Source organism: Trachurus japonicus, chromosome 6, assembly GCF_045865225.1.
Source record: "Trachurus japonicus isolate A0001 chromosome 6, Traja_1.0".
Taxonomy (NCBI): domain Eukaryota; kingdom Metazoa; phylum Chordata; class Actinopteri; order Carangiformes; family Carangidae; genus Trachurus; species Trachurus japonicus.
In genome coordinates, this window is record NC_140912.1 from 25,274,007 (window position 1) to 25,418,185 (window position 144,179).

General features: G+C 42.7%; 1 protein-coding gene across 1 annotated transcript; it reads right to left on the reverse strand.

Annotated features, from left to right (window-relative positions):
* Positions 1–19,380: 19,380 nt before the first annotated feature.
* Positions 19,381–111,125, reverse strand: tmtc2b (transmembrane O-mannosyltransferase targeting cadherins 2b). Its single transcript, XM_085779986.1, has 12 exons — positions 110,581–111,125; positions 68,733–69,309; positions 48,317–49,175; positions 46,599–46,713; positions 45,970–46,055; positions 43,889–44,073; positions 42,809–42,887; positions 39,271–39,392; positions 32,961–33,042; positions 30,830–30,944; positions 26,909–26,972; positions 19,381–21,916 (listed from the first exon to the last, which is right to left on the reverse strand). The coding sequence occupies exons 1-12, from the start codon at positions 110,661–110,663 to the stop codon at positions 21,737–21,739; spliced, it is 2,547 nt and encodes an 848-aa protein (XP_085636112.1). The 5' UTR covers positions 110,664–111,125; the 3' UTR covers positions 19,381–21,736.
* Positions 111,126–144,179: the final 33,054 nt, after the last annotated feature.

The window sequence follows — 144,179 nt, forward strand, 5'->3', positions numbered from 1 at the left end:
TGCAGCTCCCGCTCAAGAGAAAGCCTCCACACACAGTGGTTTGTAACAAGTCAGAGAAATGCCTGCTGCCTCATTAGTGCTAGATGCCTGTGGGCCTCCTGCTCTGAATGCAGGGGGGGTCTGACGCCTGTGAATGACAAACCCATGGTGTTTGGTAGAGTGGAGGCATTCAGGTGAAAGTTATTACACTTTTCTTCCCACACTCAGCCGCATAACTCAGCTTTAGAGTTTCTCCCACAGGGACACTCCAAGGTCGATTGTATCTCTCCAAGTAAAGCAGCTACCAAACTTGTGTTTGAAGAGCTATTCCCAAACTGCTGTCTCCGCCATAATGAGGACACTCTCCCAACATTCCTGGCTGCTGGTACCATGAAATAGAAAGGAAGAAAGACTGCGTGAAGAGGATGAATGAGTGAGTAATTAGGAGTGTAAGGCTGATCTTGAATTAGCGAAGGAATGACAAGTGTGAAAGGCGGCTCTTTCTTTTAACACAGAGAGAAACCTAGTGAGTGGGCAGGACATGATTCACAACAGGCTATGTCAACTGCTTTCAAGAAAACAAAGGGAGATGTGCAAAATACATATTAACGCTTTTTTATGAAGATCATTCAAAGCAAGTTTGAAATTTAGCCTAATATTACAATCATCCCAAAGAACCTTTAGTTTGGTGTGAGATTCAAAGAGCAATGATCAATTATCCTCAAACTTGCAAACAATACGTCTCTGCAAAGATGGAGTATACGCTGATTTTCCGATATGTTTGTTCAGTTCAGTTCAGACAACTTTATTTATCTTGCAAGGTTGATTTCATGTGTAGCTTTCCCAGTGCACATTTGTTCACACATCAGACAGTCAACACAAACTGTCAAGAAAAAAACCATTAAAAGCATGGGACGGAGGAAGTCAAGAACTATATAAATATGTAAACAAGATGTATGAAGGTTTGATGGCTGGAGATGGTTGGTTTGGATGTGCAGGTAGTGAAGCAGAAGGGGGAAAAAAGTCAAATAATCCCATGCCCAACGTGGATTAGACCTGAGGAAGAGGAAGATGAAGAATGAGAGTGATGGTAGTTCAAAAGTTTTCAAATTAAAGACTGGATTATGTAAAATCCTTCCCATTGGATTAGCTTTCTCACCATAAAACCTCTGTCAGAGACAATTTCCCTACTGTATATATAGGGAAATGCCTATATTTCCCAATCATTCTGTTTTTGGTCAATATTTGTGACTTGTTTCATCAGATATTCCTCTGTCAGTTACTTGTAGAGCATGGACATCCCGTATTTACAGATTTACTGCTTATATTATGTAAAACCAGTAAACCAGACATTGCCAGTGTATGTGGGTTAGCAACAAAAATGTAATTGTCTAAAAGGAAACAAAAAATAAAAATAAACAAATAAAAAAACCAAACAGTTTGGACTTTTTTTGAGCGGCTTTCACTCTTCCAGTTCCTTTCTTGGCTAAATGAACAGAGTAGTGAATTGAGGGCCATGTAGCGGCTAATTATCGTGGCAAAGCAGCTCAACAGTTCACAGCCTAAAGTGCCTGGTGACTCCCAGAAGAAAACAAGCCAGTAGTATTAATGTTGCCTGCCTGAAAACTGGTCGTTTATGGAAACATAAATGGTCTCCTTCAAAAACAATTATTGGGTACATTTCCTCATGCCTGCATGTTGAATAATTATTCAGCTTCAGTGTCGAAAAAAAAAAGTTAGCTGCCCTAACTTCAACAAAAATTGTTTACAAGATGTGAGTATAAACATTTCGCTTACTTATTTTCCTACAGTTTATAGTTTTGAAAGACAAACCAATAACCTCCTGGCTATAGCCCAGGAATGAACTATATGCATTTTTATCTGATATGTTACAGGGATGTTCGGGGTTGTTGTGATGTTCAGTTTTATTATTTATGAAGCATAAATAATGCAACAAGTGTCACGGTGGGTCAGATGCACAGCAGTCTGACTTTTTAGGGGAGCATTGAGGATTTCACACGGTCTGCATTTTTAATATAATGTACTGTAGCTTTCTGTTCTCGGTCTGCAATAAAAACGATTCTGACCTTTCTCACTAAACTGGGAGTTAAATAGACTTCTGCAAAGAATCAAACACAAGGGCGAGGAAAGACTTCTGGTTTAATTTCAATTGCACAAATCTATTCATATAATGAACAACCCCCACGTGGGAATGTGGTCTCAGATTCCTGGAAAACCAAATACACTAAAAGGTTTGACGGTGCTTGTGTTGGATGGTAAATTCAGTGATGAATGACAAGAGAATGATTTTTGCCAGTTAACCACCCAGGTGTGGGAGAGGGGGGAAAAAGATCCCTGAACACCCATGTGTTTTCAACAATAAGTCATTTTCTGTTTACATTTAGATTCATGCTTGCATTTGTTTTTCTTTGTTTTTTATAAGTAAAGGGCCTTTATACAATACTGATGTGTTGCGTACATGAACTTCTATCTGGTTCTGTAAAATGTACTAAACGAAGCAGTCTAAAAATAAAAGTGATGACACATCAGGAACACTTTGGCTTTTGTCCGCCTGAGAAAAAGAAATCCTTGTTGAAAGGGCCAAAGGCCACAACTTTTAAATTTGGGAGAAATTATTGGTATAACTATGATAACATTCAGTATCACAAGCTTTATGTCAAGCATACCCATTGGTTTAGGTTGGCACTACTTTACATTATGGTTACAATATAACTCAAATGATTCAATGAGGTCATAGCTGCTCTTGTTCATCTAATGAATTTGTATTTCACAGGGAAATAATTTCATTCATTTTGACCATTAATATACTGAACATAACCTGTCAACCAAAAACAAACACAATCTAATATTTTGTGTATACTGATTAGTTTGACTATACGAGTAGTTTCTATATTCTACACAGAATTCATAGCCATGGACATAACTGAGTTGGACAGGCGTAAATAGAGCAAGAGTCATGCTAGCACCAGTAGCTGCGTGAGGCTATACTTAGACACAGCAGGGCTTGATCTAAACACTCATGTCATCAGGACAACACACCCACAGCGACAATGTCAGTGTGGTTTATGTAGCAGCTAATGATGTTTAAAAGGTTCACCAGTTCAATATCGAAGCACTTTAGCAGGCAATATTAGCAAATTCAAGCGATCACCAAGGTTACTACAAATAATCCTGTGGGGAACATGATTTCATAAACACATTTTATTTAATATACTTCAATTTTATGTTTAGCCATTTTAGTGTTATCAGGTGTTTCATTGCTGAGTTATGGGGGGAAAATTTGCATCTCCTGACAGGTTTCAGGTTTCCTGTTGTTTCAGCGTGCAAAGACCACGTATGAGTTCAGTGAAACCTTTGCCAAAGCACACTTTGTTCTTTTTTAAAAATGTACGAGCTTACTATTAATACACATGTTTTAGTTCTTAATATGCATGACATCACAGTTTAAACCATTAAATACCTGTTATTTTGACCTTTTGTTTTGCTGCTAAGCAAACTGTGCCACAGAGACACATAAATACAAACTGACTTTAAATGTAGCTGCTTGTTGCACTAATATACTCACCACCCATCGAGGGCTGAACGCTGGCAAAGATCACAATGATGAAATGGCAAGATCTATCACATCAGCATATAACGGCCGCTGTCTCAACTGTCGTACTGTGGCATGACAGACGACCACTTCTTGGCAATGAAAACCATTTCTACTTTTTCATGTTCATAAGAAATGGAGCATCCTGCCCACCGGGAGCCTTTGAAGTGATAAGCTGTATTTATTTCCCAAATGCTATTCTTTCTTGGTACAAAGCCGTGGACATCTGTTAACGCTGATTACCAAACCAGACCTTTTTTTCATGCGTTCCTGTTTTTTCCCTCCCCGTGTCGACCTTTGGGATTGTTTATCGAAAAAATTATGAGCAGTGAAAGGATCTATCCAGGGAGAGGATGCTTATGATAAAACACAGATGGTGGAGCGTCAAATTCTTGATGATGTCAGTTAGTATGGTGCAGACAAGTATGTTTGTTAAGTGAGGAGTACACTGACTCAGAACTAATATATTTGATTAATGTAAAGGGCTGCATACTGTAGATGATTTGATTATTATCAGGCGTGATTTACATTTTCACTCAGATTATATCCAGATTGCTTCAGGAACATGCAAGATAATAAAATATAAATGTAAAATATTGTATTTTTATTAATCAAAGACACCCAATGCTTGGAGGCGAACATATAAAATTATCTTCTTTTTTTCCCCCTGGGTTCATCTCTGCGAAAATGAAGAGTTACTACTGTACCATCTCTCTTCTTGTTTACTTCTGAAGATCTTTCCACTCCTTTACCTTTTACCACAACATCTACAATGTACAGCTATTGGTTTTTGGTTTTAGTGTGGGTTCTTCTTAGAAACAACAGATCCAAAACCACAACCAACCTCTTGTGATACTTGAGGGTTAGAGTGATACTGAGACTGCACTCAACATCTGGCAAAATGTTAAGATGCCTCTGCAATACATAAACAAAGCTCGAGCTCACATATCTTGCGTGTAAACAAGCTCTCAAGAATTCGACATTTGACCAAAAAGTTAATGTAATTGCCTTTAAGTATGATGCCTAAAGTAGAGAGGCCTATCATGTGATTAGAAGGGATGATTACATGGTGAAAATCTATAATCATCTTGGATAAGGTCTGCACACCAGCCACCATCCACTTTGGCTCAGTGCTTAGCATTAAAACAAACTTGTGCTTCTTTAGTCGACCAAAACAAAATCTCTCAGATCTCTACTTGGAAGCTTCCCAACGCTCACTTTGCTCACTCACTGGATAATCTGGCTGTGATTGGTTAATTCGTCCTGTGATAACCTCTGTCCTGTGCATGTAAAAAACCCAAAGCAGAGGAGGTTGATGTGGTGGCAGGCTGACGTGAAAAGATGGATGTCTTGAAAACAATATCAGAAAAAGTAAACTTTTAACGAATGAATTAAGAAAAACAAAGTATTTCACCATGACTCACCTTCTTCTGTCACTCCTCCTGCTGCTCATCTGTTGTATGACTTATCCCCCCTAAAGAAACCATGTGCTTGCATGTGCCAAACACGGAGGAGGCATGCAGGCACTGCTGAATGTTTGTGTTTACCTTACAGATTTACACTATAATCTTTTCTACAAAATTTGAACCATTTGAGTTGGATCGCGAACAGAAAGATGGTTGGGATCATGTTTTACTGATTGCAATGTTTCATTTCCATAAAAGCAAACAATGTGAACACAATACCACTGGCATGCAGCGCTTGTGTTTATGAAATGAGGCCTGCAAGCTAGTTCAGACTGTCAACTTGAATCTGTTGCTATAGAACACACTGCTCCACGTTTCCCATGCAAGACAGTCAGTTTTGATTTTGATGCCTAATAACAACATTTTAAAACTTCTCAGTCAGTATGGTTGAAGAGGGTTGTTGACAGAGGGAATTAAAGACGGTCGGAATTGGATGAATGAAGATTGGGGAAAGAGGGATCAGGAGGGTTGGGGTGAAATCGTGTTGAGTATTAAGTGAGGAACAAAGGGCTGGATGGGGATCAGTGACACAGCGAGAGGTGTGGCAGAAACGAACCAAGACACTAAGACCCAGTGTCAAGACTCATCACTATTATCTCTGTGGCTTCATCTCCTGTTGTTCTTGAAATAAAGGGAAGGACGATTCTTTTCTTTGAAGGCATGCTGTAGCAAGTGACCAACCCTTTGGACATCTGCCATGAGTGTTGGAGCTTTGCCAATTTCAAGCACTTGGATCAGCGCCGATCCAAGTGCCTTGCTGGGGTGCTTGGATCAGAGCCGGCGGTAAGGTTAAATGACAAGCAATAGGGGTCAGGAGGTGGTTATGGATGGAGGACGCTCAGAAATGGCCAATCATCTAAAAGGTCCATGATTGTAATGTAAGAACCAGTAAATATCTTCCTGAAATTTTGAGAGTGCCACGGGGGGCGCAATCTCTGTTGACAAGGGAATCATACCCATGACCTTAACATCAGGAGTCACACATTGCACTGACAGAGCTAATCAACCAGACACATGATCATCTCTCTCTCTCTCTGAACGGTGACATGAAGGAGCTGTCAACCTGTCTGTTTCCATTAGTGTGTGTTGGTAAAGGTAAATATAGATCGGCCATTCAGTACAATGACATGTTCAAAACTTATTGTATTTGGTTACATTTTAAGTAAGTATTGTTAGAAAATGTAATGTAAGATTATAATGTGGAGGAATCAAAGCATCCAGCTGGATAGGTGAGCAGGTAATGCCACTGACTTTGGATCGGGAGGCTGAGGGTTGAATTCCCATCATGTTTAGTATGTTGCCTGGGTCAGCAAAATCTTCAGAAAAGAAGTGTTTCGTACCAGTGTGGCCTTGGGCTGGATCATGCGCCTGATGTTACTGCATTTAAAACACCTGTGCGCCTTCTAAGGTTTGCCATCGTGATTTTACCTGCTTAGTTTTTAAGTGAGATTAAGATTATGTCACGAAAAAAATATTCTCTGTAAAGAAACGTAGTAGAATACCGATGCTGATTGAGCCGCACATCTTGAATTTGCCAGGGTCTTTTGAAAGCTGTAGGAGGCGCAGCAAACCGAAATTTGACACAGAAGCTAAAAAATAAAAGAAGAATACGCAAAATAGCGTCTTGGACCGTGACGCTAATCAATTGCTGTGATGCATGGGAGATTAGTCTGAACATTTATGAGCAAAGGTGAGACTTTACAAAAGAGAGAGGTAAAAAATAGACACAGGTAATCAGACTAATCTTGGGAATTTAATAACCTTTTATAGATCAATAGGCAGCTAAAACACTGGGTCATGGTTGAGGTATATTTGCAAAAATAAAAGAATGGTTAAGACAATAAACAATATTTTCGGATTATTTTTGCCTTGCTACAACTGGGACACACTACTTCCTACACTGGCAATGATATTTCCGTCACTGCCCAATCCCTATTGTGCGGAGTTATGAGTATTCTTGTGGGGAGTGACAAGGTCAGAGCTCAGATGCCAAATATTAACTCTGGACATATTCTACATTAATAATAAATCATTCCATGTGAGTTGCCTGACTGAGCTGCGGTATAGTGGCTAAAGCTGTGAGGTTACAGAAGCTGCGGTGTGAACAAAAGGTCACGGCAGTAACTCCCTCAACAACAAGGAAAAAGGTATGAAAAACAAAAAAGAAGTTCTACAGCACCCTGGAGCAAAGCCTGGCAGCCAACTCCCACTGTGGCAGAATATAAAACCTGTTGTTTTTTCATCTCACCTGTGCCTTTTTATTTAGCTGGTCGTGAATCACAAGCACCTCTCACATGTGGTCCCCTTCGCTTGGCGCTAATGGGGGAAGCCTGCCAAATATGGCCCCCAGATGTTCATTTGATGGGTCATTTACTGTTGATGTTGTATTAAGACAAGTGTTTTAGTTGACTGACCCAACAGTGATTTATGATCTCCTGGGATTTCCAGGAAATTGTGGTGAACGTGTAATTGTGGGGGGGAACATTTTTAGCTCCTTGCAGTTCACTGGACATCGTTGTCCGGTCAGAGGTCTGGCAACCACACTGGCACTTACGTCAAAAAGGACTGTTGCTGCCGGTGAAGCTATACAGCCATTGATTTCATATTGACGTAACTTAAATTAATTGAGGTTACCAATGTGGGTGTAACATAATGTTTACATACATGTCCTGCAACTCATTCACTCCAATCAGGGCTTTGAATCACACAGTAAATCACAGAAGAAAAAAAAAGGCTTTGAACCACAAACCAGTCCTGCCTCTGCAACCACCTCCGTCCTCCTTCACTATTTCCTCCAGGTGTCCATCACACAAAGAGCTGCTCTGTGAGTCAAACCATACCTGGGGTCATTACAAAGCAGCACTCACACAATGAAACTCTTTGTCTTTGGGTGCTGCATGTTTTGCGGCATTCAATTATAAAACGAAAAGGGAAAAAAAAAATCAAATAAATTAAGAAAGGATCACTCCAAAATTCACTGGTTGTAAATTCAGCAGGAAGTCTCAGTATCCTGGGGAGAAGAAAAACACCATTAAGAACATTTCCACAATGAATCACAGCAGCAGCAGCAGCAGCAGCAGCAGCAGCAGCAGCAGTTTGCTACCCCTTTTTGATGAAATGTGGATTCAGACATTGAAGCTGATTTTGTTACTGGTATTGTTGATGCTGCAAACACTTTGCACTTCCATCTCCCTGCCCAACTGACAGCTCAGTGGATTTCATTGTAGTAGTAGTACCACAATATAAACGGCCAGCTAATATAAAAGATGCTGTGGTGTGTGTGGCGCTGGATGATGACAGAAAACCTAAAAAGAACCATATTTGATACAGATTGTTGTTATTAAAACATTATGGCTCTTTTATTCTGCAGGGCACAGATGAAAACAAGAGTTACTTTATGTTTCTAACTAGCGAAACACTTGGATCGGATGGAAAATGCGTGTGAGTGGAGTCGGTTTTCTAACACAGAAAACATAACACATATTGACCATCAAGACATTCAGATGTCGCTATGTCTGAAACTAATCTGCTCCTGTAATCAGAGCAGCAGTTTTCAGTGGTTCAAAACAAACTGGAAAGAAATACACATCGTTGTGTTTCATCATCAGAACTGGACTACTCTTTCATCATAATTTAGAGAACATTTTTTCACCTCATTAACACCGTTGTGTTTCCCAGAAAAACAGAAAGTAATAAAAGCTTTAATATGAGACATGTCTGACCTCTTTGTGAGGCCCAGAGCAAGAAACAGGCAATTTCTGTGTTTATTTTGCAAATTGGGAGAAAATCCACTTCCATGTGTGTCACCAGTAATGATTTGGTTGAAATCACGTAAAATCTGTCTAATAAATTTCCTGAGAATTTCTAACTTAACACACTTTTGCAGGAACTGATAACGCAGGTGAAATTTAAAGGATATGTATTCAACAGGGTTAGTTTCAATGCAAATATAAGTGAGTTGGTTAATTTTAACTACATGAAGGATGTGAATAGAAAAATATTTAAAAAATAATAGCGTCATAGTTTGCCTTCAGAATTATTGTTCTTCACTGTCATCAGTTGCATTGTACTTGAGAAGGTCAGTTACGTCAGATGTGACTGAAACGCTCTCATATCCAATCTTCCCTCGCTGACTGATGAAATACAGTAACACACTTTGATCATTATCGCAAGTTGCAACACAAATGTAAAAATAACAAAGTCATTTTGGGCGAGAAAAACACAGTAAAATCCTCCACAGAGTTTATATTGAGAACACAAGCACAAACAATCTACACACAGTGTCAGTGGTTGTGTTTAAGAGCACTGTGTTTTGCATAATGGATATTATTATTTCCAGTCTGCTGCTGAAAAAGAGGGATTTTTTGTTTTGTCTCACAAACAAAAAAAACGGTTTATGCCCACTTACTGTGGTACACGGTCTATCCTGTCTAAAAATACACTGCACAACATGTTATTTACTTTCAACTCAGTGAACTCTGTTCATGTTAGATAGCTGGACAGAGTACAGAGGCAAGATTTTATTTTTTTCCCTTTTTTTGTGAAGATGTTATATTATAGCTGCACACTGCTGAGTCTCATACACAGACACACCACACTCTGAATGACTGTAACCCACCTACAAACACACAAACCGAATGATGAACAGTGTTTCCCCCCCAAAAAATGAAAAACAAACCCAAATGGACACAGAAAGAAGGCTAGACAGCTGTTAAAATAGAGACTCGGAGAAGGTGGTCATGGTGCTGCACACGCTCCCAATAAGACTTAGACTCTCATCATTAAAAGCCTTCAAAGCCCACTAAAGCACTGTGGTTCGGGGCTAATGAAGAAATATGACTGGTTTAAAATTGACAGCCTAATGGCTGCGATAGTAAGCAGTTAACCACCAGTTGCCTCAGCTCCATTTTACACTCAGCATTTGAGTGAATATCATTTTTGCCAAATACATAAACAGAGACTGATTGATTCCAGATCTCTTTTTTTCCCACCAGAGTAGAATAACACAGTAAATCCACTCATTTGATGACTGATGTGACAAATGAAACATGGTTGGTGTTCGAGACCTTTGGGCCGGTGACAGAAAAGTGACAGAAAAGTTCACCTAGTGTCCAAAAACTCAAGAGCTGTTATCTCCATCCAGAAACAGTTCAGTCTTATGGGGGTCTTTAATTAGTTTTAAGTTTTAATTTGATCTGACATATTGTATTCATCTAATTTAAAGGAGACATATGCCTCTTTTTTACATATTAAAATGGTTCCTACAGTAGGTCTCTTAATGAAACGTCCGTAACATGCTTCAGTTAAAATACCCCCACTACAGAACATTGGTAACTCTCAGGTCTCAACATGTTGCTGGTAGATCCCTCGCTATAGGGACAATAAACAACATGGCGGTTCTTTGCAAAGCTCATTCGCAATCCGTGGGTGGATACACTCAGGTAGGGGAGATATTGTGCAAATTTGAAAGCAAGTGACATAATTGTATATCAACTGAGGGAGAGGCTCATAAAAACAGATGGATTTCAATCTAGGGAGCCTCTAAAAAACATATTTTTTTTTATCATGTCCCACATTTTGGGGGCTAGAAGACAAGCCAAACACCCAAATATATGCTCAAAAATGCTTAAAAAAGGGGATATTTCCATTATATGTCCCCTTTACAGAGTTTTAAGCATCTGCCTGAGAGCAACCATTCCCTGCAAAAGAAGTTCTGTACTCTTTCACACTGTAAATAAATAGCATCAGCAGCATTTGGGTTTTTGCTATTTTCTCCTCAGTCTGGTTTGATACACAACAGAAGCAGTGGTGTGTGCTGTTTTGGAGAATTCTCCTCACATGATGAAGGCCTGTGGCCTCCAGCTACTCGCCTGGCTGTGGATGGCAAAGCCTGACACAATCAAAGGCATCAATTACAATCAGGCTTGTAATTGGGCTCTGTTGCATTGTTTGAAAAAGAGCAGATTAAAAAAAAAATCCTTTGGTTTAAGACGAAGGGGAGGGGAAAAAAGAAGGGGTTTTGACAGAAGACACATTTGCGTGTGAGTAGATAGACTCCACACGTGTGTGAGGCTGCATTTAGGTTTCTTAATGAAAAACACAGACACATCTTGGCAAACAATGAATCAAAATGAGGTCTTGTCTGTTAATTGTTTTAACAGCGGTGACGGTATTTTTTAGCCAAATAAACCCTTCATCATTGTAACAAGCTGAAACTTGGGCAGTGATTGGACTTCATCAGCTATAGGCTTTCTAGTGTTGAATGGTTTGTGTGTGATCATACCTCTGCAGAGCCAAACACAAAGACCTTATCAAGACTCTGTCATAAGAGCCGATCCTATGGGAAACTACTACTGTAACGAGATCAATTTAAAAGGTATCAAAAAGATAGAAATAGCTGCCTCTGGGACCTTGATAACCCTAAGAGTCTCGGGGTATACTGAAAAATCTGTGGTAATTACTGTATCAGCACAAATAAGTTACACATTTGAAAAAGTATGAAAAACAAAAAACATACTGTAAAAGTATAAACGGGCCCCAGGATACTTCTGGAGCTCAGTTGTGTCCAAACCGCAGCTTTCAGAGATTTTCCATTGGAATTCATATCGGACCTGTCAGGGGGCCTCTATAGGCTCGAACCTTGGTGCTTAGCGTCCTGAAGCCTATTTGCAAATTACCTCCTTCAACCGGACTGGAGGGTAGAATAACACACAGCAGCCGCCTTCTGTCCAAGATCCAGCTACCTGGTCAGCTACTGCAGGGAGAGGAGATATGAGGCAGCACCAGACGGGGGTTGGGGGTGGGGGTAGGGAGGGGACGTCAAACCTGGCTAACTAAACCGCACTGATACGAGACCTGTTGCTCCTTCCACACTCACCCACTGGTGTCCCATTTCTAGTATTAGGGGAGTTTTTTTTCTCAAGCAAGTGTCCAGAGTTGTTAGCAGCAGACTTTTTACTGGTTTTTGACATGAGGGTATAATAAAGCAGACTGTGGCAGACTCGAACGTGGTGTCCGTGTTCTAGATTTGCATGATGGATGGTGGCAGTGGCTGAGCGGGACAGGTTGCCTACTCTAATGGGTCTCCGAGGAACTTAATCAGCCATTCCCACTGTGCTAAGGATAAATAACAAGCTGGACAACGCCGCTCTAGGGGGGGTCCAGTCCAGCACAAGAAAGGAGCTGACTGATGGCACCCTTGCAAAAAATAGCAACATCCCCCCCTTCCCCCTTAAGCAAGATAATGAGTTTAATCAAAAGTGAAGGCTGAGGCGCAGACACGCACTTTAATAAATGCATCTTTATTTCCAAAATATTGCGCCAGATGTCAGTCTGTGGTGAAGGGGCACTGTAAGGTGGGCCTGCTCCGGTCATTCCACACACGCAGTTTGTGCAGGAACATATTTTTTGCGAAGAGCTCCACCGCCACGGTAGATTTATCTTCAGTGGAAACTGGCCCAGGTACAAAGAATTAAACTGACAAGAGCTCTCACTGTAAATATCCACTTAACACAGTGATGTGCAGCATTTCCAAACAGCTGGACTCATCACCGTACAGGGTCACATTCTCCGATATGCGCACTCTCGTGTGAGTGAGGTAATAACATTAATGTGATTAGGAGCAAGAGTATAGCGGTGGCTACTTGAAATAAATGGCTGCAGCTGTCAGGAGCGTATTGACAGAGGGCTTCAAAATGATTTTTAACAGATGGCTGCAAACAGCAAAGGCAGGAAGCAGAGCAGAGCGTTCGGGCTTCGTTGGCCAGCGTGGCAGTGAGCTGCATTAATGAGCTCACAGTTGTCAGTAATATCCACAAGTATGAGCTGATAAACCGAGAAATGGTGCTAATGAATTACTATGCTGTAAAATAGCCTATTTATTTTCATTTTAGTGAGTGGAGTCTAGTTTATCTGAAAACGCTGGTAAGAAATGATTCATTATTCAAAGCAGTTACATTTTAAGACCAGTGTTTAAAGTAAGAAAGGCAGAGGACACAAAAACAATGCATGTATTTTTAGAGCCAATGTACACAGTGTTCTTTGCTGCATATAAAGAACATCTACTTGGGTCATGTTTGTCTCTAGAGGACACTGTATAGATATATAAAGCTTTCTCCATTTACTCGTAGCTAACCAGAGAAACAATATTGAAAAGATGCCAACCTCAAGCTGTAAACACTAATTATTGTAAATACAAACCTCCGTGGGATAACAATTTTCTGTTTCATTTGCTTCTCGACGCTGAGAGTGACAGTCTCCTGCTCCTGTAACACTGCAGGTAAACAGGCTCCAGGATTTCATGTCAAGTCAACTGTGTGAAAGGTGTAATTAATATTTCCTCTGACACACTGTCTTATCATCTGCCCCCCCCACCCTCTGTCTCTTCTCCAATAGTCAAACCTCAACCAGTAGTGTGCCTCAGTATCTCGCCATTTCAACACCAGCAGAAAGCATCCAACTAAAACAAGACATACATGTGAATGCCTCTCTTAAAGAGGAACTATGCAAGATCTGCATCTTAATTTAACGGCTTCAGAGTAATTGTGATGGTTAAATGACTTGTTACGGGGAGAATGGAGGCTCTCTACCTTCCACCTAGCATCTCTTGGCCGAAAACCAACCTTGCAAGATCAGCGCCTCCGACCCGGTGTCCCAGCTCTTGTCTCATGAGAAACATGCAGAAACATTACCCATTGGTAGACATCGATCCACCGATTGCCGGCTACATTGAAAACAAAATGCACATGACAGGGAACGAGGGAGGAGGGTTACAGGCGAGTTTTTACGACAGTGAAAATATGCACAAACAGTAGGGGGAGCTCTGTAGAGAAAAAATGTGACCAAAACAGTGAAAAAGCGACTGACTTGCATAGTTCCCCTTTAAGATATTGTGCTTATTTCATGATGTTTCGCTTAATTGCTGATGTGACCGCTGCATTCTTCTACATGGCTGCAGCACTGGACAGATGGAAAACTCTGTGGTTGCATTGTGAGTCCCTCATCAACTGCGAAAACTGGGGCACTAACTAAAAAAAAATCAACCACTATCACATTGCTTCAAATTGATTGAGCAGTCTGCAGTGTTGTCTGCTTCTAGTCATATCTCCATGTTGCCCTAATCCTACTGTGCATGTACATATTCATCACTCACTCATTCTGTTCGGACCACATTACTATTTTTGGCTTTGAATTTATCTCCTTGAGTGTTGAGAGAGCAAGACAGATAACAAGACAGATGACCGAAAACAGTATTGTGACTGTTGAGTGCAGCCCGGTTCAGATCTGTCGGAAACACTTACATCACAGGGCAAATGAAGATGACAATACAGTTTGATTAGGTTTTTAAGATTCCTCTTCTCTGCTGCAGAAACACTGCAAACTAACAGGTACTACAGGGAATTAGAAAGAGATCCAGATTGGATTAAAGTTTGAAGACCTTAAATAGCTCGGAAATTACTTCCTGACAGTCAACACAGCACTGTGATGTATGACTGAGTGTCCTCCCTGAGCAAGTTCACTAAGTTCATTAAATAAAAGCGACTGCTTTGCACAGTAAACACGCTCTGATCACTGGTGTTTTTGAGCAGAAGAAGCTCATCAGTCAGTGTTTCCTCTAGCCTGTGAGAATGGCTCAATTTGCAGACAACTTGCAAACAAACAGACTGGTAATGATTTATTGGTTCAAATCACATTATGGGCACCAACTCTATTAAAGCTGACTTTCCTGTGCAGACGGACAAGATTGTCCACAAGCATGTGTTGCATTGTCCCAAATTGATTCCAACTGTTTACCCAATTATCTTAACTGCATGTCTGTCTCTGTGGTACCCATTCCTCTTTGGCTTGTGTCCACTAAAACAAAGCAATATCTACCCATTACATCGTTTTTTGTTTCATGTAAACACTCACAGGAATTATACATATATAGAGTCATCTATTGATGGCTTTGACGTATCATATGAGCCCTTGACTTTGAGTTCCACCCCCCAAGTTGAGACCTTTGCAAGTGTTGAAAACTGATCAATTCCCTACAAACGGCTCAGAAATTAACCACACATGCTGAAGTCTATTGATGAAACCATGTTTTACATTTAGATATGCAATCTGTTCACCCGCACTGGTGCTGAAACAGCTGCAGATCTCTGCTATGGCTGTCATTATGTGTTAAATCACCTGGAATCACCTCTCTGCAGGTCAAATGAGTAATTCCTCTCCATCCCTCTATTGCATGACATTGATCTTCTGGCGGCAGCGAGAACTGCCTACAGGACTTATGGTCCCGCAGAGTCCTTCCCCCTTCTAAGCATGCACGCGGTCCATGTGATAGTCTGAGTGGAAATCCAGCTGTCTGGAGAAGAGCCTGTTGTTTTGACAGTGCACTGCTGGATCCTCACATCTTGTCTCTGTCTCTGGAACTAATCAATTTTGATGTCGCGATACGCACAGCCCGCACCTGCTTCCTCTCTGGCTACCACACACACACATACACACACATATGGGATATGCACACCCACGTAATTGTACATACACACACTGCTCAGAGGACAGTTCTGCCTCTTGGTGAAGGCAGAAGAAGACAAAGTACATTCTGTCGGTTTAGACAAAAAAAAAAAATGGGTCCATTTCCTTATACGTGTGGATCCCAGCTGCCAAAAAAACACAAAATGGTGTGTTGGGAAGGCTTCTGGAGTTTGGCTGTTAATAGTGCTCTGCAAATCCTCAAGGGTGGCCATTTTAGGGAGCTGGGGATCTGGGTTGTGTCTCTGACTCCTTTTTGTGCTAACATTATACACCTGCATAAGCATACACGACCGCCCATGCAAGATCACACACAGACACACACAGAGACACACACGTACACTAGCATTAGTTGTGTGTTGACTGTGGTATCTGGTACATGTGGGCATAACGTCCAAACCAGGAAATAGAGTAGACCAGTAGCTCGCCAACAATTAAGACAGAACCCATAATGGGACTTGAAGGATTCCTGCATGTCTGTACTGACATTTGGGTGAGACCTGGCACTGAGACTCTAAACTTTAATTCTGGGAAACACATGCATCAGCAAATTCAGTTTCAAACTTTTCAGAAGGCCGGTACATTGTGTCAGGAGGCTGGGGAGAAGGCTAAAAAACCAAATATAGTGTGCTGTAGCGTTGAAGAGAAGATTAATGACCCAGTGTGTTCATTTCCTGCAGTGTGCCAGAGTTCTCTCTACACACACACACACACATAGACACACACACATACACACTAATTTCACTGATAAAATCTAAACCTGGTTCCAGCCGGGTGTTATTACACTGCATATCTACATCTCCATGCAGTCATGAACGCAAATGATTTGACAGTGTCATTTTGATAAATGTGTTGTCATTTCATTGGACAAAACTCAATGTGCCCAGGATACATGAGAAGGGAGGGTTTGGCTTTTATTATGACTCCAGTGCTTGGAGTAAAAATACATGCAGAAGGTTCAAAACTGGATTATGTCAAGAGAATTATTCTTTAGCGCACCGTTTAGGTATCTGTTTACAAAGTGTCTGTTCACAGTGTTACATCTGGTAACAATTAGCAATTATAAAATGATTCTCTGCTATTAAAGGAATTAATAGATGAAGGGTAAGAGTCTTTACACACACATTTGTGTGCTTAGATACTTATCTTAAATAATCAGATTGTATAAGGTTATGTATTTATACAGTACCACTGCAGATACCTGACTCTATCCCTCTTTAATTTTCGTGCCAGCAGTTTGTTTACATCACTGCAGTTCCTTGCACAAACTGGGAGACATTGTTAGCGTGTGTTATATCACCATGCAGCTCAGAATTAGCTACTTACTCAGAAGTTGGAGCCTGACGTGAGTGGTTTATCCTACTTGTCGCCTTTGTGTATTTGCATAATATGTTTTCTTATACACTGCAGTGCATTGAGCTCTCAGAGCCACCATACAGAACAGTGTGCAGCTTAACTCACACAAACTTATTAGAGTGCAGTTTCCTACAGTTAGACTGAAAGATTTGACACAGGAAAATCTTTTAAATCCCCCTTGTGAACTTTGACATGTTCTAATAAGCACTTTACATTTAAAAACAGCAGCTTCTGTTCCACTGAGCTACAGTAGCGCATATTGCATTTGCAAAAATAGCACCAAAGAAAGACAATTTCCTTTCTCAACATCAAAACGCTTCAATAATGTGAAGCAGAGTTTGCATCTCATGCAGGAGCTTCATCTTAATACTGCTTCTATCAAATAATAACAACGGCTATTGAGTCCAGAGGAGAGGGCTTCTCAGCATCACGCACAGCCGTCCGCGCTACAGAAGCTGGCCGGCTGCTGTGAGCGCCTGGGCTCAGGCGCTACAGATCAAAGTGGTGATAGTTCATCAGCACATACCAAAAAATATTTGGTTGATAACAGAGGGCAGATTTTCCAGATCATAGCATAATAAGAAAAATTCCTTTCTCCCAGTTTGAACTCTTCTGGATACAAGAGGTCATATAAAGCAGCAAAGTATACTGTAAGTCATAAGAGTGGAAGACAGATGGAGGACCCAGGGTTTATCTAGTGATGTGAGACAAATGTGAATATTTTGATAGAAGGATGGAAAAGTTGCATCAGATTTTCTGTGGGAGAAAAGACATTTTGTGTCTTATTTTTGTGGTGATGTATATTTTGTACTTTGCAGAATTCAATATGCTCAAGTGCTTTATCACCTTCGAGTATAATCTTGTCACCTCCTCTCTAAAGGCTTTCCAGTGCACATAATGATGAATTCAGTGAAAACAGGTCCTTGACAGAGTTCATCATTAACACTCGCAGCTGTGCAGCATTAATAACAACTATCAAAATGATGTGCTAGCAAGTCTTGAGAGGTGTGAAGGCAAACGAACAAACATTACTCCCTGGAAACAAGGGTTTGTTTTAACACCATTGACACAGTGATCCAAATAAACAAATAAGCTATGTGTCTTTTTTAGTGCATATTAGGAAAGTTAGTGCTGTTTTGGGAGCAACAAAATATTATAGTTTTCATTCTTGGCTATAACACAGCACACTAAATTCTGATTGGCCGCCAATTTCAAACTGATTGCTGACTAGAATATGATGATCTGTGACGAATTTCATGACCATCCAGCCAATAGCTGAGATATTTCATTCAACCAAACCCAGAAATAAGAGGTGATAGAGGAAACATCAGGGATGACCAAAACCATTAGGATACATCATCCTGGAATCACAAGTGTCATTTTCTCCAGAACATGTGGCAGATGTTGAGACATTTCACAGATTAAGTGAAAAAAGAAAGAAAAAATTTGAATCACCAAACTTATTTGTTATGATTCATCCTCTGGGGAGCCAGAAATTTCACAGAAGTTCACCAGTAGTTGCTGAGATACAGTATGCTATACTCACATGGCTAGCAGTCCTTTAGTATGACTGTGCCGATGAAAACTGTTTGCACTCATGGAAATTCCTAGAACAGTTTCCTCTGCTACTGCTGCCACGTGCGCCGACGTATAACTTCAAAGTCAGAGGAATATGCAACATATGGGACGAATCCAAAATGCCTACTGAGACGAAAAGTATAAAAATGAAAGCACATTTCTTCTGTGGCGTGACTCTACAGCCCAACAAAGCAGCGAGTTCCCCCGATTTCATTATTATTTGTCTCGATATGTGAGGTGCACCTGTTTTATTAGAAGAAGACCCAAACTGGTCCGGACAGTGGAAGCAGCAACGTCTGTGCATTCCAGTCCAATAAGGAGAGCTGGGCACCATGGCGAGCACCGATCATGGGAGCAGACCTCTCATGTAGACACGTGAGAAACATCACAAGGCGGACTGCTCGGTTCTCAGGGAAGGGCCTTTTTGCTTGTCAGCGGGGTCTGAATTGTGGGGGTGGGTTGGAATCGAAACACACCAAGCCACATGTAGTACACACTGTGCTACCCCGTCCATATGGGAATATTTACGTCGCCTTTGTTGTGCAAAGATCAAAGCGGCGGAGATCCATTTCAGTTGATTTTATGACACGATTTAGCAAATTTACAGGGGGGGGGACTTTAAATGCCCTGTAAAACCTGTTCCACAGCATGCAAGACCACCCCATTAAGTCTGATGTCCCACATGAATATAAAGGAAATCTGACTTTGTAGACCTTTGTAGATGTTGCTGCAGTATGAAGGGACGGTGTGTTTTTTAAAATGTTGGTAAGTGTAAAAACCCACACGAAACCCATCCCATAAATTCAACTGAAATGAAAAAAAAAAAAAAAAGCTAAAGAAAACAAAAGAAATGGCTGCACAGGAACAAAATCAAAAGCAGAACACCATAAATTTATTGTGGAAAAAAAGCAACATTGGGAAAAAAAAAAGAAAAAGTCTATTCTGGCACATTGTTCATTTTTTTTATATTACAAAAAGGAGAAAAAGGCTACAAATCTCGATAATTTATACAAATACAACAACTTTCAAAAATAAATCTTTAATTTAGTAAACGCTCTGTGAACAAGTTTCTGCAATAACCACCCACCACTTGAGATCCCTGAGCAGAGACACAGAGTGAACCGCTTCTTCTTCTTTTTTTTCCTTTTTCTTTTCTTTTTTTTTTTAAAACATCTTCACTCAAGCAATAACAATTATCAGTGTTTGATCATAAACACTTTATATACACAGGAGAAATCAGCACATGGGGTTTTGTGAGACGCGGGGCCGGGGAGTGAACGTGACTGGTGATTATTTTACTCAACATATCACGAGTGACCATCACAGGCAACGACAGAACAGTGTTGACGCCGTTACAACCGCAACAAGTGACTTATTATATATTCAATCTTTTATCCTCCACTGCAGGTGTTACTGTGTATACTATGAACCTGTAACGGGCCACATATCCGTTACCTTCCTTCATTTTTACATGTTATAAAAAAAACACAGTGCCAGCTGGTTCTGTTGCTAGGGTAACACAAAGCAATAACTTACAATGTAATAAACTAAGGACACAGATACAGATCAAGAGGTTTGTGGCCGGTAACAAACAAAATGATCACAAATACTGCACATATTCTTACTTTTGGGGAAGGTGCCATTTTTCCATTTACTGTATGCCGACGACAACAAACAAACAAACAGATGTTAATTACACAGAATATATACAAAATGAGATCTTAAGACTGTGAACAGAGGTTTGACAACGTGGGAAAATACTTCATGTCAGGAAAAACCAAACTTGCTCAGTAATCTGAGCTTCCATTTTAAAGTCTGGCTACTTTTTTGCTGCATGATTTTCTGTATAATATACACAACGTTGGTATATATTAGGATTCATTTTATACAAACACAATGAAATTCGTTTTTTTATTCCAACACAAACATAGGCGTTTTTTAACATTTCCCTCAGACGTGCTACGTCTCTGCATTGTTCCACGGTGAGAAGGTGTGCATCGGCATAGCTCTTGTATTTGGTTAGAAGAACTCCTTCATCTGTATCAGCTCCACAAGCGCTCCTTCAGTAAAAGTGGCAGGTGTGTGTACCCAGAAACTACCGTACCTGCCACTTTGTCGTCTGCGACTTCCATGGGAAGCTAGCTTAATAATAACAATTCCATTTATAGCTTCTTGATGTTGAGGATAAACTAGTAACTATGGCAACTTTTAACAGGGAAACACAAGAAGCAGTAGTGGTAGAAATGCCACCATGTGCGCTACTGTAGACTGCTAAAAGAAGATCCACACCTTTTGTCATAAGGCATAACAATGTGAAAAGTCCCACTTTCTTCATTCCAGCCAAAACATTTTGCACGCGGCAAAAATCCTGCCTGTGTGGAGCTTTAAGAGGCTTTTGTTGTGCTGTAATGGCTGACAATTTTATTTCCCTTTTTTTTTCAAGTTTTCACCAAATGTCAGGACATCCGCTACAAATGGTTTACAAACAACGCTGCTGATTCTCATACCTTCATTATGAAGCGTGTATAATCTAACAAGCGAAACAAACCCACTGAGGAAAATACACAAACTTGAGATTTCACCGATAAGAAATGGATTTACATTAATTTGGAGGTTTTGGACGGTGTCCATTTCTTCATATAATCTTATTTACTTCATTATCAAGATGGAAAATCTGATCAAACCAAGAACTTCACTAAATGGTAAAGGAAAATACCCTCAGTGCTGTGCTCTGAGATCCTCTCTGTTATATTTTATCTTGCACAGCTCAGGGATAAGTTTCACCCTTTCGAACTACGATTACTTATTTAAGGAACTTAATTCGTCACAAATGTTGGAGGATGTACCTGGTCTCACCTCAAGTTCAAGTGCTGTAGTTATAGAAGAGAACAAAAAAAGAATAAAAAAAAAACATGGTTCCTGTGAGAGCACTAATTTTGAAGAAAGTTCTAAAGAGTCCAAATACTGTGCAGCGCCGGCCAAACTGTGAGCAATGCCTCAGAGGAAAGCCGCTGGCCTGAGGTGTATGCAGAGCTCAGGAGTCATTAGGAGGGCTGTACGGCGCAGTCATGGCCTCTTTGAACAAACATCCTCCCTGAATCTCCTCCATCCCTCCTGGAAGAGAAGAGCGAACGAGTGAGTGCGTGGGCCGTCCTTTTCCTTTTCCTTCTCCTCCGTGTCTGGCGTGCACATGGCAGGTGCTGTACTGTAGGCGGGCAGGATGAGCTCAGGGGCCGGTGGTCCTCAGGCCCTGTTTCTCCATGATGTTCCACAGCTTACGCAAGTTGGACTGGGTGATGGTGTCGTCAGGTTTCAGCTGAAGCGCTCGGAGGTAATTGGCTTCGGCTTCTTGCAGCTTCCCGTTGAGGTGGAGGATTGCCCCCAGGTTCATCAGCGCTGCAGGATACTGAAACCAAAAGAAAGAGTTCAGTCATTTCAGGGCGAGATGAGTTTCACGCTGAGCGTATACCTCAGGCAAGCTTCAAGCTCTCCAAACTTACACTGTCTGTTCTTTTCTATAATACCGATGCAGAACCCTACACTGTTACTGAGAAGTAGATATAAGACCGTGGGTGTTAACAGAGCCTCCTGAGAGACAGGAAACAGTGAGCTGACACACACACAACACTTTTATTTACTCACCACAACGGGCTTGTTTAAACTGAAGAAATTATTCATTGAAAAATTCAAATCAGAGGCCATGAATGGATGTTATGAATAATGCAAATGAAGTCTTTCGAGTCGCACTTGGGGGTATAAATAATTCAACGAAAATGAAATTTGACCAGAAATGTTTTATATCACTGAGCCATGCAATGAATTATTGTCTGGACATTGAACAGATTAAAATACTTTCAAATGTAAATCTTTTCACTAAAACCTGAAAAATGTCTGAACGGATGTATAAATATAAACAGTCTAGCGGTAGCACATTTAGTGATCATATGAAGCCATACAGCACGCCATTGGTTCCTGCCTGTCAAGATTGTTTGGAAGATCGGTAACCACGATGCTTTGCATGTCCCTGTGTCTTGTCTGTGGCCACACATGTCAGATCGAGCAAACCACCACTTTGAAGTGGGTCTAACCTAATACTGTATATTCCTGCTGGTGCCAAAGGGGTGAAAATCAAGACGCAGGAGCGGCAGCAACTGGCGACGGGCGAGTGAGTCACGAGGATGCACTAAAGGTACGTGTCCGGTGTGCAATCACATCATAAAGTATCCAGGCGAAAGGAAGGGTCCACATCTGATCTCCATTTTAGTCTGGAGTGTGGAAAAGATGTCGAATCCTGTCAAGAAGCTACCGTTTTACTGCTTCAGACTATTGCAATTTCTCTAATTGTTAATTCCCTGGCAACGAGACACACTCAAATAAAACAGCGTTAGTAAAAAAAAAAAAAAAAAAAAGGCCAATCATGTGCTTTGAGACTTTTTCCCTATAATTATTGCCTCATACATCACTGTCACATGGAATGGCACATGATTATGGCATTGAGGCTCAGTTTCATTCTTCCTGCCTTTTAACTAATCATGAGTAATTCTCAGAGAAACATACTTTGCATGAGAAAAATGTATTTCTATAAATGTTTTGAGAAATCTGTGGAATGTCGTGGGAAAATGCATGGAAAAGCAAACCGTTCACATCGGACGCAGTTAAAGAAAAAATGTATAACATATTGAAAATATAAAAAAAACCATCAGAGACCTTTTTATGTACTTGCATGGCTCATAAATAAAATGTTTGATCCAATTCATTTAATGGATTTATACAATGAGTATGTAAACAGCTCAACTGTGAAATGTAAATGTCTAGACTTTGCATATTCAAAGTGTAGTTTTCCATGCACCTTCTCATCCTCTGTGAACTGCTTTCCTTTGTCTTGCCTGTTCCACCCTTGTCTCACTCTCAACTCTCAAAACATTTCTTTGTTTTTCCACTGTCAAGCTTGGATGAGTGATACTCCATGCATGAGAATTGCATTGGGAACACAGACTCTGGGATAATCCTATTGTCCCTTGGAGAGAGGAGTCACTTCCTACCTCAACACATATAAAACACGCTGCAGATGCTTCAGCCAAAGTAAAGGCGAGTGGCATGACCGACACAACTCACTGTTGCTCCATGACTCCAAATGTGCAGCTTTGAATTACTAGATACCACACGCTGTAATATCGCGCAATTACATTAATCCCCTAGAAAAACATTGTCCCTCAGTGTTTCAGTTATTATTCACAGGACTTCTTGACTTTAATGGTCGGGGTAATTCTGGAGCTGTTTGTGCTTTAAATTACCCGCCGTTTGACCTCATCGTTGGAGGGTCAAACCACAAAATAACGCTGGGGGATCAATTTGCAAGTGGGGGGATTTTAACTGGTCGAGAAAATACCAGCCAAAATATAACTGTTTATACATATGGACATAGTCGAAAGTGACGCATTTATACTGCGTCTGTAACATGGAAGTGACAAATGGTGTAGGTGTATATTGGAAAATTAGCCTCAAAGTCATTTTGTGGAGTTGTTGAGGATCCAATGTTAAGTGAGGAGCAATCATCCCTTAGCCCCAGATTGCTTCTGAAGGGGTCAGTCGGTTCATAAGGTAACGGCAGCTCAGAATAAGAGCAGTCTTTGGAGAAATTCTAGTGAGAGAATGACAATGGTCAAATAATACCCTGCTTTGGCTCAGTGGGATCTCTGGCGTCTGTTGATTTTGGTTGTTGGCAAATGCACACAGGAATATTTCTGCTACAATTTATGCTTTTCGTATCATTTCTCCATTGCCCCGCAGAAATGAGGTGATCTCACAGGGTACGACAATGGTTTTGAAAGTTTTCCCTTTAGAGATGACACGGGTCGTAGCAGAAGCCAGAATCAAAAACAAAGGCCAGTTTGTCCAGTTGCTGGAGAAACAAATTAAACAGGAAAGTGCATGAGAGGCTGACCTAAACAGGCTAACAAGGCTTTTATTGCAAGCTTTGTGCGATCCTTCCGGATAGAGCCTGATGAGTGGCGTAACATATGAAGCAACTGAGCAAAGATTCCTGGGTAAAAAAAATCAAGGGACTCCTGGTTTTCCTCTCAGTGCAGCAGCAACTGAGGTTCAAAAGACCTCTCTCTGTCTCTTTCCACCATGCAGAACTTATCAATTCCCAAGTTCAGCTTCCTTCTTCTCGTCTCCCCTGTAGGCTCCCACCTCTCCTCACCCAAGCCTTTATCCCCCTACTTCATAAAAGCTAAGACTTTTGTGATTTACTCCTACATTCTTCCTTGCCTTTGCAACACTCTGCAAAATGTTCTCTTGTCAAAAGCTTTCATTTTTTTCCTCATTTCCTGCTGCTCTGTAACCTTTCTGCGGTGCTACCCTTCCCAAAACTGGCATGTAGCTTCCAGAGGCATGGGCCAGATGTGGAGCATATTAGCCTGGACCGTAAAGCAACATATGCTATTAAGACTGCCAGAGTTGAATGTGAAGCTAGACTCGGGGAATGACCTGACCATAATGACTCCAGAATGGCATTTAAGTAAAGAATATCTTCATAGAAATGGGAAATCTCAAAAGGACAGATGTCACAGGGTGCAGAGAGCAACCAAAGCAAACCATGCATCCGATAGGATTTAGCTCGTCTAGATAGAGGGGATTGTGGGACTAAAGGACTAAATCCCTTGAATGGAGGGAATTGTCCTCTCTCACTCAGAGCAAGCAGACATATGTGCTTAATATAAACCACCAGTGCCTTTGGAGAGTGAGGAGTCAAGCCGCAGTAAAGCATGAAATGACAAATGAAGATGGACAGGGTACATGGCTTAAGTCAAGTCGCATCGCAAAGAACAAAGGATAACGGTAAAGAAGATGGATGAAGATGCTAAATTACAATTGTGCCTCAGCTGTAAGCAATACAAACAGCGAGAGGCATCGAGGCAAAAAGTGACCAACTAGGGACAAAATAGAAAAAGTGCCTCTGTGTTTGGACGCAGACGTCAAATGCGTATTTGTACAATTACAGACGCCAAGAAACGGTCATGTGAAAATTACACGGATCTGGCCTTGAAAATAGAGCTGTGGGAAACACAAACTTTTACAGCTTGTATTTCATAGAAATAACATATCTATCAGGGGGCTGCATGATATGGCTGGAAATGTCTCTGCAGAGCAAGAGCTCAACTTGTTTACCCAGTGTTGTCTGTATGTGAGAATGTGAGTGTACATCATGGATGTTTTATGGGACTCCATCAAGGCGTGCCCTCAGTCCACCACTGGAAGTTGCTAATCCAGCGTTGACAGTAAAAAATGCTTTTCAACATATTTACGAATGATTACATCTTAATGGGGGTGATTCAATCATTTATATAAAGACTATTAGTTTCCTTTGTTTGACGTTTTGCGGTTGTCTTGTAATCAGTTTTATAGATGCCGGTTTGAAATGGTTGTCTATGGGAAAATAGTCACCAAATAAGCAAAGCAGCACCTTGTTAGCTTGTTTTCGAGGGCTCCCGTGGCTTCAAATATTCTCATTAGCTTGACTTTGTTTGCTACCAGTAAATCCTTCCATATTATGTCATAATCATGTCAACAAGTTCACATTTCTATAAACGGAGAAACAAGTGAGTAGTGATCAGATCAGTGTAGAAAACAGGGACATTCCCACAGTTCTCCTTTAACGTTGTTATCTTACTGAACATTATTTAATGTATGGGTTTGAACTGTAACAATGAGAAAAATATATTTTTTTACTTTCCATCTGGGTTTAATCAGATGTTAAAAATACACAATGCTTTGGCAAAGGTTGAGCACTGCATCAACACTGAGAACAACAAAGGCGATAGGAGCTCAGTTTCATGGTTTCTGTGGAAATTTTAAATTTTATCCCTTTGTTTTCCTCCAGTTTTGTATTTTTGTTTGTATATGTTATACTAGTGTTTGTGTGTTTTCAGAACTAAACTGTATTGTCTGTGTAACGCTGGCCAGATACTTTTTGATCATTAATCCTGAGGTGATTTCTTCTAATCAAGACACAGGAACAAACACGGCGACCGCATGCCAAACATATTTTGTTCCCTCTGCGGCCCTCGCTCAAACAACTCGACCCCTCCTGTCAGAGAGTCTCAAAGACTGGACCCCATTCATTTTCAAGATGTCAAAGTCCTCTGACTGAGTGTTATTATCATTATTCTTTTCAATTTGCCTACCCGGGCCCCTCCTTTGAAGTTGATGATGGATTCTGCACAAACAAACCTCTGAGCTTAGTCAAAGTTGCCCTTATTTATCCACTGACAATGAAGGTCGTTGTGAGGAGGGCCGAGCGGGCAGTAATAATATTGGAAAGCCGTCCAGACTGTGATTGCACGGTGCCCATCAGGGTAAACAGTAATGCGGGTGATTAGCTAGTCGTACTCACATTAGGTCTCAGGCTTGCTGCTTGTCCGTAGTACTTCTCGGCTGCCTCATTTAGGCTGGCTTGTCTGCAAAAAGGGGAAAACAGAGAGAGGCGATCATTATTCATCTTTATTGCTCCTGGCTTAGGATGAGGCCCTGAACCCTGCGTGTTTACTAGCGCTCAGGGGTCACTGAGAAAACAGCAGGAGGGAACAGCATGAGGGATGAGAAGGGCCCATCCAGTTGCCTGTAGGTTTCTCGTTCGATAGCATCTCGCTCTCCCTCGATAACATCTGTGCTGAGCAGTGCACTGCAAGCACTTTTTGTTCTAATTGAAGCTCAGGGTCAGGACATTTGGCTTATTGGGGACTTGCAGAAAACTCATCAACAAACCACGGCTGAGGTCTGAGATATTCAACCCGGGGTAAACTGTGGGTTGACATACCAGACAGAGTGCAGCGACTCTGAGGATGGAGGCACAGAACCATTTAACCATAATATGAGAATAAACAGGAGAGCAGAAGGGATGGCACAGATGCACCAAATCATGCTGTATATGCCATACTGCGACAAAAAGGATTTTTGGGGCAGATGGCTTGTCGGCATGACTCCCTGGTACCAGAAATACGTTATTCCTTAGGACATAAAAACCTGCAGTTCAGACGAGAATGCCCTACAGTATATTATGCTTCTTATCTTCCCTCATGATCCACTACTGTTATACACAAATCTGAGGCTACCATGTCACAAGCCTTTTCTGTAATTAATATCACAGAAATCACCTTTATGGTCCACAGCTGCATGCTTGTCACTGATGGTAGCTATCGCCTCATTGGAAACAAACTTTGACAAAGTCAAGGTCAGAGTCAGCGACGGCCGGCCGTGGAGCCCCTTTTTTTAAAGTTGTAATGATCAAAGGAAGCGAGGCCGTTGGAACCAGTTTCATTTTGGCTGTCGCAGTTTGTTAAGGGATCATCATCCATATGGTTTCAGATAAAAGGCAGTGCTTTTACTTCAGGATCTCCGGGGTCAGCAGCCTAAGTACACACAGTGTTTATGTGTGGTTACACTGTGTAATATGTTGTAAATGCCTGATTTGTAACTGGAGAATTTATGCTCTTTAGTTAGCCGTAACATAGTGAACGCACCGAGATGACTTAAAAAACATCATTCTGATCTCATCCCTCAAATATACAGATGAGCATGCCACTGCCGTTTATTTTTGTTAGCACAAATGAATTTTTCCAACTCTGTAAAAAAGAAACATTTTTACATTCCAGCTCAGATCCAGACAACGAGTCGAGTAGCCGAATTTGTCCTGAGATTATAAATGTGGGTTTCATGTCCAACCACAACCATATGTTTGTTTGCCAGCATAATATTTAGAAAGCGCAATCCTTTGCGAACAAGAAAAAAAAAAAAAAAAAGCACCAATCTAATTCAATAATATCATTATCACATTTATAAACACATTATCAGAGGAGAACTGGAGAACTGCCACGCCACAACCAAAAGGAGCAGCGGCCAGAGTCTTGTCCGATTGCGGGCTGTGAGAGTGCAGGAGACAATGGAGGCCAAGTATGTAAACCACTGCCTGGGTTTAAACCCGAGGAAGAATCAGTGTGAGGCTACAAGAGCACAAGAATGAAGGGGAGGAGATTGATGGGAAAATTGAGGAAGAATGAATGAAAAAATAGAAAAACCCCCCAAGGGAAAAGAATTCTTGACCATATTTCAAATCAGCAGCTCCACCACTGATCTTTCCTGTCCTGACATCTTGTTGTCTGGCGATGCTTTATTAACCCCAGACATGCACAAATCACAGTAGTTGACAGTGCTGCTTATAAGCGTGACGCTGCTGGATGCTAATGACTGCATGAACAAATTGCATTTTCAACAACAGGCAGATATTTGTGCTTAAACCGCAGCCGTCCCATCTGTCTCGAGGACAGAAGCACATTTTTTAAGGGTAGGATCTTCTGCGATCGGAAACAACACTGCACGCAGACGCCTTCCCCGAGGGCAATGCTGCATGAGCAACTAATGCAACTTACCACCATTTTGTCTTCTTTCTTTTTTTTTAACTTTTTGGGAAGAGGCACAATCGAATATGCACAAATTGGCGAACCTAACATCATGACATGCTGGTAATATGCACAGTAATCTTTCAGATATGGTGCATTATATTTTCACATACTGTAAGACATGTGGTTTGTGTGGGAAACCATGAGGTCAGCTATGAGTCATATATATATATATATATATATATATATATACTGCTTGTTTGTGCCTTTCAGAGTTTCAGATCATATGTGTATGGAGGAGTATTACACCCACTCTTGAAAAAAAAAGAGAGGAAGGAGATTTTTTTTTCATTATGCACAAGAAGAAAGTCGAAATACAATGTCAAGAATTAAGTTGAAATACAATGTGAAAGAGAAGTCAAAATTCTTCTTTGTAGTGTAGTGGTAAGAGCAGGTTTTATCATGATGCAACTGCATACCTCATTGATATCATATCACGTGTTTTAAAAATTTCCCATTTCAACTTTTTCCATAACATTTCGACATTTTTGCTTCATTCTCGAAGGACATAATGAAAAAAATAATCCCTCCTCTTATATACTCTTCCGTATGTGATATCACAGTGTAGCTGTCACATAAGGAGGGCAGAACAGACACATCCACACTAGTTTTACCATGAAACAACCTTTCCTGTTTTATGTTCCCACTATAAACCAGAGCTGAGGTTTTAAAAAAAACAAAACAAAAAAAAAAACATAAAAATTGTTCAAAGGAGGTAGAAGGAAATTCTTAGTTTGGAAGCAAAAATGATCAAAAACCAAAGGGCTCGGGAGAGCAATAAAACACATTTGCACATCTGAGAGCTTCTGCCCCTCCTGTTAATCTCTTCCCTTCCCCTGTGTTGTAGATTCACTTGTGTCCCCACCAACCGAGGGCCTTTCCACGTCCGCGTCCAAGACAAACAACATAAAGAACATGAGCTGTGGAGGAGTGGGGACCCCATGCCAAGCGAGCGGAGGAAAAGTTCAACCCTGAACACTGCTTGAAGCCCTTTTTAGCTGCCAGGGGTCTGCACCCCGGAGGAGGCTCTCAATACTGGAAGCTGCTGGAGATGAAGATCCTGCATGATCGTACTGGTGGGGGAGAGAGCTATGCATAAAGCAGCTGGGTAAGACTCTTACACAGAGCTGTGCAGCATTGCTGTACTCTTGGGAAAAGCGCAGCCAGCTTTATCAAACTGGTGATTCAAGATAAGTATTTCCCTTCAGAGGACCGTAGCCATTTTAATCCCAAAGCCCCGAGCCAACCACGATGAGTTTAAACAAGAAAATCTCTATACTGGCTAATATCATTTTGTAGGTTTATTCAGTTAGAGGTGGGGTGTACTGTAAGTTGGCACATGGTTGTATTTACACATTTTCCATTCATGGCTTGTGTTCAGAAACACAACAGATTGCGGGCTGCTGAAGCTCTGCAGCTCCAGCTTGTCGGCTGAACCCTGTGCTGATTTGGAAGCTGTCTTTCAAGTAACAGCCAGTAAGAGACAGTAGAGAGGAAGAGTGAGACAGAGTGGGAGAAGAGGTGTGGAGAGGACACAGAGAGACAGAGCATATGAAGATACATAGCTGCACAGCACGCTAAGACAAACCAGCAGCTCTCTCGGGCTGGCACTGCAGCAAGAGGAGAGGATTACATAGAACAGCCAAGTAAATCACAGTGGCTGAGGAGAGGTGTAAGCTTCTGGATAAACCGTGCAGACAGTAGACCTCCCTTTTTTTATACACAACCTCGACTCAGCCTCTCGCACAACCGCAGCCAACGCATCTCATCTACGCAGAATGAATTACATTGTGGCTATGGAAATCATCAAACATATCAAAAAAGAAAGAAGAAAAAATGAATTCCAATCACATAGTCACCTGAGCATGTGGGCTGCGCTGAAGACCACATCAAACTCCCCGCTGTCGAGGCGTGCGGCTTTCTCTGCCATCTCCGCCGCTTCCAGCAGCCGCGACTCTTCCAACAAAAACTGACCTGGCGGGGCGAGAGAGAACAGCAACACACAGTTTTAAAAAAAATGCTGAGGGATCCCCACGGAGATGCTGAGGGATACTCGGCCTAGAAGTGTTGCCTTTGGCCCAGGTGGACAGACAGCCTGGTCTGCCCCTGAATTAATATGCTGAAACATTAGATACGAGCACAGCATACCATCACTCCTTTGGCCTTCTCTCAGACCCATTTGTTCCTATTAGTCGACCTTGATTGATCTATTTCTCTTAAGATGAAAATACTTCCCCGCAGGAGCTTTGTGCTTTATTATGGGTGTTGCCTTGCTTCTTGCCTTGGACGTCTGTGGACCCACATAATGAGATGGGATTATGGACGGCTGACAAGGCCATGAACTAAGGGTGGACCCCTTGCAAAGGGCCAGGTTTAGAGAGGAATGAATACCCTGTTGACTTTGGTTAGCCCCACTACTGTACCAGGATGCAAACCCACCGAGTGAACCTAAGCATATTTTCCTTAATAACTGCGGATGAAACTGAAGCCGTTAGACCTGAGGTGAGAGACGGGCTGAAAATGAGACTTCAGACCATGATTGAGTGTAAAGTGGCTCCAGGTTACAAACACTTCTGCAGCTATGGAGGGTTTATGATATCAAAGCAAATCAAGGCAATAAAGGAAAAGACAGTTCCTGCAACAATGAATGCCCTGAGCCCGGGAGCGCCCCCGCTATATTTAAACATACATTTCTCAAAGGTGATGCGTGTGTGTGAAGTCTGTAATATTGTGAATCTTGTTCATCATGCGGCGGGGTGACTTATAGGGGAATATTGCAGGGTCCAGCTCTGAACACAGACCTGAGCCCTGGGGTCCTGCAGGGCTCGCAAAATTAAATGTAAGAAATTAAATTAAATCTGAGACTTTTTCTAAGACCTTTTTAATACCACACAGAATGCAATTTAATACTTCTATCAAATCATAATGACCACAGTATATGAAAGCATGATAAAAAAAAAAAAAAAAAATCAATGGAATAATTTATTATTACACAACTTATCATGATTATATGAGAATTATTTAAACTTGATGAATTAAATGAACATGACCTGGATCTGGATAAGTGCTAGAAAATAAATTGCTGCATTTACCTCTTGAAAATTAGGTTTATTGAAGGGATTGCTAAATTTAATTTAATTCAATTTAGCATATAATATATATATATATTTTTTTTGGAGGAAACCTATTTATTTTCATAACCTTTTTCCAATTTGGATGATTTACATTCAGTGCCTATCAAAAGGCCACATCCCTGTTCATGTCAAATAATCAATACCTAGTTGCACACAACACATTTTGTATTTGTGGTTCTGTTTAACTGTATGTAAAGGAATCTGTAAAGTGTACCACAGCCCAGATCTGAACTGAAAGGACTGAAATGGGTCAAAGCAAGTTCAAAGTACAGATGTTATATCTTTAATATCCAATACATTCCTATTTCATAGCTTGTTTTGCAATGCCCCTCTGTCTCTGTGTGTATCGATGTGGTTAATCTGATCATTAACTCATCTCTTAACCTTTGAAGGTGACAACTGAGACAGCACAGTACAAGAATCCACCATCAACCTGGAGTATCGATTGTTTAAAATGCCACATCCGAGTTGGTGCGGTAAACACAAACCGTTCATTTCAGACAGAGGTTCTTCTAGTTGAGTCCCACGTATAATGATGTAAGACAAGAGAAGATACTGAAGTGGTCACGTTTCATATTTCCATCAAATCAAAGAGAACAATCTGAGGAAATCATCCCCTCTTCTGTGTGATCCCCCACTGACCACGTACAGACTGACACTACGGCCGATCGGAGGAAGAGATGGCAGACGGGGTCTGCCAACACTGTTGTTCTAACATCCTGGGGAGGCGTGCAAGTTCCTGCCTTTGTGCGCACGTCTGTGTTGAGCTGCCAATTTTAAATACTCGCGGTTGCAAGAACGACGTCAGGATCTGTTAAATTGAGAGTTCCAGAAGAAAATAAAAATCAACACTTACCGTAATGCATGTAACAGTTGCCTTTTGTGGGATCAAGTTGGATGGCCTTGAGGAAGTACCTCTCCGCTTCTGTTTTCTGCCCCTGTGAGAGAGAGAGGGATTAAATACAGTGTCATTATTGTTCCAACTGCTTCTTAGAACAACTCATTATAAAAACACTGTACTCGGCTCAACGGCCAAAATACCTTTGTGTATACCTAATGTCCCTCTCCAAACCGCAGACCTACTTTAACAATAAATCTTAATAAATAGACATGAAACACACGGACCACGGCTGTTATTCTTGCAAGCTCGTGTGTCGTCCTGTCAAAGTGCGCACTGTCATCCTTGGCGCAGCGAACCAGTCGGGGCAAAGGCTTATTCATTACGCACTTTTTATCTGTGCAAAATAACACTTCCAGAGCATAACCGCAGATTGCCCGTGTGTGTGGCCTGACCGCCGTGAAACAAGACAGAGTGGTGGAGAAATGGAGCGGGAGGCTGGGAAGGCAGCGAGAGGACAAAGACAGACAGTCTCACGTGTCTATAGGGATCTTTGGTACACAGATTTACATAGCGCGCACATACACAAACACACACACACACACACTGACGTTGTGTGTGTACACTGTTGCTCTGATGAGAGAATCCATACTGGGAGGGTGTGAACAGCATGATGAGGAGAAGCATCACTGAAGGCCTGAACGCTCCCTCAGGTCCTTGAGACTGTGACACGCAACCAATCACAGCTCAAGTACGACGGAGCAGCTGGCCAGTAGCGCTGCCAGCTGGGACTCTGTCACATTCCTGCTCTCACTTGGGCTCCAGATGCCATCCAATCAACAATTAACAATGTGCGCCCATCTATAAAAGCTGATGTTTTAGCATTAACAATGCAGCCCATTAAGTATGAGTTCCCCTCTAAAAAGATCATGCCTTTGCATAAATAATGCATATTATTAAACTGCTGTTGTGCTGAGACTATAAAAAGGCGACAGAGCCAGAAAAGACGTTGGGGGATTAAATAAGAATTGGACGACTCAGTGAAAATAATTTACATGTTCCTTCCTAGCGTAATATAAAAGCAAATTACTTCAGTTTACTCAAATAGAAGAACAGGTTCAAATCCAATCAGCGCAGTCTAGTATTAATGACTGTATACTTAGTCAAGCGTATACATTTTGAATGAGCTGCAGATTCAATAAATACATAATTTTCTAATGTAAATATACGAGCGGGGTTTCCCCCCCTTGATGCCGTGGAAAAATCAAATCCGCCCCGAGTATATGTTTAATATAACCGACGGCGTCCAAGTAGCGATCGCAGCTCCGGTCTGAGAAGCATCATCTCTGTGTATTTATACACTCTAATTCACAGATGGAGGAACGCATATGTTTAAGAGGGCCAGCTGGTTTTATGTTATGTTAGCGGAGGCTTACGTGTGTTTGTTAAACCTCAGAGTGAAGCTTTCACACTCTGAAATGAGTTCCAGTTGTGACTGGATAGAAGATTTGGATTATGACAAGTATATTAATGGAGAGCGAGCTGTCTGTGGAGGAGACAGAGAGGGAGTTAGAACCAGAAAAAAAAAAAAAAGCCATCGGTTGCTCATTTCTCATTACTCATCTTAAAAGAAATGTTATTACAGTTCTTATACAGTTCCCTTGACATGCAATTTGTTACACTGCTGGTTATATTACTTTGCAGTTGCACCCCCCTTAAATTGGCAACTGCGTCCTCTTTCATCTTCAAACTTTTGGATTATAACTCATTTGGCTCACCTGTATGCCTCTATGAATAATCCTGAAACTCAACCAGCACTCATGTTCAGTTCTCTTGTTGTACGGCTTCTCTGTGAAGTCAAACCTGTTGCAATGCTTCAAACTCAAAAGGAGTGAACTCCTCCACACTTCTCAGAACAGAGAGAGCGAGAGAGAGAGAGAGAGGTGATCGTTCTGCTGCAACACTGCTTCAACTCTGCAGCGTTAAGCTCTGGTCTTGGGACAGAAAAGATCTGAACTCACTTTCTGTCTCTGTCTCTGTGTTCAAATGTGTCGCATGTTGCAACAAGATATGTACTGCCCTGCGGGAAGCCCGGGTAAAAAAAAGATGGATTACAGACAGCCGATGTGTTGCACATGCCTGGCAAGCAAACAGTCAACATCGCTTCAGTGACACATGCAGGTTGGGTCATAAATTTGGCAGGACCCAGAAGGGTTTGTGTCGGGGATCAAGACCAAATTCAGGTCTCAGTTTCAGGCCTCTGGTTTATCTAAACAAGACACCGACGCCAGAGTCTGGAAAATAACAATATCAACCTCCCTCAACTGCCCTGATACTTTATATTAAAGGGATAGTTCAACATTTTGGCAAATTGGCCCATTGCCATAATCGCTATAGTCATAGCAGTAGGTTTGTTACCTTTAATTGTCGGTGCAAGCTATTTTTAGAACGGCGGAGCAGAGCCGTGAGCTGCTCAGAGCTACACTACGGAGGCTAATGGAATTTCTTGGTTTTCCTCATTAAACTCATCAAATACACAATCCAACAACTCCAAAACGCTCTGGTGGACAAGTTGTGACCTGCACATTCACCACGCTATGAGATAATAACAGAACGTTACAAAACGGAGCCGTTTTCAAGGTAAATACAGAGTCTGCTTGCTGAAAAACTGTCCCTCAATGCAACGCACATCAGCTGTTTTGTATGTATTTACCTCTAAAACAGCTCCGTCTCGTAACGTTCTGTTATTATCTCATAGTGTGGTGAATGTGCAGGTCACAACTTGTCCACGACAGCGTTTTGGAGTTTTTGGATTGTGTATTTGATGAGTTTGATGAGGGAAACCAAGAAATCCCATGAGCCTAGCGTAGCTCTGAGCAGCTCACGGCTCTGCTCCGCCATTCTAAAAATAGCTTGCACGGACAATTAAAGGTAACGAACCTACTGCTATGACTATAGCGATTATGGCAATAAGCCAATTTGCCAAAAATGTTGAACTATCCCTTTAACTACAGTATATATCCACTTCTCATTCCAGTCAGCTCATAATATGGACACAATATCCTCCCTTTTGTCACACATACACATGCTGAGATTATTGGTGCGTGCCTCACACCTCAACTCTCCTGACAACATCAGATAAAGTGCAGATGGAGGCGGCCCCGGCTCCGCGGTTGCCGTGGTGATTATGAATGAAGCCTGCATTCTATTAGCTGAGGAAATGACAAGTGGATGACTGAATCCAATATTGCGAACATCGTGTCCAGCTCTGACCCGTGGCGGCGGCGGAGGCAGCGGTGGTGGTGGTGTACACATCCTGCCCCCGCCCGCCCCCCCCCCTCCCCTCGGTGTGGGTGGAGGTGTGGAGGGGTCAGCCCAGCAGGGAGGGTGATACTGATCTGTGTGATTAACTCCCCCCTTCCACTCCCATTTTGTCCTTTCTCCCTCATCCACAAATCAGAGCATCTCATTGCTCTCTCTCTCCCCGGCTCCACCGTCCTCCCCTCACCCTTCTCTGACCCTGCCGCTGAGTCTTATCTCCTCACAACCCCCCCCTCCCTCCTCCTCCTCCTCCACCACCGCTCCCGCAGGGATCTGAACCTCCAAAACCCCCCTGACAGTATCTGAAGCGTCTTCATCACTCAAAGTTGTGCCACAGGGAGGAGTGAGGAGGTTAGGAGATGAGTGCTGGGGCTGGGGGTCAATTTCCTGCACTGGTTTTGATCATGCTGAAACGCTGTTGTCACCAGACAGACACACGGGTCACAGCCACACGACAAAAGAGGAGAGGAGCACACATTAAATAGTACCCTGACTGGGATTCGTGGGTATAAAAAAGTGTGTTTTCACGGCTAAAGAAGCTCTGAGCCTGTCCAAACAAACTCCTCTGATGGAATTATTTGCACTCACAGGATCACAGGGGCTCAAAACACCAATACCATCCATCATGGTCAGAGATCTACAGAGAATTATCCCTGCAGGTTTGAACTCTACTTTCCTCCCGAATCAATAACACTTTCTTAAATGAAATGAGTTTCTCTTCACGGCCGACTGAATTCCTCCTTCGCGTCCACTTCACCAAGTCTTAACTTCTTCTCTGGAGAACTGAGTTGTTCTAAACTCTTCTTCTTGCTGACAGCGCTTGGCCTCAAGATGCTTTCTGATGTCTGATGTCTTTTGTTCCGAGAGGAATTCATGTCAGTTTAACAAGCCACTTTTGTCTGTATGGTGTCAGCCCAACTATAATTTAAGATGACCAACAGTCTGAGCGGAGATGGGAAAATCAATCTGGTGTGAAGCAAGAGCTTGATTTAATTTCGGCACACAATGCTCCCCTTCAAAAGATATATGGCATTATATTCATATAACACTAGATCTGTTAATTAACTTAGCCAGCCTGGCTCTGTCAGTAGGTATTGTTTTTATGCATGGTTTTTATGCATGCATGGTTTGGTTTTTTAATTAAATACATTAGACATAATTAACTAGCTTTAGAGATGTTTGTGGATTCCTTTCTCATTTTCACAGTACACATACCCTATAAATAAGTGTCAGACTTATCTATTTCTCGGCAAGAATAAGGGTTTTTCCCCAAAATGTCAAAATAATTCGTCAAGTGAACTTTTTTTTTTTTTTTTTTTACAGAAAACGTGTTTCAATATTCCCATAACAAGTTGGAAAAATCAGGTTCTTTCCAACAAATGTAGGTAAATGATGTGCCAGTAGAATTCTTCCATACAACTCAGTTGTGTGATATACACAAATGCATAAATTTGGAAAGGGAATAAATGAATAGAACTTGAAAAAGACTCTGTTTCCATAAAGGAAATGAAAAGGGACAGAGCCAGGAAGAGCCTTGCCTTCCAGATACCACTGCTGCAGGATTTTGAACACATTTACGTCCTTTCATTAGGGCCCAGGCTGTGGGAGAGAGGGAGAGATGTCGGCTGAAGAGGGGGGCCTCCACCCTTCTTTTGACCTTCTGTGCTTCTCTTCTTCTACTTTGTTTATTTCTCTTCTGACAGTCCTTTTCAGCTCTGCTCCTTTCAGCCAGCTCAATTGCGAAGACGCCTATCGAGCTGCGATCTGTAACGACTGTATGACCTGAACACATGACTGTCTACTCGTAAAAAAAGACTCAGGGACTCTTCTTCGCTTCTGTCTCATCAACACAGATGTCCCTTTCTTTTGGTTGCGGAGACACAGGTCAGCTGTGTGAACCTGAACGGATATTATCTCTGCAGACCTGAGATCCATGGCAGAAGCAGATTTCTTTCTCTACAGTGTGGAGATCTCAATCATCTATTTTTTTAAAGTATTTATTTTTAAACGTTACAGTCAAAGTGCAAGGACAAGTTCGATGGAGCATAAAAGAGTAACCATGACAAGATTTTTAATCAGGAAGTTCTAGTCCCTGACAGAGATGATCATCTTGAGAAATACAACGTGACCGCCGCCCCCTTCCCTCATGCTCACTCTTCCAATCTTCTCCCCCCTGGCTCTCATTCACCCACACATTATTGATTAACTGTAGTGGCTTCAGGAGAACTTTACGACTGTCAGGAAGGAGCAGAGGAGAACTGATGAAAAGCTTGGGGGAGATGAAAGAAGGAAGAGAAGACAGGTAGAGAATGAGAAGTGGGAAGCAAAAAGGCAGACGTGTCCAAGTCAGTGATGTAGGCGTCAGATTGAATAGAGTACGATGCTGGTTGTTCCAGACAGGCCGGCCAGGAGAGGCTGTTAGAGATCTGACTGTAGCAAGCATCGGTTTCCTCTCATGGTCTCCACTTGTAATCAGTGAAAGAAATGATCTGTTTTATTTTTTTGTTTTGTTTTTTTCCATCACAAGTCTGCCCTACAAAGGCAAAGTGCAGTATCTGAATTTTAAAAAAAAAATTTTTTTTGGACCAATCAAAAGTGTGGCATATTCTCTTCAATCTGGTAGAATTTGATAGTTATTGGGCTTTTTATTTTGCTGTCCATCCAAAAAAGCAGTGAAACCAAGGCAAAGTGTAGTATCTGTAGCTAATACCAAGCCAAAGTGCAGTGTCTGCACCAAAACCAAGGCAAAAGTGCAGTATCTGCCATAAAACTGTCAAAATTGGTCAGAAATACATTTACATACAATACATGTAATTCAGTCCACCTTCATGTAATCAATTATAGACTTGGTACAGTAGTTATTCATAATTTGATGCTTAAACCTGACAATGAAAAACACAAAAAGCTGTTTGGCATTTTTACAGATACTGCACTTTGCCTTTGTAGGGCAGAAGTGACATAGTCTCAAGAGAGGATGACATACACAAAACAAAAAAAGTAGTCTTACCGTCATGGCCAGCAGTTTGCCGTAAGTGAGGTGTGCAGGGATGTGGTCGGGCTTGGCTCGTAGGGATTCCCGGTACCAGTGTTCAGCTTCAGGCAGCTTGCTCAGCCTCATGTAGGCTTCTCCTGTGAGAGGCAAAAAAGCGAGTTGGGGGTCAAGTCAGGGGTCAGGCTGTCAAGAGGTTAAGACATTGCATATCTTTCCATTCCTCTGCTGAGGATTTGCATGACAGAGCGGCCAGACCTCATCCCCATGGGCTGGAAAACTCAACAACGAGGAACAAAGCCCATGTTGTTTATAAAGTTGTGACTCATATGCTAATACATGGCAGTGAATGAAAACCATGCAACTGTTTAAATGTCCCGCAGTCCTACTGCAGAAAGTATTCATAGATACTTTCAGTGATATCCACAAAAGCAAAAAACCCCATTCAGTAACACATGTTTGATTTCTTAGATGTGAAAATAATTGAACTGAGCTCTTAGAGTATAAATAATCTCACTTCAGCTCACACTCACAGCTCAGTGGATGGTTTGAAGAAGTCTATAACACACTCCCTCACACATCATCCGATACCTCCTCCCCCAACCTGAACCTCTGCCTCCTAACACCTGAAATAACAATGACCTCTCTTTCATAGCCATCCAATAACACTTGTATTATTGCAAGAATTTGACAACACGGGCTGGTAATTGGACACAACACAGTTAAAATCAACATTATAACATATTTAGGGGCACAAAGTGAATGCAGCACAGGTGTTGGAAATGTCGCTACAACTCGGGCTACATGTTGACATTTCCATCCACACCGAGTCTCGGGAGCAGCTGAATGAGCGGACGCTTTGTTTAGACTAGAGAGCGGAGGAACTTTAATCCTGCGGGGATTAAGACTAATCACTTCCCTTGATAAGAAACTGCGATAAGCAACAGGTGACACACACATACACACACACACACCTCATTACAACTGCAGGACCCTTTTAATCTCAACACACTTTCTCCAACCGAGCGATAACCCTGCACGATGAGACCTCTTGATAAATACGGTGGTAATGTGAAAGCCATCACGGTTTTTTTTAGATGTAACTTCCTTTTCATTGTGAGAAAACACAGCTTGAGGCTTAGCAGACCCAACACCCCTGATGTAATGTAATACATGAGAACATATTTTCAAGATGATGTCCATCAGTGTGGCCTCATGTTTTAGATTCGAGTGTTGGAAATCCATCATCCCGCTGCCGCAAAGTCGGACAAGTCCTTGTCAACAGCTAACATCAAACACAGCATAAGAATGGATTAGATGGATATCACTAATGTTGTGGATCTCACTGTCACAATTCTGTTGGGTTAATGTTCCTGTATCCCCACATGGCTGCCTTTTTTCATTCCTAACTGACATTTTGACAAGATTAAAGGACAATTCCGGGAAAATTCAACTCGGGGCTGTATTTTCCTATAACATTTTAGGTCTAAAAGAAGGAATCTGAAGATTTTCAGTTGAATTGCTCCTGTTTTGCGGTAGTTGTGTTGTGTCTGTCCCTGCATCGCCACGGCAGCGATGAATGGGAGCGGATGCAAGTTCTGCTGCTTAGGCTGTTTACATCCCTCAAAGCCGCAATTTTTTTCCACAGATAGCGTCAGATGGCAACTCAAACATGCACCGAGAAGTTTTTTTTTACTTCAAGCAAGTCAAGAGTTGATATTCCTGTGTTTATGACACAAACGGGAGCTTCCGACTGCACCTGATACACCGAACGCGTCAACTTGGGTCTCGCGCGAGACTCCGGGAGACTTTGAATTAGATCTAGTTTTACAAACATGTCGGCTTGCTTGAAGTAAATAAACTTCTCGGTGCATGTTTGAGTAGCCATCTGAAGCTGTCTGTGGAAAAAAAATGCGGCTTTGAGGGATGTAAACAGCCTAAGTAGTGGAATTTACATCCGCTCCCATTCATCGCTGCCGTGGCGATGCAGGGACACAACTACCGCAAAACAGGAGCAATTAAACTGAAAATCTTCAGATTCCTTCTTTTAGACCTAAAATGTTAGGAAAATACAGCCCCGAGTTGAATTTGCCCGGAATTGTTTCAGTTTTAGTTTAGGAAATCATCATTGTGGTTATAAATACGATTATAGAAAAAATTTACAATGCACCCTAGAGGCACTGAACTATTTCTAAATGCACATTCAAGTCTGTTTTGACACGACCTCTTCACTTGTTGAGGGGGGTTTTAAATACACGTCTCACCTCCCTGGCAGAAGACCTCTGTACGAGATTAGCGCAAACACACAACGTGCAATTAGAAGTGACATTGAATCCCGAGGAGCTGAAAACCACCGGCTCCTCGGAGTGGAACATTCCTCGGCCCACCAGAGAGCGTTGGAGCGAGACCAGTGGGGCGCAAGATTACCACCCAGGTCTGCCTCTGATGAAAGCCTCTGCTGCTTGGCGTCTGACAAACGGCATGAGAGAGCGCGGGCGCAGCGAGCAGCGAAACTGGAGGGAAACAGATACGAGCAGGTGTGGTGCCAAATGTGCAAATCAGTTGAGCGAGGAAACAAACGCTAAGCTGCAGAAATCACGGCTCGCTGGCTCGCTGCCTCCGTTACAGACGCAGCGCTGCTCCTTAACGGTGACTGGAACTTTCATCAACATTTTGACATAATCTCTGCAGCTCTGTCAAACTGCATTTTGCCAACACATGAAGCCAGGGACCTGTGGCACCACTACCAAGTCTGGATTACACACGTCCCAAGTTGGGGAAGTGTGTGTGTGTGTGTGTTTAAGTAGCTGCATGTGTATGACAGAGAGAAAGCAGGAGGGAGGAGGGGGAAAAAAAAGTAAAAAAAAAAAAAAAAAAAAAGCAGAGGGAGAGCAGCTATAATGAGCCTGCAGCAGCTGTTCTACAGCTGTAATCCAACAAAGCAAATTAACTCTGTGTAAAATGATATTGTAAAGCTGTTTAGCTGTTAAAGACTGTTTAACAGCGTGAACTCAAATTACACTTCTAAAACATGGATTTCACTGATAGAAACTGATAGAAATGGTTTTACCTGGCACTGATTTTACACATTTTGACATCTATTCTCTTCAAACACTCTTTCTTATGGCAGATTTTAGCTGTGGCTTCACCCAAAATGCATGTTACACAAATCCCACTATGAACTTTACCTATGTTATGACCCAGGATCGTACTTGTTCAGGATTCACAATTAATAAACCAGTCAACATTTCTTACATCACTAGTGGTATGAGTTAGTAATGTTGTAGATAATGTTTGACTTCCTCTTTTCTATGCATAAAAATATCAAATTAATAATGGAAAAAATAAATCTACAAATTGAATTTAGTAGTTCCTATTGAAAGTTTGGTTGCTGATGCTTTCAACTTAGTTAATTATATATAACAAGCAATTTCTCCAAAATACCTTTACCCTCAGTAACATCTGCTGTTAATTCTGCACTATACAACAAAAACAACAACAGGAACAACAACCACAGCTTTTATATTTGTGGTCCTGAAACAAAAGCAGCTCTTACCCATCATGTTGTAGAGGCTCTGTGGCGCAAACTGTCTTGGCATTTTCTGTATTGCTTCTTTAAACACAGAGATGGCCTCCTGTGAAAGAGACAAATACATTGAAAAAAAGAAGGTGGGGGTGTTTGCATTAGAAAGTGGAGTAAGACCCCCACCGGAGCCACTCGCGCTGGGGTAACCAGTCATTCCTCCCCTGCCACTGTGAATACACAGCGTGGAATTGGGGGTCACCGGGAGGCTGGTTGGTACAGAGCCCGGCTGACAGGGTCTATCCTCAGTGTCACGGCTGTTAGGACGACCAGAGCGGTGTCACGTATAGACTCTATCTAACATGTATAGTGTGTTAGGCCCATGCATTTCCCTCAGAGCCCCTCAGAGTTTAAACGGTGGAGGGAGGTGGAACTACTTTATTGCTGAAGCAAATGTTGCGGTTAGAGGTCGGAGGAAGTGGGACTGTTCTCTTCTTCCAGCATGCCAACTATTTATAAAGGCCTTTATTGAATCTGCAGTTCTACTGCTTCATTCCTGATTGAATCAGCAGCATCGGTGCTTGTGTACAATATAAATGTGCAGCATTGGAAAACCAGTTCCTTTAGCCAGCACTGTAGGTCTTTAGGGGCATGAAAGAGAGTGAATTTGTTAGAAACAGCCTGAGGATTATCTGCACACAACACTGTGTCCCCTATGACAGAGGCAATTTTGGAACATGTCCATATAAAAGCCAGCATTTTCTCCGTGTCCCCCAAAGGCTCCTTGGGCAACTGCCTGCATTTTATCTCAGTTCACTATGGTTTTATATTTTCCGGCATGTACTGTATTCAAAGGAGCACTTTGAACTCCTTCAGCAGTAATGGTGGTGGTTCTTAGATGTAAGTCAGATTATGTTTCAATAACCATACACTGCACACTTTTCATCTTGAAGAGATTTGTGCTTTTGAACTACAGCAAATGCATTTTTGCTACTTTATATTTTATAGAATCCACTTATACATTATGAGGATTAAAAAAAAAACGGTATTCCATACAGTATGCAGCGCTGTGAAATCCCAAACATGTTGTGATGTGCAATGTGCAGTCGTTACCTCCTGGTGACCCTGCTCATGGAGCAGCTTGCCCAGGTTGTACAAACAGCTGGCGACGGAGCTCTTGTGGGCATGAGGGTCCTTCAGGTTCTCGTCAGGGATATCAGCACAGGTTAGGAAGGTGCGCTTGGCTTCGTCGTGGCGACCCTGGTTCATCAGGATGATGCCTGTGTTCAAGTAGGCCGCTGTTTCGGGGGTGAGGGGGGGAGAAACCACACGAAGCACAGAAAACAGCGTTAGTTCAGGCAGCTGCTCGCATTAGCTGATTAGCATCACTGGTTTCATTCATGCTTTGCAATTACCGGCTCATTCACAGCTGCACAGCTATCAGTTGACTTATTGATTCAACTTTGATTTATTTATTTTTTCATGTGTATATTTTTCAAGGCAGGATTAGCTGTCTCACGGGAGTCTTTGATTCTTTGAAATCTTCCCTTTAAACAGCGAAGACATCCTCTGTGACAAATGCATATGTGTGTGTGTGTGTGTGTGTGTGTGTAATGTAATTGAATCATTTCCCCTCCATGGTGAGTTCCTTGACATAAGTGTCTCTCTGTGACCTGTGGCCACAGAGAAATCAGAAGCGCTGAAAAAGTGAGTAATGACCGTCCATCTCTATAAGAACGAGTCCTTCAGGCTGGAACAATGACCCGCTGTTAATCCTGTTCACACTTTATTGTTGTGTATGTTTGACCTTTGCATCCATCCACCCTGTGGGACACTTCGGGAGCTTGTTGAACTTTTTTTTTTTTCTTGAGCAGTCAAAGACAACATCTAATGATCGATAAGCAGCCGCAGTGTAATTAGTCTCTGTGGACCCTCCTGTCCAGACAGCTCCCTATCAAGACGGTCTGTTGGAATAAATTAACCTGATAGTGGAGATCGCTCAGGAGGGCTCTTCTGTAGGGTGCTGACATATAATCAAGTCAAAGGGAGGGGGGGGCTGAGAATCAAAGAGCCTTTTTTTCCCCCTCCCTACAAAGAAGTTACGTTCCTCTTCTTATGTCGTTGCAATCCATTATCTCAAACACTTCCTCACACCTCACAGTCTTATCTGTCTTACATGGTGTTGCTTTCAATGGTCAATATCGAGATTTTTTTTCCCCCCACGGCACTGAAAGGGGAGCAGATAACAAAAAAAGAAAAAACATAGACAGAGAAAAGCAACGTTTTTCTTTTTTCTTTTTCCAATTTCATCAGCCTTTGCTGTGTGCGTAAAATGTGACAGGAATCATTAACACTTTATCACAAAGCAGGACAGCTCTGCATTTTTAATGTAAGTCCTACAGTTTGCACTAGTTCGCTCCAAACTAGGCAGTGAGTAATGGTGTAACCTTGACAGAAAAAAAACACCCTTCGTTGTCACATTCTCATTTCGTCTTCAACATGTCTGTCTGCTGCTTGGGGTAATTAATTAACCTTGTTATCGGCGCCAGCAGATTGGATAATTGCATGCTGACTGGAAATTTTCAAGTCTAACCATGATCTTGATTAGGTCTATAATTAATTCGGAGGCAAAAAAAAAGGAAGAGACGTTTAAGTTCTCTGTTTATCCGTCACTGACTAATGCCTGGAACAATGGGGGGCTAATTTACTGCACGATCAGGTAAGATTGTGAGCGATTTGTTCTAATCAGGGAGCGATGCTGCTGAAAATGACAATGTATGGGAGACTGTACTCCAAGAAAAGCAGAAAAGTTGGAGTGAAGGAGAGGACAGGAGAGTCGAGAAAGGGACACACAACAATAAAATGAGAGATTGAAGTTAATGTAAAGAAAGTAGAGGGGGGGAGGAGGAGAAGAAATGAGCGGCACGGTCTGAATTCATAATAAATGACATAATGCAGTTACTCGATCTGTTGACACGTCTTGGCTTTGAAAGCCAGTCGGGCAGCTGTGTCGAATGTTTAATTTAGCTGTATAGCTGCTGCCCTTTGCCACCTATTCGTCTCCCTTCACATAACCACAGCCTGTGTTCACTGTTGCCTGGACACAGCACAGCCACAACCACAAGAGCTGGAGATTGTCAATAAAAAAAAAGAAAAGAAAAGAAAAGAAAAGAAAAGAGAAGAGCTGTACTTACAAGCGAGAGTTGGCCGGCTCCCAATGGCCAGCTTATAGTAGTGAAGCGCCTCTGAGAACTTGTTGCTCTCCTGCAGCAGCAAACCACTGGAACAGACGAAAACGAAAGAAAGGAGCAATGACAGCTTGAAAAACTCAAATGTTTAGAGTTCGAAGCCTCTGTTAGGCTTAGACAAGAACACAAAGCAGCTGATAAAACTGAGGAGGGTGGGGGGGGGAAGATTTAGATCTGAGCGAACCACAGACATTTGAGCACACACTGAGTATTGGCTGTGGATGTTTTGCATTTTCCCCTCCGGCTAAAACAGCATCATTAATAACCCTGTCAGACAGACAGCACTCCAGGGAATACAAGACACTTCCTCTGAGGGAACAGCTCTGATCAATGAACACACGCAAAGGAGAAGGAGAGCTCGTCCATTTGTTCACACACACTCACACACACACATACAGTACACTCTTAAGTCAGTGAAACAGCTGGGAGTGGAGATGCATTCAAATGAAAGACATGCACACGAGACAAAAAAGACATTTCTACAGCAGAGAGACGGCACATTTGAGCATAAGAACATAACATAACATAACACAACATAAAATGACAAAGTGAGGTGTGATAGAACATAAACTCACAGGTTATACAGCATGTCTGCCATGTTGCTGCGGTAATACAGAGCATTTCTGTACGCCTGTTCAGCCTCCTCCATCTTGCTTTGGCTCTTCAGCACATTTCCGAGGTTTCCCCAGGCTGACGGGTCACAAAACAAAAAGTTAATCAAACAGAGAGAGAGAGAGAGAGAGGAGGAAAATGGATGGTAGCCTTCTTGAGCAACAACTTAACCTTAAAAAGCTCAGAAGCAGAGTTAGAGAGATATACTTTCATGGTAAGTAATGATCGTCTTTTGTTATTCACCGTCTCACGCTGACATGGGATCAGTGTTTTTAACCTCTAAAGAGGACGTTGTTCTGCTGCAGCTGCTATTCCAAGACATATGAGTAAACAGAGATGACACACTAGGGGAGCTTTGTGCCAAAAACCACCAGTCGGTCCGTATGAGTGTGTGTGTGTATGAAAAGGAGACCACCACTGTGTTATTGCACAGCTAATGGCATTACTGGTGAATGGCACAAAGCAGTATCCGACTGCTTTACTTAAAAGAGGCTTTTGTGCATTGTTATAGTCTAATGCATTAATAACTCTAGTGTGTATAAACCCCCAGACGCGGCTCCTTCCTGCAACTCCACTCATCATATAGAAGAGGAAGATAAAAATCTTGGCTCGTGCTGCCTTTGTTGACACGGGTTTGCGTGAGCGCTACAATCTGCAGTGTGTGCCTGTAAGCAGTGTATTTACTTAACTGTTGAAAAATCCTCCCAACATCTATGAAATCTCACAAGAATATTCAGTGTAAATAAAAACCAGGCGGAAGGAAAAAAAATAATAACTTAAGCTTCCTTTATTCAGCTCATAACACCCAGTTCTGCACAGATGACTTCATGAAGCTGTTTTGTGCATCCCGAAATTTCACAGTTCAAACGATCCAGTGGGCGTGTCTGTGTCTGTAAAAGGCCGACTTCCATTCAATTCTCATATTAGCCGTAATGAGTGTGAGTTGGGGACATTGCTGCTGCTGTTGCTGCTGCTGCTGCTCTGTTCGGCTGATGGCCTGCCAAAACAAACAGCTGTCATGCCTCAGCTCCGCTACAGAATCTGAAAGGGAAATTAGCTAACACAACGTGTCCTGCTGTTGCCTTTGCGAGTCCCTTGCCCTGCTTCCCCTTCTCTCAGCCTGCTCCGAGAACTTCGCCGCGGATAGGAGTCAGCGTCTGATGACCTTGAATGCTGAAAGCTATTGAATATTTTATCTCCTGTTGAAGGTGCCAATCAGAGACGGGTGACGGGTGCCCTTCCAAGAGGAGACGGGGGCGTGCGGTGTCATGGAACAGACTGCATGCAGGGTATAAAGAGATGTGAGACAAGGAGACACAACTTGCGGTAAAATCATGTGTTTCTTTTTTTGTTTTTTTTTAAGAAGAAATGTGACCTCAATTAGCAAAAGTCACACCCGTCTCTCTGTCTCTACAACTTTCGAGCACTCATGAATCCTGTGGTAGAGCTGAAGTGATGAAGAGGAGACACTTTGAAGCAGAGATTTACTTTGAATTATTCAGAGCGGCAGTAGACTGAGAGAGACAGTGCACATAATCAAATCCAAAACCTAAAAGCTCGCTTGTGCTATTCAGGCAAGCCAAGTCTGATGGCTGAAAAGAGGATTTGAAGTGGGAATGTGTATAAATAAAGAGTGTCTGTGCTCATGTTGCACCTTTGTGCATCCCGAGTGGGATCGTACCTTTAGCAGGATTGACATAAATCCCTGACTTGTAGAGCATCTCCTCATTCTGCCAGTCCTTGTTCCTCAAGACAGTTTTGACGCCAAAAAGAAGAACCAGGGTGGCGCTGCAGTACACCAACACCGTCCTGAAGGAGCGGCGTCGCAGGCGGACGTACAGCGACCTCATCCCCACCGCCACCAGCAGGCAGAAGCCCATACTGGGGATGTACAGTACTCTCTCTGCTATCACAAAGCCCACGTAGAAAAAGAGGTTTGTGGCAGGAAGGAAAGGGATCGCCAACAGGCCTAAAGAGAAAACCACCACATTTTCCGTGGTGGGCAGTGGAGTCCTGCTCTCGTAGTGCTTTTTGGTACCGTTCTGTGCACTACTGATGATGTGAGCGCCTGTGTGGGAATTGTTCGTATGTTCGTGATTGTTATATTGGTAACTGTGTCCGTTACTGTTTCCGTTTCTGCCGTTGGTGTAGTGATGCGCTTTGCCGTTGCCGGTGTCTTTGCTGCCCTTAGCCGCGTGGTGCGCCGTCCGCAGGCCGAACCAAGCCAGCAACAGCAGCCCAAGGTAGAAGAGCACGGTGTAAAAGTTCCTCCAATCGGCCAGACCTCTGATTAGAGGAAGGGCGTCCATCGACCAGTCGAAGCTCAGCGTGTCCGGGCAGAGGAGGAGCCAGAAGTTGGCGGCGGGCAGGTAGAAAAACGTCAGCGCCCTGGTGAGGAGCGAGGGGGAGTCGGCCGCCGGGTTGTCGGAGTTGGAGAAGTTGGGCGGTTTGTTGCCCATCCAGTAAAAGCGACAGGCCAACAGCACGGCTCCCCAGGCCGCCAGCAAAAACACATTGAGCAGCAGGTGGACGTTCTTTCTCTGAAAAGACAAAGCAAACAGAGAAACAACCGTCAAATCCACTGGGAAGGAAAATCCACAGCACTTTAACCAAGAAGCATGTAAGCCAAAGCTCGTTTTCTGGGTGGTTGTAATATTTATGACTCTTATGCATTTACATTTACTTTAACCCAGAGCTATGCACTGGAAGTTGAACAAAGGGATGCCTGATCTCACAGCACTATGTGGCTATGACAGTACAGATGCATGATGCCATCTGGAGCAGAAAGAGTGTTCAAGGACAATTTACAGAGGGGTCGACTGAGCGGGGAGGCTTTGATGCATTTCCTCAAAAACTTTTGTTTTAGCTGCTTTGATGTTTTCTGGAAACCTGTGCAGCAACAACAGTCCAGTGTCATTTATTTCAGTTCTGTTATTGACTTTTAAAAAAAAAAGAAAAAGTCAGACCATCATACTTCAGAGCCTACATAGATATATCAAAAAGAAACACAACTACATGAGCTCCATTCGTCATATTACTGACTGATATTAAACACTTTCTCATGTGCTTTGTGGAAATGCCTATGAAATGTTTATAATGTGTTATAATAAAGTGACTGGACGTATTCCCCCACAAGGCCGCTCCACTGTTAGGGACCGACTTGACCTTATATTGTTTTCATAGTTGAAAATCCAACTTCGAAACATGTGGAGCTGTCTCTAAAAACAGCAGCTAAAGCATAAGCAGCAGTGTCCACTCAGATCTTGCAGTATTAATTTTGTATTGAGCTTTAAAAACACATCAAAAATGAGAAATAAAAGGCAAAAAAATATAGATTGCAAAGTCTCCTCGGTCCAACTCTAAATCCCAGGGGCTCCATGGTTCTGGGTGTTTTCTCAGATCTAAACCTTTTTATTATTTAAACTTAAACCCAAGGCAACACAAGCTCAAAACCTCTCATACCATTATACCAGCCAGTCAGTGTGATCTGTCTCCATCTCCACAGGCCAAAGGGCACAAACTCGTCTCATTTGTGATCATAAACTTCATACCACCGCAGCTTAAAGGGCTGTAACTATTGATTTCCTCAACCCATCCATTGTCATTTACAGATTGGGTCTGGTGCAGAGATGCTTCAGTAACCTCTGGGCACATCTGACCACAAGGGGAAAGCTCTGTTGTCTGCTAATGATCACTGCTAATGCAATGTCGCAGCCCAACACTTAAGCAAATTTAAATTAGTCTGGAAACACAGGAGACAACCCCATGACAACACCATGAAAATGATCTGCCAAACAACTAATTTCGGTGCTGTACTGTGGTTCAGAGTGTTTACATCATACAACATACAACTGGAACACCTGGCGATATAATTTTTTATCATTGCAAGATCTTCAACAAACTCAAATCCTGTCTGTTCTGACTGAGGCAGAATGGTTTTGAATCTACAGTATGGTCCTCACAAGTCTGAATATCACTGAATACACTGCAAAAACTCAAAATCTTACCAAGAATATTTGTCTTATTTCTAGTCAAAACGAATCAAATTATACTCAAAATAAGACTCGTCACATAAAAATTGGCTTGTTTTCTTTCAAGCATATTTTAACTTGAAATAAATAGAAAAATCCGATAGTAGAGCAAGTTTTTTCAAACTTTCTTATTACGAGCACCAAAAATCTGCTTTCACTGGCAGATTTTTCTACTTACTTCAAGTGAAAATGTGTTTGAAACAAGTGAAAATGATCTAAAAACAAGTTATTTTAAGTGGAAAGAGATTAGTTTTGACTAGAAATTATACATTTTGACAAGAAATAAGACAAATATTCTTGGAAAGATTTTGAGTTTTTGCAGTGTAGCACTTCTTGCTCCAATTAGACGATGTGCTGTATAGCTCTGATACTTCCCAGGTGCTCCGAGAAGCTCCATGTGCTGTTACTGTACGCAGCAAGAGCCGGGCTGAAGTATAGCAGTCCAGAATAAATGAGTAAATAAATAAAAAGCTTGTATAAGGTCATCTCTGTCAAAACCTTCAGGGGAGGCATGACAACAACCCGTGGTGCTTCAGTATTACGTGAAGATATACCGCCGCTGAATAAGTTGTTCAGTCGCTTGGCAACAAAAGGTCATCGTTTTCAATCCACATCACCTTTTCTCATTAATTTCACAAACTGCCAAAGTTGTTACTGTCAACTCCTCGTGGATATCCGCAAGGAAAGTAGAGACAGGGCAGAGTAAATGACAAACAGAGACAATTATATAAGAATGTAAATTTAGAATTATGAAAAAGAAAATGCTCTGAAAGATGCTATTAAACAGCACTTAAACAAGAATATAAAGTTGAGTTACTGTGCAGGGACGTCATGGATGAACCACTTCACCAGGCAGCCATAATGAGTCTAATTTGACTGAATACCCATCATAAAAACAAAAGCCACAGCTAGGCAACTGCATGGAAAACAATAGAGTCCATGTCAAACAAACTGTTCTCCCAGTGTTGTGAAAACCGAAAAGGGAAAGAAAAGCAGGAACATCTGTCAGTATGTACAGATGCAGCCGATAACATGGTACAAACATACACAAACACATTCCACACATGAGACCTAAAAGTGGGTTCTTCTTGTCATGTGGAAATTCAATTTGAGTGAGTGAAACTTCGCCAGTTTAAGTGAAAAAGCAGAACAGAGAGCACTTGGGTCATAAAGCTAAAAATTATGTCTAAATGGTCCTGTAACAAAAAAAATACAAAAAATAAACAAGTTCCACATCCTGTGGAACCGAGGTTAATACGATGCCTATGTATCATTTTAATTAGCCCTCGGTGACACGTGGGAACGCAGCATCTGTTGGTGCTGATTGTGGGATTATACCCACTGATGTGCGCTCGTAGCAAAAATAAACACACCCATAAGGACGGTATGATAGATCCTTTGATGCAGGTTAAAAGAATTGTTTTGGGATGTGTGCTTGTGTGCAAGTTTGTACTAGTGTGAACTAGTGTGTACTATGTGCAATACATTTCTATTTCTATTTCCATTTCTATGTTTTGGCTTTTAATTAGCACTTAATCAGTTTTTTTTTAATCTCTTCTTTTGATTAATTGAAGTGTATGATGTTGTTGCATTGTATTGATGTTGGTTTATGCCTATGTGACCTGTTGACTGTGAAGCACTTTGGTGCAAATGCTCTTTGCTTTTAAGGTGCTATATAAATAAATTAAACTTAAACTTAAATGTGAAGTTATGATGTTTAAAGTTAAGTTATGGGAAAATACTTGGAGCTAGTCAACCTAGAACAAATGTTTTGCACGTATGTAAAAAATTTACATAGACAGAGAACAGAATTCAAATTCAACAGGCGCCTACAGCCCAACATTCAAATCTGTCATCTGAACTCTACATGAACTCTCAGGGTAGATGTGTGACTTTCATCCTCTCCCAATCTCACACACCAAGGTTGCATGTGTGATTGTAACTCCATCCCCTAAAATCACCAGAGTGGAAACACACATCGGTCCTGCAGGCACGTTTCTGTCCACGCAGGTGAGCAGCAACTCCACAAAGACGTCGTGAAGTGGTCTGAAGTGGTCTTTGAGGCCCATGGCGGACGTGCCGTACTTCACACAGACTCGAGGCTTGCTGAGCGGTGTTAATACATCTCAATCACCTCTTCAGGGAATCCGGCCTGGATTTACGAGGCTCTTCTGCAGGCTCTCGAGGCGACTCTCCGGCCCAAGCAACGGCTTACGAGACACCACCTCGGTGTAACTCAGAGCTCTGCAGCACAGAGTGGAAGGAAAAAAAAAACTCCTCCTCTATTTTTAGATAGAACAGGTCGACTAAAAACTGGGTGTTGCGCAGACAGGCTGAGGTGCCAGGTTACAGACCAAACAACACTCTGATCTCGTCTGAGATAGCGGTCTTTTGTTTATGGCTGTGTTTTTGCAGCACCTTTGCTGTAGGGCAACGAGGCACGAGTGTGTATACAACACCTCTGAAGGTGTAAAAAAAAACACGACAACGACCTGGCACCGGTCCCGCACGTACTCACTCATAGCTGGCACTGTGACAGACAGATATGTCATCCTGACTCTTCCCAGACACTGCACCTACTCAGACAACACCACCTTAACCACAACCATATGTTGACACTGAGGACTGGGGCCCAGTTTCATTTACATTCCTCTGCTGCAGTTGTACACTGGGATTTTGCTGATTTTTTTATTTATTTTTTATGCAGAATAAAGTCTCTGGGCATAAGTGAGAACATTAATACAACCCACTGATTGCACTTGAGCACACATTCATAACCCCGCTGCTCCTTGCTCTTGGCCTACTTTACAGTACCAACTGCTCTGACTTTCTAAGGAAAATAAATGTGAAGACAAAAATATATATATAGGCAGAGAGCAAACAGGAAATGCTCTGAGGAGATGTTCTGGAGGACACATTACCAGGGGACAACATGAACCCCATGTCTATTATGTCTTGGATAAACAAACATGTGCATCATCCTTAATATGCCTGCGGTCAAAATGTCTACCATTCAAAAGCATAAGTTCAATTACCAGCCAGGCAACGGCTCCCTGGGCGCTATAGCTCCATTATGCAGGAAAACCAAGGCATTCCAGCTTTGTGTCTTTTGTCTATAATCCAGTTTAGTTTGAAATAAGTGGTTTAGCACAACCCCGTAGGAGGGATGAGGGCAGAATTTTTTTTCTTCTCCCCTTTTGTGTTTCAGGCGCAATCAGTTCAGAACTGAAACAATTTAGCCTTTATAAGGCAGGCGTGTGAATAAAATATCCTTGGAGATGAAATGCAAAACAGGCCAATTACGGAATCCCTATTTGTGCCTGTGCCTGTTTTTTTTTTCTTCCCCTTCTACACTTTGATTAGGTTGAATTGACTGAGAAGAAAACTCAATCTAAAAAGTTTTTTTTTTTTTTTTTTTAACATCCGCTAGAGTGTATAGTGAAAGAAGTCGTACAGCAAAATAAAGCAGTGAGAGCTCTGAGAGAAATTTAATTAATTAGTTTGGAGAATAGTTGTCTATTCTCTGGGTACACCCATGCAGGCTTCTTTGCATAATTGGCTGATACACACCATACCTTTTTTTTTTTTTTTTTCCAACAGCATTTTAAGACCAATCCATCACTTGACACATCTAACTAGCCCATCAAACCGCAGTGCTGCAACGGCACCTCCGAGAAAATCCAGTGAAAGGAGAAGCGGCGTGTCTGACCTATCCCCCTCCTCGTCATCATTACTGAGATCAATTGTCTGCAGAGGGCCTTTCATCAAGATCCTGCTCCGCATTGATAGTCTTGTAATGGAAGTGAAAATGAGCTCAGGGTAGCAATACGGGAGTGCAACCACCTTTAAAGCCTTCACACACACACACACACACACACACACACAGCTCAAATTTGGGATCCACTCAAAAGGTCTGCATGAATATATCTAGAGGTTTGATGGATGGATGTACGCTTGGCTGATGCGCTTGCTGCTCGACTGCTGGATCAACTCATCAAGCTTGAACCACAAATTCACCATTTATCTTTTCTCCCTGTTATCAGCAGCAGCTGTTGTGATCCTCTCATCTGAACCTCCGAATGTAGGAACCCGATTGTTAGCAGGGAAGACAAGATAAGAGCTCAACTACACACTTCCTAACAGCGTGTTATGGATTACCAACAGCTGGCTCGTGTTTCTGAAATGCAATTAAGTGGATGTCCAACAATTTGCTCCCACACACAAAGTGCATAAGATGTTCTTCACTAATAACAGGGACTCATTTGGTACATTTTTCTTTGTATCTTGTTTGTTTAATGTGAAATGTCAAAAAATGTGAATATCAAAGTGTAAAAACAACATGTTGTCATTTCAAGGAGGGTTCATTCAAGGAGTTTGGCACATACCCTCCAAATAATGTATCACATTTACTTTAAATTCATTAAAATAAACCCTGATTCTTTTGCTGAGCCAGCTGTTAGCAGTAGTTTAACATTTTCAGTAAAAATGCGAGGCCGCTGTAAGTCTTCTCTTCTAATGCTCAGCAACAAGAGTATTTAACAAAATGTTGAGGTTACAATAATAAAACAAAGAAGACTGGGGTCTGAATGACATAACCTATAGCTGAGAGGCGATGCCCTAACTTGCTTCAAGAGTTAGTGAACACCCAAGAAGATTAAAAGTGTCTCCAACCAGTGTTTGACACTTCCTGTCACACCAGCTCATGAATCATTTCACATGCACTAAATTCTCATTCCTCAATTTTTCATGTAGCTAAGCTGAACTACACGGACTCTGTCATCACATTAGGACAGATAACCTCTGTAAATAGTGTGGAGCCTTGGTTTACTTAACGTCAAGTGGACCACTGCTGGACTGCAGGCCACATGGTGCAAAAGGTCACAGAGTCAAACCCCAAAGCGGTCCTGCCTCACACTGCTCATAATCAAAGCTTTTAACCCGTGTGAACCCCGTTTCCAAAACCCACAGAGTCAGCTGGTCTGGCTGGAGGAGGATGGATGGAGCTGCAGATGAATCTGGCTCAAGAGGAAAGAAATTGGCCACTGATGAGCAGGAATTTGTTGGAGATATAAAAAAAGAGAGAGAGAGAGAAAAGACTATTGACTATGAAAGATTAAAGAGAATTAAGTTTCCAAGCGATGAGGGTGGGTGATCACTTGAAGGACGTAAGAGGAAATGGGAAGGAGATGGAGCCTGTGCGGATGAAAGGTAATGACAAGTTAATTTTCTGTACTGAACGTGAAAAGAACAACATTTTCTCTTTTAAGTATCCCTGCCTATCTCCAAAGACCTAATGTAAAGAGAAAGAAGAAAAAAAAGAGCTGGAATTAAAATGTACGTGGTGAGAGCAAATAAATCTCAGCAAGAAAATTTCCGACCAAGATGACTTAAAACACGCCAGCTCATGCTCTCTTGGTCAGCCTTTATTCACCATAATCACTGAACCAACATGGGATCCATTTCTCCTGAAACCTTCACTCAACATTCCAGCTCGTCTCACTCTGTTTCACTTCAGCTCAACCTCCTTAAACAACACTTATTTTAAATGTCCCAATCATGCTGCAAAATGTCTTCCCCTGCACGCTGAGGCCAGATGACCCCATGGGTTGGGGAGGTCAGAGAGGAGCTCGCTTTTCCAAAAGTGCCAAAATCAAGGGTGGATTTATTTTCTCATCAGTGGCGTATCTAGGGGAAGACACATCTCATTCTAGGGTACCTCCAGAGGAGAAGAAATCTGATCCACTGGATGGGTGAAAAGGGAGAAGCGTGTTATAGGCAGACAGGAGAAGAGGGTGGAGGAGGTTTCTGATGAAAGGAACATAAACAGCTAATCAATGGAAAATCCTCCGGGTTGCCAAGTTTTCAGTGGTTGTTGAAACCTGAGTTGATAAAAATATATGGAAAAGCAACAGAACCTCTCGCTAGTAGCTTCCAAAAAGTGATGACAGTTCATGCACCGGCTCGACCAGCCGACTCAAAGTGGTGAGAATAAAGAAAAAAAGCTTGTATTATTTCTGCTTTTCTGTTGTTTTGTTTTGAAATAAAAAATGTTCTTGCTGGATCAGGCAGCCACAACAAGGTCACACGTCACAATTCATTATCTGAAAGTCCTCAAAAATAAAACAACTCTAAATTTCGTCTTCATTAGCATTTGTTGCAAAATGAACTTCGTATTCTGAAAAAGGCAGAAAGGGTCAGGCCGACCAAACAATAAGAGGATAATGACAATGGAAAACCAAAGTGGACTCAAACCCTTAACATTTCGGAGAAGATATTTATTGAGTGAAACCACAGAAATGGTTTGAAAAAATAAACGTACTGTTCCTGATTTCTGGTCTTTTTCGTTTCCCGTATTTATTTGTACTGCGAGGGCCAGCTAGACGAGGCGACCACCACGGCAAATTTGCTGTGACAAGATGCTGATTCAAGCTGGAAGGAGTAGGGGGTGGGGTGGGTGGGTTGGAATTTGGGTTGGAGGTAAATGCTTACGCTCCATTCTGCTAAGGACTTCAAAGATGAATGGAAAATAGTACACAGGCAGAAAAGAAATAAAAGATTTTACTGTTTCTGAGGCAAGTTGCCAGTTGTATAAACCAGATTAGTCCTGTCCATGCATGGATTCCCAGTCATTACAATGCATTTGGGAGATCAGAGCCATTGTATTGCAGGGTTTTAGAGAGGCAATAAGCTCCTACAGAATATTGCATGAATGAGACACACAAAGCCAGAGCTGGGGTCCAAAGCTAAGCAGATCTGCTGTCAGACGGATGTCAGTTTCTGGATGTAGAAAGTTGCTCTGATTGCATATTTTCCCTCGCCGAACCGCATTTTTTTGAAAATAGCTCTCCGGTGTGTGTCACGTTACGGTTGACCACCACGTCTCAGTGACAGCATGCCATTTGTTGCTGTTTATACTGGCCTAGTAACGAGCACAAGAGAAGCTCTGCTAGAAAACGCACAGTGAAAAGATGACTTGTGGTGTGGGACGATGACGAAGAGCAGAAGCGAGACTCGACCATAAACCAAGTCAAGGTCAAAACACAGTCCAAGATGAATCATCAAATGGTAATGTTCCACTTTTTTTTTTTTTACCAGTGGATTTCGAGGGGCCGGTGAGTGTGTGTTTGCAGAATGAGAAACAATAAAAGCTGGTTTTAAAGGGAGTGAGCGTGTGCTAGCCACTAGGGACCACTTAAAGCGGATATAATTGTATCAAGTGACAATACGAGGAAGTGAAAGAGGTTGATGGTAGTGATGAACCTGCAGAGAGCTGCTCTCAGCTTTACAGAGTAAGTTTTAACTCATTCTCTCGTTGCCTGGCATGAAACCTCACCTCTTTAATAACATCATCTTTCCATTCAGGAAATATGAAACAGCTCTGTATCGTTACAGCTGAGAGATAAAATCTGCATCTACCTGTGTGAGCCAACCAGATACTTGGTAGAAACCAAAAACAGAGTTAAAAAGACTGAATATTATGAGGTTGTTTCCACTGCCTGCAAGTTGTTGGTGGTTCACACAAATGCACAATAACAATGCTCACATTATATTAACTACAATGTTTGCTCTGTGTGGCCTTCATCTTTATCCACTTTGTGAGTAAGATATAAATGCAACATCTCTAAAATACTGTAAATTTAAAACAGGTATTAAAGAAAAGAGAAGATAACAATAAAACACAAAACTTTAAAGCCATGAGACACCACAGATACACAGACAGTGCTGTTCATTTTCCACAAACCAGCTAAATATGTGAGTCATTCACAAAATTTCCACCTGATAGAATTAATTCAGAATACCAAACGGGCACCGCTCAATAAAAGGAGCCATAGATCAGACTCATAAAATCATTACAGAATCATAAAAGTCTCTTAAAGACCATGGAATTGCTTTAATTTGTAGCTTTCAGGATAGACAGTAAATCAAAGATGGCCACAGTGGGAGAAATAAAGAGAAAAGGCGCAAGTTGGGGGGAAAAAAGATAGAATAAAGAAAAAAACAGACCAAAAAAGAGAGGGAGAGAAAGAAACACCCTGAAAGATCAAGCAGAAAGCTGAGAAACCTTTAATGCTGTGGGAGTACGCAGAGCTTGCCAGACATCTTTCTGTGGGTCTCCGAGCGTCCACTTGTCTCTGAACTCGCACAAGGGCATGATAACTCAATTCTACAGCGGTATGCTCCGAGATTACCAATGAATCCGGGGATTGAGAGAAGAATTCCCAGATGTGCTGGCACAGAAACCCGGCACCTGTATGTCTCCTTGCTGCTTTAACACCCAATCCTTCTTTGGCATGGCTGTTTGAGATGCAACACATGAACATTTCTGCTTGTAATCAATTAGTTTCACTCAAGAGGCTGAATTTGTATAAATGCGTAACTGACCGACGAACGTGTTGGTGCTGACAAAACCAAGCTTTGATCATGCAAAATGAAGCGATCCATCCAACTCTAACTACTTTAACGGACATCTCCTGCTACAGATCCTGTTGTGGAGAGGGGATCTTTCCACAGTTTGCATGTTTATAACCGGTGCATTGTCCCGTGTGGCTTCACTTTACTGCTGCTATAATGATTCCAGTGTGTCACAGTGGAGAAATTACAATTGGGTGTGGGCCCGAGTCCATTTAATCCACATGGTCGACTGAACGTTTTAAGAACAAAAACTGCAACTCAGCAGCAAAACAAGAAAGAATGGAAAACAATTAGAGAGTACTGTAAGAGCAGAAATGACAGGGCAACAGCAGCATTCAAGTCTTTCATGGCAGCGTTAGGATTCCCAGCAATGCGCATTCAGTATTGTTGTTGCAGAGAAGCCTCTCTGGCTGCTCATGAATCATTTTGTTTCACTGCTCACTGAGATTGTAATAATCCGAGAGAGCAACAGCAGACCTAAAATGACACTCTGGGTTATACCAAGAAATTATTTTTGGAGAAATCCAGAGTCCAACAGTGGATGGATTCACAATGTCCTCTTTGTGTTGTTCCCAGCGCAGAGACACGTTCTTGATCATACTTATTTCCCAATTTAGTTGATAAAGTAGCTGCTAGAAAAGTAGACATTGTAATACGAGCCTTGTATCATTGAAGAATAACATGTATCTTCTGTACTGAAATCCAGTCTCAATCCTCATGGGACAACTAGTCTGCAAGACACACGATGACTCCACATCCTCCCATTGCTATAGTGAACAAGTCCCTTGAAACATTATGGACAGAGACTGTAAGGTCAGTCATGTGCATCACCTCAGCAGTAAATACTGTGGCACCTGCAGTGGATCGCCTCTGGGACTAGAAATCCATGTTTAAGATACGTTTGGCTGCAGTTACCAGAATATTATGTCTGAGCTCAGACTTCGGACTGAGTAAGAAAAGCAACTCACTTTAATCATAATCTTATATAACGCTGGCCAGCTTAAAGTCTAATCTTATTCTAATACTTGTAGTTGTGGAACATGACAGTTGTTATTATTAATAACGCTACAGTTTTTAAATCACCGCAGAGTTTAAGAATGATAACATTAGATGACTAGAAATAGAACAGAAACACAGCTAAGGCCGATGTCAAACAACATAAAAAAAATAAAATAAAAATCAAATTTACAATAAATGGTCCAAATCTGCCCCAAAGTTTTATTGCTTTTTCTCCCAGGTCCATGCTTCATCTCTCCACTGAATTTGGTGCAAGTCGCCTCAGTGCCTTTTGCATAATCCTCCCGACACAGTTGAAAACATAACCTCCTGTGTGTGTTATGACACAGTATATCATTTTAACATTGCACAGGGGTTTCTGTTTCATGTGTGAAGTATGACACGTTGTGTTTGGTCATTTCTGCATGAGGCCAGAATTTAACTCTTGTGACATAAAAACAGTGGACGACAGACGACGTTTAAATAAAGAATGACTACTGAGAACCATTATCACACAAGTAAACAAAAACAAGTCTGCATTAAATTGTTAAAGGGACCTTCCCCACATGGCCAACTGATATTCTGTGTGTAATAGAAAAAGGCTTCCACACCATCTCGGTACTCGGGTCTATCCCTGGTCTGTGTATCCTAAAATAGAGCACCAAGTAGCTGATAGTTCATGGGCAGTGACAGGCCATATGACAGCAGCACTTCATACACACAGAATCTACCTCCTGAAAATGTCTACAGCAGACACTTTTTCTTTGTCTCCATGTCCCTTGGCTGCTCCATCCATTAATGTCTCTCCCTTCCTCTGCAACACATTGTTGCTCCATCTCTTTTCTACACATGTCCTGTTTCTCCTCGGGTCTCTTGCTCTGCGCTGGGAGCGCCCACCCTGATGATAAGGCGTCTGCTGGGAAATGCAGAGGTCCTTTGCAGCTACACTCACAGGGGGAAATTTCACCTCAGACCAGGACTCCAGGAAAAAAAAAAAAAATCATATTCAGGTAATAAACTGGACCATTTTGCCTTCGGCATCTATTTTGTGGATATTACACAACACGCTGAGATGATGCAGCAGAGAGACTCTGCAGATAGCACTTAATTTGTTTCCCTTTCCTGTGTTTGTGTAAAGTGGCCGTCTGCCCATTCTGCATCTGAATGATTTCATTTCTCTTATCCAACTTAACAGTTTTGGCAGAGGTTTATAAGGTTTACATGGGTATCTGGTTGCTTGTTTTGATTAGGATTCCTAAAAGCCATATTTACTGTAGTACGTACACAAACAACCAACTAAAAATAATTCCCAACAGCACTCAGAGCCCTTTGACAGGCTTTGAGCCCATTTCTCATATTCCAGATTCTGTTGAGCTTTACACAGCGATAATTCACAAAACTTCAGGACAGGAAAATGGAGAAACACGCTGCATGTCCATACCAAAGCTCACAACTGCCTTTTTTATACAATGATAGATAGTAGCTGGAAGTCTGAATAATGGAGTTCTGGTTGGCTGATTTTACATGCCAGTTTATACGCTGAGACCATAAAAAATGAACTATAAATAGGAGCTATGGCCAGCAACTGAAACAAAGGCCCATACTATACTTCACTTGTATTGATGTTATGTTCTACAGTTTGCAAAACTTTGCATCTAAAATATCAATTGACCTTAGAGTGAGCTGGAAGAAAGAGGACAATTTGGTCCAGGACTGAGACGAGCAGGTGAGTAAATACACTGAAAACGTGTCTGAGTTAATTAAAATGAAGGGGGATTTCATTACCGTGAGTCTGTTATTTGTTGTAATACATTGTGGGCGAATCAATCATCCCCCGTGATAGCTTAATGAGTTTGGGAAGAAAACAGACAAACCAGCAAATCTATACACGTCTCCATTAAGACAAACTCAATGCATGTGTAAGAGCGAGACAACAGGACACTGGTGCTATGGGACATTCCTTTCCAGAGCCGAGGTCTTACATAACGTGCCACTATCGATTCGCAGACAGGCTTGGCTATAAAAAGAAGGGGCGTGCAGGCGATCTCAGCAAGAAAGCAAAGCGAGGCCAAGGGACAATGTGAAATTTTTCAAATTACAGTCTCATGCTGTATTTGGCATCTGTTTTTTACGCCACCATGAGGCTTTGTTTTGGGGATTTTTTCCCCGTTTTTTCTCTCTGTTTCCACCCTTTCACAGTGGGCAAAGTCAGGGTCACAGTGCTTGGCTGTCGCTGGCACTGTGCCTGTCAGATTCGCTTATGCCTGATGAACGGTACATGCTGAAGCGAACCCAGCTCAAGTCACTTTCCATCACTGCGGCTGCATTTGCCTCGTTTTACCCCAAAGCAACGACATTCAGGGGTCGGGAGACCTGTTCAATCATCTCCACGTGGAGCGTCTTCTCTGTTTCACTGCTGCCTCTGTACGCCATTGTTCGGAATAAAAATAGGTCTGACAAATGAAGAAACAGTACCTTTTGTATTAAGTTTCAGACCAAAAGATGTAATATGCTAATCTCTTGCTAAGAAACAGATGAGAATACCACTCTCATGTCTGCAAGGCTAACAAACATTTAGCTTAGCTTATAGCAGCTAACTGGAAACAGCTAGCCTGGATCTGCTCAGTGAGGGCAAGAGCTGGCTCCCCTCACCTTTAAAGTTTACTAATCAGCATCTTATGTCATATTTGTTAATCTGTTAAGTAGCCTAAGAACTACTGTGGTTTTATAGAGGGTACATGCTTTCTTGGAGTCTAATTATGACGTGAGAACTGTTAGAGAGCTGTTTCCCTTTGTTTGTACTCTTTATGCGATGGCCATCTAACTTCTGGTTAAAAAAAAAAAGAAGACGTGATTTTGCACTGTATAACCCAAACTGTGGTACAAACCTATACACACTGACCCTTTTGTTTGTCCATAAGTGCGTTTCCATCAAGCCTCAGACTTCCCATCTCCTAGCCGCACTAGAAGCGGTGGTGTGTATCCCCTTGTGAGAGGCAGGTGTGTGAGGGCAGGGGGCACTAGCAGAGCCCACCAGGCCCAATCCATCACACAGTGACAGGAGCCATTAGAGCATGGAGGAGCATCTGTGGAGCCCCAGGTAAGAATGTATTGTACTGTATGTGGTGGGCTTCCCTTTACCCTCATCCAATGCACAGCAAGGCAATGTATGCATGTCATGTTATGTATGTAGGGTCTATAGCTCATACACGCCCCTCAGCGTGTAAACATGCACAACACACACACGTTTGGAAGGACCTCCAATCACACACAGTACCTGCCTTCCCCTGCTCTGTTCCATACATCCATGGGGGTCAGATCACGCTGGCCTCACTAGCTGCATGACACCTGAGCTCCCAGCCAAAGGTAAACTCTGACGAATTACACACACCTTAAGCAGTGACCTTGCACTAATAGCCGAAGTGTGAACAGAAAATGGTAGGTGTGAAAAGATAAAGTATGTAAGCTTGACATTCACAGAGGGCCAGCTGGGTCTTGTCCCAGATTTGGAAATAATTTTCCAGTGGTTGAGTCGTCGTCGGGATGTTGCACGAGAACAAAAGCATTCGCAAGAGGAACATCTCATGTTTCTCCGAAGATGTAGCTACGTGATCCCACGGTATGTTACTGATGGATGCACAGCAGTGACATGACATCACCAAGATAATTCTCTTTTTACCCAGTTTACGTTTTCAGCAGCATCGGATTTCTGCATTGTGTTTTCAAAGGCTTGTTCTCTTCATGGTCATGTCAGAAGTGTCAGCCCCTCAGGGACTTTGGCTTGTACTGTACGCCCATGTCAACAATCAGTATTGTCTCCCCAGTGTGTGAAGAGCTCACTACCACTTTCTCTTTGTAAATAAAAAATATGGACAAGGGGTGTTACATTATGTTGGCAGGACTATCTACAGTACAACAATGGAGCCTCATGGCGAAACACAGCCACATATAAAAAGAAAACATGTAAATCGTAGTGAAGATGTTTACAGAGAATTATACGGCCAAACAGTTCTTGTTTTTCCCAGAACTGGAGCTGGCTTTTAGGCCAATTTCAACTGTCTACAATTCTCCAAGCATTTCTTTTATTGGTCGACTAACAAAGACTCCTCAGGATAGACAATTTATGGCATTATGCTATGGAACAAACACAGTGAGATCACTTTAAAAAAAAGCATTCTTTCCTCGACTTAATTAAGAGCTCTAATTGTGTTGCTGTATCTCCTATTGAAAATGAGCCTATTAACTAATGCTGAGGAGGAAAAAACATGTAAAAAAAAAAAAAAAAGGCAGGTTTTTTCCACATAAACTGCGGTTACACCACACACACTCTCTGCAGCCAACTATGTTACATTTGAATGCAATAAACTCATTGCCTGGGAGTTGCCCAATACATAAGAACACATGACCGTAAATGCTTTAATCAGGCTCAAAGGCAACTGTTGAGTATCACCACTGTAAAGGTCAGCTTGAGTAAACAAGTTAATGACAGTTTTTTTTTTTCTTCCTCCCACTTTTGAAGACAGTACATGTCTTGGAAAGAACTAATTAAAAACACATTGTAAACTGTAGACTTGCATTGGCACCGGTTATCAGCTGTGTAAGTGCTGGTGGGTTTCAACACTAAACATACAGACTAATGACTGGAGGGAGGAAAAGGAGCGGGTGTGATGCTTGTTGAAAGGTGTATACGAGGGTATGGGTCATAAAATGTTAAATTGCAGCTCAATGTAGGTTGATTCTGTAAGGAAGACGTGTTTTTCTGTGTATTTATTCATAAAAATATCTGACTCGGATGTATTTAAAGAGCACTGTTTTCCTTAGAAAGGTCACTGAAACATCTGAAGGCTGCACCAGATCTCTTAATAAAAGCTTTCAGCTGAGTCTGGATGCCAGAGGATGCCAAGAGCTTTGACTCCAGCGCCACCGTTAACCCAGTTTGTTCTTATTCAATTACCGTCCGGGCACTTTTCTGTTTCTCTTCTGTCTTACCACCTTAAGCCAGCACTTCTAACATTAACACAAGAAAAAACAGTGCCATACTTAGATTAGCATTTATGTGGGAAAAGTTTAATATTCACATAATCTGTGGGAGATCATAAAGTTGGCGCATGTTTGTCCAATCCCGTTTTGAACGATTTTGAGTTGCCCTGGGAAAAATTGAATGTGATGAATGGAAGAAGTGGATCCATGAAGCTGACACTACCCAGACAACAGTTCTACAAGAAGAGACACATGTGCAGCACGCAGACGAATTATAGTCTATTCAATCTGACAGTATGTCCTGACCTGATTTAAATAGGGCGTACTTCAATGCAAAAATGTATTTTTCCACATTTTATTTCGATTTTACTAAAATCCTTATAATAGTGATGCATTAGAAGTTTTTCTTTTGTCGTTTCTGCCTCTGTGTCTAGATCTGTTATGCAAATTTCAAGTCGTTCAACAAATAAGCAATGAATCAATATAATATCCATGCATTACCTCTTCCCTCTGATTTGTACGCAGAGAGTCTGTCACAATGAAATGAGTTATGAACCTACATGGAATTACAGTGAAGCTCCCGGTCTCGACCGCCCGTAACCTTCAAACCGCACACAGAAGCCGTAACGACACAATGGGAGATTTGCAGCAGATATAAAACTCTAATGTAATTGACTGTGGGCCACAATCAGATAAGCCGGCCCATTTCACCATTTCCAACGTTAAATGTCAAACGACTCCGGCTGAGAGGAGAGCTCAGTGATAAAACGTAGCGCCGGCCCATTGTGGCCTGTCAGTCATGCAACGAGGCGGCCTCTTTAGTCCAAATGAAGCGTGGGTTTTATGTTCTCAAACGGGGGGAGAAAAAAAAAAAAAGCTGAGACACGGTGACAGTCTCCCTTTTGCATGCTTTTATGCCTGGTTTCACTCTTATCACAGAAAATGAATGCAACAATGCCACATTCCCATTCATACACTTCGGTTCGGGGGAGTTAGCAGCCAACTTTTCAGCACCTGATAGATCTCAAGCCTGAAACATGAGGGCGGGGGGTGTATTTATTTTCACCATGATCATTTTCAGCTCTGTACAGAATTTAATGTTCACGCAGGCGGTTGAAAGCTCGACTCGCCCTGAGGAATAACTCCCTTTGCTTATCATCAGTCAAAGTGACTGCCTCCCTCCGCAGAGACAGAGAGAGATGAATGTACACGCTGCATTAGTGGACCGTTTGCCACGAAGAGAACAAATCGGGTCACAATACTCATAATAAACATGGATCTGAGATCACAGACTATACCATTACATTACCAGCATGACGGGAAAGAAACCTCCCAAGTTAGCATGATGGAGGTGCTGATGACAGCTCTCTGTCTGTGTTCCTCCCTTTGTGTCGCCTGTGTGACAGAAAATTGTCAGCTCAAAGTTGCATACGAGGAGAATCAAACCATGTATTTCAGCCTCAGAGAGATTTTTAAGTAAAAACAGGTTCAAATCAGTGGCATAAAAATAAAAAAGAACCGGGTGGTGCCAGATCCTGAACCAAAACAAGTACAAGAGAGAGAATTTTTAAGTCGGCTACTTCACAGAAGGACAAATCCTGAATGGTTTATTATCTCCAAACTTAGTTGACATGTCTTTTCCTTTGTCATCAAACTCTACAGTGTGAATTACATCAGTTGAGTCAAAGACATTTACTCATTTTTCAACCTCTGGAAATTCCTTAACAACACATCTCAAGAGTGATCTGCTTTCATGTCATTTCCCATTCCCTCACTTGTTGTACTGAAATATTTTCATTTCAGTTGTTTCATTGTTTTAAATTGTTTGCAAACATCAAGCTTTTACAATCTTTTTTAACTTGTAATGTAATTTTATGCTGCATTTTTTGTATGACATGATGCGCCATACAACTGAAGTTAAAAGTAATATTTAAAACAGCATCAGCATCAAAAACCATCATGACACACCAGAGACAGAGTGCGGAAATCAGAAGCTACTCTGGCTGTGCCGTGTCCCGACTCCTGCCAAGTTTGTTAACCATGATGGCAGACCATGAAAGAAATCTATAGAGCCTGATCCGTGCCAGAATTCTTCACTATCTGCCATGCTTTTTCCGCCCAAAAACAAGTGGTTCAGTGGGGTTTGTGGATTTTCAATCAAAAAACAGTTGAAAATCTGTCAGCTCTGAAGCATCATCTCCTCCGGCCCTTTTGGCCTCCCTGGTTTCCTCTCCCAGTCTATCCGTGCCTGACAAGCCATTAGAAGGCCTGTCTGCCTGTAGCGGTGGATGGGCTGCACTCCAGAGGACACAGGGATGTGATAAGGCTTAAATCATGAGAGGACAGCGTGGAGAAGACAGCAGCAGAGGCCCCTCCGTCTTTATTACCACACGAGGGTGAGCAGGGAGGGACGGCTTAGATCTGTGCTTCAGTTTCTCTTCGTTTCTGCCTCTCTCTCTCTCTCCAACACCTACCCTTCCATGCCACATAAATATGATTATTCCTTGGTTGGAGGAGCGCCACATAGCCAGAGCCTCTGATTTGGCTACACTGGAGCTCTTTTGTCACGTTAGTGCACACGTCCCGTTGCATTTGTTATGATGTGTGGAGAGTCACGCGTGTCACATTGCCTGGACAGCAAACAGTAAACACTTCTGACAGGAGCTGTTGGGGAAAAAGGCTACTTAATGGCTGGACGCTTCCAAAGCGACAAGATAATATAAAATGGACATCACTTTTTGTTATGTCAGCTATTTCTGTTGAAAAATGTTTTTCAATTTCTTCTCTTTGTGTCGCCTTGTGAAATGAGAATATGGCCTCCAAGCAAATCATGGGAACACACACACACATACACACACACATACTGTATATCTATATATACATAAATACAGTGTACAGAAAAGAGGGAAGAGGAAAAGGAGTTCCTAATGTGTACCATGTGGCTAACAGAGCACTTTTCATCACTATGCTCTATAAAGATGTTAATAAACACTAATGGCTCCATGAGCAATTAGCTACATTCTCATTTGGGTCCATTGACTAAATTGGTCTTTAGTTTAAATGTTTGTTACCTGTCACGAAGGAGTAAGTAATGAACACTATGTCACTGTTGAAGGCACAGATTTAGAGTTGAACTGCATGACTCGAAAATGACGTAACAGCTCAGACTGTAACCTTGTTACCACTTTAGTCCTGAAAAGGTTAAGCTTAGAGGGATTAAAAATAAAAGCCTTACTGATGTTTTATTGCCATAATGATACTCATCATCCTCGTGGAGGATTATTTCAGAATACCAATTGGTGAATTACATGGGTGAGGCTATAAAGCATCATTACTGAATTTGCCCCGTGCACAGTCTCTGAGAAAAATATTCTGTTTGCCTTCCCTTCCGACATGTGAGTTTCCTTCCATTTAATGGAAAACACAACAATGTGACCTGAACAACACAGCTGCGCATACAGTGCCAAATGTTTTTCAAATTATATTGTGATGAAAAGCAAACAAAACACACACATTGTAGACATTCATGTGCGCAGACCTATATATATACACACATATATTGTATATATCAACTTTCCTATGTTGTCTGCCAGATGCTTGGGAGCCACAGATCGGGTGCAGGAAATCAGATACATGTGAAAAAGGCAGCACGGCGGGCCGAGAAACAAACTTGTTTACCTTGTAGAGGAGCATAATGACCTGTCGCAACTTGAGCTTGTGGAAAACGCAGACGTCATACAGCGCAGATACAGCCAGGACCGTCACTCCGAGCTCCTTCCACAGCATGCTGCAGGCGGCGCAGGCCAGGCTGCACAGGAGCCAGGCCGCCAGCCGCCAGGGCCCGGCGTGGCCCCGCAGCGCGCAGTGACGGATGTAACACAGCAGGGACAGCAAGAAGAACAGCGCGGCGCCCTCGTCGGCCCGGCCCACGATGCCCGCCACCGCCTCGGTGTGGATGGGGTGCGAGGCGAAGAGGAGGCCGGCCAGCAGGCTCCACAGGCCGCCGCCGAGCAGCAGGCGAGCCAGCGAGGTGAACAGCCCCGTCACCGCGCCGTGGAAGGCCACGTTGACCATGTGGTAGCCCCAGGGCTCCAGCCCGCCCGCGGCGTGGTTGAGACGGAAGGAGAGGGTGCAGAGGGGCCGGTAGGACTTATGGCTGCCGCTGTGCGTGAGTAAAGTGCCCCAGAAGTCGTCGTAGAAGATGTTGGTCCAGGGGGTCTCCGGGAGCAGGTCCTGATTGGTCTTGATTGCTCGGCTGTGAAGAGAAAAGAAGAGAAAAGAAAAAAGGTTACAGTACTTTGGATGGATGGATGGATCAGATTAATAATTGATGTAGTGCTGAAAGCGACCATGTTTGTCAATTCAATTCATGTCACTGCCTCACTGTCTGACCACTTCACCGCTCTGTCAAACTCAATAAAACAGCTACTTCTGAAAAACAGTGTTTATTCTTCTGGCAAGGCACTGCAGCTTCTCTGGGGAGGATTCACAGCTATTATTTGCCAGAGCAGACTGAGCAGAAAATATAGGTTGCTGTGAAATGATTTTTTTTTTTTTTTTTTTTTTTTACATTTGCTTAGAGTTTTTTTTTTTTTTTCCCCCTAGAGAGTCTGGTCATGTGGCATTCACAAACAGAGAATCAAGACTGTGAGCTTCAAGGTCCGGGCAGCCTCGCCACCGCAGCCACAGCTCTTACAGCTGTGGACTCGAGGATTAAGCAAGAGCACCACGCCCTTAACCACAAACAAATACAGGCACGCTGTAGGGGAACGCCATGTTGGCAAAATGCAGTTTGGAGAGAAGGCGACCTGGGGTGACGATCAACATGGGAGCTCTGAGTTTGTCCGCCGCACGCAGAGCTCCAGAGAACAGCAGCAGTGGTGGAAAAAAAACAAAAAAAAACAGAGAGATATACTCCTTGTCCATGTTTAAGGACGTTTTTCTAAACACCATATGTGTACTTTCTGCCCCTTTTGCCCCTAAATATGAGGCAAGTACGACTTCCCTTCTGTTTAGGGACGAACCTGCGTGACCTAACCTAATGCAGCTACATCAGCCACCAGCTGTGTGCGCCAGCGGGTGGTGAGGATGAGCAGCGGGGGTCAAGGAAGAAGAAAAGAAAAAGGCACGTTTCTCCCAACAGGAGTCCTTCCATGTTCAGTGTTTTTTTTCTTTTTCTTTTCTTATCTTTTCTGCTTTGCAACGAGGCGTCTGACCGAGTGACAGGACTCTTGCTGCTTTCTCCAGGAGATGGTGACGCCACTGCTGCTGCTGATTATGATTTTAGGGCGACAGAATGAGACCCCCGCAGAGAAGAGGAGGTGGTTGGCATTAGCAGAGCAGAGGTGTCGTAATTAAACGTGTGATCGATGGGACGTGGCACGTGATAACAAGCCAGGAGCGCCGGGGTTGTAATGTGTCCTCAACGGCAGTCACAATTAGCACACCCTATTAGTTCGAAAGGGAGCTGGGCGGAGAGAATATGTGAAGTTTAAAGTGAAGTAAATCAATTAAAATAAACATTAAAGCGAGAGAAAACGAATGAAGTGAAAAAGCAAGTGGACTCTGAAAGTAATGAAGTGCTTCCTCAGCCGTCCTCCACCTCTTAAGCATAACACTTTACTTTGGCTAAAGCCCCACTGAACAACTGCCACCTCTCAATTCCAGAAAGCTCATGGGGGGAGTTTGGTACGGTGCAGCAGAGATGGCGGCATTCATCAAATCGCTGTGGAAAAAAAAAAAAAAAAAAAAAATCAACTGGCTCTCGAATTGAAATAGCCCTTCTTATAATGGATCTAAGGGAAATAAATAGCACCTGGCCTCAGGATGTTGGAAGGGGCGTAGAAATAATCAGCTGGGATATAATAGAAATGCCTTGGATGTCAGCGCACAGATGATTGGGTTTCTCTACCTTCTCTCTAGTCAGACTGACGGAGGCTCCAGCCCTCCACCCGGCAGGCTTAAGAGAGCTGGTAGCCCAAAGTCTCCACTTCATGACTCAGATATGCCAGTTTATTTTCTCTGGCCCATTTGTCAAGTGAGATCTTCATTCCACCGCAAGATGCTCACATAAGAGGCATTATGGTTCAATTACATCTCAAAGCTGCTTTGGAGACAAGTGCGCTCTTTTTCCATTGCACAGTGCGGACCAGCCAGCGAGGCCCAGATACGTTATATATTGCCTCAAAACCACACCAGATTTTTCTGGCAGTGAAGCACGGACGAAAAGCCTGCAGTGCCAGTCGGTCAAAAAAGAAAAAGACCACTGCGTTTATGGCCCTGGTTTCCTGAGTCGCCCTGCACAAGGTTCACCTCTCAGATTGTCTCCTTCTTATATGTTGCGACGGAGTAGGAGGGGGGGTGTGAACGCACAGCGGTTGACAAGCAGAGAATCGAGGACCGTGGAGAAAGACGGCAGTGTAACCTCTTAACCCGATCGGAGCAGATGAAAGGGACACACCCACATCTGAATTAACGCATTTGCATTATAGTCTAACTAGTCATGGTTTTCCCGATCTATGCCACGTCATTAATCAAATGGATTTCTCCTTTATCATCATCATCATCATCATCATCATCATCCTCTACCACGCTCGGGGGGCCAGCTGGAGAGAGAGATTGAGTTTCTGCGGCCGGTCGGGACCATTTCTCAGCGGAGCTGGCGGCAGCGAGGACCTCTCGGTGCTCTGCAAACCTTTTCCAGCCGGGAGCACATTCCTCTCATCCCCCCCACCCCCTCCTCCGACCGCCATGCAGCCTGCGCTCCGACTCCCCGAGGAACGGAGGGGATCATGTGGCCGCTAACAAGAGAAGCCCCTGAAAACTTCTCTACCTCCCTTAACTGCTCCTCAATCATACTGCTCCTGGCTGCCACCCTGAATTCGTCCACAGCGGCTCCGAATCCCAGTCATGCATCTCGATCTGTCACATTCTGTTTGCTTGTCACAACACGGAGCGAAGCAGGGAGTGAAGTCAGAAACTATAGATTTATTTTTTGTATGAGGAAAGACTTTGATTATTTCAACAAAAGCTGGTGTAATTGTGTAGATACACTACTGTATGTACAGCTTTTGTTCCTTCTGTATACACTATACTGTACACAGTGCTGCTAATTTGAATGACTATGGCGAACCCAGACAACCCCAGAAAAGTTAACATTTCCTCAACTCTGAAATGAATTCACCATAACAAAGATGTGTGATCCTGCTGAGGCGAGAAAACCAAAAGCAGCACAGTGTCGTCTGTTGTCGATGTCAAAGGCCTTGACTGACTCTTCTTCTGGCGGCTTCTTTTTATTCCAACACCACATCAGAGAGCAAACGCAGGACCCCGATAATGGCCCACTTCTTCTATCATGCAGCGACTGTTCCCAGTTTGTCACAAAAGCTGTCACATGTGTAAGATATTCATTGTTTCTGATCAAATTTTTAGTTTTTCCCCTTTCAACCAAAATGGAAAGACGTCTTGTTTTTATTATTCCGCTTATGTGGATAAATGGTCCTCTGATGAAGGACAATGGCTTACACAGAGCTGTAGACCGTGTAATTATAAAGAGTGAAATCAATTTCCAACATGAGCCTTACTTGAACCCTTTTTTTTGTTTCTGAGTTCAAAAGAATTTCCATGAAAAATGCTCCTGCTATCTCCTTATCTCCTCAGCTGGGGAATAATCATGTGAGAGCTAACCTCTTTACCCCTGGAACAGTCTCACTTATAATATGAATGCATGAGCAGGATGAAAGGGGGAAAAATAGCCAAGTCCAATGACCAGAGGATCCCATGTAAAGAGGCTTTCGTAAAAATTGAAGATTGATTGGCTTTTTCGGTGAAGAGTCTGTAGCGGCAGTTGCATCACATACGAGATGAGGCTGGATATTAGGGATGAGATTGAAAACCAAGGGCATGTCATCAGGGTTTGTCCTTTACAAGAACTCAATGAATTTCAGATGAAGCCTTGAGTGAAGTGGAGCTGTACAACCAAACACCAAAGCCTCCTCTAAAGTCCTCCAAACTCTGAAGGAGGAGGACATGAGAATAATAAAATAACTGTCCTCACCAAAGGTCGCTGGGACTCAGACCACAGAATACAACACAATGGCAAACAAAGTTTAACAATCTAAGGAAGGTTTGGGGAGAAGGTTTAGTCATCATTATATAATAAATAAAAGTATCAACAAATATCAATTTTATGTGCCCCTTTATACCCTCTGACCCAGGTATTAACCACCAAAGTACTGCACAGACACAACCAGACCAATAACATTCACACTGATTCCACAGTGGACTAACCAGCACATAGTCTGGACGCTAAAAGCCGGCCCTTTTGAAAGCACAAAGCATATAAAGATTTCCATTTGTGACAGCATGTGAAAAGAAAATCAAATCTGGTGGGTGTCTGGGGAAAGTGATCGAAGGTCTGCCAACTATATGTCATCACCCGGCTTCAATATCTGAAAGACGCACAGTGGTATTTTTAGACTGCCCACAGAGACACCGCTCTGTGTTTCCGGCATGCTCTTTTGTCTAATGTTTCTTCCCATGGGCAAGCTAGCAGGTCATTAATAGCATACCTCCAGTGCACTTATGGCACCTAATATAGAAAAAAAAAGGTCTTTTCCTTTTGCTAAAATTATATATTGCACTTGTTTTCTTTATTACAATGCCAGAAAGCAACAAAAACAGGTCTAAATATGTCTTAATGGCATAATTTTAATGGGTTATTTAAGAAAATATTAGTCTTTCTGCTCTTAAATCTTTTTAATGACATGAAAAATAAACACTGTGTCATTTTGTGTCTTAACAGAACGGTGATTAATGTATTTAGCCAACTATCAAAAAGCCAATTTGCATACAAAAATTAGGGTGCTGGGGATGAAAAGAATGAAGATGAAGGGACATAATGAATAAAATATTTATATTATTTTGCAGCAGTGTTACAAATAGCATCTTAAAGCATGGAGATATAGATCAGAGTGACAAGCCATTGGCAATACAAGCCAAACAAGATAAAACATAATCAAGCGTTAACATTTTTAGACTCGCTTGGTCAGGGAGAGAAAAAAAATATCAAAAAAAACACCTGGGTCCCATTCAACATGGAGATAAAAAAAGGTGCAGATTTATTTTGGCTGGGGTTTAGTTTGCTCTATCTCTGTATCTTCAGGCTAAAATGCAATTAATAACTCCACTATCAAAGCGTCAGTAATTTTTGGGATATTTCAGCTGTAACAAAGAGGCAGTATACAGTGAATGAAAGCGGGGGACAAACGGAGAAAGTGGCTGAGTGGTATAGCTCAGCTCACTGTAGCAAACACACCACCAGTGAGGCCTGCCGTAAAATCCCCATTGTAGTGGATGAATGGCTGCTTTCTTTCTTTTGACATATGCGATTTGTAAGCCCGTAGTAAAAGCTCTTAATAAAAGAAAACAGCCTCAGGGAGTGCTGAAGAGAACAGTGAACACTTTCACCACAAGGCATCATTTTTTGTTATTTCGGCAGAAGATGCATCTCATTTTGACGTATTGATCGAACCGCTGTTGTGCAAATATCAAAAAGAACAGCGATAATCCTCATGCGAGTCACATCTTTTCATCGAAAATAAGCAATTTTACATAAATTGACAGCGCTATGGATAAAAAAAAAAGGTGGATTTGAATTTGTGTTCCCTTTATGGATTTTTCTTTCCTGGGAGCAAAGGGGTGTTGGCTGTGGACACCTGATGCCTCCCCCCATCACTGTAATTAATGAAAGGCAGGAAAGTGAGGATGGATGAGATACTGGCAGGAGCTAATGACGATAAAAGGTCAGAGATACGCTAATTAGGGCTGAATCTGGCCTGAATGTCCCCCTGTACTCCTAAAGAGGAACTCTACCCTTTGGTGTTCTTACTTTGTGTCATTAAGTAGTGTTTACATTTTGGTGTGTCTCTGCCTCCTGTTTCATCCTCAGGTAATATCTTTCTGTATTCACATTTTAGACATATTTCCCCTTTGATATTAAAGCCACTGGCATTTGACATTTAACGTTGATATTTCTGGATGGGTCGATTTTCTTTCCCTGCGATGGAAATATCTTGTTGCAACATCACATTTCACGTTTCCAAGATGCAACTCGTGCATTTGATCAAGATAATAAATATACACGGGCATGTGGAAATATTTCATCTAATGCCTCGAGCATTGCTGAGTGTTTTATGAGAGCATGTTTTAGTAAAATACATATCATATCACGAACCTGCAAGCATTTAAAAAAAAACAAAAACATAAAAGGAGCTCTCACTAAGGGCTTTTTAAAAGGGATCAAAGCGTTTTCCACAGTGCAACATGCAACACTGTGTCTAATTCACCCAGCAGCGCTCCCTAACTAAGTGGAATAGGTCTTCCCCTCAGGGAGGGTATTTGCATTGCTCCACTGGCACAATCATACACACTCACTCCATTTCATGGCACAGTAGACAAGCAAACACAGGGACACTGAGACGTTGAGACTCGAGCAGGACGAGCTCGTCCAGCTCTGCAGAGTGTTTGAGCTCGGTGAATACCCCGCGCCTGCTGCCTAGCATCCCTGATCAGCCCTTTGTCCTGAGCGGGACAAGCACAGTGAGGCATGGTCTGAATACTGATCACCAGAGCTAACCAGCCAGTCAGGAAACCAACCAACCAGTGAGCAATACTCCACACTGATCCGGCCAACCAGGCTGACAGAGCAGGAATCCTGGCAGCACCAGCATTGAATCCCAGAGCTTGAAGTTGCCAGGGGCATTTATGAGACTTGCTCAATCTTCTCATGTCCAGCAGAGGCCTAAGGGCCACCACCCACTTTTAATAAAACTGTCTGGAAGTCTCCCTCTATTACTTTCCCTATTACTTACTGACCAATAGATGTCAGTTCCTCAGCACATAAATGCTTTTTAAGCTAAATATCCAGTGATTAAAGTATTTTAACCACTTCAGTTACTATAAACAGAAATATTGCAAATCCTTTTACTCTCTAATTTCACTTAATGACTGAGAATGTTGTTCCTGCTCTTTAGCGTTAAACCAGAGCCTCAAAGAGACAAAAACATCCTTGATCACTGTCCATCACTGCATTCCCAACAAATCCTATTAATGTCAAAGTCCCCGTTTCAGTCCAAGTGTAAAAGTTGTGTGATGTTTATAGTGAGTTCCAGGTGTAAAAGCCAATTACAGGAGCTGCCCGTGCAGAGCGTGGAACAGGGTGATATAGTACACTCTGATTATTGTATCCAATAAATCTGTCAGCATGCGCAGGGCTGTGGCCAGACAGCAAAGAGCTGCTGGGTCACCACTGTAGGCCTCTCCCTTTCCCTCTCACACACATACACATAGATCCAGATCCCTCTCTTTCTCAGGCACTTACTCCTATTTTCTTTCTGGCTAAACAGAAACTGTTGCTTTGTATCTGTCACTACCACTGTCTTCAACTGGCTGCCTCGTTGGTAAAGCAAAGCACACAGGGCTGTCGGGGGTGGAAGAACTTTCCACAGCTGGAGTTCAGATGTTTTTCATAAGAGCTGGTTTACTGCTTGAGGGTGAAATTCAAAGGGAACCCCTACACTTCCGCATGGTGATGCACAAACACCTGTCTGTAAAAAAAAGAAGAAGGGGGAAACAAGCTAAGCTAGTTAAAAGTCATGCCAGCAGCTTGGTGAGGATTTACTGGGCAAAATGGTACTTTGAGACAAATGCTAACATTAGTATGCAAAAACGCTAACAGCAATAATGCTATCGTAAAACAGCACAATGTTGAACAATACCCGCCATGTTCAACACCTTAGATTAGCTTGTTAGCATGCATATATTATTAGTTTGTGAGGGAAACTCAAACAATGTCATGATCACCCATCCAATAGTTGTTGAGATATGAACCCCAATAGGCAACATACCGACACTGACAAACCTACAGCCTCAGTTACATGGTCATTTTGAAACTGACAGTAAACATGACTATTTTTACCAGATATAATGTTTTCTTTCTATTGAATTAGCGTCTCCAAATTAGATTGCTGGACAAATAACCACTTGATAAGTCTACATTACTAACACGTGACACCATATTTGCTTTTCTAATGGACTTGACATGTCTGCATTTTGCTCATTTTCTTAAAATGTCCCCATAATGGTCACCAAATTGAAAAATTCAATTTCTCGTGTGTCTTCTTAGGCTTCTGGAAAATTTAACCAAACAGGTTTTATTGAATAAACGTCACAGCCCAACAAGAGTCAAGAACAAGGCCTTTGTTCTCAAACGAGCTCTACCTCCATGTTTCCCCTCAGCCTGACCCATGTCTAATGCTGCGGTAGTCACCCAGACTCTGCTTGGATGGGGCCACTCCACTGCACTCCTCCTCACAACAGGAGGGCTTTTGTCACGCTCTGACCTTTTTGGCCATGTGGTAATAAATTAGTTAGTTTTGTTCCTCCTCTCGTGTTTAGAGTGCTTCTCTTTCACATGGAGAGGGAGACCAGTGCAGGGGAGGCTACTCTTCCAACGGCTTGCGTGCGAGACCCATCCGGCCTGGCCCACCACTGGGCCGTTTAATCGTTCTGGTTTGGGTTTTGCAGGACGCTGACCCATGGAGGGGGTTCAGGGGGAAACCTGCACCAGGCAGATGGGACCAGCAGAGGAGGATGGAAAAATCCTGAACAAGCCAAGAGCCCAGAATAGATCTCTTGTCCAGCATTTTGCCATCCTTCTTCCCAAACCCTTTTGCATGGAAGGGCTTCACATAGCACAGCAGCCCTGAAGGATGAGCCCGAATGATGGCACATCACCGCAGAGGCCCTCCACTCACTGATGTTTATTGCATGGAGGCTTAAGTGCAGGAAGAGCCTTTGAGAATGCCAGTGGAGCAGAAAGGAGAAGACATCTTTAGTGCCCCGACCGTCTTATATGTTCAGCATTTGAAACAGCTGTGCCATGTCCCAGTTCTCTTCACTGCTATGAGCCACTCGTCTTTAAATGTGAAGTAGCTGCCTGAGTGAGTGCAGGAGAACTCCGGGAGCTCATCCTCTTGCCGGCGTTGTGATTAGCGGCTATTTTCTGGAAGCTCCGTGCAGTCAATCACACACAAACAAATATCAGAGAGTGGGCCAATCAGCTTAAGGCCCCAACGGTGTAAGAGAGGGTGTGAAGTTGGAGAGTAGGAGGGAGAGGGCAACTGATTACTTTTCTCTATCCTCACAGCTTTAATAGATATATATAGTATATAACCCTCTGCAGTTTCCCATTGCTCACCACTAGACAGCAACCAGAAGAAAGCATGGAAGCTTATTTGGTAAATTGGGACACACACACAAACACACACACACATGCTCAAATACACACACACAACGAATCATTACATTAATGAATGGCAACGTTCAAGGATGCAGCTCTGAGTCATCTCATTAGATCCTATCACAACAGGCCAGTGTTCTCACACTGCACTCAGCCCAGCCTTTTTTTAAACTCCCCCCATTCGGGCTCCAGTTCCCGGCCCTAATTGAAGGCACATGTAGCCGACTCACACAGAGATCGAGAGCCCCCTTCGACAGCCACGTGTATGTGTGGAGGCTGTCAGTGTTAACGTGGAGGGACGGGGGGTTTGTGTTCCCTCGGCGCTATGAGCACAGGTCCTGCAATAACAGCCTGGACTAATGCAGATCTGATAGCCCTGATATCGCCGCCTCATTGACTTTTGCTTGTTTCTCAGATAGCAGAGGTCGGGCGTGAGCTGCTACACGGGGCGGGAAATCAGGGTAAAGTGCGATTCTAATCTGTCAGTGTCATTTATTCCAACTTAAATTGGAAACGGAAAACTGGGCTTAAGGGGGTTGATGCATACACTGTGCTATACTCTGAACAGAGAGACACACAGATGAATACAAAAGGAAGAGAAACACTGAGGAAAGCAGAGCCTCGGTGCATCAGGTCCATCTCCATGGCCTGAGGCTTCGCATCAATGCAAAAGGGAACCTAAATCTCTCCAGCGTCGCCTGCCTTTGCGTGAGACTGTGCTGCCTTGTAAACCTATAAACATGTCAGAAAGGAACCCACATAGCCTCTTACGTGTTTTTTAAATGCTTTGTCTTCCACATGGTGTCAATTTGCATTTTTTGCAAAGGAGCTCATTTACGCATTTAAAAGTTTACAGGAACCAAATCACACAAACCCTAACCGCCTCTGTAACCAGTGCCTGCATGTGCCTATTTTTTTTCCTTTTTTTTTTTTTAAAGCAGACGTTGGATTACCTCATTTTCTTTTGCTATTTAGAAAGCCTTAAATCTCTTAAATACATATATTATAAAAAGTAATCACACTGCTCGGATACAAGACACACTTCACTTCAGAAAAACAAACCACTGTTTAAGTGACTCTGTACATAATATAGAGATTGCATGAACTGATGGAGTACATTTACAATCAGATATTGATTTTCCTTTTCCTGATACGACAAGACCAATCTGAAGCCTGCAATTCAGTGTCCATGTACCTAATAACAAAAGCCTTTGTGGCCTGAGATGGCCCAGAATGGAAAAAACGCATCCATTAACAGTGATGTTTCCCCCTGTATCTTCATGTCTCCTCTATATTGTGTTGTCATTCCCCGTCCACGCACCACAAAAGACCTTCCCCCGGCTAATCTCTTTCTCTGAGTCAATAACATTCACAGGCAATTTTCTTCAGTTCCCATTGTCAAGCCAAATTGAATTCTAAACTAAGATACAGCATATACAGCAGTCAGCACTATTGGATTTCCTAAAACCATTAATTCAACGCAGGCCGTGGTCGGCTTTCACATTTCACCACAATCTGCGATATACATATCCCAACGCAAGAAATGAAACTAAATGAGAACAAAACAAAGCCGAAAGCCAGATGAGTCGGATGTTGTTGACGCGGCTGCGAATTACCGTGGAATGAAGTGAACAGAATCAATTGGATAAAGTGAGCGGTAATCAATGTGTTTTTACTAAGTCTCCCCCTCTGAGAGCAGGTATCACACAACAGCAATCTATAGTGTCTCAGTCCTGAGGGCAGGCCTGATGGTTAAACAGACAGCTGCTTGTTTTCTTTTTCTTCTTCCTACCTGGCTCCACGGGGAGAGACGCTCCATTTCAATGATAACAATAATACCCCGAGAGGATTGTGTGGAAATTGGGAAACAGCCCCTCGGTGTTGATGAAATACTGAGTGAAGAGTGAGGTCTGCGTTGCACGAAGCAAAATATATATTTTCTAAAATCCTACTACAAATGTGGAAGTTAGGGCAAGCGCGCTGGCCTCGGAGGTTTGGGAGCTCGTATTTTTTTGATGAGGGGATATAAAAGTTTGGCATGACCGAGATTGGATGTTACAGAGAGTTAGTGGCAATAAATTGATGCCGAGTAAAGCTGGGTTGGAAATTTCACACGGACCAGATTGATATTACCCCAAAAAAAAAAGAAAAAAAAATCGAACCCAGCGCTGTAGATGGAAGTTTTTCAACTTAACTTGGACTTAGTGAAAACTGTGCCAAATACTACAGGCAGCGTGATGACCTGAATGACTGAGAAGGGAAAAAAGAAAAGTTTTATTTCCCAACGCTTTTGCTGAGGCTACCCAAGAGGTAGCTGTTTCCCTTTGATGTTTCCACATACTGTATTCCTGGTTAGCGGCGCTACAACAAAGGGCCATGTGGTGCCGAGGACCACAGCACCCGTAACTGCATGTTATGCTTCGCTCTTGCAGGTCTGTGCGGTGCAGCACCTACAAATCAGTGCCATTCGTGTATTAAACCCTATAGGAAACTGGTGAATGATTTTATAGGCGACATAAAAATGACATCCCCTCCATAGTTTAAAACCTTTACAGTGAAATCCTATAGCTAAAGAGGGATGGAGATTTCATCAAATTGACATCATTACAATCCTATGTGTGCTGTGTTAATAAAGTGTCAGGGTGGTACCATCACTACAGGGCCATGACAGAAGTTTTCTAAATTAGCTCGGCCTCTGATATAATGAAAGAAAGAAGAAAGAAACCTCCTTGACATGTGTGTGAGACATCAAAAAGCTCCGCTCTATAGATAAAAAGAAAAAAAAAGGAAACTTAATAAGCCTCAGAATATAAAGATTTATGGTTGAAAAAGTCAGACATGTTAGTGGACATGGAGACAGAGGGACATATATTAAGTTTTTAATGCAGTATCCAGACTCCTGACGCCTGTTTTTTTGGCTCTTTAATTCAGTCAAATATGATAAATATGTCCACAGGTCTGTTAGAAACAAAGGCCTTTCTAGGATTCATGTGGTCTTTGGAGGTTATTCAGCCGCTGGGGGACTACTTGGAATGAGGTGCGCTCTCCATTGGTTGAGTCGTCTCCAACGCATGCATGCATGCATGAGGTTTTAATTTCTCCAGCGATGCTTGAATTTAATTTAGAGCAAAATGTTTGAAAGTGAACCACGTAAACAACAATCCCTCACTCCGGAAAAATGTTAATGAAACTCCTTCAAGCAAGAATCTCGTTTCAAGTATGAAAAAAAAGATTTTATTTTTATCACGGGTATCTCAATGAATCTATCAACATCATCAGCTCGGCTCAATAAACGCAGCGAAACCTCCAGAGCAACATTAAATCAAAAACCTCTTTTCTCCCTTCTTTACTTAGGCACATTCACAGCGATAGAAAGACTTGCATTCATGGCATTTCTGGAATACTTGTTGGTGGCATATTGTAGGTGGAGCGAACAAAGACGAGGGAGTGGATGCTAAGGAACTGGGGCCCCCACGTAGGAATCACAAAGGGGCCCGGTGGAGCTCGGGGCTGAGTGAAAGGGCCCTGACAAAAGGCTGAGAAGAAGAAGAGTGGTTTCTGGGTCGGGCTGGAGGGAGAGAGGAGGCAGGACCCGGGGCCTGTGCCCACGCACCGAGCCCCCGGGTCTTGGTGAGCCGCTGGAGCACGACCATGTGTGGTCCATTATCACACCCAGCGAGCAGGGAGCACCACGCCTCCATCAATGGGAAGACGGATGCCCCCTTGCTGATTGCCCCAGAACCTGGTAAGAAAAGGCTCCAGGAACAAAGGCACCCGCCCCATCGGGAGAGGGCCATTGAAAAGGTCGCAGGAGCATGCCTGTATGGGTTTGCTCCTCTTCTGCGTGGGACAATGGGAGCTGACAGGTGCTGGGAGAAGACAGACAAGAGGACGGTGCCAGAGAGAGGAGACGGATGGGGTTTGAGCGTGGAGGTGGATGACGAGGATAAAGAATGGGTTGACGGTCCTCAGAAGCCGACGGCTTCCTGAGGGGAGCACAACAAGTGTTTATGTCCTACATTTAGAGTTGGCCTGTTTATTGTGGGGGCAGACAATAGATCCCTGCAGAGTAAACATGGCAAAGTTGAATTCTGCCAGTTGAAAGACAGAACTGCTGTTAGCGGGACTGTCTGGTATGTGTGTTTGCCCGGTTCTAACGACTGCTTGCTCCGCAACCACCCTCGAAGTCATTTAGCAAACATGTCAATATTTCCAGTCTCATGCGTTCAAGCAGAAGCACTTGTCAAAACATGAGAATAAAGCCATGACTCATCCTTCCTTTTATTCATTTGTCTTCATCCGATCTGACTGTGAACGCCGCTGCCTTCGGGAGCAGGAAACAGATGGAGCTGTGTCCTTCATCAGATCAAAAAAAAAAAAAAAAGGCAGTTCAGCCTCTGCCTGCGTCAGCTGCTCCCTGTACTGTTTCCAGGTCAGCCGCCAAAAGGGGGCAGGGAGCAGGCAGCGAGTCTTCTAAGGAAACCGTTCCTTAAGGAATTGGGGTCAACAGAGCAGAGCAGCTGACCTTCCCAGCGCTCAGGATCACAGATCAGGACAAAATGGAAAAAGAGGAACGGGAGGAGGACACTTACGTCACTCCCCCAGTCCCCTTCCGTCCCGTCATCACTGAGCAGGTCTCTTACACAAGAGGCTTTGGCGCCGCATTATCCACCGCTAAACAGTGGATGAGAAGGGGGTTCAGAGCGGCGCTGGCTGGCTGATGCTGCTCATCAGAGACTACAATCCCTGTCCGGGATGTCCAGCGGCTCATATCTCACAACTGTCACAGCGTATCCATCAGCGCTGAGCATGTATAGCGCATGAACCCACACCCTTCACACGGCGCTCAGCAGCTTGTTGCAGTCTGTGACGGATGCCTGGGAGTGGCCGTGATGTGCTTGAGAAGCTTAACAGTACCCCTGTTACCATGCAACAGGCTGTGTTTGAAATCAGCTTGGATAAGGTTAAATAAACGGGAAACAGTGAGAATGCTTTGGGCTCAGGCAGAGTGGTGTGTCTTGATGTTGTAAAATATGATAGTTAATGTTAGGCAGCTGTAAAAGCTGCAATTTCTTTTCTTTTTTTTTTAAAACCAGGCTTCTCTGCTGGTAGCATTTAAGTGATAACATGAATGAGTCAGACTAACCGTGTGTTCACACTGCAAGTAACAAGTCAACAAGTCACCAGAGGGCCATTCATTTCTTGTAGAGAGCAGAGCGAACAGAGGAACTCAAGCTTGTGCAATAGACCCACAGTACAGGCTGACACCACGTCTCAGCCTCTCATGGTCATCAGTCACTCACCGCCAACACTCTGCACGCTCTCCCGAGTCCAGTCTAATATTCACAGCAAATAACTTTACCTGACATGTGGGGAATGGACAGATATTACTTTTACTTTTATAACAAAAAAACCTGACAAAGCTTTTCAATCACTATCAACTAATCAGTGCTCCCCTGTATAGCCTAATTAAGGCTAATCTGATACAATAACCAAAGGGACACATTATCTGATAGCAGCTTTTTTCCATGAGTTTTATCAGTGTATATGAGGACTCAATCAGAAATTGTAGTATGAAAATGATAATTAAATAATTATAACTGTTTTATCTCTTTTTGTATGTCAGACAATTTCTTTAAATAAATCTGATGACAATAAACACATCAAGTAAACAAATAAACTTGATATGGCTCCGTTGGATTTGGTTTTCAACTAAAATATTTGGACCAGCCTTGAAAAAAACTGTTTCAGCTGACAATTTTGGCAATTTCATGAAACAATACTAAAAAAGAAAGTATTATAAAATGATGTGTTAGCCAAAATATGAAATATTTAGTTGTGGAAATCACATTTGGAAAGTTGAGGGTCACCTCATGTTTGAGGAGTGGACGTTTACTGACTTTGCAACAGCAGATGTTTTCTTTGTTTGCAGCCTTAGTGTGGCTGGGGTAGTGAGTTTGTTTATAACTAATCCTAAAACTCCACAGATAAGTTCACTTTCTGATGGTAATTAGATGGAAAACATTATTTCCTGACATGTAAAAAAAAAAAAAAAAAGAAGAAGCCAGTCAACCTACGTACAGTAGAAATGGATTGTGGTCCGGATCTGTAGAGCAGCCAGGAATTACTGGTTTTTACAAAATGTCATGATGACAGATCAAAAACACAGTCAGTTGGAGGAAGAAAAAAAACATCCTGACCACTTCCAAGAGCTGCAGAGTGTGTATGTGAGTGATAAACACAACGAAGAGTTGCACAGAGAAGCCTCCACACTGGGATTTAGGCTCTGCTTCAGTGGAAATATTTCATGTTATAGCCTACTTTCAGGACAAGAAAACAAGCTTGAGAAAGATCTTGTCCTTGGAACATGAGTTTATCAGAGAAATGTAGTATAAATGTCTTTAATCAAACCTGCCAGTACAGTATGGTAACACAGTATGTCCCTCAGTGCTGCTGGAGCATCTTACTCCACCCTGAGAAAAGAACAACCCGTCTGGCTCCCACTGTGAGCGCATTGTGAAAAACCAGAGGTGGTGAAAGCCGATGAGGACATCATTAAAGCATCTGGAAAGGAAACATCGCTATGACACTTTTGTGGCTTTGTCCATTTAAAATCATGTGGTCAATTAGTGCACTGCTCCCGCTGCGTTGCTGTGCTGCGTTGCTTTTTCGGGACCCAGCCAAAACACAGAAACAACATTTGGTTAACAATCGCGAGGCAGTAAACAGGCATTGTGCAACATCGCTATGGGTGTGACCACCCAGGTTCAGCATCTGGGACCTAAGGCTGAAAACCAGTCGAGGACTTGTCTCGCCTCTGTGCAACACACAAAAAAAAACTACCCGTGCGTTCTTCCTGTGGTGCAAAATCAAAGCTCTTCCCATTTAAGATAAATATCGCCCGACCTCAAAATATCACACAATCTCTCATCGTCAGGTCAAATGTGAAGGGAAAACAATCATTTTACAAATCGGGGGGAAAAACAACATGCGGGCTAATTTTCAAATGTCTGGGGATATCTGAGGAGGAACAATAATGAGCGCGCTGCCAAGAAGCTTTTTACTGTATCTGTCTCCAGCCGCTCCAGTGTGCTAGTCTTCACTGAAAGAAAATCCCGCAGCTTATTTCTCTGTGGACTGTTTGAATTAGCCTGGGATCCGCCGTATCACACCATCAAGACAGGAACATTTAAACAAGCTAAGGCAGAGCCAGCTATGGTGAAACTCTCCATATCCCCGATCCGTCTGGCCAAAGACAAGGTGATAAGTTCATCCCTTGCTCAGTCCCCTCCGCTCACCATCACTCCACTCCCACCTCGGCGGCAGATAAAGCCACGACGTTCAGATATAAACTGAAAGAAGGGGATCAAAGATGTTTGAGGTGAGCGAGCCAGAAATACCACTCCGAGGTGAAAGTTGTGCGCTGTGCATTTCTTTTCCGAGTAACAAACTGTCATTTCTGGTATGTGCTACTGAATATAACTGGCTGGGAAGCCCTCTCCACAAAAGGTATATTTTTCATCTTGCAACACCTCCAGCTATATTTCATGCACAGCCCTCAGGCATATGAAGAATATTAATAAATCAAGACAAAGCCCATCCAGAGTGCTGCTTTTGGATGTTTCCTTACACACTGGGGAGTAATTTGTTATTGCAGGTGGCCTCTTACAAGCCCAGTGTTCCTTCTCAAGTATCCCAAATAAAGAAAACAAAGGCTCTTCGCATTTTTCTTTCTTCGCTCTGTGCATCACGTAGGAAATAAAAGAAAAAAGTGCAGCTTTGGATGATGAAATGAACAAGTAAAAACAATATCTGAAACGCTTTTTTTTTTTTTTTTTTTTGCTCTCGCAGATTACCGCTGATGCCAGGGCTTGTGTGGCAAACACTTTGCATAAGTAAATTCACAGAAGTAGATTAGTCTACTTCTCCCATAATCCCTTTGTTGCCTAGAGGAAAAGGATTTGTGGGTCAAGCCTAAGGGGGGAGGGAGGGAGGGAGGGAGGGAGGGAAGGGAGGGTGTTCACTCTGTGTCCACCTACAGCGGCACAGAGAGAAGCTATGATGCTATCGACCAGACAAGTAGACGAGGACGACGCCCCCGCTGCCTCGCTCCCACTCCCGCCCTCCCCCACCAATGCACACCCCAGACACACACACACACACACACACACACACACACATGCATGCATGCATATACATCCTCCCTCAGACAGACCAGGAACAAACCATAATGGCACAATGACCTACAAACCACAACCCCACGGGAATTATTCACAAGCATTCAAATCAGATTCCATTAAAAGTCAGCTGCAGAAGAGCGAGAGGGGTGGGGTGTGTGCGTGTTTGAGGGACGGGGGTGGGTTTACATACCCCACCCCACCCCATCCCAAGGCCTTGCATTCTAACACACCATCGTTTAATGAGCTCACTCCAAAAACAAGAAAACATGTGGTGGTCACGCTGAGCACTTCTTTCCTTTGTTTTCTGACATACAGTATGTCGGTCAACCAGCGGGAGGAGTAAATACAGCTGTAAAAAGAAATCAATACAAACAAGACCAGGCTGTGAAGTTGCAGCCAGCACAAATTAGCATTAGCAAGAAGAAGAAGGAAAAAAAGAAATTAGCAAACATGGCAGAAAGCGTTTTATTTTCCCCATTTAGAAACAAAGTGAGCAAACAAGACACTTGTTGTCGGCCCGAACAATAAAACTCCTCCTGTTTAATTTCCACAGCTCATATCATCTCCTTTGTCTCTGGATGAGTCATTAGCATAAACCGAGATATTATCAAGATACAGATATGAGAAGGACTTAAGTAATTAACCTGACTAAACCCAATTAAACTTAGTGTAATGAAATGTAATTTGAGATAAAGACAGCGCTGTAAAAAGAAAACGCAGGTCCATAAAACGTAGATAAAACAGAACACTGAAGACTCATGAGATGAGTTATCCATCATTAACCAGAGCCGCAACTGCATGTGGGAGGAAGCCCAAAACCTCTTTTCATGTTTCTCATCTCTTTTCAAGGTTTCTTCTAACTCTTTGAGTGGAAAGACGCCGTTGCCCCCGTGCTACAACACACAAACCTCCTCATGGTTTTCTCTCTGATGATGATCGTTGGATCTGGTTTGGATCAGTTTTGGTTTGTGCGGGCTCATTGTTCAGTCTGACCAGGAATCTATGGAAAAGGGATTTTTGTCGGTTCTCAATAGATCATCCTGTTCTGATAGCTGGGTGCAGTGTTTGGGTTCAGTTCCTGCGCTACAGAATGAATACGATTATGAGTTTACAGTCATGCAAGAAACTCTGTTAGGCACAGGAATGTGTGTTGAGCTAAAAATGAACATCGACATGCTAATGTTTAGCACGTAGCCTACAATGTTTATTATCTTAGTAAACATAAAATCGCTGTTCAAGTTATTTCCTATTCTTACAGTTTAGCTACTATAATATATTCATAAATGTGTGTGTAATTTGGAAATTAAAGTAAATAAATGTGCATAGAAAATATTAACAATAGAAAAATATTGGCTGTTGAAGCTATTATTGTTTATTTTCTATATCTATAAACATGTACAGTATATATGTACAACAAGTATGTGTGTAATTTCAGTATTTAAAGAATGTAAGTTAAAAAATGTACATAGAATATTAAAAAAATGATATTGATTGCTGATATTAACATTGCATAGATGTTAACATTGTACACAAACACTGCATAATATCATGGAAGACAAATATGTAATGAGCCATGTGTAAAATCACATAATCTGGAAGCAATCAACACTTTTACAGCCGTTTTCCTCCCAGCTGTGTAAACTGTGCCCCCGTTTTATAAGTTCTTCATAGCAGCGTCCATGAAACAACGTGCCCGCCTGCTCACAGCAGAATTCAGAAATCTCAGCAAGCTACAAACCCAGTGGGTAAACCGAGCCTACCTTCCAGGTTTTGGGGGGAAATTGTTTGATCATTTACAGTACAAACCACAAAACCTCTTGGACTGCCAATCACCGATCCAAGAAATATTGTGTTTATGATTCAATTTCCTCACTGGATGGAGAAAAAAAGTAGTGCTACTGGTATTAAAAAAAAAAAAAAGAAGTCCCAGAATAAAGAGCGAGTAAGCAAATTACACACAAATACCCTAATTCCTCTTGTTCCCAGAGCCCTGATGGACCACCTGTTAGACACGATGCTCATTAGGCTGGAGGCTGGGAGGCCGCCGTGGGGCTGTTCTATCAAATAGTCAGACTCATCCTGGAGGAATCCGGCTGTAAAACACACTCTCACTGGGAAATCACTCAGACAAGCTCATAAAAAGCACACGCACAAAGGTTTATTCACACAAGCTCTCGCACACATGCACGCACAGCACGAGCGTGCCCAAAACAAGCACGCACATATTTGTCACGTTTTTTTTTTTTTTTTTTAAAACATCAAACTGCTTTCTGTTGTACGCAGATGCAATCACCATCACTGCTCCTGAAGGACTCAAAAAAGGCCCCATTATCCAGCGGGCTGGGATTTGATTTTCTGTTCGGGTGGCTCCGGCGTGACAAGTTGCTGGTGAAAATACATTATCTCACCAGGGAGTAAGAAATAACTTCCCCCAGCACACAATAGACGATGTCTGGTAAACATTTTGCAATCCCATTCTTCCCATTGATGGAGCTTGGGTTGTCAACGTTTACTGGTTTTCTAGCACTGTAGTCACTCAAAGACTGTGTGTCTTTTCTGAGTTGGTATCAATTCACCTGCAAACCTTTGCAGTTTAAAGGGTAACTATGCAATATTTTCACATTAATTAAACAGTTTTGGAGTAATTGTGACGGTTAAATGACTTGTTATGGGGAGAATGGAGGCTCTCTGCCTTCCACCTATAGCATCTCTTAGCCGAAAAAAACTATCTTTCAAGATCAGCGCCTCAGATCTCATCTCACCAGAAACAGGGACTGCTTTACGGTACTATGACACAAACACACCCGTTAATCTTGTTAACGTTACCCACCTCGGTATCGCTCCACAGATTGCCTTCTTGCCAACTTAGCTATGAGTTTTATGACAGTGAAAATATGCACTCCGAAACTGTAGGGGGAGCTCCGTAGAGAAAAAAAGCGATCTAAAGAGTGACTGACTCGCAAAATTCCCCTTTAACGTCTATATGCAAAAGCCATTGTTAAAAGACGATTTCTTAAGTTATCAGTTTTACCTCTATAGATCCCACAGTTTGAATAGCTGCATAAAAATGGCTGAGATGGCATCGCTCTACCAGTCACGTTATCTTTGATTACCCATAGTTCCTCTCACTAGAGCAAAAAATATGACGTTAATCTCACCTCAGATATTTATAGGTTAAAAACATGCACATGCTGTTTCATTACTACCATGCTACTATGCTATTTATGCGACTCTTCTTGGGAAGCAGCAGCAGCGTCGTCTCCACCACCGAACGGAGGAGGATGTCAAGTCTCCCGCAAACTATTTCGAGTACCGCGGATCAGGTTACTCTGTTTTACATGAACATGGGAAGTTTTTCCAGGGGTAATGAGACGCCGTGCCAGCCCAGAGAAGTGCAAAGCACACTCAGAGGGCCCCAGGGGCAGACAAAACAGCATTAAGTATTAAGGCTGCTTAAATGGAAAGAAATTCACTGTGTCAACCCAATTTCCTCCTGAAGGAGCGAGGAAAGCATAATCTCAAAAATAACAGGTTGACAGAAGGTGTGCGTTGGTCTGGCTACCGGTGGCATGGTAACGACCCTAAACAGTAAGGGGCAGAGAAATCATGTCGGCCCTGGTTTGTGATCCTCTGCCTCACAGGAGCAGATTAGTAATCATGAAATATTTAAGACGGCAGCGGGAATGAATAAACTTCCATCCCAATTCACATGATGAAGTGGCATAATGTAAAATGATGTGATGATGTGACATATCCAGTTTATAGTTACAAGCTTGAGTGATCATTAAAAAAATTGATTTAACTTTGGGTTACGAAGTTAAAATGAAAGATTTTCTTTTTTCCAGATACATGGTTCAAAAAAAAAAAAAGAAAATTTTATATTTCTCTGTAAATGGAATAACAGGCTTTTGGACTAATAGTGCAGCAAAACAAGCTAATTTGAAATGTTGCCCTCAGTTGTGGAGATTTTTGATAATTAATTGGTTTTCTTAACTAAAAAAAGGATGAAGACTGATTGATTAAGAGGGTGATGTGTCACAGCCTTCAGTACTGAGGCACATTGATTATTTATAGTACATGCTCTCGTTAGCATGCTAATACGCTGATGCAATTAACCATGTTCACTCTCTCCATTTAGCATGTGACCATGCTAATCTCTGCCACATTTGAGGCTGATGTACAGTAGATAAAAAGCAGACAAACCTGCTGAATTCCCATGAACCAAAATGGGATTATTTTATAGAAATAAAATCAAACAAAAACAACAATCCAGCCAGTAAACACACCTGTGAGATAAATCCACCTGCTTTGCTTCACAGTTTCACTAAATTCAGCCGCTCTGCAAACCGGCTTCATAAAGCTGTGTGGGCGTATTTTGCTTAAAAAAAAAATTTTTTAAAAAAGACAGAGTGTCCTCTCTAGAGCATCGACCAGAGCAACTCGGCATTGGTGAGCTCTTAATCCACTGATGTACTTAATTACGAGCAAACTGCACGCTTAATGACAAGGGAGCGGCACGGTGGAGGGCAGGACATGCTGAAGCTAAAGAGACAGAGAGGGATCATGTACAACGCAGCTGCATGCAGATGTGAACAAAGCAGTGGGGTTTAATTATACGAACCTGCTAGCATGTCAGATCCCCGATAAGAGAGTTCAGCGGAGGACATGGGGGGGGGCGAGGAAAGATTTAACGGCCTGTTTGACCCATAATAAGTCAGTGAATTAAGAGAGGGAGGAACGATTCATTTCAGTCTACTACCTAGTGAGCCATTTACAACCCAAAATTATGGTTTGGCTGAACATTTTGGCAACAAGGCCCGTTACATACCCTCGTGCATCTCTCTTAGATCTTGACTTATGGCCCAGGTGCAAAGCAATACATTTGGCCATGCTAGCGACATCGCTCTGTGGATGCCAGTGTTGGCTGGTTACCACAGCACTGTGGTCCAGCTTAAAATATAAAATACAATATTTGGATAAGTGAAATATCCTGATCGCTATTGAGTAAATCACTGACATTTTTAGTGTCCAGTGTTTTAATTGATCCAATCCAATCCATTTTATTTATAGAGCAGCTGTACTTAAGTTTTGTGGTAATTAGCAAATGTTAGCATGCTAATACACACATGATGAACTTAGTTATACCCAGTAAGCATCAACCAACATGTTAGCATTGTCATCAGCACGATAGCCTGCCAACATTAGCATTCAGCTAAAAATATTGTTTCACGTGGCTGCTAGAAAATGATTCATAGACAAATGGCATTACAACAATGAGAGGAAAAGCTCCACAGAGGTTTATAAATCTGGGCTCATTCTGGCCTCTCATGATCTCATGATCTATGGTCTCTTACGGTTCCTGAAGTTCAATTTCTAGCTCAATCCAAAAGTAGCAGTGGGTGTTAAGTTAACCCCTGCAGAATAATGAAATCACTTGCGAGATGGAGAGACCCTGCTGCTCTCTCGGCCCATGCCTGTTATTCCGGTGCAACAGAGTGCATTCTACAAGCTGGGGCAGATATTAAAAATTCAAGTCACGCAAACTGGGTTAAAACTCCACACAGCGTCATCATCTAGTTGAGCTCAGTATAGCCAGAGGTTCAGGCCAGACTCCTGCATTTATGGCACATGAATACACACTTTCACACTTTGGAGCGTCGACCGGCAGCTGTGGCCGTGCAGGGCAGAGGGGCCGGCTGGAAAGGACTGCTCTGCGATCACTGAGGATATGAAGGGAAGAAGGTATAAAATGATGTTATGTCCCATCTTTGTTGTGTTATGACAGTAAAACTATATTTTATGGTGAAGGACGGCAGGGGACTAAATGGACACATCAGCGGTGCGAAAGCAGAGATCATCCTCTGTGCTGCTCTCCTCGGCTCTTCTATAATCCTCAGGGACTTCTTTGAGTGCTGTAAGTGAGGGACCTTCAGAGCGAGGCCTTCACCAACGCTCGACGTGTGCTCGCAGGTTTTTATGAGGTGAAAAAAAGAGCTTTATTCCCCTCGACCCTTCGCCTGCCTCTCAAGAAGCCAAGGAATTTTCTCTAAACCCCAAAGAAAAACACTTGTATATGGATTTTTATGACTTGAGAAGTGTACCTGCAATTGACCCTTCCCCTCTTTTGGCTCAAAAAAAGGCTGAGCTGGAAGGCCGAATACTGCGCCACATGCAGGATTGTACCATATACTGTGCATGCGAAGGGATGAATGAAACACTTTAGCTAGTTTCACAGCCTGAGCCAGGACAAAAACAACAGGCTCACGCCATCTCTGCCTTAGTGTCCTTCTTGTATTATTCATGTTATGCCAACAAATTATTCAGGCCTTGCCCCGAGCAAATGTCAGTATTTTGGTGGAATTAATGGATATTATTTTCCGCACACATCAGGTTGGCTTTTGCCTCGCTGCAGTCAATCCTACACCCCGAAGATATGAGCCCATCTGTTTCCAATAGAAAAGGCGGTTATTAATGACTCCTAATGTGGTATTTCACAACAGAGCAGAAGTGTGTGATGCCTCCGCTCCTTTGTAGGGGGAACTCCGTGTCATGGTGTATTAACATCCCTTTGTTTGGGATTCACATTCACTTTTTTTATGTCCTTGATATCACTTACACAACGATTGCAGCAGCTAAAAAGAATTATTTTTCTGCCTGTTGTATAGAAAACCACATGGTCAACTCAAACATATGGCCAGTAAAAACAAATGGCCTGTGTCACTGAGATATGTGTTTTTTTCTTTTCAAATAACATCACCAGCGCGGTGTATGGCAAAATGCTCAGTTGATGGCAAAGGCCTGAACGAGAACAAAGGGCTGCTGCGCCATTTCCCCACCCTCGTCATGTAGTATTGATCCTCCTGCAGGTCACACACTCCCCTCTCCCGCTCCACTGCGCCTCAGGACTGTACTTGTCATCTCATTTCAGCAGGCCGGTGGGGGGCGGAGGGTGGGAGCTTTAACAAATCAATTACCACCTCTTGCTGGTTAGCTGCATTAAAGGGCCACCACTGGACCTTGATTTTTTTTTTTTTTTCCTTCTATATGGCATCACACCGTGTTTCTTCATCCGGGCCAAAGCAGCTCAGTTTGACTCATTCCAACACATGAACCTCCAAACCCAAAGTGAGTATTTTTTCACCGGCTGACACTAAAACCTGTCTAACAATCCCGCAGAGGAACATCAGTTCTGAGAATAAGGCTGGCAACATTACACTACGCTGTTCGTATTGTCAGGCAACCTCGTGAAAATATCAGATCCATCAGTAAACTGATCCCGTTAACAAGTGTCAGTGTGGCCAAGGCCTGACAGCTTACTCCTCCGCACCACAGAGTCCTTTTCCAAAAACTATTAAAAAGACATCGATGAGCCACACTGTTGGACACGGTGACATGTTCCATCTCTGCCATGAGTGTGGGAATTGTAGTTTGTTTTATTTTCCCCACATACATCGTCCTTCTGCCGTAAATACTCACTAGAGGAGTGAACGTATATCAATCCTCGACGGAAAGTAGTCCTCGGCGACTGCATCATCCACTCCTGTTTAAATTTGCTAAAAAACTGCAGTTCCCAGCTGTTGCAGAGCCTTTTCTGAAAAATAAATAAATAAAACTACATATTTGTGACCTGCTTTTCAAGATCTATGTCTTTTAGTAACTCTATGTGGCATTTATGGATAAAAAGAAAAATAATAAGGATCACATTTCTGACCGCGAAGGATGATAAAAAAAAAGAAAAGAAAAGTAGGTAGTAAATTAACTTGAAAGCTAGGAACTTTACTTCCAACTATTACATGATATTGTTCACAGTCTCTGTCTTTGTTTATGGCTAAATCTGGATGGAAAAGAAAGTGGCTAATTACCCTGCACTAGTAAATGTCACTCAAGCTCACAGCTCATCACAATCAGAGAGCATTCAGGGGAAATTAGATACCCTCTGTATATCCTGAGCCAAATTACTGTGCAATTACTCCACAGCTATTCGTACGAAAGCTGATGATTTAGCTATACCAAAAAAACAAACAAAAAAAAGAACTTTCAAAGTAAACAGACTGTTTTTGGGTTTTTTTTGTGTGTGTTTTGTTTTTTTCCATCATCTAGTAAATCTTACAATTATCTGACTGGACCCGCTGTATACAGCAAAGGCTGGTCCCAAATAAACAACCTTAAGTCCTGCTCAAATAAACACATGTCTCAGCAGCCATAAACACATCACCAACTGGGCTAATAACCCAGACCAGCTCTGCTGAAAATAATGCAAGCGTAGTATATGCTGTCAAGCCTGGTACGTGCATGTGATGAGATGATGTTTTGATGAACTGAAGCTGGATATTTGTCCACAGCAGCGGCTACAGCAATTCATTATTTAGATCGAACTCAGCTTTTTTTGTTTGTTGACAGCTGATTTTTGTCCTTGTACCGTCTACTACATTAACCTGCATCATCTTCTGTAGGTGCAATTTCATATTCCCTCTGCATCAGACTGTGTTTCCGCTAACAGGAATAAAGGGTGGTGACCTCCTAAGTGTGTTGCTAATGAGAGCTTTTGAAAACAGTTTGTATTTGCATCCCATGAAAAAATAAAAGCGTCAAAAAAAAAAAAAAAAAGAGGAGAACCCGACATATCAAATGTTTATGAAGTCTCGCCGCAATAAGGAAAAAGGCGAGTTTTCCAGTAAAACTAACGCTGGCTACTGCACAAAGCTGGCAGGGTGATGGGCCCCGCGGATCAGCCAAAGGTTTCACCACACACAGCTAAACTTGCATCATAGCTGCATTATTGGATTGACAAAGTGAAAGCTCTCAGCTGCTCCACATTTTACGTTATGGGGCTCTTGTCACACTGCACTCAGTGTTGTGATGGATGGTGTTTACTTAATGTGCCAAGACTGACAACTCTGGATTCATTGTGATACACACTGTGTGCATCACGATGTCCTCTTTTTATTTCCTCCGGCGACGCAGTCTGCGGTCGACCGTTCAGCTAAGCACACTGCATTATCTGCAGACATATGAAAATGGTCCGAGCTGAACATCCGCAGGTTTATGAATATGCAAGTGACCTTCGTTGCAGGGTTCAGAGCTGTCAGACAGTATAACTGCACTGGGGTGAAAACACTGTGCAGAAGAACTGGGTTTTATCTCTTCAGCCTGCTGTGGCCAGAATAACGTGCTAATTCCTTGATCAGTTTTTCGAATACAATCAAGATCTTTGGCTGTTTTTTTTTCCCCAATGGAGATCAAAAGTGCAGCGTTCTTTTTTTAACCTCTGTGACAATAGTTTAGAAATCACCATCTGTAGCTGCATGGGGATACTTATGCAAGAAAACACATGAATCTAAATTAAGAGAAGTTCAACAGCCTCTCGACTGGGGACTAAATGGTTTAAACTCCTAATCTGGTTTAGACTGTGGGCGTCCACGCTGCAGCAGCTGACTCACCCTTGGGAGTCCGCTGACAGTTACACAGAAAGCCTCCTAAGTCGAACAAATCTGCAAATAATTAAAGCTTTGGGGAGAATCGTCTGTTTCATTAAAATGAATACATCCCCCAAAATCTATTTCGAGGATGCAACTGTTTAGATGAGAAAAACATGCAGCGAGTCGTCCATCTGCTTTCTAGGTTTAAAAAAAAAGAAAAGAAAGGCTGAATGTAAGTGGAGGTACTTCGGCCAATGTTATTGTTTCAGTATTATCTGAAGGGTTCAGATGAAAAGGACCTGCACAAAACCACATATAAAAATCTGCTTTTGATTATTGCAAGACAACGCTGGGACTCTGAGGCACACGTACAACAAATGCACAGCGGAGCAGTCGGAGGATCCGTGGCACTTCTGCAGCTCTGCTCAGGTTTCCCCACAGCGTCCCTCCCATTCACCTCCTTTCATTCCCAGGCCAAAGGATTCCCCCGATCACAATGAAATAGATTTGAGTAGAGATGAACCGGATATGTTAAGATTGGAAGGAAGAAAAAAAAAAAACAGACCGCTGATGACTTCCAAAAATAAATAAGTAATATTTCAAAAGGCTATTTTCTCTATCAATCACGTAGTGGACGTGATGGGAGACAGCTGAGGTGGTTTTCTGAAGAAAACCAGACGTCTTCTTAATAAATACCATGAGATCATTCATAATGATGATTATGTGATTATGGCACGGTTTCGGATGTGTCCTTTCCAACAGCGCACTCACTCAGACGGTGTACTGTAAAACTATTAGACCTTGGCAACATGCAGGAAGACTGTCCGAGTGGCTAAAACTTGAGCCCTGTGTATTGAGGAAGTACTTTACAGCACATCCACTCGAATTTGTGACTTCCAAGGTGAGACATTGATTTTTGAAAAACTGCCGTTACGAAGATTGTTGTGAGTGGTGGTGGTGGAGAGGGGGGAGCAGCCTCATCAGGGCTCTCAGATGGGGGAATTGTAATTGCGCGCGGTGAAAGCCAAGTTTGCAATTTAGTGTAAAACACTAAGTGCCCATGAAAACAACAGCCAATTACACTGGGAAAAAACAAATGTGCAAGCATGGCCAAGCTAAGAATGAGGGATAATTGTGTGTGTTAAATAAATAAATACAATAAAGATTAATAAACTAACATTGGAGGCAACTGTAAATTCTCCTCAAAGAAAAAGGGGATCGTTTTACTGAGGAATGACTCATGTCAAACAAGCTTCTTTTTTCCCCCCAAGTTGATGCAACATTTCCTTTTATCCTGGTATAAAACAAATGGAGAACATTTTTTTATGAAATAGTGCTACATTCCTCATATTCAAACAGATGTTTCTACTGCTGGGACTCCTATCAGATCTTAGCTGATTCCAGTAAACCCCATTTCCTCCTTTTAAAATGTTTGCTCCATGACTTACTGTCTATACAGGACAAGTCATTTGTACCTTGAAACCAGGTATAATAAACCACATCTTTCTACTCCACCACAGAAGTCTAATTTTTGTGATTTCCAAAGACCTCTAATTTGCTGATGTCAAGTCGTTACCGCAAATTAAAAGCTCGTTGAGCAGACAAACATGCCAGCGTGGGTCCTGCCAACTCATCTGTTCACGGTGACAGCCGGTATCCATCATTCACCCACATGATTTACGGCCAGATGACTCCAGCAGTAGAGTGTGAGATACACCATGATCTCCTATATAAATCTGATCTTTACTCGTTGGCCGCATGCAATAGATCACATACAAAAACAAAAAATAAAACACGGTGTGGTTTCACTTCCTCATGTTAGTATATCTTGATGCTAAATCCAGCCATAAAATAGAAAACTTTTAAGCCACCTTTGGAACAGTGACCAATACACTTTACATACAAATGCGGGCGGCTGTGGACCTGCAGGCTGCAGACATATAAGCCATTCATTTTCCAATATGGATTTGCACTTCATTGAATGAATGAATGGGCTTTGCAACAGTTTGCAGGAAGAAATAAATGAAATCCTTATTCACCTAATAAGTGCCAGCCATCTGTGTGCTCACTGGGAAACTATGGGGGATTATTCCTCCACTAAAAAAAAAAAAAAAAAAAATCAATAACCTCTCAATGAGCTGCCGGTGGTAGGAGCTATAGCTGCTGCTGAGAACGAGAGCTGCGGGATGTGCAGTTTAGGAGGTGGTGACATAATCTTAGCACCAAATCGAGGACTGTTCTCTGCAGGGCCACGTCTCCGGGGACGGGGGGGACGAGGGGGACGGGGACGGCGTGGCAGGTACCCAGAGGGGCCCCGCCTGCTCTGCTTCAGCTGTCAGGAAAGGGAATCATCAGCTCCATCAATCAAACGGAGTGATGGGCGCGTTGCATTAGCGACTGTTTCAAGAGGAGCACTAAATGAGCAGCGGAGGCAGGGAGAGAGAGCTGCACCACTCATTTAATCTAGTGTTTAGTGCTGATGATGTATTTTTCTTTACACAAGTGAAGGAAAATCTGCCAGCGGGGTTTAAGATAATTTCACTTCTTGCGAGACAAAAACCCGACTCGCCTCGAGAAGTTTCATGATTTAAACGTCCCACTCCTCACGGTCTGATTCGTCTTCTTCCAAGATAACAGCGCTTGTTTCCAGAGAATAAAACATTACCGCCGCCCTGACCGTGAGGCTAAAAGACTCAACTCCGGTCAACGTGTTTTTTGGCAGCAGAGGAAGGAGGAGAAGGAGTTTGAGGTTTCTGAGTGGCAGTTTGTTTGAACAGTCATGTGTCTGAAGGTTGGGGTCTTCACCGGGGGACCCCAGCAGTCACTCACTCCGAATGAAAACAAAGCTCTCGAAGCCAGCGAGCGCCGAGGATGGATTTCCCTCCAACTGCTCCCTAATTAAAACAGCCGCTGATCTCTCTACCAGGTGGCGGCGGCGGCGGCGGTTGTGGGGAAATGTGTCTACTGTACAGGCTGGACACGTTTGTGAGGAACTACTTGGGGGATCCGGTGTGGTTTCGGGGGCTCTTAACATCTCATCAGGTAAATGCTGTAAGGCCCTTAACAGCTGGAGTTCACAGTCGGGACAACACGTGCTGCGCTGAAACAGATAGCCCCGAGGCCGGCGCTTCACAGATCCAGCCTTCATCTAATGCCATAATGCTCAACCAGTCATTTTTTCCTCTGTTCTTTTTTTTTTTTTTTTTTTGCATACCCTCAATCTCCCTCAGATTAGAAATTTATTTTTCTTGAGAGCGCATTTAAGGAGTCTCATTATTCTGTCAGAGCAGCTGACAGCACCTCTCCCTAGATCCGAAAAAATAAAAAAAACCTCAGGCGCTGGTAAAAAAAAAAAGGAGGAACAGTTGCGCACACTTTCTCCCAACCCAAACTTCCTTCTCGGATCAAAAATAAACTCGGGGGCCAATCGTGTGTATCCATCTTCAGGCCTGAGAGGAGGAAGACCTCACTTGGCAGAAGAGCCGGAGGGGAAAGTCACACATGCGAAAGGTCAGGGATGAGGAGGAACATCGTGGGCCGCAGATACTGAGGGGTCAGCGCTCAGCCAAAATAAACTGCTGAAATCAAGCCTGTAAACCATCATGATTCCATCAATCTGTCACCGGTGTGATTTTCATTCACGATGACAGAGAGAGAAGAGCGAGAGAGAGAGAGAGAGAGAGAGAGACGGAGAGAGAGAGAGACGGAGAGCGAATGAGAGAGTTGGCTCTGTCCGTGAAATACAATACAACACAAGCTGTTCTCCATCTGGAGAGATGTCAGACTCGTCTGCCTCACCGAGCTATGACAAGTTACATTAGAAGCAGTCAATTTACACTACATTTGACTGGATCTGGTAATGCCTCACATACACATATCCAAACATGAAAAAGAAATACGCCAAGACCTTGATTAATTAAAAACAAAGTCATTTATTTAAACCCACTCTAGGAATCATGCAGGTGTACAGCTCTATAGAGTCTTTTGGTCGGAAAGTCAAAAAAAAAAGCAGCTAAAAGTCCGTTTCAACAGTAGGAACCTAACATACCTATATATCTGGTTTCATTCTTTCATAACCCACACAGCCATTTAGTGAAAAGCCCCCTAAGGCTGAGATTACAGCTCTGGACTGGATTCAACTCTTGCCCTCTCTTGGTGTTGCTATTTGATGAAAGACTTGGCAACGGTCACATCCCAGTGCGGTGGGTTTTTTTTTTTTTTTTCAGACTTACTTAAATGAAACTATATGAGGACCTGAGCCAAACCGGTCGTCTGGTTGTAAATAACCTGTGGTGTCCCAGAGGGTGGCATACTGCAGGCTGTTGTGCTTTGCACGCATTTTGCAGAGGACTAAAACCACGCTCTGGGTTCCCAGGGCTGCACAGTATCAATTAGGGCAGCTTGTGAAAAGATGTTCTTCCTCCGTCGCTGTGGTCTGGTAAGAGGTAGGAAGTGAGGGAGCAGTAGAGGGAGGAGGAGGCGACGACTCCTCCTCCAGCTGGGACAGTCCGGGTCCGCAAATATTCAGGCTTCAAGTTTGCTCGGTCAGCCCGTTTGCTGGTCCACAAATATATATATAAATACAACAATGACGTTTCCTGTCTGCGGCGACCACAGAGGATGCACAGCTTCAGAGTAAAGGCCACAAAGGCCACATGAGCAGTTGCATCCCTGGTTTTACAGGTCTGGTTGGAGCAGCAGGTTACCCACAGTGGCTGAACTGGCCAGACCACATGCCGTATGTGCTGCACATGACTCACCTCTCGCATGAAGGAAACACCAGATACTGTAATCACATCTGAAAACCACTTAAACCACAATAAAAACACAAGTCAGAGTGATTCCAGCAGTTAAAGGCACAAACCTGAATCTGACAAGAGAGCGAGAGGGGGGGAAGCCATCAACAGTAATCATGTCGAATCATTTAGAGATTTCGCTTGATATCTTGTTTTCTCAAGTGATTTCTGATGTTTTTCATTGAGCTTAAGTATTAAGATTTTAGAGCTGGTTTAGATTCATCCGGGCTGGTTGTTTTTGCCCCTCGCTAAATAAAGTGACTGTACTTCATAAGTGGAGAAACTGAGTGCTGCTGTAGAGCAGATTTCATCGATTTCATCAAGGCAAACAATAACCTGTCAGCAGCAATAACACACACGGCAGCACTACAGTGAAAAGGAAAGACAAACAGACTATTCATCACACTCTGAAAGGCAACGCATGGATGACAAACACAACAGGAAGTGAGCACTACCGCGGCACAACACCACGCTTCGGAATATTAATCTTATTCTGGAAAACTTCCCAACACGCTTAATCCGTTCAAAAACAACAAACCCTGCAGGGTATAAGAGCACCGACAAGCAGATTTGGGTTATGAAAAATAAATTAAATCAATTTTCGAATGTCACCTTTTCATTAGTGAAACAAGGCTTATAATTAAAAGAGACCATAATTGCTCCAATTACAAAATGACTAAAATATGGCAACCCAAGGCAGGTGGCTGTGGTCCAACCTGGCATCCAGCTCTAAGATGTGCCAGCCCGCATTTCCTCAAGCGTCACTGCCTGCACTGACGCATCATGTTTCCAGCTATACGTCCACGCCACCCAAAACTAACAAGTTGAACTAGCTTGACTCAAGACACAATGACGCCTCTGTTCGCTCTCTAACTGTGAATCCTCTTCCCTCCGTCCTTCCTCCGCCTTCCACCTCCACCACCACCAGAATGAGTTCACTTCGCCCGATTGGTTCTGACAGGTTTGGTCGGCAAAACTGCAGCGAATTTTCTGCTCCGTCCAAAAACACTGAGGTCTTGCTTCTTTGTCCTTCAATAAACAACAGGCCAGCACAACCGGGGGCTTAATTCCCCCTGTGTTTGGCGACAAATGGCCTCCTTCATTGGGTCCAGGGAGAACAGAGGGACCACACAGCCCCCTTCTTTCGTACAATGGACAAAAGGCACAGCCCCTGAACTGGCCAACTTGTGTCATAACCTCGTCGAGACGAGCCAGTGGTCCTCGTCACAGAATAAGGCCACCAGGATGTGGAGGCCCAGCGAAGAGGGGTATAGAGCCTTCTCCTCTTCCTTATACTGAAAAGAAGGGGGCAAAACCATAGCATCCCTGTTGGGTTATTGGGGGACAGGGGAGTTTTTGTTTCTAATGGCTCGGGGTTCTCTGCTTACACGTCGTGCCCCCTCTCATCCACAGTCCTGTTAATCCCATTAATATGAAGAGGGCCGAGAGCCTAAGAGTGGCCACGGCTTAAGAGCCATCAGCCAGCATTAGCCCTCGAAATCCAAACCCTTGTCTAGACCCATTAACAACTTAGCCCTGTAGAATCAAACCATTGGAGACCCATGTCTAACGATGGGAGCACAACCTATAGACGGCCTTTACCGATCAATGCGCCCGTTCAGAAGATTGTTTTCGGGGAAAACACACAGTTGACCCCGACACATGTGTCATGTTATTTGATTTACAAATCCCACTTGGTGGTATAATGTTGGGAAAACAGACCAACCTAATTGATGGATCGCTTTGACAAATGGCCTTTTTTACATTATTAGGTAGATTTGTTGAGCGTCTGCCACACAACACTGACCATGTGAAGGATTTACTTGTTTGATGATTCAGTCTGGTGTTACACATTATTCCCACTTAAGGCGATTATTATCCTCGGTGTGTGTGCGTGTGTGTCAGCAGGATACTGTACGTGTGTGTGCTGCCATAACCACATGATGTATTAGTAGAGATAATCTGCTGGCTTTTAATTAAATGGCCCGGCAAGGAGCAACGAGAATACCCCCAAGTGGACTAAGGTTAACGTGTTGTGCAGTGCAGCGAGGACAATCTCTAATGCCTCAATCCACCACCAGGCAGCTCAAACCCCCGACATCTACATATGGCCCATTTCTCATCCCACTGCATACCAGCCGGGTGATTACAAAGCATCAGAGCCTGATTAATGCAGCTTTGAAGCAGCTTGCTCTGGCCTGGCTCGAGCACAGCGAGGGCTTTCAAGAAACAGTGGGCATGGTGACTGTTCATGAGCAGCTTTCAAACCCACAGCAAGGGCACCGGCCTACCGCTGCAGTATCACAAATGACAATCAGCTGAAGCGGGGGCAATCAGCAAGAGTGACTCAGCTCCCCCCCCCCCCCACATACACACCCTGCTACGCATATTTAGTTTCATCCAATGGCAGGTTGCAGTTTGCTCAAGCAATCAAAAGGTATGTAGACCAGGATGCCGTCTACTCCTCCACCTCCTCATCAAGATATCGCAGCTATTTAAGACTCATGAGCGGATCGTGTTTCTCAAGAGTCGAAAGACGGCGAGTGGGACCTGGAGGTTATGGGTTTACAATCACATCACCAGAGCATGTTTCCCATGTAAAATGTCATTTGTGATTACTGTGACCAAGTGACAAACTTAGTTTCACTACGTTTGGGCCCAATGTATACTACTCCCCTTCTATAACAAATACTAGACTTGTGAATAGCCACCATGGAGCATTTAAAGACAAAGAATCTACAACCAAGGCAGTGGCTGTGTAAAACATTTCCATGTTATAAATCTAATAAACTTAGTCTATTAGCATCACTATCTTGGTTGCTATGTGCTGTTGCTATGCCCCCAACAGTGCCTAAACTACTGGATCATGCATCAGCAAGTCTGCACTGATCGAATACCAAGTAATTTATTAATAAACTTCACAGTTCCCCAGAAATCAATTGTTCTTCTCCGCTCTAAATCAGCAGCCCACCTGGGCTCATCATTAGCAGATCCTGTTAATACTTTTAAAGGTGCGTGCAGCATCCGTAGCTTTAAATTCAAGGGGTGTTGCATTCAATTGTCATTCATTCTTAGATTTATTTTCTCATGACTGATAGTAAAGATACTGAATCACAGATTCTCTGGCATTCATGTATTTGTTCACACACGAATACAGGAAGTGGGACACTGAAATTTATGTTTTAACGCGCGGTATTGGAGCAGTGCTCGACGTCGGTTCAAGTTGAGGTATTGGAATCTGTATCAGGAAGGAAAAAAACAGCATCAGAGCAGCAGCTCTACTTGACTGAAGCAGCGAGCCTTGATTTCTGGAGGAACTCGTACTCTTTCATGTGAACAATGTTATATGCATCAAGAGCTCCTGCCTCGTAGAGAGTCTTCCCACGTCTTTTTATTGTATTTTTAAACACATCTGTTGCATTTCTGCGCTCCTGCTTCTAGTTACTCATCCACAGACTCATATTAATGCGTACGTCTGTGATAAGGTAGCGCTGGCTGAAATATTGGCATAGCAGATTGAAAGATAGTGTTGCAATGAGATTTTAAAAAAGGAATATTTCAACCGTTTTGCATTGAAAAAAAGATCGGGCTGTAAGCTTACGGTAATTGCAGAAGTAGTTCTGACATTTATTGTGAAACCTGGTGGCCAGGAATGAAAAGGAGGAGGGAAAAGGAAGTTAAGCAACAGGAATGTGCACCGTGCTGCGATGTGTGTGTTTCCACACTTTTTACATGTTATAGGCTAAAACACCAATAAAACACTTTCTCAAGTTTAATCTCTATTGCACGTTTTCCCAAATATGCAGGTATTTCAGATTTTTTCCTCTCTGCCCTCACCACAGGGAATGCAGCCTGCGGGCCAACGTTTTCAGATGGAGTTTAGGAGGTGAAACTCAATAACCGAGATGCAGCAGGAATGAAGTATTATTCTGGGTCTGATGACAGCGAGGGAGAAAAAGGAGCATCATATCAAGTCAGCTGTTTCCTATTGACCTAAATATGAACTCCCACCATCCAAGACTCCGGTGCTTCAAGTAATTCTGTAGGGTTTTGTGGGTAAATGAAGCAACTCGCAAACATATCTGAACCCCTCATTAATGGTATTTTTAGAAACAAATGCATTTCTGCCAGACTAGCTTATCTGCAATTGTGGCGAGGGTGAAAATAACTTATTTCTACCCTCATCATCTATCTGTTGGAAAAATGAGAGCTTAGGAAAATGGAGATCCAATCTATGTGTGGTTAAAACTGAGCTGATCTTTCCGGGCTGGTGTTTGTGTGTCGCAGTGGCAGCGAGTTCTCTAACAGGGGGAATCATCCAGTTCTGGGAGATGACAAGATGGCAGATTGTTTCTGTGATACTTCAGCATCTTGAGAAACAAATGAGAAACTGGAATGAAAAATTGCGAACAACTTTTTTTTTTTCTCCCCAGCTTTTTTGACACACTTCTGCTACTGTGCCTGCAGAGGGGAACAGTCTCGAGCCGGTGCACAGTGATTGTGTAGTGGCTTCCCGCAAATCACAAACACTGTCTTTTCCCCCCCATTAGAGATTATCTATCGAGTTTGGGACCAACAATGCTGGGCAGAATGCCTCCGCATATCTCCCTGCTCTCCTGCCAACAGATTGTACTCCCTGGTGGTTTGATGGAAGAAACGCAAAGCTTCCTCCTCCAGACAACAGAGACAATGAATGAACACTGAAAAACTGCCAGAGGAACACTGCTCAATGGCAAATTTGATCCTTTTCTCTGTAATTTCATTTTGAAATTCAATTTAAAGCTGCGATAATACATCTTATTGGCCACTCAGGGGCAACAGAACTGCAGTCTTCATGACATGTTTTGCGCATCCTGCAGATAAGGTGCAACATCAGCTTTTAATTTGTCTTGCATGTTTGAGCTAACTGGTAAATATACAGTAGGATTTGCTCTACCTACTTTCAACCCACTGTTGAAGAGAAAAAAAAGTCTTTAGCGTCTACAAACTTTTTCTGCCATATGGTGAAAGGCAGGAAGCATTGAGGGTTTTTCTCTAAAAACAGAAGCAGACAGAAAACAACAAGGATAGTGAAAGTCGACCAAAACAGAGACTTGTGGGTCCGACAGCCAAGACGTTGAGCTGGAAGTTTCTCTAAAGCTCTGTAGAGGTGAGGAGAACTATTTTCTATGGTTCATTCATCAAAAGAAGAAATCCTTTCAACATTGCAGACTGATCTCACAGGAATATTGATTAAAAAAAAAACAAAGATAATATGGGTGTGTGCGCTTTAATCTTGAGGCCACCCCCACTATAACTCCATTACGCACTGTCTGTGTCATCAGGAACTTTGATGTCTCCATCTTGGCAATTACGAGCAAACACCAACATCCTCCATTTGAATCCACTTCAAAAAATTCTCCCCTCAAACTGCAGAAGGGAGAAAAACCTGAAAGCGCTTACCAAACGGGACCATCTGGAGGCAGTCACTGGCTGATGGGTGCTAGAGGCCTGGGAGGCTTTAGGGGGGTAGTGGAAGTGGAAGGGGAAGGCAGACGACAGAGATGGAGAGAGACAGAGACAGAGACGGAGAGAGAGTGAGGCGGCGGAGCAGCTACGTCTACGAAACCCATGTCGTGAGTACCCTCTCTGCCGGCAGGGCGGTAATTACAGGGCACAGACAGAGAAACCCTGACAGGAGGAAAAAAAAAAAAAAAAGGAGCGGAGATGCTCAGACTGCTGGGTTGCCGCCCTTGGGCCCTCAACATAACCACAACGTTAACCAGCCCATGGTATAGTATAGGCCATGAGAGTAGGGTTCCAGATCAGTGCACTACTGACACACAGAGCCAGGGAAGAGGCCGCTGTGGGTCCACGTCAGTCCATCACAGACCGGCTTCCACCTGACAGGGACCACACAGTGGCTTCAGACCGGTCACTAAAGCTCGGTGAAGCCTGGAATTAAAACTTTTGAGGTCTGAGCCAAAGGAAAGGGCACATCGCAGATGACTTTAAGTGTCACCGAGGGATTTCTGTGGAGTAAACAGTCTGCTTTTTGTCTGGTCGTCTGAGAACTCTTTCCAAGTTGCATGATAATACACCAAAGATGAAAAAAAAGACATAGAAATAAATAGAGATTCACCATCCTTTTTTCTCTCTCCCCATAACCAGTCAGTGTGTGATCATTAAACAACATGCGTCACCCGTCCTGTGTGGCTTCTTTGCCGTCATCGAGCCAGAGCTCACATCAAACCGCATCAGCGTGAAGAGATCCCTTCTTTTTCAGCTCTGCCCCCCCCCCGACCGATCCTGGGTTTTGAGGGCAGTGCAGCGACTCGCCTTTACCGACCAGTCTGAGTATTATAAATCATCGCCCATGCCCCCGGACAGGAGGCGTCCTTCACACATCCGCACACAGTCAGAAACCCCGTGCACCGTCGGCCGGCAGAGAAATGAGGTGAGTCCAGTTCATCACATCCATCAGCACCTCTGACAGGGAGACGATAATCCATAGAAGCAGTGCGCTCGGACTGGGATGAAATATACCTTCAGAGGAGACTCAATGTTTTCAGCTGATAAAGGGAGGGAAAAAAAGCCTTTCAGGCTTCAGCGATGCCAGATTCACCTCAGATGACCTGTGGCACAAAGGCTCAATTAATTCTGTAACTATAGCATGTTATACATTTTTGCCACCAGCAATCCGCCTCACGATATAAATATATACTAAGGCGTTCACTGGGCTTTTGGCTGCTTCTCTGAAAAGTGCGCAGGCTTCCAGCAACTCGCACGATATTGCACCAGTATTTCTCCAATGACATTTATCTGGGCTCTCCCATTCCTTCTCTCTCTGCTCTAACTGTAGATTTCAGCAGCAGAGATATGAACCACAAGACGTATGATTCCCATTTTCCAGCACAGGTGTCAAAGCTGTGTACGTGCTAATGATGAGTGTGTCCACAGGGAGGAGGAGGAGGGAGGAGGAGGGAGGAAACGCTCCCTGGGGGTGATTTGGCACCGCGGAGCAGGCCACTCTTCCAGGCTGTCGTTTTTTTTATCAAGGGAGGGGCTGCAGGGTCAGAAAATTGCCTCACAGGGGGTTATCATTATTTTTATGATTATGTTTTTACGTCTGGAGGGTAAGACTTCTTGTAAAAAATATATAAACCCTTTTTTCTTCCTTGAACTGCGCCCTCCTCGTGGCCTTGGTTTCTCAGTATAGAACACATAAAGTTTGCTCAACTTAATGTGTAACCGCTGAACACACCTTCGATAAGGAGAATGTGACCAGGCAGGAACACAAAGTGCCCTTGACCACTGCACTGTGTTTTTTATTTTTCCGCAAACACTCCCTTTCTTCACCAACAACAAGAACACAACAGGAGGAATGCAGCAAGAAAATCATTACTTATTCCGGTGCTGCACCGAGACCACCAGCCAATCGATTGCACATCCTCAGGTGTCTTTTATGCCAGCTCCGAAGCCACGAGGCGTGCACGCAAACACACACACACACACACACACACACACACACATCACAAACTTGGAATCTCAACTTTTAATCAGCAGCAGAGTCGATGCACTGGTTTCACAGCCAGAAGCAAAAAGTGAAGCACAATCTGTCTTTTCAGAGAGGAATCAATGCTGCACTGTGACAAAATATCCATATTTAATTCCTCTGCAGCCATTAGTCATAAACCTTCGATGAAAAGACACAGTTGCTTTTAACTCTTGAACGCACGCTAAATGAAACATCAGCTGCGTTTGTTTTATCTCCGAGCGTGTGGACCTTAACGTTCTGTGATACATTATCTGAATAGTCGGTAAATCAGCATCAGATTCTCACTTTAAATGAATCCAGTCCACAGGCTGCAGGGTGTCGAGTGATGCAGTTTGATTTGTCACTCACACACACACTCACTGTTTTCTATCATAACAGCTTCTTTCCAAATCACACCATGGCACACACACACACACACACACACACACACACACACACACATGAGTGAGATAAGTCTGTGTGTCCAGGGCTGTTTCACTTAGCAAATTTTTATATATCTCTCTGTCACACCGCTACTCCTCCACCCTGTCCTCTATCTATCTCTCTCTTTCCACCGGTGGAGCCCAAGGGGACAGGAGACGGCTGCTAATTGCAAGTCTGAACCAAACACATGGTGTTAAAAACAGATAACGCCGGCTGACAGAAAGCTTGTGATGGAAAAACATGTCAGAGACAAAGCATGTCAGGAAAAAAAAATCCCTGGCTGTCATTCACCGGTTTCGTAAGAAGCCTGCAATAACTTGGACTCCAAACTCATGCGGTAATAAATAACATTATGTTAACATCTCCTCACAGAATAATCAAGACCTTGGCTTTCTGTCTTACATTAAAACTTGGGAGGCTCGGGGCTCTCCAGCAGCCACACGGCAGCTGACTGTGCAGCAGCAGCAGGAGGAAGAAGAGGAGGAGGAGGAGCAGCCTCTCACCTCTCCACAGCGCTGCCACTCCCTGACAGGTTTATGGACACAGAACACCATCTATCCTGCGCGGGGCTGCCTGAATCGCCTGACCTTGAGAGCAAAGTGCAAATGCATAGCTGCTCTACAACAAGAAAAGTATCAGACTTTGAGCAAAAAAAAGAAAGAAAGAAAGAAAGAAAGAAAGAAAGAAAGAAAGAAAGAAAGAAAGAAAAGGCCTGGGGGAACGTGCTAAGCAGGGAGTGCTCTATACACAGAGCAGTAAGCGGGGCTGTAAAGGAAATACACCGCTAATTGATTCGGCGTGTGCTAATGTACTGTTTGCTCACTAAGCTGTATCCTTTGGGTGTGTTTGAATAAGTCACAGCAGCACACCTGCCATAAACACACAAACTGCTGGAAGTATAGCCTACTGAACATTGTAAACTAGAGTCAAACAACTTGTATTGGCTATAAAAAACATAGGAAAATGATGATGCCTCTGACCTACATGGATGGTGCATGAATGAGCCCGAGGCACTGACAGCCATTCAGCCATTCAAATATCAAAAGGCCAGCTATGAGTAATGCATTACCCTGCATTACAGCGGCTGCAGCCGGGCACTGATAGTTTCTAGTTGTGTTGGGGGGGGAAAGAACCGTAACTTGCAGCCAATTTTCAAGTAAATTAATAATTAATATAATACTTTACTCAAAGTTTCAGCAGGCTGCATGTCTGGACGGGTTTAGCAGAGGGACTTTGGGGCTGTGGAGAAAGCAGACGTGCTATATGTCTTCTCCTGAGATCAATTATTTCCTCAGAACGAGTCAGGACTAAGAGCAAGTCCAGCCTCAGGAGACTGCAACACTTTGCACAGAGGCATCTGAGCAGCATACTGCCTATTTACCACTGATTTCACTCCTCTTCCTCCTATGGAGCAGCACTATAGAGATATAACCTGAGCCAGGCTGTAGCAATATCATAAGTAGCCTACAACTGTAAATGTGAAAAGGCTGCTGTGAAGATGACCTCTATAAAGTGACTGAGAGCAAACAAGTGTCTGAAGCAGAAAGTGATACTGATCTTCAACTTAGGCAACACTGCAGGCTACTACAGACACACAACAAACAGAGAGGATTTCTAGATGTCTTTTCAAAGCATAACACTATTGATTTATATTGACAGTTGCCTTCAGGCTGCCTGTTTGCTGTTTATGTGTGTTAATGAAAGCTCAAAACACGAGTTAAATGTCAGGAAATACTGAAATACCATGAATGAAGCCTGTTATTAGTCCTGTGCCGGTGTCCGGATCTGATAAACATTACAAGTGAGTGAGTGGCTGCAGTGAAACAGTAGGCAGTGAGGTTAGTTAGTGTCATTCATTCAGCACCAAGTACCTGTCATCGTAGCAGAAATCGGCGCCCAGAGTGTTGACATACAGGACCAGAGCCACGGCGCCGCACAGCAATTCTGCAAACATTTCTCTGTCTCGCACGCACGCGGGGAATAACGCTACGAATAAACAAAAAAATAAAATAAAATAATAAAAAAAAAATTAAAAAAACAAACAGAGAGAGAGAGATGCAAAGCGAGGCAAGCGAATCGCGATCTCCACTCCACTCTCTCTCAGTCCCCGTCTTTGTCAGGATGTCTCTGTGAAAACAAGTCCGTTTCCCCCTCCATCATCATCATCATCATCCTCGCCGAAGAAGTGCACAAAGTGGATAATCCATCGGTCGCTGTCTGTCTCTCTCTAACCCATGTTTGGGGTTCAGGGGCCGCGGAGCTCAGGAGCCAGCCGGGGGTCCGGGCTCTGGAGAAAAGGAAACACGAGCGGCGTTTTTTAGTGAATCTGTGACAGCATCGCCCACCGCCGCACGCCTTCCCGACACACAGGAGGACCAGCGCTCTGATGCTCAGCGGCCGCTCGCTGCTGTAGAAACGTCGTGATTGGCTGAGCGGTCAAGCTGACGATAATGCATGTGCAACATCCGGTTGGACTTTCAAAATAAAGCTTCTCGCATTTGAATCAATATGTTCCTGCAACAGCTTCAGTAAAACTAATAAAAGTTAGCTGTTTGCTCGTTTATAGATTTTTTTACTGACCATAAATTTACATTTTGCACCTGAATTATAAGTTACTGCCAGTTTTAAAATAGTGAATCATCAACATCCAGACACTGACAGCAATGTTATATTCTCTAAAAACTCTACTTTCACCCTAGATTACCTGTTTATATTCAATTTACACAATTACTCCCAGCCCATATCAATCATTATTCATTTAGATTTTCATAGTAATAGACTTTCGCTTTACAAGACTTTTATTATGGAGGAACACCAGCCACACTTCCGCTCATACTCCCGCCATCTGTGGGTACTTGATGCAGTTGTGATCCAAAACGCATGTGGTTAGGAGATCAGGAGCGCATGCGCACTGCTCCTCCTCCTCCGGAGATTGGGATAAATTACACCACATAAGGTTCACTTACCGCCACTATAACAGTGGTCCATAATGTGGAGGTGGTCCTCAGACTGACGTTCAGGTAGGTGCCACCAATTCCCTGAGCATGAATATTTTATTTCATTTCACTATTGCTTAAATTCCCTGAGGCCTTGGCACCATCATGAATGGGATATCACTGTAATCAGTGGTGTCATGTCCCTCATCAACCACCTACAGTATAGAATAAATTATGGTTTTAGGCTATCACATGCTCCTTAATTAGGGGGGCAAATGAAAAAAAAACATACATAAAAAATGGCATGAAGGTATTGCTGTAAAAAAAAAAAAAAAAGTTAATTATATTATATTGTGTTGTGTTGTGAATTATTTTGGTAAATTTGTGTTGTTATTCTGGTCTGGCCTCAAAACATTGAGTATAAATGATTACAGCTGAAGAAAACAACAGCCAAAGAAATATTGTCTGCCTGTGCTTGGAAGTCTGTTCATTTAATAAAATGAAATGAAATAAAATAAAATAAAATAAAATAAAATAAAGGTTCATTGTTTATCTAGAGTTACTCCATAGTCTGCGTTTAATAATATTCATAGTTTTGTGATTGGACTTCTGTCAGTGCAGTCACATGTCTCTGTCAGAGTACAGACGTCTGTGATGTAAAATACTTTTGTTTGATTAACTCATAAGAGGGAAATATTTTTTCCTTTAGCTGACACGAAGAAAAGGTGACATGTTCATCACACTGGCCCCTCGGAGGCTCACAGTGTCATTCCAGTAATTGCTTTCTATTGATTTTAAAAAACCAGTGCACACAGCGAATTGCACAGTCACCAGTAGAGGGCTCACAGTGCATGTTGGGAGATCACACCAGAATTTCCTTATTCCAGTGTCTTGTTGTTCAATTAAAAGCATTGACCATGAAAGCAATATTTTTCCTGTAATTACCCAGTGATTATTTCATTGCTCCAAAATGACTTAACAGTGATAGAGTAAAATAACAACAAAAAAAGAAAAAAAGAAAGTGTTCTATAATGAATAACATCAGTGTCTGATTCTTACAGACTTTCTACCAGATTGGATCTTGTGTCATCAATTTCAGGATGAACAACATGTCTTAATTTCCAAAAACAATATACATTTTACAAATCAAACTCTTCCAATAGTTAAAATGTTCCTGGACTCCCTTCCATAGAGGATATTGCACAATATCAAGACGTAACAGACCAGCGGCAAAATAGAGACGGGAGAAAAAAAGAATAATTGTAAAAGTCCTTCACAGACAAAGCAAGTAGCCTGGCCCACTGCATATTGATTCAGGCTTGTTTCAATAGACAGACCCCATCTGTCGGGCCAGACTTCAATGTAGCCTTTCACAGGACAGCAGCAGGACACTATGATGTAACACATCTCAGGAATTAATTAGACTGATCAGAGCAACTGGCACAAGGTCTTTTGCTTCGAGTCTGCAGCTCACAAGTACTGATGAAATACCAAAACATGAAGGAGCCAGGGCAGTTTCCCCACTGGGCTGAATCTAAATGAATGTGTACCTACATCTGCTTAGATATCTAACTGTATTACTCTGCAAGGGAGAAAAAGAGCAAAGTGATAATGTGATAATTAGACCGATCATTTGGTCACTATTTTTTCAGAATATCAAAAACTTTTCAAACAGGAACTCCAATCAAAAGTGAACCTATAATGAAAATGAAAATAACTGACATGCAAACCTATACTTTTATTATTATTATTTACTTTTATCTATATTATCTCCCTGCCTCCCTTGCCTACCAGAAGCTTCCTTCTTCAGCTGTTAACATTTCCATGTTTCTCACATTCTCTGTTGTAAAACTGTTTTCTTGTCTGTAACAACATCTATTGCACGTCTGTCCAACCTGGGTGAGGGATCCCTCCTCTGTTGCTCACCCTGAGGTTTCTCCGATTTTTCCCTGTTAAAAGGGTTTCTATGGAGTTTTTCCTAAGTCGATGTGAGGGTCTAAGGACAGAGGATGTTGTTATGATGCTATGTGAAGCCCTTTGAGACAAACTGTTTGTGAAAACGGGCTATACAAATAAAATTGCCTTGCCTTGCCTTGCCTATATTGCAGCAGTGACACATTCCAGGTATCAAAAATACTCAGTGCAACTGTGTAAGTGTACTCCACATCTGTGTGTGATACAGTGCTGGGGATGAACCAGGGCCAACAGTGTATAAAGTGACTGACATTTATACTCCAGCTCAACCAACTAAAGCATTAAAATGCTGCTTACTGTGCATGTTGGCGCATTTGCCGTAATAGTCCGATAATGCAATATAACCTTAACAGGGACCAGTCTGCGGCAGTCTGGATTCTTAGCATGAACTTCGCATCAAGTCACCGTTCAGCACCGCTTGACTTCGGTTGTGTGTTACAGAAACAGCCGATTTGACAGAGTCGCAAATTATGGAGTCAAATTTACAGATTAAAATCAAATTGAATTATTAACACTTCTGCGTTAGGGGATCACAGTAGCTGTGTTATTATGCTGATAAGTTTTCAGCCTCACATCATGTGTGAGTTAAGTGTCCAACCAAAGTGAAAACATGTGGGGGGGCTTCTGCCTGATGCGTATGACATGAGGAAGACCTCCCTGAATGTCTTTGGATCCTGGATGGTTTTGAAGGAATTACAGGGACACTGCTCTGCCTGTTCGATAATTACAGGTTCAGACCCACGTCTGAGGGCCAAATCACTTCTGCATGGGAAAAAAAAAGAAACGCAGGAGAAACGTGAGTGCGGTAAAACAGAAAGTGATGCTTAACGCAGGCTCACTTAAGTATGTCTTTGCACGAAGTCAGGAGGCTTAATCTGGTCTGTGGGTGTTTGGGAGGGACTGACTGACATTCTGTATCAAACAAGGAAACTTACATCAGGCCGCAAGTAATGAATGATAACCGAGGAAACGCATGGAGGCGACGCATTGTGCTGAGTCAGAGTAAAACCAGAGATAATGTTCTCATATGTTATCCTGTAAAAAATTAGTCTCAACTCTTTCCTCTGCAACAGGGACAACATGAGGTGATCAGTGTGAGATATCAACTCTGAATATTCATCCTGAAGCAGCTTACTCAGCGGTAAACTACCGTCAGTAAATTACTTTTCACTATACAGAGTTGACGGTGCAGTTGGAGAGAACGGGAACGCTGACAGGCAGACGAAGAGGAGGCGGTAAGGAGTTATGTGTCCGTCAAACAAGACGCAGTGGCATTTCCATTAATATAATTTGTCTTTCTCTTTTTCATGAGGGGTGAGCTATGTGGCAGATGCATTAACTGTGACGGAGATGGAGGAGTGGGAAGTTTGATGGACGGCACTGTACGGAGCATTGAGACAATTTAAGAATAAAGGTCCTCGGAGAGTCTGGCTGCCAAGGCCGTGTGATGTTAAAGCAGAACTATGCAGGATTTGGGCTGTAATTATTGTGGCTCAGAGTCACTGTGATGGTTGAGTGACCTGTTATGAAGTGAATGGGGTCTAGGCCAATGCGCTCACCCCCCCCACTGGCTGAAAACCGCACTTGCAAGATCAGTCGTCCGTCTCGGTGTTACAAATCTCGTCAATGGATAGAAGTATCGCGAGAAACTGCTTTACGGCAGTACGAGATAAGAACGCATATGACGTCATGCATGTCACGAATCGTGATTGGTTTGAGTTCGGAAAGTCGGAGGAAACCATGGAAACATGAAATGTTTACTGATGAAGTTCAGCTTGTGGCTAACGGGGAGCTAATGCTAACACAGACACACACCATGGGTCTTTTATAAGATAATGTAATACATCATGACACACACACACACACCTTCGCGTTTTGGAACCTTTATTCCTGTGTGTGTATGTCTGTGTCTTTGTGCCTGTGTGTGGCTGTATTAGCATTAGCTCCGTGTTAGCATAGCGTTAGCTCGGTGTTAGCATTAGCTCCGTGTTAGCATTAGCGCCGTGTTAGCGTTAGCTCGGTGTTAGCAGGGCTTAGCAAACAGCAGTAAACACAAGCACGTGTAGGGGGGGTGGAGGAGGTGGCGGCGGCGAGTTTTTTTTTTTTTTTTTTACGACAGTGACATGTGCCTACCAGAACTGTGGGGGAGCTCCGGAGAGGGAAAAAAAGAGAAACCAACGAAGGAGCGAGCTATTTCCGGCCGAGCTGCATAGTTCTGCTTTAAGAAGATTACATTGAACCTGGGCCTTCTAAATACATATAAGGAGATAACTACTCACACACACTCATACCAACGTCCTCCCTCCGCCACATCTCAGTGTGCGATGGACCATGGAGAACAACATTTCCAATTTAAAAAGCAATTAAATTCGGAGCAGAGGAGAGAAGTGAGAGGAGAATCCAGTGTATTATAAAAAGCTTTGCTATTATCTTTAGGATAAGCTTGCCTAAACCCACATAACCCAAGGTTCTTTGGCTCTTTAAAAAAAAATAAAAGTGCTGCAATACTTTTTTCTTAAGTAGCCACCATCTTAGGAGTCCATCAGCACACTCTCCGTCTTGCTTTGAACCCCTCCATGCCCCCTGCAGCGGGTGCCACGCTGCTGCTGCTGCTGCTGCTGCTGTCTCCCTCTCTCAAGTCTGTGCGGAGCGGGAAAGTCTTGATCTTTTTTACGAGGATGGGAAAGCAGTTTCTTTTTCTCTTTTAAGTCCTAAGTTCTGAGGCAGATTCTTGTTATTTGCCAGGTGAAATTAAAGCATGCTGAGGTGGGTGAGCCATGGATGATGATACCTTTGATTCACACCTTCTGAGCAAGTGGGAGTTCGGCATGTATTTGCACTGTTATCCATTTACATGTACAGTGAAGGCCAGAATGACTTTTTTTTTTTTTTTTTACAAAAAGAAAGCAAAATAAACGGCTTAAGTTTAATAAGACCGTAAGAAGGAGGAAGGTGATTATTTATGGCTCACAGAAAAGAGAGGAAGAACAATAAAAACTGTCTACAAGGACAGAGAGCCAGCAAATTATCCACAAAAACTAACTGTTTCCATGGTGCATTTCAACACTTTGCGAGAAAACCTGTTATATTAAATGTCTGCTTTAATTTCTGTTATCATTAGCAACGGAGAGCTCAGTAACTTTCAATTCTTTTTGATGGTGCACCAAATTCTCCACAGGATGAAAATGCCAGCACAGCAGCAGCTATGCTATAAATAAAAACAATAGATCCTACAGTAAAGTTAAGCTGCAGCTCAGCGTGGCCAAGAGCTCCCATCTGTTTATGCTGTACAGACATAGGCATTGTCAGAGGAATGCTGCGGCTTTCTCTGAATGCCGGCTATTTTTCCCTGTTAACTCAGCCCAAGGAAAGGGGATAACTGCAACTGATCAGATCTCTGTGGTGGTTGGTGGTGGTGGCACAGGCCGGCGTTCTCTGCCAGCGCGCCATACGTGTCCTGCCAGCCACACGCCGCCTGTGTCCTTTTCCAGCGCGGTCACAGGGAAAGGGTAGAGGGTGGGGGCGCTCACACTCATCTGCATAATGAAAATACCCGCGGAGCAAGGACTCTGCTACGCATGAATCAACGTCTCCACTCCTGAGACAATCGCTGAAACTTCTGTCGTATACCTGACCTTCAGTAACCCCCGTGACTGGCCGACTGGCAGGTTCCCACTGTATAGTATACCAGAGAGCTGTGTGGATTCATGCCGGATCCTTGTTTAGCCTTTAAAAGCTGCAAGAATGACATTTTATGGACCAAGGACATTTAGCTGACTGCCTTTCCACACAGCAAAAAAAGGAAAAAAAATGACCTTCTCCTGCAGTTGGCTTTGTTTTTTGCTTGAGAGTATCCCTCAGATATTCAGCAGCCAGACATGATGATATTCTTGGAAGTGGATTTGGAGACTCTAACTCCACTTTAACAAAGAGTCAATAAAACCGTGCCCTGCTCTATAAATAAGTTAAATAAAAACTGAGCGATTTTCAAAACACAAGTGAGAAAGAGACATTTAAAGTTATTCTCATAAATTCAAGTATGATTATCTGCAACTGCAATCTGTTTTATCTGCAGCAACAACCTGTACAATAAACCCTGTAAATGATCATTTTAATGAGGCCCAATAGACCATGTGAACTTACTGTAGCTAGCACATCTCTCACCTACACTAAACCCAACAAATATGCACTATAGTGAGAGGATGTTTACAACCATTTTAATGAACACGCAGCTCCCCGAGCCCGTCCTAGCAACCTGAGTTGTAGCTGTGTCTGAGTGTTAAGAGTTGGGATACGGCACAGGAAAGTGTGCCAGAGAGACAGGCTGTGTGGTGTGCGTCAGGATGCTTCGCAGATGCACAAAAAACCCCAGTCTGTCTGTTTACAAGGGGTGTGTATTTATACATCAATCCCAGTGGCTTTTTGATGTGTAACATCTGAGTGCCTCTGATGAGAAGTGCAGTCGATCTGGGTTAATGTGTTCAGCAGAAGATTGAAGGAGGAGAGCCCAGTTGAGGGATCCTTAAAACGTCAGCTCAGGTCCCCTCTGCCCCCCCCCCCCCAACTGCCCTTCTTACCCTCCCCCCAGCCCTCGACTCCTCTGGTATAAGTGCACACCAGAGGAGGGCTAAGTATGTGTAAAAGTCTTGTTGATGTTAAGAAGTTGTGTATTTTTTGATGTCATGTCTTGAGACTGACTCAGACAGAATTATACAGTCACTTGGCCTATTGGCTCTGCTGCAGTTTGGCAGATGTTTGAATGAGCAGCAGACTCTTGCAGACGACACAGACAACCAGAGGAAGGAAATAAGGAAACATGTTCATGAATACACCCCCTTTGACCTGTTACTGAAAAAAAAATACCACAAAGACAAAATACACAGGGCTACAGCTTTCTTTCTTTCTTTTTTTTCTCCACTTTTCCAATAGGCCTTTGTCTCAGAAGACTTGTCAAAGTAGAAAAGCGCAGGTGTATATGTCATGACAGTGAGCCAGAGCCAGGAAATACTCATAATAAGACACCAATAATCATTATAAAGGTGGAAGTCTTCTGCCTGAAGAGGTAGGCTACAACAGGAGAGTGAGAAAAGCTGTCAATCAAACACAGTCCCCACACACCCACAAAGTCCTGAGACCAGGCCCCGAGAAACAAACTAAGTGGAAACACCTGTGTGGAAGCAGCACAGGTAACGTGTGTGAAAGAGGCTGCTCATAAACAGAAGGAACCGCAGAGAGTTATCACCTGACGCTGCAGTTCCTCTCAGCTCTACAGAGTTTTATAGCATCTCTGAGCTCATTGTTTTGGTTCTCTGGCATTCTGCTTCACTGTTTTTATGCACTCTTGCTGCTCTCGTATCATCGTTTTTGGGCCACAGCTGGCAACTATTTGCAACAAAGAGTCTGCAAAAACCCCATTGTGGACTACTTGCTCCGCACCAAACAGCAGACACATGCATTTAGCGACCAGTTGGTGAACATAGTGGGTACTTTTAGCTGCGACGGAGCTAGATAGTTTCATCATGAGTTAGTGGAGACAAAAATACAAGATACAAAAGACACAGATGTTCAGAAATGTGACTCCGAAGCCATGCTGAAGTTGCTCGGCTCTGGCTCCGTAGCAAATGTACAACTGTCTGCTCATGAATTTGACAAGGCATCTTAAAAGGCGACTAATATGCTACTGTAACTTGTGATAACACTTTGTTTGAAGTGAACTGAGCAGATATTGCTGTTGGTGTAAACAGCTATACTTAGCAAATCAGTTGTTAGCCTATCAGATAGCAACTTCAGCACCACACCTATTTTCTCCACAGCATATGACTGAAGGCACAAGGAAGTCTGCACATGTCGACGCGCCCCCATGAGTTTTTTTTTAAATTAACCAATATTATTTGGTCAGAGTTCTTGTTATCAGTTAATGGTTAAACGGTTAATCTTGTGCATCCCTAAAACAGATACTGTAGCTACATGCCAGCCTGGAGGAAGTGTCATTTAGTATCAAACTTCACCCACTCCAAGCAAAATAACACATTCGGTGGTAGAGGAACCTTAAAATAGCCTCTTGAATCAAACACTACCTGTAGCTTTGTTAACAGTTCATTAAATCCTTGTAGCATCTGGTGCTGTGCCTCTTTATGTGTGAATCATAAGATTGGTGGAGCTCATTATTCCTGTGCAACTCAAACTCGCAACTTTTTTTTATTTTTACTTTTTCCTTTTTCTTTCAGCGTTTCATGTTCTATTCTTGAAATGTAGGTGCAAACGCTGCCTGAAAATAATGGGATGTCGTACAGCACAAGATTAAGTAGACTGAAAATGCATTGGATTGATGGAGGAATATAAACATCTTTACCAAGCTATTTTCTAACTAGTAGAGCCACGGGTCTCTGCTACAAGCCACTGACCTCTATAGCTATTTAATACCTTTAGAGGTCAGCTGCTATCACGTACTCCTGAACAGTTTTCCATGGACTCAGGCAAATTATTTAGGGTTAGGGTTAGGGTGTGCTACAACTTTTCTTGACAAATTACAAACTGTGAAAACTGTAAGATTTCATTCAAGTAAGCAATATTTTTGTGTTAATATAAGTCTTACATAGTTATATCTTCCGACAGCAATCACTTACATAGAGTGTTTGGACCGAAACACGGGTCTCTCAGTCACTCTGCTCTGCTGCAAGCCGAGGAGAAAACTTTTCTTGTATCCTACAAGTTTTATCCAATGAGGAGAGAGAGCGGCATTCAGGGCTGTGTGTGCAGCCAAGGGATGCGCGTGAATGTGGTGACGTAGGGACGAGGACCAATAGATCCATGACGAGGGCGGGGGCTGCTAACTCCATCGGCTGACAAGAAGTTATGGTGCGTTCAAGGCAACCCGTAACTTGTGTTTTTCCGACCTGTGAAGTCGTACCAGTTCGATCTGGTACGAGTTCACGGGTCGGAAGTTACGAGTGGCCGTTATAGTGACTTTCACAGGTAAAACAGGTGCAACAGGAAGGAAAAACACGAGTGGGTTGCCTGGAACGCTACAAAGTCGTAAGTTGTGACTTGAAGCTGTAACTTACGGTTTCAAAAGCCTGCCTGGAACGCAGCATTAGCCAAAACGACCGGATCGCTTACTTCTGCTTTAAAGGAACTACGAGGGCTTTCGGGCTGCGATGTGTTTCCACACTACATTTCCCATGAGCATCCACACGCACGGTGAAATTCTTGGACTGGCGCAAGACGGACAAAAGCGAAAGCATTTGCCAAGAATGTTTTCATTAATCAAGAACGAAAAGTCAGAGGTTCAAAGATGATCAGATACCGTCGTAGTTCCGACCATAAACAATGCCAACTAGCGATCCGGCCGCGTTATTCCCATGACCCACCGGGCAGCGTCTGGGAAACTGAAACTAGGAAATGCTGGGCGAGTTGCCACTAAATAATAATATCAAAATAACTATTAAGACAAAACGATATATTTATTGAAAATGGACCCATTAACAAGTGTGGGAAATGTAGATTCATTCACATTAAAGAAGAAGTAAGCGATCCGGTTGTTTTTTCACTTTTTGTCAGCCGATGGAGTTAGCAGCCCCCGCCCTCGTCATGGATCTATTGGTCCTCGTCCCTACAGTACGTCACCACATTCACGCGCATCCCTTGGCTGCACACACAGCCCTTCATGCTGTTCTCTCTCCTCATTGGATAAAGGTTGTAGGATACAAGGAAGTATACAAGACGTTTTCTCCTCGGCTTACAGCAGAGCAGAGTGACTGACAGACCCATGTTTCGGGCCAAACACTCTATGTAAGTGATTGCCGTCAGAAGATATAACTATTTAAGACTTATATTAACACAAATATTCTGCTTACTTCTGCTTTAATATGAGACTCTTGTACCGTATAACCAAAAGCAAACTTCTCGGGGTATCTTTAAACGCTAAAATGCAGACAAAAGGTTTTTCCACGTTTTGATAAGGTTTAGAGTTTTTGATTAATAAGAGTTCAATTATCACATTGTTTTTGGAGAAGTTTTGATGCTATACTGGGTGGGTATTACACAGAATGTCCAGGCCAGAGTGGGTGACATCATCAGCTAGTGGGGGAAGTTGTCTGAATTTATCTGAAATCTTTCTCTTTCCACGCTGCTCCCGGCCACAAATTACACTCTACCCACATTATTTTTTCCACAGTTATACACAAACCTATTGTCTTTCTCAAAATGTGCTCAACAAAGAGAGACTCACAGAATTTGAATTATGACCCTCTGAGTTAGGCCAGTCCCATCCGGCTCCCCTGTCACTTCAAGCCGATTTCAGGAATAGCTTTCTGTGAAGCACAAGTCTGGGTTTCCAAAATATTTAAAGTAACATTGCGGAGTTTTTCGGCCTTAAAATAATGTTTCCAGACTCACTGCAATGGTAGAAAAATGGTTAATAGGATGAATGGTGCTGCCGCTGCAGCCTGAGCCGGGTCGCGTCGGCTGAAACTGCACTATGTAACTTCCCTGCACGGGTACGAATCACCGCCCCCCCTCCTCCCCCCCTCCCCTCTGCGTCGAGGGAGAGGCGTGGTGGGTAAAAGCGAAACTTACGGTTCCCCTCCGGTCGTCGTCGCCGCCGTCGTCGCCGTCGTCGCCGTCGTCGCCACATCCCCCCCCCTCCCCCGACCACCCGCCACACAGTCTCCTTGCAAACATGTGGGAAATACTGTCCTTTATTAATGGGAATAAACGCTGGATGCGCTGGCTGATAAGTTTCGTTTTCGTTAAGTTTCGTTTTTCCCACCAGATGGTGGAAGCACTGAGCTGAAACTCCGCAATGTTGCTTTAATATAAAAACACCAAAAACATATTAACGTGTTCGGGAAGGTCTCTGGCTGCTCATGGTCTGCTTCTTGTTCTGATTGGAGCTATCATTTTGTTACAGTAAGCCGGCCTTTCTCAAAGTGGGTGCCGCCTGACTGAGCGGAGACGCCAGTGGATATTCATTTGAACGTGTGCCTGCGCTGCGCGCATGTAGACCTTTCTCTCTTCCTCTCACATTGCGGATTATTGTGTGCGTGTGCGTGCATATGTAGGCTACAGAGGCACCTATGCATAAATACTGTAATACTGTCCCGTCTAAATAAACAGGACATTTACATTTAGGCTATGCAGTGTCATTTTGAATTATATTTTACATAGGGGTGCCGTGAGATTTTATGCACTTTTGAAAGGTGCCCTGACTGAAAAAAGTTTGAGAAACACTGCAGTAAGCCCAAATGTGAGACTATTGCTGAAGCAGAAAATCTCTTCTGACCCTGATCTCCCATACATTTATATGAAGTTTCTGTGAAACACAACCATGCACACACTCGTTCAAACACACATAAGCACATACTCACGTAACAAAAACAGTTGGGATATATGTGGCAGGATGAAGGAGGGCCCGGGCGGGGTTTGACCACAGTCTCCCGGGTAAGAGTCATGCACGCTGACCATTCGACCAAGGGGATTCCCTTGGTCGAATGGTCAGCGTGCTCCTTCGTCCTGCCACATATAAGACAGAGTTTGAGAGACATTTCAACTGATTCTCACTCAGTTAAGACTAGGCAGATATAATCACCATGGCAACCCCTGAGGTAAAACACACAGGTGTTTTAAATCAGATTATTAAGAACATCTAGGATGTTTGTGGTGTTTATCACTTTCTTTTTTTTTATCAAAGTCCAACATACAACTCCAACTTCCAGATGGTATCAGGAGAACAGATTTCATATTTGTTATTTCAACTTCAAAAGTTTTTTCCATAGTTTGCTTTTGTTGTCATTCTGCTAATTAACTGTGTAAAACACAGATCAGATTATGCTGCTCTGCATCAACCAAACAATGTTGTTTTCTCTGACAAGTATCTGTTGATTTGTTGAGCAGCTTCAGAGTGATGAAATCATTGATACCCCACTTCAATCTGCAATTGGCTTGGAGGGACTGCATGTACACAGTGGGACCAATCCATAGACCCTTGTCTAATCTTTGCGTAAAGACACAGTAAGATCCTGTTAATTTTTAACTTGCTGAAGAGTAGATGCTATCAGAGAGACCCTATCATGAAAGCATTTGCTTGCAAAAACACTGAGAGGGAAAATCAGTTAACTGAAGTATATGAATTACAGGAGGACGTTCCTGGCAAAGGGGGCTTTTATTGTCCGTTGGATGCCAATTATCAGCCAGATCAATTTTATCAAGATGTTCTTCTAAATGCCATTAGTACGGAGAACCATCTTAGACTGCAGGGTTTGCACATAAAATCAAAATCGAATGTGAAGCGCCCAGAGTGGTCTCATGGTGTGCCTTGCATCAGCAATAACCCCTGCACTCCTACGCTGTAAACACGCTGTTTGATTTATAGTGGAGTGAACACAGTGGAGAGTGACTACTCACTGAATGCTAATGCGCCAAAGCCGAACCTTGCATACAAATGCCTTGCCCCTCTTCTTTGCCAACACACTTCTTTGACTATTTCTCCCTCCATCCTCTTCTGTCTCAATCCCTCTTTTGCACCCACTCTCCCTGTTCCTCCTGTCATGCTGACTTACTTGCATGCACTCTCTCGGGAGACAACACACAGTCGACAAATTGTTGGGCCACGCTCACACTTTCTGTGCAGTGGAATAGTTTTGGTGGCGAAGAGAGACGACGACACGCATGCTTGGAAATGCAAGTGGCTCGAATGTTTTCCTTTGTTTGTTCTCCTTCTTTTCTTTCCCTCTCAACTCCAGTATAGTGATCGGAGCCAGAAATCCACATGGTGCTTCAGTGTTTAAAGCAGAACCACACACTGGGATCTCAGTCTGGATTGATATGGAGGGGATGTGCAGTAACCTCTGTTTAGGGCTAACAGAGCTACACTTAGACTGTAATTTGCCCATATAATGTGGTTCAGGGGATTATGTGCTATTATACATCAGAGAAAACCAACATCTTTTACACTGGTAATAATATCATTACATGTATGAAAGAAGAGCGATGAGTGTCACTGGAGACAAATAAGCAGGATTAAACACATCAAGCAAAATCAGCTGTTTTCCAACTAAATACTCATTAAATATCATATGTCGGATCCAGTAACATACTGCAGTGATTCTGTCCCTTCCATGCTGGCGTGAGTGTAGATCATCTATGCAACCGACACTACTAAAGGATTTGCTCCAACAAGACAGACTTCAACATCATTTCTATTTCTTGCTCTGAGATCAAAGAAGTAGTGACAGTTTCAAGTGAATGGAAAAGACATAAAAATATATGACAGAGTGCTCCTCTAGAGCGAGCTGCTCTTATTGAGGAGCAGATCTCAGTCTCAACGGAGTTGAACAGGGCTGCTTTACTCTGCAGAATACATACGTGATCAACAGCAGAATGAAGTCAAACGTGACCTCAGCATCTGGAGGGAGTAAAACTTAAGATCAACTTTGAAGGATCGGTCTTGACGTGGCCTGATGTGTACAACCAGGACCCTTTTTTTAATTCATTTAAGAAGATGTTTTTGGGGTAAAAAGAGTGCGATCGAGTCTGAGTCCCCGGCGTATTTTCTAAAACAAGCTGAGAACAACAGCACACGGGCTCTGCACTGCATTCATGTTTGCCAGCTCACGCAATGAGAGGCGAAGAGATGACAGACACTAAACAAAGGCCGAGTACTCAAAATACCACAACGCCACAAGCAGCCTTCTACATATTTTCCGTCAAATGTAATGAAATTGGATTTAAATGTTGCATATACATAAGAGCGTCTGCCAGGCCCGATGTACAGAGGCCCACGACTGTGAAACCATTTAACATGATGGGCATGTTTAAAAAATGAATGAATGTATTTTATTTTGTTCTTTTTCTTTCCTCCCCCAGTGAAGGATGTTTTTTAACTGCTATTTTGGCATCCTAAACTGAACGTTGCAGCAGACTATTTTCCACCGTCATAATTTCTAGTTTTCAGAGAAAAAGAACGGGGTGTAGCTGACATTGTTTGCCTCTGATTGCCATTATTTTCAACTGCCCAAAGCTTGCAAGCAATCCATCTTAAACCCGCCATTTAAAATAGAAAAAAAAAAAAAAATCTGATTCATAAGTGCCCCTACGGCAGATATTAAACTGCAGTGGTGTACGTCCAGCATACTGATGCGATAAGCACAGTAATCCATTATTGTTAATCAGGCCCGAATCGGTGACGTCGTGAAGTGTAGGAGAGAACACAGCTGAAAGTGTACAACCCATACTCATTGTCAAAGCCTTTCTTGGAGATAATAAGAGGAGAAAAATGGCTTCAACTCTCATATGAAATTACAGAGAGCGCTCATGACTCTGCAGCTCAGCATGCAGCCTCCCATCACAAATAACGACCATGAGTGAAATTCTTCCACGTGTATAATGACGCCTTTTGTCCTTTTCGCATGCTCTTCAGGCACCGAGATGTTTCGAGACTGTTTACGTCGTCAACTATAAGGATTACTGCAATTTTCACCGCGCACCCCTTGTGATGCAGGATCCGGTGTCGCCTGAGCCTCTAATGGGCCTTTTAATCTGCATATCTTTTCAACAGCGTAGCAGACAGACATGGGTGGGGACAGATGTGAAGGATGTCGAGGAAAATATTTTGACTGGCAGTAAACAGTGGCTTGATAATGTTTGGACGTTTTTCCGCAACAGTTCAGTTTTGAAGGAGATTGTGTTGTGCAGGTCTTTGTGTTTGTACGAGCTTATTTCTGTGGTGGACATCTGGAAGTGATTTGAAGAAGAAATTTCAACTTTTTTTATGTGTGTGTGTATGTGTACAGGTCACCTGATTTGGTGTCTTTTGTTCTTCTTTTTTTTTTCCATATTTGATTGTTTGATTTTTGTGTGCAACGTGACATACACACACACCGACCTGCAACTTTGCTGTAAATATTGTGTTCTGTTCAAATGACGTTAATGTGTACCCACATGTCACTTACAATCATGTGACATTGACATGAATCCACCGCTGAGATTACCATGGGGACTTTCCCACAGGGAATTTCCCTGCTACTCAGGAGGACCTATTTTACCCTTTCAAATTGTACACTACATCCAGTAGGTTCAGCTCCGTCTGCGTCCACATCCAGAACCATAAACACACAAGTTCACCGTCAGGAAAGAAAACAAACCCACACACTGTCTGTATCCATAACTAAACAAGATCCCTGTCAAGTAGAAATTACATTATTTGATCAATAAAGTATTTCTGTACTAATCCTAAGCACTGCATCATTTGTCCACTCAAAGCACTTGCTCCTCAACACGCTCATATCAGACAACAGAAGAACATCGTTTATAACTTGATTCCCACAATTTCTCTCGAGAGCTGGCAGCAATACACACAGCTACAACAATATAGCAAAGTAATGGATTTCAAGATCACAGAAAAAAAAGGACGACAGCTGACTCTAACAGAGAATTGAAGTTATGAGGATCAGTTTTTATTGCCTGTCCTGTGATATGATTGTGTCTCAGTAAACACTCACAGATGCACAGTAAATGACTCATGGAGCATTAACGACCTGTTGCTGTAAACACACTGCATAATTTTTCAGCATGTCCATCCTAATATATGTACTACTTGCTGCTAGTTTAAAGGGATGCTCAGATTTTAGTTCACTTCGTAAAAACAACCAAGTTGTCGTCTGCTCTGCTTTTGCTGCTCTGATTTTGATCACTTTACAAAATCTGACTCTTGTGATTCCCCAGCCTTTCAGAAATGCAATATTAAAGGGATAGTTCGACATTTTAGCAAATTGACCCATTGCCATAATCCCTATAGTCATAGCGGTATAGGTTCGTTACCTTTATTGGTCGGTGCAAGCTATTTTTAGAACGGCGGAGCAGAGCTGCGAGCTGCTCAGAGCTACGCTACTGAGGCTAATGGGATTTCTTGGTTTTCCTCATCAAATTAATCAAATACACAATCCAACAACTCCAAAATGGACAAGTTGTGTGACCTGCATTCACCAGGCTATGACATAATAACAGAACGTTACGAGACAGAGTTGTTTTAGAGGTAAATACAGAGACTGCTTGCCGAAAAACTGTCCCTGAAGGCAACGCTTATCAGCGGTTTTGCATGAATTTACCTCTAAAACGTCTCCTAACGTTCCATTATTATTTCATAGCGTGGTGAATGTGCAGGTCACAACTTGTCCACGAGAGAGTTTCTGAGTTGTTGGATTGTGTATTTGATGAGTTTGATGAGGGAAACCAAGAAATCCCATTAGCCTCCGTAGCGTAGCTCTGAGCAGCTTGCGGCTCTGCTCCACCGTTCTAAAAATAGCTTGCACCGACAATTAAAGGTAACGAACCTACTGCTATGACTATAGGGACTATGGCAATTTGCCAAAATGTTGAACTATCCCTTTAAGTCGCTGAGGTTTCCCTTTAAAGTAAATGAGGCTGTGCGTCAAAATTTTTATTAATGGAACCTAAACCAATTAACCAGTGTCCATGAAGCAGACGTGCCTGATGACTGATGCTAGCCAGACACAAGTATTTGTTCTCATTAAGTATAAGCTGTCCTTCATAAGTTGAGTCCCTCCATTTGAAACTGGCAGGACTCAGTAAAGGTCTGAGTGTCACTAATTCATCCCTGGGTTTGTTGCTACGAGCAAGCTTTGATTTCCAGACTTTTCCAGACAAGGTTAATGATGATGATGATGATGATGATGATGATGATGATGATGATAAGTGGGTGGATCAGCCTTGATTTTTTTTTTCATTGATAGTTATTCAACATCGTAACAACTTTCTGCCCTCGCAGTAATCATTTAGAGCAGGTTACACAAGGTTCACCTTAACAAATTGTTTTCATTAGCAGAAGAAGAACAGTTAAAGATAAACTGCAAAAACAGGAACTCTTGTACCTAAATATGTATTGTTTAATGGCCTTTAATGATATCCATTACCTTTCATTTGACCCTATGAATGAATTGTGCACATGTCCAAGCACTTGAGGGAAAAAAAACAGAGGATAAGACGTCCAAGGAAACCAGACTGAGGGTCGACAGCCGTCTGTTTCAACTGGACACATTCAAAGGAGTGGAAGTTGGAGAAACACAACTTCAGTTGTCCAATACTCTCTTGGACTCTTGGCCCTGCAGTGAACTGTCCACTGGGAGGGCTACAGTACAGCAGGTGTGTTTTTCACCGCAGACCCAGCTGCAGCAGCCTCGTCCTCTCATCTCTGCTATACCTCCAGCTCTCATTAAAGCAGCGTTTGTTTTCCTCAGCCCGCCACTCACAGCCTTGTGAGCGTGTGAGCCTCACGCCGTAAACACAGGCCACCGTCCCTCCCTGCATGCAATAACACCAAGAGACACAAGCACAAAGAAGTTATTCTAGCTGTTTTCCCCATTTTTACTGAAAAAAAGAGGTCAAATGAACTCTTGTATGGTGAAATGCTATTTTAGAAATTATTGGTTGCTCAGAAATAAGTACACTACGTAGGCCCTGCCTTGGGCTGTGTCAGTGCTTTGCATGCCTAAAATTAACTAACCCAAGCACATTTATTTTGGACTATAACTTGCTGCTTTGAAACCATGAATGAAGGTGAAAGCCCTGCCATGTAATAATGTGACACGGAAACTTTTTAATGCTTTTTGGAGCAGGTAACTAATGTGTTTAAGATGTTGAAGAAGACCTCTGGAAGCCAGCGGGACTCATTTTCCACTCTATTTGTGCAACACGTTCTCCACTTTCCACTTCTCATAAAAAACAGTGCTGCTTTTGAGATCCAGCAAAAGTTGTCAAGGTCATATCTTCCAAAGCTGCAACTACGTTCAATATAACTCCTGTATCTGGAGGTGCTGATGGAAGTTTGTTTACCGCAGCCAGACACACACACACAAGGACAGTGTGGCTATTGTATATCTGCATGTGTTGCAGATCAGAAAAGAGAGGGAGAGCACACACACACATACACACACTATTACAAACAACAGGATGTGACAATGCAATGCCCCGAGTGGCCCGCTTTCTCTCTCACTCTCGCTCTCTTTCTCGGCTTTAAACCAACATGCAAACATCTTGAAGTGCTTAATCTCATCAAGGCTTCTTTTTTTTTCTTTTTTTCCTCTCTTCATGCAGCTGCTCTCCTTTAGAAGTGGCAGGCCGGCTGGACTGAACACACTCCACCCATATGCAGCATCCCAGAAAGTGTGGACTTTAGGCCTGTGAGAAACCAATTAGCCCCCGGCCAAATCCTTTGACGATAAGGACCAGTGGTTTATCCACAGGCCGGGAGCAGAGACATTCTTTGAATGCTAGAAGAACAGCATCTCCTACAGGAGAGAATGGGTAAGGGAGAGGAAAATGAGACTAAATACAGGTGTACAATTTTTTGAAAAAAAAAAATGAAAAAAAGGGGGAGACTGCAGAGGAAAAGTGCTCCACAGCGACACAGTAAAATTCACGCCCAAAAACTACAGCGAGGCTATAGAATATGAAGGATTTATTTCTCAGTGGAATCATAATCAATGCCAGAAGTCTTTCTATTCCAGCTCCCGGTGTCCCAGAGAGGAGCAAATCAAAAGACAGAGCTAACCTGTTCCGTGGAGGCAGGGTCATCACCATGTGGAAGCTGCAGCTCTGAGGTCACAGATCTCTCTCTCCCATCCCACACGTTCACATTACAAAGCCACTGTTCATCCATAAATCCCCACCATCCAACCATCTGGAGCCCATCTTCACACTCGCACTTCACACACACACACAGAAACCCCCCTTCTGCAGGCATTGACCTCACTCGCTCGCTCAGTCGCTCGCTAGCACACACAAGTTCTGTGTACAAAGACCCAAGCATGATATCACTCTGGCTACAAACACAGGCTCATCATGTGCGTTCACATTGGATTTCTGCATTTATAAAACACAATGCTCTACGAAGAGGAAGAAGAGTCACGCAGTAAACAGGGAGATGACTCAAGAGTGGAAAGACCTGCAAAGCCGAGATGGCGTTTCTCTTTAAAAAGGAGTTTGTTTGACTCAGTAAGTTAAGCCCGGCATTGGCTATCGGCTTTAAGTAACTCATAGCATTGTGTCAGTCAGGCAGGTATCAGTTTACCTCGGTTTCAAAGTCTCCTGCTATAGCGAGCTACATTTCACTTTGACAATTCGCAGTTCAGTGTTTCATATTTTCAAAAAACGCTAACAGGTGCAGGTCCTGGCGGCGCACCAAAAGCACAACACAACAGAACACAACACACATACACGGGAATGTTAGACAGTTGCTCAAAATAAAAGCCTGTGAACTGTCACATAAATAAAACAACCATCCAACGCATGGGGGGGGCTTTTTTTTTTTTTTTTTTTGCGAAAGCAGAGCTGTGTGTTCTCAGATGAACATCAGACGGTGCCCAGAGTGAAACAAATGAATGTGGAGATGCCGAGGCTGGCACCGTGAACAGCTGATTCATTATGTTTCTGTTTTAACCTACCTCACTGATGGACATAACATCCAGGATAAACTTTCTCCCGTCAGATTTCTAAGATGAGTCCAAATTTAAGTCAAGTGAATTTATTTGTTATTAAAAACAACATGTGCTAACCCAACTTTTAATAGAGATTAAATAACTGGAGAGAAAAAGAGAAAGAAAAAAAACTCAGAGCAGTTTTTATTGGAAGCATGGAAACTGTTGACAGGCTGTGAATTATTCAAGGTAACACAGACACTGTTTTTGTGATTCTGCCAACGACAACATGTTGATGTTTTGCATTTTAAAAAAAAAAGGAGAAAAAAAAGCTCACGCTGGCTCATGTGACAAATGTGACAGGTGCACCTTTTCTCTTTTGGGTACCTACGTACAGCAGCTATTGATTAATGACACCCTGATGCAAATTGATGTAAATGAAATGCTAATTACAAGCGCTGACAGCTCCTGAAGTGCAGCTGACCTGTCTGATCTGCCGCTTGAGATGCAGGCTAACACCCAAAGGGCCGGGCGGTATATACGGGTACAAGGTTGTATCTCGCAGACAGAACATGCTCAGTGACATTTAAAGGACACACACGCACGTGAATGTCCTCTCAGCAGTGACAAAGACTTTACAGTGTGTTCTGTAATTACTGGAAATGTTACACCGACAGATGTGTTACCTCTCTATTATATTTGTATGTGTTTGTGTGTGGGTGTGTATATGACAGATGGCGCCGAGCAGTTTCGGCTGGATGAAAGTGACGTGGCTCATTGTTATAGACTTCAGAAACAAGTTTAAAAAATGTTTGCTTCACTGTTTCTATATATTCTAATGCAGCGCTGTGCTGAGCAAGCTAATGGACACAAAGTACTTTACACCCAGCAGTGAACAGCCATTACATGCCATACTACAATAACCAATGTTCCATATGCACATTTTCTGTTAATATGTGTCTCTTGATGTTATAGCTCCAAATTATTTATACAGTTTCTGTTGCTTCTTGTCTATTCTCTGCACAGTGAAGGGGAAGATGCCTGTACTGGGTAACTGTCCCCATCTCAACCTGAGGCAGTAATAAAAGGGCATGAATACTGTACAGTGAACACTTACAGCTTACATTTCACTGCTAAAGATTTAAATTATTTATTATCTATTCAAGCGCTTCTGATTGAGCTTAAGTTTTAGTAACGCAACTGCTTTTCTTGCCCGTCTTCCACAATATGCGCATTTTTCTATCACCGCTGTCTCCCATCGCAATGTTTCAGACAGGGTGGCACTTGTGGTCTCTTATATCTGACACAACTGCATGGAAAAATACAGCAAGGGGGGAAATGTACTGCTCAAATTATACAACTGCTGGAGGCTTGGTTATGTGGATGTGCTGTTACTGTTGTGCTCACAGGACACGACAAGTTTGCTGCACCGTGCAAAGAAGTTCCTCTCCGCCAGCGCCGGGCTTTATCGCTGCTGCAGACGGATGCGTCTCTAGCAGTGATCTGTTGTATTGTTGTTGCATCCGTCCCGTGGGGAACCGGTGAAAATCAATAGCTGCTGTGTTGCTGTTATTTCACACAAGATTTCTAACCTCAAAGGGATGAAGGCAACATATTGCGATATTTTTCAATCAAAGCGCACTGTGCTTCATAGCGTTATTAAGACCACAAAGCGGTGTAGGGGGATTTTTATTTCACATGCAAAACAATGCAGCAGACTGGGGAGGGATCTCAAAGCACAGACTATATGGGGGCCATCACCTCTCTGTGGCATTGCGTCAAGCTCATAACTCACCTCTCATACTCCCACACAGCAATAGACTGTCTTTCTCAGACAAGATGAGATAATGTTGGATTCTGGTGGATGCACAAGAGGAGCTTCAGCGTTTCTCTCAGTAGGTTTGGACTCTCTAAAGCCCCGGGTGTGAGACTTTATGAAGCAGTTATGTGACAAAGAGAATCCCTTTTGTGCAAGAGACAGACTGACTGTCTAATCTAGCGGCATCCGAAGCAGCAAGCGTTGAACTCTAATAGGTTGCAAGTAAGCGATGTCCGCTGCTCCACTGTGATCCGGGCTGAGTCAAGAAAAGCAGTCGACTGGATTATGTATGCAGAAAACTGGCAGGTGGTTGTACTCTATAGCTGAGGTGTCACAGCCAAGAACAATCACTATATGTCTCCAATTTAAATATTTATCCATATTGCATTAGAAGCAGTCAAAACATCAATGAATGGATCATGATTGAACCTAAATATCACTTGTTAGGCAAGATATTAACCGATGGATGTTTCAGTTGTGGAGCTGATTTGTTGCAGCCGAGCCATCTTTACTGCATTACAGGAAATTCCACGCAATGAAATCCATGAGCCCATCAGCTGTAAAAGTGAAGGATGGATACATATTGAGAAACATTTGACCTTATGATCTCAGGTCCTGCAAAAAAATGCAGTCTGGTCTGAATGAACTGTTACATTAATGAGAAACGATAATGGCTACGTGACACGATCACGTCATTGCGTTTCAACTGTAATTACGAGCAGCTGAGGCAGGGAAAAACCGTTGACTTGGAAAATGGAATCAGCGATATTGAGAATATCTGACACAAATGAAATGTCCCACTTTGGGAAAACAAGGAGTTATATATACTCTTTATGTCTGGAAATGAACTCCTAGTCTCACAATATCAAAACAAGGAATCAAGCTGAGCACATATAGCGTGTTTATTCTCTATGTTCAGCGTGTTAATGTGCTAATTCACACTGGGCTGATGAGAAATTCAAGTCATAAATCACCAACTGGAATATTTTATGAACTGAAATCGAATGTCCAATGTTGTTCCAAAGTGCATTAATAACAGAAGTAGAAAATGAGATATTTCACTGCATAAGTGAAAATCCAATAGTCACTGAGATGTGGAGGGCTTTATGGGAATACAGAGCTGAAATGCAAACGTGCAAACATAAAGACTGAAATTTGGTGATAAATTTTTCCCCAGCTCAACAGGAATTAATCTCACTTAAACAGGTTTGATGTTAATTAGGTAAATTAAATAACTCCAAGATGCATAAATGAAAATCAAGTAGCTGTTGCTCTCCTCGGGCTATAATTCCACGGAAGTGTTGATGCAGATAATCGTGTACTCTCTGTGGGAAACATAAACCTCATGACATAAATAATAACACAACCCAGATCCCCCGTTTCATTAGACACATTTTTGACAGCATCCACCAAAACCCTGGTGGAAAAGTATGTTTTAATAATCACCTCGAGGAATCAAAGAACAACATCTGGTAGAGTGCTGCTGGAGTCCCACAAGCTCCAGAACAAAACAAGCTAAATTACACAAAACCATTCACAATATGGAGCTCGCGTGTTCCTGATTTGATTTTTCTTGGATGCAAAGACAATTCGTCCCCAGCTCTAATTAGAACTTATCCCCCACAACGGAGACAGAGCGGGATTCCTGCTTTTACAACTGCGTCTGTTTATGTCATGCAAAAGACCCGTGTGTCAGTTTAATTAACAATCTGTGGTGTAATAGCCTCCCACGACGCCCACTACTCCCACTGTATTCTCTCCCTGAAGGACAGTTTTGAGGACCTCCTCTATTTCTTCTACCATTCATCCCTCACTTGTTTGACAACTGGATTATAGTACACCCCCCCCCCCACGGCTCCCCATACACTCCTCGACCAGGATACACCAGGTGTGGGGTTACAGGAAGAACCAGAGGCCATGGTGGCTTTTCCAACACAAGCACCTCTGTGTCAGCAGGATCTGTGACGACTCGTATAGCACAACAGGGTGCCGTGAACGCACCGTCACGATGATGGATTTGGAGTTTGCTGATGCTTGCTGCCTTAGACTTTCCACAAACCAACCTATGCAATAGATTTGTTTAAACTGACAATCACTGTTTAAAAAGACGTATCAGGGAGAGTGTCACTTAAAAAGGAGGGGAATTTCCCAAATAAGATGAAACTTACGAGTGTGAGAATGTCTATACTTTTTCAGCTTCATTTCAAAATGCATATGGAGGAAGTTATGCCAACCTACAAAATGCAAAGAGATTAAAGGCTGTGGTAAACTCATCCTAAAAGCATTTGCAATGGAGAAGATACAAACAAAAAGGATAGCGATTCCCAAAATTACAAGTTTACATGCTTTCTAAACAGTGATTTTTTTCAAATCTAGAGCCAAAAGTGTTTTAACTCGCACTCGAGTAAACTAGACATTATGTTTAAGTGCTGCTTAAGTAAACATTGTATGTATACAGGAGATTATTTCCACCTAAAAACAAACAAGTGGGCTGCAGTGTTATACTCATCCAGGCTTGATGAAGATTGGTAAGGTCATGAAAGGCCACAAAACCCGTTAAATATCTCACAGACACTGGAGAAGTGACTGTGAAAAGATTTCAGTGGGGAAACTTTAGCTGCATGGACTTCATCAGGACAGCTCACGGGCACAAAAAGCACATGTATGCTTAAAAAGAAAAAATGTTCAATGTTAAGATAAAATAAAAAATAAAAAAGATCATTAGCTTTAGGGTCACTGGTCACGAAGCTCAGCTCAGAAGACAGCTTGAACGAAGCTTTGCTAAAATGAGTTTTGCCTGTGTGTTGTTTTGAAGATGGAACCCAAAATAGGGCCGACATACCAAATTAATACCGAGGCTGTCAGCAAAATACATTTTTGCCTCAGGTTTGTGTACATCTCAAAATGTGTGTGGCATTATACAAACAGGACAGATTACTCAAATGCATGATACGCATAAACACACATGGCAAACACACGCACACATACACACACACACACACATGCACAAAGAAGGCTCTTGCTCACAGACTTTTCCATTGATCTAATTTCGGCAGGCTTTCAGGATGCAGTTGCTGGAAACTCAGCCTCCAGATATGCTGTGTTTGTGATATCTACATGTGCTCTGCATGTGTTAGGGTATTAAACCAGTAAGACTGGTAAACATGAACACGGGATAAGAAAATGTCGAAAGACAATAATGATGTCCATGAGAATGTCATAAATTTCCCTGACATTTTTACTATGTGATCTGCATATTGTGTCAAAAATACCCATAAAGCCCATGATGCCCTGCAAACAGCTCCCTGCAACCAGCTCCCTGCAGCAGCTCCCTGGAGGCTCAAGTCTGGCCTACTTAAAACTATGTGAAACAATGTAAAACAAAAATTGTACTAAATATATTAATTAATGATCTTTTTTTCAATTGACAACACATTGAAGAGAGGAATTAATTAAAGCAGAAGTAAGCGATATTTTTGTGTTAATATAGGCTAAGTCTTAAATAGTTATATCTTCCGACAGCAATCACTTACATAGAGTGTTTGGACCGAAACACGGGTCTCTCAGTCACTCACAAAACAAGTTTGTCAATACAAGTTTTATCCAATGAGGAGAGAGAACGGCATGCAGGGCTGTGTGTGCAGCCAAGGGATGCGCCTGAATGTGGTGACGTAGGGACGAGGGCGGGAGCTGCTAATTGTGCGTTCACACCAAAAGCTTCCAAAGCGTCAAAAACGCTCGAGGGTGGGCGTCAGACAAGACAGCTCCCAAAACGGCAAATATTTCCTGTCGCTTTGGCCGCTCGTCACGTGACTGACGTCAAAGTTCGATCGCGCTGGTCATTGGGGAGCCGAAATACAAAAAAAGAAAAAAAAAAGGCAGCCGACGGACATTTCTATAGAGAGCGGAAGCGGAAGCAGGAAGTAACGGTCACCATGGGACCTCAACTCTGAAAAACTCGCCATTCAAATGAACGGGACGGAAAATTTTATTTCGTGATCCGTTTGAATTGTGCCATGAGAAAAAAATATGTCCTCTACCTGTTTAAAACATCACGTTTCATCCCGAGAAATCAGCCGTTTGTTGTAAAGCTATTGTAGAATAAAATTCAGAAGAATCTGTAAGCAGAAAGACTACAAGTCGCGTAGGTGACGTCACACACCAATTGCCGCCCTTTCCCGTGTCAGTTGGTGACGTATTTTTTGTGGGACACAGATTTGTAGTCCGTAGAGCGGTCTTTACACAAAATACATTCTTCTGTTGCCGTTTTATGATAAACGGCTGATTTCTCGGCATGAAACGTGATGTTTTAAACAGGTAGAGGACATATTTTTTTCTCATGGCGCAATTCAATCGGATCACGAAATAAAATTTTCAGTCTCATTCATTTGAATGGCGAGTTTTTCAGAGTTGAGGTCCCATGGCGCCGTTACTTCCTGCTTCCGCTTAGGCTCTCTATTCTGACAGGCTGCCGCCGGCTGCCGCTTAACCGCGTCATAGCTAATTACCCTAAAGTTAACCATGGTTCAACTTCTCATCTGGTGACGCTTTGGACGCTTTGGAAGCTTTGGACGCTTTGGAAGCGCGGCGACGCCTGTTGACGCTTTGGACGCTCGGTGTTGCCAGGCTTTCATTGAAAATGAATTGACTTCCGGCGTTTTTGACGCTTTGGAAGCTTTTGGTGTGAACGCACAGTAACTCCATCGGCTGACAAGACGTTATGGTGCGTTCAAGGCAACCCGTAAATCGTGTTTTTCCGACCTGTGAAGTCGTACCAGTTCGATCTGGTACGAGTTCACGGGTCGGAAGTTACGAGTGGCCGTTATGTCTCTCCCAGTGTGACGTTGAAGCCAGTGCCTGTCTGGTCCATGGATGTAGCCTGTTATATTTCCATGGTCTGGCCCTACGAAGATGGAGAAGCTGCTAATAAAAAAAGAAGAAGAAAAAAAGTCTCCAGCTTGACTCGGACCTGGCTTTTATTTTCATCGTGTAAGTAACTTGATTGGTACATGACGCTAAATGGATATTTTTAGCAACCGGGCACAATAGGGATGCTAACTTAAGCTAACTCGCTGTTAATAGCCTAAATGTTGCTATTCCGAAGTGCTAGCATCGCGTGCATTGCTGGCGGCAATGTAAAACATGAGCAGTTTATTCTCGTGGACACGGGATAACTCTCCTCAGTTGTGCTCATCATACAGTCTGTGGTTGTTGTGTGTTTTGTTACCCGGATCCACTGAGCTCCAATAATCGATTCACTTTGCTGGTTGATAAATTGAACGGTGAGGAGGAGATGATGAGGGGCTGTCTGGGAGCAAACGGAAGTCGCGTGCGCAGCAGAAGAAGCGTTTGTTTTGGTTTGAGATGCTGGTGGTGTACATGGATGTATTAGTGGTGTAGTGTGACATCCAGTGACAGTGGCGATCGTTTGCAGAATCTGTAAAACAAGCTATTTATCTATTTTGCAGAGGAGTAAAAATGTGCAATCCGAGTTGATGCACTTCACTGTCAAACGTGTACACCATTTTTTCTAGAATTTTTTTTATTTTTTTATTTTACTTTTTTTTGAGAATTTTTACCATTTCTTCCTAGAAATGTTTAAACGTTTTTGGAAATCCAGACAGAAATTTCTCTATAATATTTCCAAAATTTCACACCATTTGCCCTAATTTGAATGTATAAAAAAGTAACATTATTCAGTCTCAGAACATGGGGGTCCGTGTTTTTATTTTTTATTTTTTTGAAATTTCACCCCCTTTTTTCTAGAATTTTTTTCCCTTTTTTTTTTTTTTTTTTTACTTTTTTCTGAGAAATTGTACCACTTCTTTCCAGAAATTTCTCTATAATATTTCCAAAATTTCAAGAGAGAGGAGATGGCAGTCTGTGATTGGATGAATTAGGTGATGAGGGGCAGAGCGAGAGGATAGCGGGAGAACTAGACTTGGAGGTGTGCTTAAAGAGAGTCTGAACTTTCGCTTAGCTCCATTACCATGGGTCACACCGCAAAGTATCGCCTTTATGGCACGATATACTGCGTGCGATATACTGCGTTATAAACTTTCTGCTAGCTTTTTCTCATGGCTCATTCATGTGAAAGAAAACACCTGACATCATAATAAACCACCCAACATCCAGCTTAGCGATACATTGTCACCTACCAGACTGGAGTGTGGTACATTGTATCACTGGCGTTGTCTTTTCCGCGGTCGTTACTCGTTGAAGACTCTGATCATACACGCGATTAGTGCAGGAAGAGCAGTAAGGGCAGAGGAGGGAGAGAGAGACAGAGACGACAGCTTGATTGACACATCACGATCCAATCATCAAGAATGTCGCATTCAACATGATTGGATGGTGTTTTTCGAGTTTGATCGTTCCACAGGCGACTGACTTTTTTCATTTTCGTGCAAAAGCATTAAATTACATGGTTGCAATCGAGGTGTGGAGAGGAAGCAAGTCAGTAAAAAATGCCACAGAATAAGCCAACCCCAACCCGATCTTTAACCTGCAGATCTTGACAGTTTTAATTTGACATGTGTCAAAATGTGATTGACTAAATGATATCACACCTCTTTGTGGTGAAACTTGATTTTCCATATTTGACTCATCTGGAAGACCTTAGGTCAACAAATAACAAAAGACATCAGTAAACACCTCACTATGTTGTCAACCGATCACAAGAGAAGAAACAGAAGGACACGTCAGAATCTTTCACTCGGCAGGGTCTGTTTTTCAGACCCCGCTGTTGCACATACTTTGTGCAGTCTGCCATATAACATTTTCTGGAATAATAAAAATCTGTTGGTTGGCGGGATGTTCGGTATCTGACAGACGGATCAGAGCTCAGACGGATACACGTGCAGAAAAATAAAGCAATGACTCATAATCAGTAGCCCCCTCACTCATTAGCTGTATGGGCAATACATCACCAGTAGAAGTGTATATATTTAATTGCGATCAAATGGTGCAATTTCCTGTGTTTAAGAGAGTTTAATTTCACGCTAAACATTTGCAAAGTAATGGCCCCGAGGGTTTATATGTTTCCTCTCTTTTACATTTTCCTATACAGCTCCTCTGTGAGCATGGGTGTGTAAACAGTTTTTAGCTTTTTGCTTTAAAGCTTGGCTGAAGGCACAGAAAAACTTTGTTACACACACACAGACACAAGTTAGACAGAGTGTCCAGGAAAGTACCCATATGTTTCATAATAAACAGACTGATAAAGTGGAAAAAGAACAAAACCAATACCAAAGCATTTATTAAAAATAGATCAGAAAAGCCAAGCAGACACTCAGACCTTGTTTCCCCTCTCACGCTGTGTGCGTCTCTTTGTCCGAGAGTTCAGCAGATGAGCTTCTCCTGAGCCAAGTTTTTACAACACACCCAGATGTTGCGGCACATCAGCCACTCATCATTTATCTTAGTGTTTACTCGTAAGGGTCCTCTTATCATAAACGTTGGGCATAAAACATAAAGAAAACAGTTCACATGTGATCCATTAATACATTGGACCGAAGCTCTGAGTGTTTAACACATGACAGACAACAGAAACTGTAAGAGAAGCCATCTTTGTCTTTTGATTATGAATCTCTCCCTCCCTGTTGTTTATCAGAAAATTAAAAAGATGCATCTTCAGGCTTTGTTGTCACGCCGTAATAAATCTCCTATTGTAAACATGAAAGCATAGAGATTACTCAGTTCGTTTTACGCTTTAAATGTTTGCTTAATTTATATGGTGAGACTTAACTGGTTGCATGAACTGATAAAGTATTCTATTCATGTGAGGGGGTGCAGAGACTGCAGGGAGTTAAATAGCAACACCCTCGGGGTGGTGGTTTATCAGTGTATTGATTGGACGCCTATAGAGCGATGACCATATTATGTCACAATGACTATGACAAATTATATTTATTCAGTTGTTTCTTCTTATTTCTACTAAAAACACCAATGACATTCCAAAACACCTTCAAATTAAAGTGATACGTGTAATGGGTTTGTGTTACATCATCTGACTTTCTAATGAACAAGCCTTGCAGCACGGGTCATTAGACTTGTGACACATTTACGATCTGTCATGACAGCGAGCATTCAGACTCAGAACCATCCGCTCAGATGGTAATGACAGCTTCGAGTGAGACAACAACTGCTTGTCATGTGTGTAGTGAGCCCACATAAGCTTCAAGACCAAAACATTCCCTTCTCCGGGGACTCTATGAAAAGCCACATCGTCTTGGTTCTTACCATCTGAAAGTCATTGGCTTCAAACTGACAGAGGGTTTGTTTTCAGTGACTGACATCTTAAAAGCCCCAGACTTTTGTTTTAATGATCAACTCATGCATGATAGCTGCAACACAATATCCCTGTTTGGTTCGACATGATTTACAATCCATTTAAAAAAATATGAGTTAATACGTTTATTAGTGGAGTTTTTAGAACTTAATTCCCTCCTTATTCATAGCCCATGCAAACCAAAAGTCTATAAAGATAGTTTGCTGTGGGAGAAAAAAAATCAATATCAGTTCTGTGATTTTTGAGCAAGTGTGTGCTAACAGAGCACAAGTGTTCTTCATATGTGATTGATGTCTTGCTTTCATATACGCATTACATCTTCAGCATGCAAACAAAAAATATGATCACTCTTAAGCCATTTAAAGTCTGTCAAACACCGTACATGCTCCGTACATATCCACCATGATGGATGTTTTCAGCTTGGCTCCGTCTCAGGACATGACTGTGAGAGCCGCAGACTGCAATAACAGATATTTGCACTTTTATTTATTGTGATGTCAAATCAAATTGAATACTGGCGGTCTTAACAAGGCAGGGTCCTCAGGGGGGGAATTGTTGTTATTGTTCTTTGAGGACAGCGTGCTACTCATCATGTCTTTGAAAAAAAGCTATCCAGAGGACATCTCAGGCCTGTAAAACGACAGGGAAGCTGGAACAAATCACCAACCCCCTAATTTGTGTACAGCAGAATCAAAGGAGGATTTTTAGCAATTATGCAAGCAGCGAAGAATGTAGTTTTTGTTGTTTGTGCTGTATGATATTAGCGTTACTCATCGAGCTGACCCTTCTCAGAAAAGCAGAAAAGCAGGGATTGCATGCAGAATACTGCAGCCCAGCCTTTACGTCCAGGTACAGTTCAGGAGAATTTATCGACCATGTGGTGTGCAGATTTATACAATACTTCATCATATGTTGGAAAAGAAAGGATTTGATTCATGGTTTCTTGCGCAGCTTGATGGCTCTTATCTTTTTTTTCTGACAGCGGTCTTTGCTTCTCAAAACCAAAACAATAAAAACGGGAAACATATGGTCGAGATGGAAGAAAATCAAAATGACCTGCTGTGCTCTCCCCCTTCAGCCACAAAAGAGCATTTGTTTTCAAATGCCTTCCTAATTCATTTATTTAACCAGCGTGTTCAGCGTATGATTGAGGTGAGGAGGATGAGGTAATCCTCTGCTAAAGACGAGAGTACCAAATGCTGAAGAAGTAGTTGTGAAGTGATTGATGCTCGAATGTTAAAAAGGGTAATGATCAAGTTTAATTTCTGATTTATTTTGACCGACTGTAAAATTAAGGTGTGCCAATTCAGGAAAAGCAACTTTCAATTTGCAAGTGCCAGAAGCCACGTAGGCACTGTCAGCTCAGCAGGCATCTGTGTGCACAGTACAGTTAAAGGGATAGTTCACCCAAAATTCAAATTTCACTCATTATCTACTCACCCTCATGTTGACTAAGGGCTGGGAGAATTTTCAGAATCCTCCGTGCCTTCTCGGAGTTACGGGGGGGTCCGCGCAGCAGTATTTGTCCATATAATGGTTGTGAATGGTGCTCACTTTTCTTCGTCCAAAAAGACACACCAAAAAACATCCAAATACCTCCATACTGCTCGTTCACAACCATTATATGGACAAATACTGCTGTGCGGACCCCCCCGTAACTCCAAGAAGGCACAGAGGACTCTCTTCTCCCAGCCTTTAGTCGGCATGAGGGTGAGTATAGTAATGAGTGAAATTTGAATTTTGGGTGAACTATCCCTTTAATGTAGAAATGCCCCCACTTTCTCTACAATCTCAACATATCTGTATTAATATATGTGTGTGCGTGTGTGTGTATCAGCTTTCAAAAGCCAATGAGATCACATCTTGTATTTATCCGCCAAAGCAGGAAACAAAAACCTATTTTCCAGTTCATTTAGCATCATAATCGCTGTTGAAACATTGAATAAAATTGATGAAATGGTAGTTAAAGGTGTAGCAGTAATCAAATTCACATGTTTCTTTATTTGTTATGTTTGGGGAGGTTAGTGTCATGACAAAAAGGAGCAGATGACGAACAAATCTGCCCTTGAAGTAAGATACACTGGAAAACAGTGGAATTATCGTATCCCGTAAGGACAATAAATAGGATAAACTATTAGTATTTCTTGGATCTCCATTGCAAAGATGTACCTCCAGGGAGGAATGATTGATCATAATCAGTTCTACATCATGGAAAATCCATCTCAGCATGAATAAAGGTTTCAGGAAGCAGGAGAATGAGAAAATCTCTGTGTTATATCTCAATATCCAGACATGCTACGTTTATTTTCCAATTGTCTGGAGGTGTTTATGGGCCCTTACGCTAACCGAAACAAAAAGTCAATGTCAGTTAGACAATATAATCTCTTTATAAAATACAATGAAATACGCCAGAGTAGATAGTAGATGTGGCCTAATGGCAACGAGTTCAGCACCTTCCCATTAAATCAAGAGACATCTGCACGTCTGGATTTTACTGGGAAGGAATCATGGTGGATTCCTTGATTTTTCTTTGGCACAACCAGATTCCAGTGAAACACAAGATTTTCTGCTGACCAAAGCCAAAACACACTCCTCCACCACCACCATCAGATTATCATTTCTAGCAGTCAATTTCCTCACAGAGTTTGCACTTCCTCTGCCAGAACTAGAGCTCGTTTAAAGCCGGTCCCAAAGTGTTCCCTGTACTAGCAACACTCAGAAATGATTAATATGCTGAGAGGGGCCAGCACAGCTCCGCCATTAACAAAACTTAAGGAGCAGAAACTGAAGTCAAGAACAAGTCATCCATCATGGATTAAAAATGACTTCATTTTTAGGTGATTACTTGGAGGGGTGTTGTGTTTATGTGCTCTGCATAGCTGGACATATTTCTCCCCCCGCAGACATCCATTACATTCATTTCAATTGTTTTATTTCAAGGTCACATGCACGGTATTCTTAGAATATGTCATCTGATATTGTGGATCTGTGTGAAAGCATGAGGACAGGAATGCAGCAG

Bases quoted from the DNA above. Each gene is read 5' to 3' on its own strand.
- tmtc2b (XM_085779986.1), bottom strand. From the start codon at position 110,663: ATGTTTGCAGAATTGCTGTGCGGCGCCGTGGCTCTGGTCCTGTATGTC. The intron at 69,310-110,580 runs GTACTTGGTGCT...TTCTCTTCACAG, and splicing joins GATTTCTGCTACGATGACAG to CCGAGCAATCAAGACCAATC. The intron at 26,973-30,829 runs GTGACTATGTGA...CCCTTTTTGCAG, and splicing joins AGCGCAGCCCACATGCTCAG to ACAAGCCAGCCTAAATGAGG.